The sequence below is a fragment of the Haematobia irritans genome, chromosome 3 (assembly GCF_050003625.1).
Source record: "Haematobia irritans isolate KBUSLIRL chromosome 3, ASM5000362v1, whole genome shotgun sequence".
NCBI classification, from domain to species: domain Eukaryota; kingdom Metazoa; phylum Arthropoda; class Insecta; order Diptera; family Muscidae; genus Haematobia; species Haematobia irritans.
In genome coordinates, this window is record NC_134399.1 from 121058610 (window position 1) to 121202788 (window position 144179).

The 144179-nt window shown below is 33.4% G+C and overlaps 1 non-coding gene across 1 annotated transcript; it reads left to right on the forward strand.

Moving 5' to 3' along the window:
• Nucleotides 1-135483: 135483 nt before the first annotated feature.
• On the forward strand, nt 135484-135555 carry TRNAC-GCA (transfer RNA cysteine (anticodon GCA)). The gene has a single exon. It is a non-coding gene; the product is annotated as a tRNA-Cys (tRNA).
• The last annotated feature ends 8624 nt before the right edge of the window (nt 135556-144179 follow it).

A 144179-nucleotide genomic window follows, 5' to 3' on the forward strand; every position in this document is an offset into this window, starting at 1 on the left:
TTCCATTTTTTCAGAATTTGGATGGAATTTTCGATTTTTGGGGGGTGGTCATGAATTAAGCTCCTTTTCGCTCTAGGACGCATAGTTTAGGAAATATGAGCAAAACAAGTTTTTCATATAAAAATTTCATTTTCTTTAGGATTTTGATGGAATTTTCAATTTTTGGGGTGTGGTCATGAATTAAGCTCCTTTTCGCTCTAGGACGCATAGTTTAGGAGATATGAGCAAAACAAGTTTTTCATATAAAAATTTCAATTTTTGCAGGATTTTGAAAGAATTTTCGATTTTTTGGGGGTGGTCATGAATTAAGCTCCTTTTCGCTCTAGGACGCATAGTTTAGGAGATATGAGCAAAACAAGTTTTTCATATAAAAATTTAAATTTTTTCAGGATTTTGAAGGAATTTTCGATTTTTGGGGGTGGTCATGAATTAAGCTCCTTTTCGCTCTAGGACGCATAGTTTAGGAAATATGAGCAAAACAAGTTTTTCATATAAAAATTTCATTTTCTTTAGGATTTTGATGGAATTTTTAATTTTTGGGGGGTGGTCATGAATTAAGCTCCTTTTCGCTCTAGGACGCATAGTTTAGGAGATATGAGCAAAACAAGTTTTTCATATAAAAATTTCATTTTCTTTAGGATTTTGATGGAATTTTCAATTTTTGGGGGGAGGTCATGAATTAAGCTCCTTTTCGCTCTAGGACGCATAGTTTAGGAGATATGAGCAAAACAAGTTTTTCATATAAAAATTTCAATTTTTTCAAGATTTGGAAGGTTTTTTAATTTTTGGGGGGTGGTCAAGAATTAAGCTCCTTTTCGCTCTAGGACGCATAGTTTGGGAGATATGAGCAAAACAAGTTTTTCATATAAAAATTTAAATTTTTTTCAAGATTTGGAAGGAATTTTAAATTTTTTGGGGGTGGTCATGAATTAAGCTCCTTTTCGCTCTATGACGCATAGTTTAGGAGATATGAGCAAAACAAGTTTTTCATATAAAAATTTCCATTTTTTCAGAATTTGGGGGTGGTCATGAATTAAGCTCCTTTTCGCTCTAGGACGCATAGTTTGGGAGATATGAGCAATACAAGTTTTTCATATAAAAATTTAAATTTTTTCAAGATTTGGATGGAATTTTCACTTTTTGGGGGCTGGTCATGAATTAAGCTCCTTTTCGCTCTAGGACGCATAGTTTAGGAGATATGAGCAAAACAACTTTTTCATATAAAAATTTCCATTTTTTCAGAATTTGGATGGAATTTTGGAGGTGGTCATGAATTAGGCTCCTTTTCGCTCTAGGACGCATTGTTTAGGAGATATGAGCAAAACAAGTTTTTATTTAAAAATTTCAATTTTTTCAGGATTTTGATGAAATTTTCAATTTTTGAAGGTGGTCATGAATTAAGCTCCTTTTCGCTCTAGGACGCATAGTTTAGGAGATATGAGCAAAACAAGTTTTTCATATAAAAATTTCCATTTTTTCAAGATTTGGAAGGAATTTTCGATTTTTGGGGGGTGGTCATGAATTAAGCTCCTTTTCGCTCTAGGGCGCATAGTTTAGGAGATATGAGCAAAACAAGTTTTTCATATAAAAATTTCCATTTTTTCAGAATTTGGATGGAATTTTCGATTTTTGGGGGGTGGTCATGAATTAAGCTCCTTTTCGCTCTAGGACGCATAGTTTAGGAAATATGAGCAAAACAAGTTTTTCATATAAAAATTTCATTTTCTTTAGGATTTTGATGGAATTTTCAATTTTTGGGGTGTGGTCATGAATTAAGCTCCTTTTCGCTCTAGGACGCATAGTTTAGGAGATATGAGCAAAACAAGTTTTTCATATAAAAATTTCAATTTTTGCAGGATTTTGAAAGAATTTTCGATTTTTTGGGGGTGGTCATGAATTAAGCTCCTTTTCGCTCTAGGACGCATAGTTTAGGAGATATGAGCAAAACAAGTTTTTCATATAAAAATTTAAATTTTTTCAGGATTTTGAAGGAATTTTCGATTTTTGGGGGTGGTCATGAATTAAGCTCCTTTTCGCTCTAGGACGCATAGTTTAGGAAATATGAGCAAAACAAGTTTTTCATATAAAAATTTCATTTTCTTTAGGATTTTGATGGAATTTTTAATTTTTGGGGGGTGGTCATGAATTAAGCTCCTTTTCGCTCTAGGACGCATAGTTTAGGAGATATGAGCAAAACAAGTTTTTCATATAAAAATTTCATTTTCTTTAGGATTTTGATGGAATTTTCAATTTTTGGGGTGTGGTCATGAATTAAGCTCCTTTTCGCTCTAGGACGCATAGTTTAGGAGATATGAGCAAAACAAGTTTTTCATATAAAAATTTCCATTTTTTCAGAATTTGGATGGAATTTTCGATTTTTTGGGGGTGGTCATGAATTAAGCTCCTTTTCGCTCTAGGACGCATAGTTTAGGAGATATGAGCAAAACAAGTTTTTCATATAAAAATTTCCATTTTTTCAGAATTTGGATGGAATTTTCGATTTTTTGGGGGGTGGTCATGAATTAAGCTCCTTTTCGCTCTAGGACGCATAGTTTAGGAGATATGAGCAAAACAAGTTTTTCATAAAAAATTTAAATTTTTTCAGGATGTTGATGGAATTCTCAATTTTTGGGGGGTGGTCATGAATTAAGCTCCTTTTCGCTCTAGGACGCATAGTTTAGGAGATATGAGCAAAACAAGTTTTTATTTAAAAATTTCAATTTTTTCAGGATTTTGATAAAATTTTCAATTTTTGAAGGTGGTCATGAATTAAGCTCCTTTTCGCTCTAGGAGTTTAGGAGATATGAGCAAAACAAGTTTTTCATATAAAAAATTCGTTTTCTTCAGGATTTTGATGGAATTTTCAATTTTTTGGAGGTGGTCATGAATTAAGCTCCTTTTCGCTCTAGGACGCATAGTTTAGGAGATATGAGCAAAACAAGTTTTTCATATAAAAATTTCCATTTTTTTCAGAATTTTTATGGAATTTTCAATTTTTGGGGGGTGGTCATGAATTAAGCTCCTTTTCGCTCTAGGACGCATAGTTTAGGAGATATGAGCAAAATAAGTTTTTCATATAAAAATTTAAATTTTTTCAGGATTTTGATGGAATTTTCAATTTTTGGGGGGGAGGTCATGAATTAAGCTCCTTTTCGCTCTAGGACGCATAGTTTAGGAGATATGAGCAAAACAAGTTTTTCATATAAAAATTTAAATTTTTTCAAGATTTGGAAGGATTTTTCAATTTTTGGGGGGTGGTCTTGAATTATGCTCCTTTTCGCTCTAGGACGCATAGTTTAGGAGATATGAGCAAAACAAGTTTTTCATATAAAAATTTCAATTTTTTCAAGATTTGGAAGGATTTTTCAATTTTTGGGGGGTAGTAATGAATTAAGCTCCTTTTCGCTCTAGGACGCATAGTTTAGGAGATATGAGCAAATCAAGTTTTTCATATAAAAATTTCAATTTTTCAGGGTTTTGATGGTTTTTCAATTTTTTTAGAATTTTGATGGAATTTTCAATTTATTGGGGGTGGTCATGAATTAAGCTCCTTTTCGCTCTATGACGCTTAGTTTAGGAGATATGAGCAAAACAAGTTTTTCATATAAAAATTTAAATTTTTTCAGGATTTTGATGGAATTTTCAATTTTTTGGGGGTGGTCATGAATTAAGCTCCTTTTCGCTCTATGACGCATAGTTTAGGAGATATGAGCAAAACAAGTTTTTCATATAAAAATTTAAATTTTTTCAGGATTTTGATGGAATTTTCAATTTTTGGGGGGAGGTCATGAATTAAGCTCCTTTTCGCTCTAGGACGCATAGTTTAGGAGATATGAGCAAAACAAGTTTTTCATATAAAAATTTCAATTTTTTCAAGATTTGGAAGGTTTTTTCAATTTTTGGGGGGTGGTCATGAATTAAGCTCCTTTTCGCTCTATGACGCTTAGTTTAGGAGATATGAGCAAAACAAGTTTTTCATATAAAAATTTCAATTTTTTCAAGATTTGGAAGGTTTTTTAATTTTTGGGGGGTGGTCAAGAATTAAGCTCCTTTTCGCTCTAGGACGCATAGTTTGGGAGATATGAGCAAAACAAGTTTTTCATATAAAAATTTCAATTTTTCAGGGTTTTGATGGAATTTTCAATTTATTGGGGGTGGTCATGAATTAGGCTCCTTTTCGCTCTATGACGCTTAGTTTAGGAGATATGAGCAAAACAAGTTTTTCATATAAAAATTTCAATTTTTCAGGGTTTTGATGGAATTTTCAATTTATTGGGGGTGGTCATGAATTAGGCTCCTTTTCGCTCTATGACGCTTAGTTTAGGAGATATGAGCAAAACAAGTTTTTCATATAAAAATTTAAATTTTTTCAGGATTTTGATGGAATTTTCAATTTTTTGGGGGTGGTCATGAATTAAGCTCCTTTTCGCTCTATGACGCATAGTTTAGGAGATATGAGCAAAACAAGTTTTTCATATAAAAATTTAAATTTTTTCAGGATTTTGATGGAATTTTCAATTTTTGGGGGGAGGTCATGAATTAAGCTCCTTTTCGCTCTATGACGCATAGTTTAGGAGATATGAGCAAAACAAGTTTTTCATATAAAAATTTAAATTTTTTCAGGATTTTGATGGAATTTTCAATTTTTGGGGGGAGGTCATGAATTAAGCTCCTTTTCGCTCTAGGACGCATAGTTTAGGAGATATGAGCAAAACAAGTTTTTCATATAAAAATTTCAATTTTTTCAAGATTTGGAAGGTTTTTTAATTTTTGGGGGGTGGTCAAGAATTAAGCTCCTTTTCGCTCTAGGACGCATAGTTTGGGAGATATGAGCAAAACAAGTTTTTCATATAAAAATTTAAATTTTTTTCAAGATTTGGAAGGAATTTTAAATTTTTTGGGGGTGGTCATGAATTAAGCTCCTTTTCGCTCTATGACGCATAGTTTAGGAGATATGAGCAAAACAAGTTTTTCATATAAAAATTTCCATTTTTTCAGAATTTGGGGGTGGTCATGAATTAAGCTCCTTTTCGCTCTAGGACGCATAGTTTGGGAGATATGAGCAATACAAGTTTTTCATATAAAAATTTAAATTTTTTCAAGATTTGGATGGAATTTTTACTTTTTGGGGGCTGGTCATGAATTAAGCTCCTTTTCGCTCTAGGACGCATAGTTTAGGAGATATGAGCAAAACAACTTTTTCATATAAAAATTTCCATTTTTTCAGAATTTGGATGGAATTTTGGAGGTGGTCATGAATTAGGCTCCTTTTCGCTCTAGGACGCATTGTTTAGGAGATATGAGCAAAACAAGTTTTTATTTAAAAATTTCAATTTTTTCAGGATTTTGATGAAATTTTCAATTTTTGAAGGTGGTCATGAATTAAGCTCCTTTTCGCTCTAGGACGCATAGTTTAGGAGATATGAGCAAAACAAGTTTTTCATATAAAAATTTCCATTTTTTCAAGATTTGGAAGGAATTTTCGATTTTTGGGGGGTGGTCATGAATTAAGCTCCTTTTCGCTCTAGGGCGCATAGTTTAGGAGATATGAGCAAAACAAGTTTTTCATATAAAAATTTCCATTTTTTCAGAATTTGGATGGAATTTTCGATTTTTGGGGGGTGGTCATGAATTAAGCTCCTTTTCGCTCTAGGACGCATAGTTTAGGAAATATGAGCAAAACAAGTTTTTCATATAAAAATTTCATTTTCTTTAGGATTTTGATGGAATTTTCAATTTTTTGGGGTGTGGTCATGAATTAAGCTCCTTTTCGCTCTAGGACGCATAGTTTAGGAGATATGAGCAAAACAAGTTTTTCATATAAAAATTTCAATTTTTGCAGGATTTTGAAAGAATTTTCGATTTTTTGGGGGTGGTCATGAATTAAGCTCCTTTTCGCTCTAGGACGCATAGTTTAGGAGATATGAGCAAAACAAGTTTTTCATATAAAAATTTAAATTTTTTCAGGATTTTGAAGGAATTTTCGATTTTTGGGGGTGGTCATGAATTAAGCTCCTTTTCGCTCTAGGACGCATAGTTTAGGAAATATGAGCAAAACAAGTTTTTCATATAAAAATTTCATTTTCTTTAGGATTTTGATGGAATTTTTAATTTTTGGGGGGTGGTCATGAATTAAGCTCCTTTTCGCTCTAGGACGCATAGTTTAGGAGATATGAGCAAAACAAGTTTTTCATATAAAAATTTCATTTTCTTTAGGATTTTGATGGAATTTTCAATTTTTGGGGTGTGGTCATGAATTAAGCTCCTTTTCGCTCTAGGACGCATAGTTTAGGAGATATGAGCAAAACAAGTTTTTCATATAAAAATTTCCATTTTTTCAGAATTTGGATGGAATTTTCGATTTTTTGGGGGTGGTCATGAATTAAGCTCCTTTTCGCTCTAGGACGCATAGTTGAGGAGATATGAGCAAAACAAGTTTTTCATATAAAAATTTCCATTTTTTCAGAATTTGGATGGAATTTTCGATTTTTTGGGGGGTGGTCATGAATTAAGCTCCTTTTCGCTCTAGGACGCATAGTTTAGGAGATATGAGCAAAACAAGTTTTTCATAAAAAATTTAAATTTTTTCAGGATGTTGATGGAATTCTCAATTTTTGGGGGGTGGTCATGAATTAAGCTCCTTTTCGCTCTAGGACGCATAGTTTAGGAGATATGAGCAAAACAAGTTTTTATTTAAAAATTTCAATTTTTTCAGGATTTTGATAAAATTTTCAATTTTTGAAGGTGGTCATGAATTAAGCTCCTTTTCGCTCTAGGAGTTTAGGAGATATGAGCACAACAAGTTTTTCATATAAAAAATTCGTTTTCTTCAGGATTTTGATGGAATTTTCAATTTTTTGGAGGTGGTCATGAATTAAGCTCCTTTTCGCTCTAGGACGCATAGTTTAGGAGATATGAGCAAAACAAGTTTTTCATATAAAAATTTCCATTTTTTCAGAATTTTTATGGAATTTTCAATTTTTGGGGGGTGGTCATGAATTAAGCTCCTTTTCGCTCTAGGACGCATAGTTTAGGAGATATGAGCAAAATAAGTTTTTCATATAAAAATTTAAATTTTTTCAGGATTTTGATGGAATTTTCAATTTTTGGGGGGGAGGTCATGAATTAAGCTCCTTTTCGCTCTAGGACGCATAGTTTAGGAGATATGAGCAAAACAAGTTTTTCATATAAAAATTTAAATTTTTTCAAGATTTGGAAGGATTTTTCAATTTTTGGGGGGTGGTCTTGAATTATGCTCCTTTTCGCTCTAGGACGCATAGTTTAGGAGATATGAGCAAAACAAGTTTTTCATATAAAAATTTCAATTTTTTCAAGATTTGGAAGGATTTTTCAATTTTTGGGGGGTAGTAATGAATTAAGCTCCTTTTCGCTCTAGGACGCATAGTTTAGGAGATATGAGCAAATCAAGTTTTTCATATAAAAATTTCAATTTTTCAGGGTTTTGATGGAATTTTCAATTTATTGGGGGTGGTCATGAATTAGGCTCCTTTTCGCTCTATGACGCTTAGTTTAGGAGATATGAGCAAAACAAGTTTTTCATATAAAAATTTAAATTTTTTCAGGATTTTGATGGAATTTTCAATTTTTTGGGGGTGGTCATGAATTAAGCTCCTTTTCGCTCTATGACGCATAGTTTAGGAGATATGAGCAAAACAAGTTTTTCATATAAAAATTTAAATTTTTTGAGGATTTTGATGGAATTTTCAATTTTTGGGGGGAGGTCATGAATTAAGCTCCTTTTCGCTCTAGGACGCATAGTTTAGGAGATATGAGCAAAACAAGTTTTTCATATAAAAATTTCAATTTTTTCAAGATTTGGAAGGTTTTTTAATTTTTGTGGGGTGGTCATGAATTAAGCTCCTTTTCGCTCTAGGACGCATAGTTTAGGAAATATGAGCAAAACAAGTTTTTCATATAAAAATTTCCATTTTTCAGAATTTGGATGGAATTTTCGATTTTTTGGGGGTGGTCATGAATTAAGCTCCTTTTCGCTCTAGGACGCATAGTTTAGGAGATATGAGCAAAACAAGTTTTTCATATGAAAATTTAAATTTTTTCAAGATTTGGAAGGATTTTTCAATTTTTGGGGGGTGGTCATGAATTAAGCTACTTTTCGCTCTAGGACACATAGTTTAGGAGATATGAGCAAAACAAGTTTTTCATATAAAAATTTCAATTTTTTCAGGATTTTGATGGAATTTGCAATTTTTGGGGGGTGATCATGAATTAAGCTCCTTTTCGCTCTAGGACGCATAGTTTAGGAGATATGAGCAAAACAAGTTTTTCATATAAAAATTTCAATTTCTACAGGATTTTGATGGAATTTTAAATTTTTGGGGGGTGATCATGAATTAAGCTCCTTTTCGCTCTAGGACGCATAGTTTAGGAGATATGAGCAAAACAAGTTTTTCATATAAAAATTTCAATTTTTTCAAGATTTGGAAGGAATTTTCAATTTTGGGGGGGTGGTCATGAATTAAGCTACTTTTCGCTCTAGGACGCATAGTTTAGGAGATATGGCAAAACAAGTTTTTCATATAAAAATTTAAATTTTTTTCAGGATTTTGATGGAATTTTCAATTTTTTGGGGGTGGTCATGAATTATGCTCCTTTTCGCTCTAGGACGCATGGTTTAGGAGATATGAGCAAAACAATTTTTTAATATAAAAATTTCCATTTTTTCAGGATTTTGATGGAGTTTTCAATTTTTGGGGGGTGGACATGAATTAAGCTCCTTTTCGCTCTAGGACGCATAGTTTAGGAGATATGAGCAAAACAAGTTTTTCATATAAAAATTTCAATTTTCTCAGGATTTGGACGGAATTTTCGATTTTTGGGGGGTGGTCATGAATTAAGCTCCTTTTCGCTCTAGGACGCATAGTTTAGGAGATATGAGCAAAACAAGTTTTTCATATAAAAATTTAATTTTTTTCAGGATTGTGTGGAATGTTAAATTTTTGGGGGGTGGTCATGAATTAAGCTCCATTTCGCTCTAGGACGCATAGGTTAGGAGATATGAGCAAAACAAGTTTTTCATATAAAAATTTAAAATTTTCAGGGTTTTGATGGAATTTTCAATTTTTGGGGGTGGTCATGAATTAAGCTCCTTTTCGCTCTAGGACGCATAGTTTAGGAGATATGAGCAAAACAAGTTTTTCATATAAAAATATCAATTTCTTCAGGATTTTGATGGAATTTTAAATTTTTGGGGGGTGGTCATGAATTAAGCTCCTTTTCGCTCTAGGACGCATAGTTTAGGAGATATGAGCAAAACAAGTTTTTCATATAAAAATTTAAAATTTTCAGGGTTTTGATGGAATTTGCAATTTTTGGGGGGTGGTCATGAATTAAGCTCCTTTTCGCTCTAGGACGCATAGTTTAGGAGATACAAGTTTTTCATATAAAAATTTCAATTTTTTCAGGGTTTTGATGGAATTTTCAATTTTTGGGGGTGGTCATGAATTAAGCTCCTTTTCGCTCTAGGACGCTTAGTTTAGGAGATATGAGCAAAACAAGTTTTTCATATAAAAAATTCATTTTCTTCAGGATTTTGATGGAATTTTCAATTTTTTGGAGGTGGTCATGAATTAAGCTCCTTTTCGCTCTAGGACGCATAGTTTAGGAGATATGAGCAAAACAAGTTTTTCATATAAAAAATTCATTTTCTTCAGGATTTTGATGGAATTTTCAATTTTTGGGGGGTGGTCATGAATTAAGCTCCTTTACGCTCTAGGACGCATAATTTAGGAGATATGAGCAACAGCGTTGCCAGAATTGTTTCACCAAAAACCGCTAGATTTGTCCAAAAAACTGGCCAAAAAAAGCTAAAAAATTTTAAAAAATAGCTAGAAAAAAAGCTAAATTTGTTTGTATCAAAAGTCACATTTTTGATTGAAATTTAACAAACTTAAAGGCTTTATTTCACTTAAAATGCGTATTATTTTAATTGTATTCATTTTATTTCCATTTCTGTGAGACTGTAAGAAAATCTATGTCATATTAGCTCTGTTTGCGTACTCGATACATTTTGATTACTATCGCAAATTTTTACTGGAAGTCCTTCATTTATATTTCCTAGTAAAAACTTTTTTCCCGGTAAACTTGCAATTATCAGCTGGTTAATCATCAACAAGTCCAATGTCACATAGAACTGCATTAGAAAATATCAATATATTTCGTTTTAACTGAATTAATGATAAATTCGTGAACGTGTACACTTCTCCTAATTTTACCCATGAGACTAAACCCCATTCTAACTGTCTTGGAAGTTTATACTGAATAACTTTTATTCGAAATTTTCCCATACAAACCTATTGTTGTCCAATTTTCGTAAATGTAAATCCATTCCATTAATAAATAGCAGATTTGGTTTGATCCTATCACTACGATTTTTTTTATTGCATTTTTTGATGTTAAAAAAAATAATACCACATTCAAAACTTTATTTCCTTAATTATTTCTATGTTCGGTTCCAAAGATTTTGGTATTGATTCAGAGTCAAATTTTAATTTATTCGTTTTTTCAGATTTTTTTTTCATGAGCTATCACAGTGCTTTATAAACGTGCTAACGACAACTTAAATTTTCAAATTCAGACTCGACTTTAAGTAGAAATTATTCTGTGTATACGTTTTTAAAATAAAATGTTGAAAAACCTCTTCTATTTTCGAACGCTATTTTGGTTTGTGGTCAAGATTCAAAAACTCCACAAATTTAAAGACTATTTAATTAATTTTAAGGATTTTTTAGAATTGACCCTAGCCTTCTTTCATGAAAAGATACCCATTTTTAAGTTGAATCACTTAACTATAAGAACAAAATGATTTTATCGGCTTTTGGACAAGGAAACCAGTTTATATAAGAGAAATTCACAAATGCTATTATAACCAAAATTCGTGTTCGTATTTTAAAGACATGAAATCTTTGGCTTCACGACAATATTTTTTCAGTGTACAAAGCAATTCACATCTACTATTTTAATTTAGTAATATCATAATAACTTTAGAATTTGTATTATAATAACATAAAAAGCATAAACGAGTCAAATGCTATTATTCCTAATAATTTACTAACAGTTTATATAAGGAATTTTTATGGTAATAGTAGATTTAAAGTTTACGATAACTTTTATGAATACGAGGAAAAACTTTACAACAAGGTGTATTTGATTCAAAAATGTCCGCATAATGGCTGGAATAATTATTAAGGCTTCAATTGAGCTTTGAAATATGCAGAAATCCTTATTCTGGAAGCAAGACTTAGATAAAAACGAAGTTTTATCCATATTTCAATAGGAACATGTCGAAAATAAAAAAGCCAAAAATAGCTAAAAGGGTCATAAAAAAAAGCCAGAAAAAAAGCTAAATTATAAATGCATTTTTTTCCCGCTAATCGTCTTCAAAAAAGCCAAATCTAGCGGGAAAAAAGCTAAATTGGCAACGCTGATGAGCAAAACAAGTTTTTCATATAAAAATTTAAATTTTTTCAAGATTTGGAAGGAATTTTCAACTTTTGGGGAATGGTCATGAATTAAGCTCCTTTTCGCTCTAGGACGTATAGTTTAGGAGATATGAGCAAAACAAGTTTTTCATATAAAAATTTCAATTTTTTCAGAATTTTGATGAAATTTTCAATTTTTGGGGGTGGTCATGAATTAAGCTCCTTTTCGCTCTAGGACGCATAGTTTAGGAGATATGAGCAAAACAAGTTTTTCATATAAAAATTTAAATTCTTTCAGGATTTTGATGGAATTTTCAATTTTTGGGGGGTGGTCATGAATTAAGCTCCTTTTCGCTCTAGGACGCATAGTTTAGGAGATATGAGCAAAACAAGTTTTTCATATAAAAATTACAATTTTTGCAGGATTTTGAGGGAATTTTTAAGTTTTGGGGGTGGTCATGAATTAAGCTCCTTTTCGCTCTAGGACGCATAGTTTAGGATATATGAGCAAAACCAGTTTTTCATATAAAAATTTCAATTTTGATGGAATTTTGATGGAATTTTGATGGAATTTTGATGGAATTTTCAATTGTTGGGGGGTGTTCATGAATTAAGCTCCGTTTCGCTCTAGGACGCATAGTTTAGGAGATATGAGCAAAACAAGTTTTTCATATAAAAATTTCCATTTTTTCAGTATTTGGACGGAATTTTCGATTTTGTGGGGGTGGTCATGAATTAAGCTCCTTTTCGCTCTAGGACGCATAGTTTAGGAGATATGAGCAATACAAGTTTTTCATATAAAAATTTCAATTTTTTCAGGATTTTGAGGGAATTTTCAATTTCTGGGGTAGGTCACGAATTAAGCTCCTTTTCGCTCTAGGACGCATAGTTTAGGAGATATGAGCAAAACAAGTTTTTCATATAAAAATTTCCATTTTTTCAGAATTTGGATGGAATTTTCGATTTTTTGGGGGTGGTCATGAATTAAGCTCCTTTTCGCTCTAGGACGCATAGTTTAGGAGATATGAGCAAAACAAGTTTTTCATATAAAAATTTAAATTCTTTCAGGATTTTGATGGAATTTTCAATTTTTGGGGGGTGGTCATGAATTACGCTCCTTTTCGCTCTAGGACGCATAGTTTAGGAGATATGAGCAAAACAAGTTTTTCATATAAAAATTACAATTTTTGCAGGATTTTGAGGGAATTTTCAAGTTTTGGGGGTGGTCATGAATTAAGCTCCTTTTCGCTCTAGGACGCATAGTTTAAAACCAGTTTTTCATATAAAAATTTCAATTTTTCAGGGTTTTGATGGAATTTTCAATTTATTGGGGGTGGTCATGAATTAAGCTCCTTTTCGCTCTATGACGCATAGTTTAGGAGATATGAGCAAAACAAGTTTTTCATATAAAAATTTAAATTTTTTCAGGATTTTGATGGAATTTTCAATTTTTGGGGGGAGGTCATGAATTAAGCTCCTTTTCGCTCTAGGACGCATAGTTTAGGAGATATGAGCAAAACAAGTTTTTCATATAAAAATTTCAATTTTTTCAAGATTTGGAAGGATTTTTCAATTTTTGGGGGGTGGTCATGAATTAAGCTCCTTTTCGCTCTATGACGCTTAGTTTAGGAGATATGAGCAAAACAAGTTTTTCATATAAAAATTTAAATTTTTTCTGAATTTTGATGGAATTTTCAATTTTTTGGGGGTGGTCATGAATTAAGCTCCTTTTCGCTCTATGACGCATAGTTTAGGAGATATGAGCAAAACAAGTTTTTCATATAAAAATTTAAATTTTTTCAGGATTTTGATGGAATTTTCAATTTTTGGGGGGAGGTCATGAATTAAGCTCCTTTTCGCTCTAGGACGCATAGTTTAGGAGATATGAGCAAAACAAGTTTTTCATATAAAAATTTCAATTTTTTCAAGATTTGGAAGGATTTTTCAATTTTTGGGGGGTGGTCATGAATTAAGCTCCTTTTCGCTCTAGGACGCATAGTTTAGGAGATATGAGCAAAACAAGTTTTTCATATAAAAATTTCCATTTTTCAGAATTTGGATGGAATTTTCGATTTTTTGGGGTGGTCATGAATTAAGCTCCTTTTCGCTCTAGGACGCATAGTTTAGGAGATATGAGCAAAACAGGTTTTTCATATAAAAATTTAAATTTTTCAGGATTTTGATGGAATTTTCAATTTTTGGGGGGAGGTCATGAATTAAGCTCCTTTTCGCTCTAGGACGCATAGTTTAGGAGATATGAGCAAATCAAGTTTTTCATATAAAAATTTCAATTTTTCAGGGTTTTGATGGTTTTTCAATTTTTTTAGAATTTTGATGGAATTTTCAATTTATTGGGGGTGGTCATGAATTAAGCTCCTTTTCGCTCTATGACGCTTAGTTTAGGAGATATGAGCAAAACAAGTTTTTCATATAAAAATTTAAATTTTTTCAGGATTTTGATGGAATTTTCAATTTTTTGGGGGTGGTCATGAATTAAGCTCCTTTTCGCTCTATGACGCATAGTTTAGGAGATATGAGCAAAACAAGTTTTTCATATAAAAATTTAAATTTTTTCAGGATTTTGATGGAATTTTCAATTTTTGGGGGGAGGTCATGAATTAAGCTCCTTTTCGCTCTAGGACGCATAGTTTAGGAGATATGAGCAAAACAAGTTTTTCATATAAAAATTTCAATTTTTTCAAGATTTGGAAGGTTTTTTCAATTTTTGGGGGGTGGTCATGAATTAAGCTCCTTTTCGCTCTATGACGCTTAGTTTAGGAGATATGAGCAAAACAAGTTTTTCATATAAAAATTTAAATTTTTTCAGGATTTTGATGGAATTTTCAATTTTTTGGGGGTGGTCATGAATTAAGCTCCTTTTCGCTCTATGACGCATAGTTTAGGAGATATGAGCAAAACAAGTTTTTCATATAAAAATTTAAATTTTTTCAGGATTTTGATGGAATTTTCAATTTTTGGGGGGAGGTCATGAATTAAGCTCCTTTTCGCTCTAGGACGCATAGTTTAGGAGATATGAGCAAAACAAGTTTTTCATATAAAAATTTCAATTTTTTCAAGATTTGGAAGGATTTTTCAATTTTTGGGGGGTGGTCATGAATTAAGCTCCTTTTCGCTCTAGGACGCATAGTTTAGGAGATATGAGCAAAACAAGTTTTTCATATAAAAATTTCCATTTTTCAGAATTTGGATGGAATTTTCGATTTTTTGGGGTGGTCATGAATTAAGCTCCTTTTCGCTCTAGGACGCATAGTTTAGGAGATATGAGCAAAACAGGTTTTTCATATAAAAATTTAAATTTTTCAGGATTTTGATGGAATTTTCAATTTTTGGGGGGAGGTCATGAATTAAGCTCCTTTTCGCTCTAGGACGCATAGTTTAGGAGATATGAGCAAATCAAGTTTTTCATATAAAAATTTCAATTTTTCAGGGTTTTGATGGAATTTTCAATTTATTGGGGGTGGTCATGAATTAAGCTCCTTTTCGCTCTAGGACGCATAGTTTAGGAGATATGAGCAAAACAAGTTTTTCATATAAAAATTTAAATTTTTTCAGGATTTTGATGGAATTTTCAATTTTTGGGGGGAGGTCATGAATTAAGCTCCTTTTCGCTCTAGGACGCATAGTTTAGGAGATATGAGCAAAACAAGTTTTTCATATAAAAATTTCAATTTTTACAAGATTTGGAAGGATTTTTAAATTTTTGGGGGGTGGTCATGAATTAAGCTCCTTTTCGCTCTAGGACGCATAGTTTAGGAGATATGAGCAAAACAAGTTTTTCATATAAAAATTTCAATTTTTTCAGGACTTTAATGGAATTTTCAATTTTTGGAGGTGGTCATGAATTAAGCTCCTTTTCGCTCTAGGACGCATAGTTTAGGAGATATGAGCAAAACAAGTTTTTCATATAAAAATTTCAATTTTCTCAGGATTTGGACGGAATTTTCGATTTTTGGGGGGTGGTCATGAATTAAGCTCCTTTTCGCTCTAGGACGCATAGTTTAGGAGATATGAGCAAAACAAGTTTTTCATATAAAAATTTCCATTTTGCAGAATTTGGATGGAATTTTCGATTTTTTGGGGGTGGTCATGAATAGTTTAGGAGATATGAGCAAATCAAGTTTTTCATATAAAAATTTCAATTTTTCAGGGTTTTGATGGAATTTTCAATTTATTGGGGGTGGTCATGAATTAAGCTCCTTTTCGCTCTAGGACGCATAGTTTAGGAGATATGAGCAAAACAAGTTTTTCATATAAAAATTTAAATTTTTTCAGGATTTTGATGGAATTTTCAATTTTTGGGGGGAGGTCATGAATTAAGCTCCTTTTCGCTCTAGGACGCATAGTTTAGGAGATATGAGCAAAACAAGTTTTTCATATAAAAATTTCAATTTTTACAAGATTTGGAAGGATTTTTAAATTTTTGGGGGGTGGTCATGAATTAAGCTCCTTTTCGCTCTAGGACGCATAGTTTAGGAGATATGAGCAAAACAAGTTTTTCATATAAAAATTTCAATTTTTTCAGGACTTTAATGGAATTTTCAATTTTTGGAGGTGGTCATGAATTAAGCTCCTTTTCGCTCTAGGACGCATAGTTTAGGAGATATGAGCAAAACAAGTTTTTCATATAAAAAATTCAATTTTTTCAAGATTTGGAAGGATTTTTCAATTTTTGGGGGGTGGTCATGAATTAAGCTCCTTTTCGCTCTAGGACGCATAGTTTAGGAGATATGAGCAAAACAAGTTTTTCATATAAAAATTTCCATTTTTCAGAATTTGGATGGAATTTTCGATTTTTTGGGGGTGGTCATGAATTAAGCTCCTTTTCGCTCTAGGACGCATAGTTTAGGAGATATGAGCAAAACAAGTTTTTCATATAAAAATTTCAATTTTTTCAAGATTTGGAAGGATTTTTAAATTTTTGGGGGGTGGTCATGAATTAAGCTCCTTTTCGCTCTAGGACGCATAGTTTAGGAGATATGAGCAAAACAAGTTTTTCATATAAAAATTTCAATTTTTTCAGGACTTTAATGGAATTTTCAATTTTTGGAGGTGGTCATGAATTAAGCTCCTTTTCGCTCTAGGACGCATAGTTTAGGAGATATGAGCAAAACAAGTTTTTCATATAAAAATTTCAATTTTTTCAAGATTTGGAAGGATTTTTCAATTTTTGGGGGGTGGTCATGAATTAAGCTCCTTTTCGCTCTAGGACGCATAGCTTAGGAGATATGAGCAAAACAAGTTTTTCATATTAAAATTTCCATTTTTTCAGGATTTTGAGGGAATTTTCAATTTTTGGGGTAGGTTATGAATTAAGCTCCTTTTCGCTCTAGGACGCATAGTTTAGGAGATATGAGCAAAACAAGTTTTTCATATAAAAATTTAAATTTTTTCAGGATTTTGATGGAATTTTCAGTGTTTGGGGGTGGTCATGAATTAAGCTCCTTTTCGCTGTAGAACGCATAGTTTAGGAGATATGAGCAAAACAAATTTTTCATATAAAAATTTCAATTTTTCAGGGTTTTGATGGAATTTTCAATTTATTGGGGGTGGTCATGAATTAAGCTCCTTTTCGCTCTAGGACGCATAGTTTAGGAGATATGAGCAAAACAAGTTTTTCATATAAAAATTTAAATTTTTTCAGGATTTGGATGGAATTTTCAATTTTTGGGGGGAGGTCATGAATTTAGCTCCTTTTCGCTCTAGGACGCATAGTTTAGGAGATATGAGCAAAACAAGTTTTTCATATAAAAATTTCAATTTTTTCAAGATTTGGAAGGATTTTTCAATTTTTGGGGGGTGGTCATGAATTAAGCTCCTTTTCGCTCTAGGACGCATAGTTTAGGAGATATGAGCAAAACAAGTTTTTCATATAAAAATTTCCATTTTTCAGAATTTGGATGGAATTTTCGATTTTTTGGGGGTGGTCATGAATTAAGCTCCTTTTCGCTCTAGGACGCATAGTTTAGGAGATATGAGCAAAACAAGTTTTTCATATAAAAATTTCAATTTTTTCAGGACTTTAATTTTTGGAGGTGGTCATGAATTAAGCTCCTTTTCGCTCTAGGACGCGTAGTTTAGGAGATATGAGCAAAACAAGTTTTTCATATAAAAATTTCAATTTTTTCAAGATTTGGAAGGATTTTTCAATTTTTTGGGGGGTGGTCATGAATTAAGCTCCTTTTCGCTCTAGGACGCATAGTTTAGGAGATATGAGCAAAACAAGTTTTTCATATAAAAATTTCCATTTTGCAGAATTTGGATGGAATTTTCGATTTTTTGGGGGTGGTCATGAATTAAGCTCCTTTTCGCTCTAGGACGCATAGTTTAGGAGATATGAGCAAAACAAGTTTTTCATATAAAAATTTCAATTTTCTCAGGATTTGGACGGAATTTTCGATTTTTGGGGGGTGGTCATGAATTAAGCTCCTTTTCGCTCTAGGACGCATAGTTTAGGAGATATGAGCAAAACAAGTTTTTCATATAAAAATTTCCATTTTGCAGAATTTGGATGGAATTTTCGATTTTTTGGGGGTGGTCATGAATTAAGCTCCTTTTCGCTCTAGGACGCATAGTTTAGGAGATATGAGCAAAACAAGTTTTTCATATAAAAATTTCCATTTTGCAGAATTTGGATAGAATTTTCGATTTTTTGGGGGTGGTCATGAATTAAGCTCCTTTTCGCTCTAGGACGCATAGTTTAGGAGATATGAGCAAAACAAGTTTTTCATATAAAAATTTCCATTTTGCAGAATTTGGATGGAATTTTCGATTTTTTGGGGGTGGTCATGAATTAAGCTCCTTTTCGCTCTAGGACGCATAGTTTAGGAGATATGAGCAAAACAAGTTTTTCATATAAAAATTTAAATTTTTTCAGGATTTTGATGGAATTTTCAATTTTTGGGGGTGGTCATGAATTAAGCTCCTTTTCGCTCTAGGACGCATAGTTTAGGAGATATGGCAAAACAAGTTTTTCATATAAAAATTTAATTTTTTTCAGGATTTTGATGGAATTTGCAATTTTTGGGGGGTGATCATGAATTAAGCTCCTTTTCGCTCTAGGACGCATAGTTTAGGAGATATGAGCAAAACAAGTTTTTCATATAAAAATTTCAATTATTCAAGGTTTTGATGGAATTTTCAATTTTTGGGGGGGAGGTCATGAATTAAGCTACTTTTCGCTCTAGGACGCATAGTTTAGGAGATATGGCAAAACAAGTTTTTCATATAAAAATTTAAATTTTTTTCAGGATTTTGATGGAATTTTCAATTTTTTGGGGGTGGTCATGAATTATGCTCCTTTTCGCTCTAGGACGCATAGTTTAGGAGATATGAGCAAAACAAGTTTTTCATATAAAAATTTCCATTTTTTCAGGATTTTGATGGAATTTTCAATTTTTGGGGGGTGGTCATGAATTAAGCTCCTTTTCGCTCTAGGACGCATAGTTTAGGAGATATGAGCAAAACAAGTTTTTCATATAAAAATTTAATTTTTTTCAGGATTGTGATGGAATGTTAAATTTTTGGGGGGTGGTCATGAATTAAGCTCCATTTCGCTCTAGGACGCATAGGTTAGGAGATATGAGCAAAACAAGTTTTTCATATAAAAATTTAAAATTTTCAGGGTTTTGATGGAATTTTCAATTTTTGGGGGTGGTCATGAATTAAGCTCCTTTTCGCTCTAGGACGCATAGTTTAGGAGATATGAGCAAAACAAGTTTTTCATATAAAAATTTAAATTTTTTCAAGATTTGGAAGGATTTTTCAATTTTTGGGGGGTGGTCATGAATTAAGCTACTTTTCGCTCTAGGACGCATAGTTTAGGAGATATGGCAAAACAAGTTTTTCATATAAAAATTTAAATTTTTTCAGGATTTTGATGGAATTTTCAATTTTTGGGGGTGGTCATGAATTAAGCTCCTTTTCGCTCTAGGACGCATAGTTTAGGAGATATGGCAAAACAAGTTTTTCATATAAAAATTTCAATTTTTACAGAATTTTGAGGGAATTTTCAATTTGTGGGGTGGTCATGAATTAAGCTCCTTTTCGCTCTAGGACGCATAGTTTAGGAGATATGAGCAAAACAAGTTTTTCATATAAAAATTTCCATTTTTTCAGGATTTTGAGGGAATTTTCAATTTCTGGGGTAGGTTATGAATTAAGCTCCTTTTCGCTCTAGGACACATAGTTTAGGAGATATGAGCATAGTAAGTTTTTCATATAAAAATTTCAATTTTTTCAGGGTTTTGATGGAATTTTCAATTTTTTGGAAGTGGTCATGAATTAAGCTCCTTTTCGCTCTAGGACGCATAGTTTAGGAGATATGAGCAAAACAAGTTTTTCATATAAAAATTTCAATTTTTACAGGATTTTGAGGGAATTTTCAATTTGTGGCGTGGTCATGAATTAAGCTCCTTTTCGCTCTAGGACGCATAGTTTAGGAGATATGAGCAAAACAAGTTTTTCATATAAAAATTTCCATTTTTTCAGGATTTTGAGGGAATTTTCAATTTCTGGGGTAGGTTATGAATTAAGCTCCTTTTCGCTCTAGGGCGCATAGTTTAGGAGATATGAGCAAAACAAGTTTTTCATATAAAAATTTCCATTTTTTCAGAATTTGGATGGAATTTTCGATTTTTTGGGGGTGGTCATGAATTAAGCTCCTTTTCGCTCTAGGACGCATAGTTTAGGAGATATGAGCAAAACAAGTTTTTCATATAAAAATTTCCATTTTTTCAGAATTTGGATGGAATTTTCGATTTTGTGGGGGTGGTCATGAATTAAGCTCCTTTTCGCTGTAGAACGCATAGTTTAGGAGATATGAGCAAAACAAATTTTTCATATAAAAATTTCAATTTCTTCAGGATTTTGATGGAATTTTCAATTTTTTGGAGGTAGTCATGAATTAAGCTCCTTTTCGCTCTAGGACGCATAGTTTAGGAGATATGAGCAAAACAAGTTTTTCATATAAAAATTTCAATTTTTTCAGAATTTTGATGGAATTTTCAATTTTTTGGAGGTGGTCATGAATTAAGCTCCTTTTCGCTCTAGGACGCATAGTTTAGGAGATATGAGCACAACAAGTTTTTCATATAAAAATTTAAATTTTTTCAGAATTTGGATGGAATTTGCGATTTTTGGGGGTGGTCGTGAATTAAGCTCCTTTTCGCTCTAGGACGCATAGTTTAGGAGATATGAGCAAAACAAGTTTTTCATATAAAAAGTTCATTTTCTTCAGGATTTTGATGGAATTTTCAATTTTTTGGAGGTGGTCATGAATTAAGTTCCTTTTCGCTCTCGGACGCATAGTTTAGGTGATATGAGCAAAGCAAGTTTTTCATATAAAAATTTAAATTTTTTCAAGATTTGGAAGGAATTTTCAATTTTTGGGGGGTGGTCATGAATTAAGCTTCTTTTCGCTCTAGGAGGCATAGTTTAGGAGATATGAGCAAAACAAGTTTTTGGTATAAAAATTTCATTTTCTTCAGGATTTTGATGGAATTTTCAATTTTTTGGAGGTGGTCATGAATTAAGCTCCTTTTCGCTCTAGGACGCATAGTTTAGGAGATATGAGCAAAACAAGTTTTTCATATAAAAATTTAAATTTTTACAGGATTTTGGGGGAATTTTCAATTTGTGGGGGTGGTCATGAATTAAGCTCCTTTTCGCTCTAGGACGCATAGTTTAGGAGATATGAGCAAAACAAGTTTTTCATATAAAAATTTCCATTTTTTCAGGATTTTGAGGGAATTTTCAATTTCTGGGGTAGGTTATGAATTAAGCTCCTTTTCGCTCTAGGACGCATAGTTTAGGAGATATGAGCAAAACAAGTTTTTCATATAAAAATTTCCATTTTTTCAGAATTTGGATGGAATTTTCGATTTTTTGGGGGTGGTCATGAATTAAGCTCCTTTTCGCTCTAGGACGCATAGTTTAGGAGATATGAGCAAAACAAGTTTTTCATATAAAAATTTCCATTTTTTCAGAATTTGGATGGAATTTTCGATTTTGTGGGGGTGGTCATGAATTAAGCTCCTTTTCGCTGTAGAACGCATAGTTTAGGAGATATGAGCAAAACAAATTTTTCATATAAAAATTTCAATTTCTTCAGGATTTTGATGGAATTTTCAATTTTTTGGGGGTGGTCATGAGATATGAGCAAAACAAATTTTTCATATAAAAATTTCAATTTCTTCAGGATTTTGATGGAATTTTCAATTTTTTGGAGGTAGTCATGAATTAAGCTCCTTTTCGCTCTAGGACGCATAGTTTAGGAGATATGAGCAAAACAAGTTTTTCATATAAAAATTTCAATTTTTTCAGAATTTTGATGGAATTTTCAATTTTTTGGAGGTGGTCATGAATTAAGCTCCTTTTCGCTCTAGGACGCATAGTTTAGGAGATATGAGCACAACAAGTTTTTCATATAAAAATTTAAATTTTTTCAGAATTTGGATGGAATTTGCGATTTTTGGGGGTGGTCGTGAATTAAGCTCCTTTTCGCTCTAGGACGCATAGTTTAGGAGATATGAGCAAAACAAGTTTTTCATATAAAAAGTTCATTTTCTTCAGGATTTTGATGGAATTTTCAATTTTTTGGAGGTGGTCATGAATTAAGTTCCTTTTCGCTCTCGGACGCATAGTTTAGGTGATATGAGCAAAGCAAGTTTTTCATATAAAAATTTAAATTTTTTCAAGATTTGGAAGGAATTTTCAATTTTTGGGGGGTGGTCATGAATTAAGCTTCTTTTCGCTCTAGGAGGCATAGTTTAGGAGATATGAGCAAAACAAGTTTTTGGTATAAAAATTTCATTTTCTTCAGGATTTTGATGGAATTTTCAATTTTTTGGAGGTGGTCATGAATTAAGCTCCTTTTCGCTCTAGGACGCATAGTTTAGGAGATATGAGCAAAACAAGTTTTTCATATAAAAATTTAAATTTTTACAGGATTTTGGGGGAATTTTCAATTTGTGGGGGTGGTCATGAATTAAGCTCCTTTTCGCTCTAGGACGCATAGTTTAGGAGATATGAGCAAAACAAGTTTTTCATATAAAAATTTCCATTTTTTCAGGATTTTGAGGGAATTTTCAATTTCTGGGGTAGGTTATGAATTAAGCTCCTTTTCGCTCTAGGACGCATAGTTTAGGAGATATGAGCAAAACAAGTTTTTCATATAAAAATTTCCATTTTTTCAGAATTTGGATGGAATTTTCGATTTTTTGGGGGTGGTCATGAATTAAGCTCCTTTTCGCTCTAGGACGCATAGTTTAGGAGATATGAGCAAAACAAGTTTTTCATATAAAAATTTCCATTTTTTCAGAATTTGGATGGAATTTTCGATTTTGTGGGGGTGGTCATGAATTAAGCTCCTTTTCGCTGTAGAACGCATAGTTTAGGAGATATGAGCAAAACAAATTTTTCATATAAAAATTTCAATTTCTTCAGGATTTTGATGGAATTTTCAATTTTTTGGGGGTGGTCATGAATTAAGCTCCTTTTCGCTCTAGGACGCATAGTTTAGGAGATATGAGCAAAACAAGTTTTTCATATAAAAATTTCAATTTTTTCAAAATTTTGATGGAATTTTCAATTGTTGGGGGGTGTTCATGAATTAAGCTCCATTTCGCTCTAGGACGCATAGTTTAGGAGATATGAGCAAAACAAGTTTTTCATATAAAAATTTCATTTTCTTCAGGATTTTGATGGAATTTTCAATTTTTTGGAGGTGGTCATGAATTAAGCTCCTTTTCGCTCTAGGACGCATAGTTTAGGAGATATGAGCACAACAAGTTTTTCATATAAAAATTTAAATTTTTTCAGAATTTGGATGGAATTTACGATTTTTTGGGGGTGGTTATGAATTAAGCTCTTTTTCGCTCTAGGACGCATAGTTTAGGAGATATGAGCAAAACACGTTTTTCATATAAAAATTTCCATTTTTTCAGAATTTGGATGGAATTTTCAATTTTTTGGAGGTGGTCATGAATTAAGTTCCTTTTCGCTCTCGGACGCATAGTTTAGGTGATATGAGCAAAGCAAGTTTTTCATATAAAAATTTAAATTTTTTCAAGATTTGGAAGGAATTTTCAATTTTTGGGGGGTGGTCATGAATTAAGCTTCTTTTCGCTCTAGGAGGCATAGTTTAGGAGATATGAGCAAAACAAGTTTTTCGTATAAAAATTTCATTTTCTTCAGGATTTTGATGGAATTTTCAATTTTTTGGAGGTGGTCATGAATTAAGCTCCTTTTCGCTCTAGGACGCATAGTTTAGGAGATATGAGCAAAACAAGTTTTTCATATAAAAATTTAAATTTTTACAGGATTTTGGGGGAATTTTCAATTTGTGGGGGTGGTCATGAATTAAGCTCCTTTTCGCTCTAGGACGCATAGTTTAGGAGATATGAGCAAAACAAGTTTTTCATATAAAAATTTAAATTTTTTCAGAATTTGGATGGAATTTACGATTTTTTGGGGGTGGTCATGAATTAAGGTTCCTTTCGCTCTAGGACGCATAGTTTAGGAGATATGATAAAAACAAATTTTTCATATAAAAATTTAATTTTCTTCAGGATTTTGATGGAATTTTCAATTTTTGGGGGGTGGTCATGAATTAAGCTCCTTTTCGCTCTAGGACGCATAGTTTAGGAGATATGAGTAAAACAATTTTTTCATATAAAAATTTCAATTTTTACAGGATTTTGAGGGAATTTTCAATTTTTGGGGGTGGTCATGAATTAAGCTCCTTTTCGCTCTAGGACGCATAGTTTAGGAGATATGAGCAAAACCAGTTTTTCATATAAAAATTTCAATTTTGATGGAATTTTCAATTGTTGGGGGGTGTTCATGAATTAAGCTCCGTTTCGCTCTAGGACGCATAGTTTAGGAGATATGAGCAAAACAAGTTTTTCATATAAAAATTTCAATTTTTTCAGGGTTTTGGTGGAATTTTCAATTTTTTGAAGGTAGTCATGAATTAAGCTCCTTTTCGCTCTAGGACGCATAGTTTAGGAGATATGAGCAAAACCAGTTTTTCATATAAAAATTTCAATTTTGATGGAATTTTCAATTGTTGGGGGGTGTTCATGAATTAAGCTCCGTTTCGCTCTAGGACGCATAGTTTAGGAGATATGAGCAAAACACGTTTTTCATATAAAAATTTCAATTTTTTCAGGATTTTGATGGAATTTTCAATTTTTGGGGGGAGATATGAGCAAAACAAGTTTTTTATATAAAAATTTAAATTTTTTCAGGATTTGGATGGAATTTTCGGTTTTTTGGGGGTGGTCATGAATTAAGCTCCTTTTCGCTCTAGGACGCACAGTTTAGGAGATATGAGCAAAACAAGTTTTTCATAAAAAATTTCAATTTTTTCAAGATTTGGAAGGAATTTTCAATTTTTGGGGGGTGGTCATGAATTAAGCTCCTTTTCGCTCTAGGACTCATAGTTTAGGAGATATGAGCAAAACAAGTTGTTCATATAAAAATTAAAATTTTTTCAGGATTTTGAGGGAATTTTCAATTTTTTGGAGGTGGTCATGAATTAAGCTCCTTTTCGCTCTAAGACGCATAGTTTAGGAGATATGAGCAAAATAAATTTTTCATATAAAAATTTCAATTTTTTCAAGGTTTTGATGGAATTTTCAATTTTTTGGAGGTGGTCATGAATTAAGCTCCTTTTCGCTCTAGGACGCATAGTTTAGGAGATATGAGCAAAACAAGTTTTTCGTAAAAAATTTCAATTTTTTCAAGATTTGGATGGAATTTTCAATTTTTGGGGGGTGGTCATGAATTAAGCTCATTTTCGCTGTAGGACGCATAGTTTAGGAGATATGAGCAAAACAAGTTTTTCATATAAAAATTAAAATTTTTTCAGGATTTTGAGGGAATTTTAAATTTTTTGGAGGTGGTCATGAATTAAGCTCCTTTTCGCTCTAGGACGCATAGTTTAGGAGATATGAGCAAAACAAGTTTTTCATATAAAAATTTCATTTTCTTCAGGATTTTGATGGAATTTTCAATTTTTTTGAGGTGGTCATGAATTAAGCTCCTTTTCGCTCTAGGACTCATAGTTTAGGAGATATGAGCAAAACAAGTTGTTCATATAAAAATTAAAATTTTTTCAGGATTTTGAGGGAATTTTCAATTTTTTGGAGGTGGTCATGAATTAAGCTCCTTTTCGCTCTAAGACGCATAGTTTAGGAGATATGAGCAAAATAAGTTTTTCATATAAAAATTTAAATTTTTTTAAGGTTTTGATGGAATTTTCAATTTTTTGGAGGTGGTCATGAATTAAGCTCCTTTTCGCTCTAGGACGCATAGTTTAGGAGATATGAGCAAAACAAGTTTTTCGTAAAAAATTTCAATTTTTTCAAGATTTGGAAGGAATTTTCAATTTTTGGGGGGTGGTCATGAATTAAGCTCCTTTTCGCTCTAGGACTCATAGTTTAGGAGATATGAGCAAAACAAGTTTTTCATATAAAAATTAAAATTTTTTCAGGATTTTGAGAGAATTTTCAATTTTTTGGAGGTGGTCATGAATTAAGCTCCTTTTCGCTCTAGGACGCATAGTTTAGGAGATATGAGCAAAACAAGTTTTTCATATAAAAATTTCAATTTTTTCAAGGTTTTGATGGAATTTTCAATTTTTTGGAGGTGGTCATGAATTAAGCTCCTTTTCGCTCTAGGACGCATAGTTTAGGAGATATGAGCAAAACAAGTTTTTCATATAAAAATTTCATTTTCTTCAGGATTTTGATGGAATTTTCAATTTTTTTGAGGTGGTCATGAATTAAGCTCCTTTTCGCTCTAGGACGCATAGTTTAGGAGATATGAGCAAAACAAGTTTTTCATATAAAAATTTCAATTTTTTTCAAGATTTGGAAGGAATTTTCAATTTTTGGGGGGTGGTCATGAATTAACCTCCTTTTCGCTCTAGGACGCATAGTTTAGGAGATATGAGCAAAACAAGTTTTTATTTAAAAATTTCAATTTTTTCAAGGTTTTGATGGAATTTTCAATTTTTTGGAGGTGGTCATGAATTAAGCTCCTTTTCGCTCTAGGACGCATAGTTTAGGAGATATGAGCAAAGCAAGTTTTTCATATAAAAATTTCAATTTTTTAATGGTTTTGATGGATTTTTCAATTTTTGGGGGGTGGTCTTGAATTAAGCTCCTTTTCGCTCTAGGACGCATAGTTTAGGAGATATGAGCAAACCATGTTTTTCATATAAAAATTTTAATTTTTTCAGGATTTGAATGGAATTTTCGATTTTTTGGGGGGTGGTCATGAATTAAGCTCCTTTTCGCTCTAAGACGCATAGTTTAGGAGATATGAGCAAAACAAGTTCTTCATATAAAAATTTCCATTTTTTCAGGATTTTGATGGAATTTTCAATTTTTGGGGGGTGTTCATGAGCTCCTTTTCGCTCTAGGACGCATAGTTTAGGAGATATGAGCAAAACAAGTTTTTCATATAAAAATTTCCATTTTTTCAGAATTTGGATGGAATTTTCGATTTTTTGGGGGTGGTCGTGAATTAAGCTCCTTTTCGCTCTAGGACGCATAGTTTAGGAGATATGAGCAAAACAAGTTTTTCATATAAAAATTAAAATTTTTTCAGGATTTTGAGAGAATTTTCAATTTTTTGGAGGTGGTCATGAATTAAGCTCCTTTTCGCTCTAGGACGCTTAGTTTAGGAGATATGAGCAAAACAAGTTTTTATTTAAAAATGTCAGTTTTTTCAAAGTTTTGATGGAATTTTCAATTTTTTGGAGGTGGTCATGAATTAAGCTCCTTTTCGCTCTAGGACGCATAGTTTAGGAGATATGAGCAATACAAGTTTTTCATATAAAAATTTCAATTTTTTCATGGTTTTGATGGAATTTTCAATTTTTCGGGGGTGGTCCTGAATTAAGCTCCTTTTCGCTCTAGGACGCATAGTTTAGGAGATATGAGCAAAACAAGTTTTTCATATAAAAATTTAAATTTTTTCAGGACTTTGATGGAATTTTCAATTTTTGGGTGGTGGTTATGAATTAAGCTCCTTTTCGCTCTAGGACGCATAGTTTAGGAGATATGAGCAAAACAAGTTTTTCATATAAAAATGTCATTTTTTTTAGGATTTGGAAGGAATTTTCAATTTTTGGGGGTGGTCATGAATTAAGCTCCTTTTCGCTCTAGGACGCATAGTTTAGGAGATATGACCAAAACAAGTTCTTCATATAAAAATTTCCATTTTTTCAGAATTTGGATGGAATTTTCGATTTTTTGGGGGCGGTCATGAATTAAGCTCCTTTTCGCTCTAGGACGCATAGTTTAGGAGATATGAGCAAAACAAGTTTTTCATATAAAAATTTCCATTTTTTTAGAATTTGGATGGAATTTTCAATTTTTGGGGGATGGTCATGAATTAAGCTCCTTTTCGCTCTAGGACGCATAGTTTAGGAGATATGAGCAAAACAAGTTTTTCATATAAATTTATTCAATTTTTTTTCAGGATTTGGACGGAATTTTCGATTTTTTCGGGTAAGTCATGAATTAAGCTCTTTTCGCTCTAGGACGATTAGTTTGGGAGATATGAGCAAAACAAGTTTTTTTATATAAAAATTTCAATTTTTTCAGGATTTTGATGGAATTTTCAATTTTTGGGGGGTGGTTAATAATTAAGCTCCTTTTCGCTCTAGGACGCATAGTTTAGGAGATATGAGCAAAACAAGTTTTTCATATAAATTTATTCAATTTTTTTTCAGGATTTGGACGGAATTTTCGATTTTTTCGGGTAAGTCATGAATTAAGCTCTTTTCGCTCTAGGACGATTAGTTTGGGAGATATGAGCAAAACAAGTTTTTTTATATAAAAATTTCAATTTTTTCAGGATTTTGATGGAATTTTCAATTTTTGGGGGGTGGTTAATAATTAAGCTCCTTTTCGCTCTAGGACGCATAGTATAGGAGATATGAGCAAAACAAGTTTTTCATATAAAAATTTAATTTGTTTTGAGGATTTGGATGGAATTTTCGATTTTTTGGGGGGGTGGTCATGAATTAAGCTCCTTTTCGCTCTAGGACGCATAGTTTAGGAGATATGAGCAAAACAAGTTTTTCATATAAAAATTTAATTTTTTTGAGGATTTTGATGGAATTTTCGATTTTTTGGGGGGTGGTCATGAATTAAGCTCCTTTTCCCTCTAGGACGCATAGTTTAGGAGATATGAGCAAAACAAGTTTTTCATATAAAAATTTCAATTTTCTCAGGATTTGGACGGAATTTTCGATTTTTTGGGCTAAGTCATGAGTTAGGCTCCTTTTCGCTATAGGACGCATAGTTTAGGAGATATGAGCAAAACAACTTTTTCATATAAAAATTTCAATTTGCTCAGGATTTGGACGGAATTTTCGATTTTTTGGGGTAAGTCATGAATTAAGCTCCTTTTCACTCTAGGACGCATAGTTTAGGAGATATGAGCAAAACAAGTTTTTCATATAAAAATTTCAATTTTCTCAGGATTTGGACGGAATTTTCGATTTTTTGGGGGTGGTCATGAATTAAGCTCCTTTTCGCTCTAGGACGCATAGTTTAGGAGATATGAGCAAAACAAGTTTTTCATATAAAAATTTCCATTTTTTCAGAATTTGGATGGAATTTTCGATTTTTTGGGGGTGGTCGTGAATTAAGCTCCTTTTCCCTCTAGGACGCATAGTTTAGGAGATGTGAGCAAAACAAGTTTTTCATATAAAAATTTCAATTTCTTCAGAATTTGGATGGAATTTTCGATTTTTTGGAGGTGGTCATGAATTAAGCTCCTTTTCGCTCTAGGACGCTAGTTTAGGAGATATGAGCAAAACAAGTTTTTCATATAAAAATTTAAATTTTTTCAAGATTTGGAAGGAATTTTTAATTTTTGGTTGGTGGTCATGAATTAAGCCCCTTTTCGCTCTAGGACGCATAGTTTAGGAGATATGAGCAAAACAAGTTTTTCATATAAATTTATTCAATTTTTTGAGGATTGTGAGGGAATTTTCAATTTTTAGGGGTGGTTATGAATTAAGCTCCTTTTCGCTCTAGGACGCATTGTTTAGGAGATATGAGCAAAACAAGTTTTTCATATAAAAATTTCCATTTTTTCAAGATTTGGAAGGAATTTTCGATTTTTGGGGGGTGGTCATGAATTAAGCTCCTTTTCGCTCTAGGACGCATAGTTTAGGAGATATGAGCAAAACAAGTTTTTCATATAAAAATTTAATTTTTTTGAGGATTTTGATGGAATATTCGATTTTTTGGGGGGGTGGTCATGAATTAAGCTCCTTTTCGCTCTAGGACGCATAGTTTAGGGGATATGAGCAAAACAAGTTTTTCATATAAAAATTTAATTTTTTTGAGGATTTTGATGGAATATTCGATTTTTTGGGGGGTGGTCATGAATTAAGCTCCTTTTCCCTCTAGGACGCATAGTTTAGGAGATATGAGCAAAACAAGTTTTTCATATAAAAATTTCCATTTTTTTCAGAATTTGGATGGAATTTTCGATTTTTTGGGGGTGGTCATGAATTAAGCTCCTTTTCCCTCTAGGACGCATAGTTTAGGAGATATGAGCAAAACAAGTTTTTCATACAAAAATTTAATTTTTTGAGGATTTGAATGGAATTTTCGATTTTTTGGGTGTGGTCATGAATTAAGCTCCTTTTCGCTCTAGGACGCATAGTTTAGGAGATATGAGCAAAACATGTTTTTCATATAAAAATTTCAATTTTCTCAGGATTTGGACGGAATTTTCGATTTTTTGGGCTAAGTCATGAGTTAGGCTCATTTTCGCTATAGGACGCATAGTTTAGGAGATATGAGCAAAACAAGTTTTTCATATAAAAATTTCAATTTGCTCAGGATTTGGACGGAATTTTCGATTTTTTGGGGTAAGTCATGAATTAAGCTCCTTTTCACTCTAGGACGCATAGTTTAGGAGATATGAGCAAAACAAGTTTTTCATAGAAAAATTTCAATTTTCTCAGGATTTGGACGGAATTTTCGATTTTTTGGGGGTGGTCATGAATTAAGCTCCTTTTCGCTCTAGGACGCATAGTTTAGGAGATATGAGCAAAACAAATTTTTCATATAAAAATTTCAATTTTCTCAGGATTTGGACGGAATTTTCAATTTTTTGGGGGTGGTCATGAATTAAGCTCCTTTTCGCTCTAGGACGCATAGTTTAGGAGATATGAGCTAAACAAGTTTTTCATATAAAAATTTCAATTTTCTCAGGATTTGGACGGAATTTTCGATTTTTTGGGGGTGGTCATGAATTAAGCTCCTTTTCGCTCTAGGACGCATAGTTTAGGAGATATGAGCAAAACAAGTTTTTCATATAAAAATTTCAATTTTCTCAGGATTTGGACGGAATTTTCGATTTTTTGGGGGTGGTCATGAATTAAGCTCCTTTTCGCTCTAGGACGCATAGTTTAGGAGATATGAGCAAAACAAGTTTTTCATATAAAAATTTCCATTTTTTCAGAATTTGGATGGAATTTTCGATTTTTTGGGGGGGGTGGTCATGAATTAAGCTCCTTTTCGCTCTAGGACGCAAAGTTTAGGAGATATGAGCAAAACAAGTTTTTCATATAAAAATTTTAATTTTTTCAGAATTTGGATGGAATTTTCGATTTTTTGGGGGGTGGTCATGAATTAAGCTCCTTTTCCCTCTAGGACGCATAGTTTAGGAGATATGAGCAAAACAAGTTTTTCATATAAAAATTTAATTTTCTCAGGATTTGGACGGAATTTTCGATTTTTTGGGGTAATCAATGAATTAAGCTCCTTTTCGCTCTAGGACGCATAGTTTAGGAGATATGAGCAAAACAAGTTCTTCATATAAAAATTTCAATTTTCTCAGGATTTGGACGGAATTTTCGATTTTTTGGGGGTGGTCATGAATTAAGCTCCTTTTCGCTCTAGGACGCATAGTTTAGGAGATATGAGCAAAACAAGTTTTTCATATAAAAATTTCCATTTTTTCAGAATTTGGATGGAATTTTCGATTTTTTGGGGGGGTGGTCATCAATTAAGCTCCTTTTCGCTCTAGGACGCAAAGTTTAGGAGATATGAGCAAAACAAGTTTTTCATATAAAAATTTTAATTTTTTCAGAATTTGGATGGAATTTTCGATTTTTTGGGGGTGGTCATGAATTAAGCTCCTTTTCGCTCTAGGACGCATAGTTTAGGAGATATGAGCAAAACAAGTTTTTCATATAAAAATTTCAATTTTCTCAGGATTTGGACGGAATTTTCGATTTTTTGGGGGTGGTCATGAATTAAGCTCCTTTTCGCTCTAGGACGCATAGTTTAGGAGATATGAGCTAAACAAGTTTTTCATATAAAAATTTCCATTTTTTCAGAATTTGGATGGAATTTTCGATTTTTTGGGGGGGTGGTCATGAATTAAGCTCCTTTTCGCTCTAGGACGCAAAGTTTAGGAGATATGAGCAAAACAAGTTTTTCATACAAAAATTTTAATTTTTTCAGGATTTTGATGGAATTTTCAATTTTTGGGGGTGGTCATGAATTAAGCTCCTTTTCGCTCTAGGACGCATAGTTTAGGAGATATGAGCAAAACAAGTTTCTCATATAAAAATTTAATTTTTTTGAGGATTTGGATGGAATTTTCGATTTTTTGGGGGTGGTCATGAATTAAGCTCCTTTTCCCTCTAGGACGCATAGTTTAGGAGATATGAGCAAAACAAGTTTTTCATATAAAAATTTCAATTTTTCAGGATTTTGATGGAATTTTCAATTTTTAGGGGTGGTCATGAATTAAGCTCCTTTTCCCTCTAGGACGCATAGTTTAGGAGATATGAGCAAAATAAGTTTTTCATATAAAAGTTTTAATTTTTTCAGGATTTTGATGGAATTTTCAATTTTTGGGGGGTGGTTAATAATTAAGCTCCTTTTCGCTCTAGGACGCATAGTGTAGGAGATATGAGCAAAACAAGTTTTTCATATAAAAATTTTATTTTTTTTAGGATTTTGATGGAATTTTCAATTTTTGGGGGTGGTCATGAATTAAGCTCCTTTTCGCTCTAGGACGCATAGTTTAGGAGATATGAGCTAAACAAGTTTTTCATATAAAAATTTCAATTTTCTCAGGATTTGGACGGAATTTTCGATTTTTTGGGGGTGGTCATGAATTAAGCTCCTTTTCGCTCTAGGACGCATAGTTTAGGAGATATGAGCAAAACAAGTTTTTCATATAAAAATTTCAATTTTTTCAAGATTTGGAAGGAATTTTTAATTTTTGGGGGGTGGTCATGAATTAAGCTCCTTTTCGCTCTAGGACGCATAGTTTGGGAGATATGAGCAAAACAAGTTTTTCATATAAAAATTTTAATTTTTTCAGGATTTTGATGGAATTTTCAATTTTTTGGGGTGGTCATGAATTAAGCTCCTTTTCGCTCTAGGACGCAAAGTTTAGGAGATATGAGCAAAACAAGTTTTTCATATAAAAATTTTAATTTTTTCCGGATTTGAATGGAATTTTCGATTTTTTGGGGATGGTCATGAATGAAGCTCCTTTTCGCTCTAGGACGCATAGTTTAGGAGATATGAGCAAAACAAGTTTTTCATATAAAAAATTAATTTTTTTGAGGATTTGGATGGAATTTTCGATTTTTTGGCGGGTGGTCATGAATTAAGCTCCTTTTCGCTCTAGGACGCATAGTTTAGGAGATATGAGCAAAACAAGTTTTTCATATAAAAATTTCCATTTTTTCAGAATTTGGATGGAATTTTCGATTTTTTTGGGGTGGTCATGAATTAAGCTCCTTTTCGCTCTAGGACGCATAGTTTAGGAGATATGAGCAAAACAAGTTTTTCATATAAAAATTTCAATTTTCTTAGGATTTGGACGGAATTTTCGATTTTTTGGGGGTGGTCATGAATTAAGCTCCTTTTCGCTCTAGGACGCATAGTTTAGGAGATATGAGCAAAACAAGTTTTTCATATAAAAATTTTAATTTTTTCAGGATTTTGATTAAATTTTCAAATTTTGAAGGTGGTCATGAATTAAGCTCCTTTTCGCTCTAGGAGTTTAAGAGATATGAGCAAAACAAATTTTTCATATAAAAATTTCCATTTTTTCAAGATTTGGAAGGAATTTTCGATTTTTGGGGGGTGGTCATGAATTAAGCCCCTTTTCGCTCTAGGACGCATAGTTTAGGAGATATGAGCAAAACAAGTTTTTCATATAAAAATTTCAATTTTTTCAGGATTTTGATGGAATTTTCAATTTTTGGGTGGTGGTCATGAATTAAGCCCCTTTTCGCTCTAGGACGCATAGTTTAGGAGATATGAGCAAAACAAGTTTGTCATATAAATTTATTCAATTTTTTCAGGATTGTGAGGGAATTTTCAATTTTTAGGGGTGGTTATGAATTAAGCTCCTTTTCGCTCTAGGACGCATAGTTTAGGAGATATGAGCAAAATAAGTTTTTCATATAAATTTATTCAATTTTTTCAGGATTTGGACGGAATTTTCGATTTTTTCGGGTAAGTCATGAATTAAGCTCTTTTCGCTCTAGGACGCATAGTTTGGGAGATATGAGCAAAACAAGTTTTTTATATAAAAATTTCCATTTTTTCAGGATTTTGATGGAATTTTCAATTTTTGGGGGGTGGTTAATAATTAAGCTCCTTTTCGCTCTAGGACGCATAGTATAGGAGATATGAGCAAAACAAGTTTTTCATATAAAAATTTAATTTTTTTGAGGATTTGGATGGAATTTTCGATTTTTTGGGGGGTGGTCATGAATTAAGCTCCTTTTCGCTCTAGGACGCATAGTTTAGGAGATATGAGCAAAACAAGTTTTTCATATAAAAATTTTAATTTTTTCAGGATTTTGATGGAATTTTCAATTTTTGGGGGTGGTCATGAATTAAGCTCCTTTTCGCTCTAGGACGCATAGTTTAGGAGATATGAGCAAAATAAGATTTTCATATAAAAGTGTTAATTTTTTCAGGATTTTGATGGAATTTTCAATTTCATGGTCATGAATTGAGCTCCTTTTCGCTCTAGGACGCATAGTTTAGGAGATATGAGCAAAACAAGTTTTTCATATAAAAATTTAATTTTTTTGAGGATTTGGATGGAATTTTCGGTTTTTTGGGGGTGGTCATGAATTAAGCTCCTTTTCGCTCTAGGACGCATAGTTTAGGAGATAGGAGCAAAATAAGTTTTTCATATAAAAATTTCAATTTTCTCAGGATTTGGACGGAATTTTCGATTTTTTGGGGTAATCCATGAATTAAGCTCCTTTTCGCTCTAGGACGCATAGTTTAGGAGATATGAGCAAAACAAGTTTTTCATATAAAAATTTAATTTTTTTGAGGATTTGGATGGAATTTTCGATTTTTTGGATGTGGTCATGAATTAAGCTCCTTTTCCCTCTAGGACGCATAGTTTAGGAGATATGAGCAAAACAAGTTTTTCATATAAAAATTTCAATTTTTCAGGATTTTGATGGAATTTTCAATTTTTGGGGGTGGTCATGAATTAAGCTCCTTTTCGCTCTAGGACGCATAGTTTAGGAGATATGAGCAAAACAAGTTTTCCATATAAAAATTTCAATTTTTTCAGGATTGGGATGGAATTTTCAATTTTTTGGAGGTGGTCATGAATTAAGCTCCTTTTCCGTCTAGGACGCATAGTTTAGGAGATATGAGCAAAACAAGTTTTTCATATAAAAATTTTAATTATTTCAGGATTTGAATGGAATTTCCGATTTTTTGGGGGTGGTCATGAATTAAGCTCCTTTTCCCTTTAGAACGTATAGTTTAGGAGATATGAGCAAAACAAGTTTTTCATATAAAAATTTAATTTTTTTGAGGATTTGGATGGAATTTTCGATTTTTTGGGGGTGGTCATGAATTAAGCTCCTTTTCCCTCTAGGACGCATAGTTTAGGAGATATGAGCAAAACAAGTTTTTCATATAAAAATTTCAATTTTCTCAGGATTTGGACGGAATTTTCGATTTTTTGGGGTAAGTCATGAATTAAGCTCCTTTTCACTCTAGGACGCATAGTTTAGGAGATATGAGCAAAACAAGTTTTTCATATAAAAATTTCAATTTTCTCAGGATTTGGACGGAATTTTCGATTTTTTGGGGGTGGTCATGAATTAAGCTCCTTTTCGCTCTAGGACGCATAATTTAGGAGATATGAGCAAAACAAGTTTTTCATATAAAAATTTCAATTTTCTCAGGATTTGGACGGAATTTTCAATTGTTGGGGGGGGTGGTCATGAATTAAGCTCCTTTTCGCGCTAGGACGCATAGTTTAGGAGATATGAGCAAAACAAGTTTTTCATATAAAAATTTCCATTTTTTCAGAATTTGGATGGAATTTTCGATTTTTTGGGGGTGGTCGTGAATTAAGCTCCTTTTCCCTCTAGGACGCATAGTTTAGGAGATGTGAGCAAAACAAGTTTTTCATATAAAAATTTCAATTTCTTCAGAATTTGGATGGAATTCTCGATTTTTTGGAGGTGGTCATGAATTAAGCTCCTTTTCGCTCTAGGACGCTAGTTTAGGAGATATGAGCAAAACAAGTTTTTCATATAAAAATTTAAATTTTTTCAAGATTTGGAAGGAATTTTTAATTTTTGGGTGGTGGTCATGAATTAAGCCCCTTTCCGCTCTAGGACGCATAGTTTAGGAGATATGAGCAAAACAAGTTTTTCATATAAATTTATTCAATTTTTTGAGGATTGTGAGGGAATTTTCAATTTTTAGGGGTGGTTATGAATTAAGCTCCTTTTCGCTCTAGGACGCATTGTTTAGGAGATATGAGCAAAACAAGTTTTTCATATAAAAATTTCCATTTTTTCAAGATTTGGAAGGAATTTTCGATTTTTGGGGGGTGGTCATGAATTAAGCTCCTTTTCGCTCTAGGACGCATAGTTTAGGAGATATGAGCACAACAAGTTTTTCATATAAAAATTTAATTTTTTTGAGGATTTTGATGGAATATTCGATTTTTTGGGGGGGTGGTCATGAATTAAGCTCCTTTTCGCTCTAGGACGCATAGTTTAGGAGATATGAGCAAAACAAGTTTTTCATATAAAAATTTAATTTTTTTGAGGATTTTGATGGAATATTCGATTTTTTGGGGGGTGGTCATGAATTAAGCTCCTTTTCCCTCTAGGACGCATAGTTTAGGAGATATGAGCAAAACAAGTTTTTCATATAAAAATTTCCATTTTTTTCAGTATTTGGATGGAATTTTCGATTTTTTGGGGGTGGTCATGAATTAAGCTCCTTTTCCCTCTAGGACGCATAGTTTAGGAGATATGAGCAAAACAAGTTTTTCATACAAAAATTTAATTTTTTGAGGATTTGAATGGAATTTTCGATTTTTTGGGTGTGGTCATGAATTAAGCTCCTTTTCGCTCTAGGACGCATAGTTTAGGAGATATGAGCAAAACATGTTTTTCATATAAAAATTTCAATTTTCTCAGGATTTGGACGGAATTTTCGATTTTTTGGGCTAAGTCATGAGTTAGGCTCCTTTTCGCTATAGGACGCATAGTTTAGGAGATATGAGCAAAACAAGTTTTTCATATAAAAATTTCAATTTTCTCAGGATTTGGACGGAATTTTCGATTTTTTGGGGGTGGTCATGAATTAAGCTCCTTTTCGCTCTAGGACGCATAGTTTAGGAGATATGAGCAAAACAAGTTTTTCATATAAAAATTTCAATTTTCTCAGGATTTGGACGGAATTTTCGATTTTTTGGGGGTGGTCATGAATTAAGCTCCTTTTCGCTCTAGGACGCATAGTTTAGGAGATATGAGCTAAACAAGTTTTTCATATAAAAATTTCAATTTTCTCAGGATTTGGACGGAATTTTCGATTTTTTGGGGGTGGTCATGAATTAAGCTCCTTTTCGCTCTAGGACGCATAGTTTAGGAGATATGAGCAAAACAAGTTTTTCATATAAAAATTTCAATTTTCTCAGGATTTGGACGGAATTTTCGATTTTTTGGGGGTGGTCATGAATTAAGCTCCTTTTCGCTCTAGGACGCATAGTTTAGGAGATATGAGCAAAACAAGTTTTTCATATAAAAATTTCCATTTTTTCAGAATTTGGATGGAATTTTCGATTTTTTGGGGGGGTGGTCATGAATTAAGCTCCTTTTCGCTCTAGGACGCAAAGTTTAGGAGATATGAGCAAAACAAGTTTTTCATATAAAAATTTTAATTTTTTCAGAATTTGGATGGAATTTTCGATTTTTTGGGGGGTGGTCATGAATTAAGCTCCTTTTCCCTCTAGGACGCATAGTTTAGGAGATATGAGCAAAACAAGTTTTTCATATAAAAATTTAATTTTCTCAGGATTTGGACGGAATTTTCGATTTTTTGGGGTAATCAATGAATTAAGCTCCTTTTCGCTCTAGGACGCATAGTTTAGGAGATATGAGCAAAACAAGTTTTTCATATAAAAATTTCAATTTTCTCAGGATTTGGACGGAATTTTCGATTTTTTGGGGGTGGTCATGAATTAAGCTCCTTTTCGCTCTAGGACGCATAGTTTAGGAGATATGAGCAAAACAAGTTTTTCATATAAAAATTTCCATTTTTTCAGAATTTGGATGGAATTTTCGATTTTTTGGGGGGGTGGTCATGAATTAAGCTCCTTTTCGCTCTAGGACGCAAAGTTTAGGAGATATGAGCAAAACAAGTTTTTCATATAAAAATTTTAATTTTTTCAGAATTTGGATGGAATTTTCGATTTTTTGGGGGTGGTCATGAATTAAGCTCCTTTTCGCTCTAGGACGCATAGTTTAGGAGATATGAGCAAAACAAGTTTTTCATATAAAAATTTCAATTTTCTCAGGATTTGGACGGAATTTTCGATTTTTTGGGGGTGGTCATGAATTAAGCTCCTTTTCGCTCTAGGACGCATAGTTTAGGAGATATGAGCTAAACAAGTTTTTCATATAAAAATTTCCATTTTTTCAGAATTTGGATGGAATTTTCGATTTTTTGGGGGGGGTGGTCATGAATTAAGCTCCTTTTCGCTCTAGCACGCAAAGTTTAGGAGATATGAGCAAAACAAGTTTTTCATACAAAAATTTTAATTTTTTCAGGATTTTGATGGAATTTTCAATTTTTGGGGGTGGTCATGAATTAAGCTCCTTTTCGCTCTAGGACGCATAGTTTAGGAGATATGAGCAAAACAAGTTTCTCATATAAAAATTTAATTTTTGTGAGGATTTGGATGGAATTTTCGATTTTTTGGGGGTGGTCATGAATTAAGCTCCTTTTCCCTCTAGGACGCATAGTTTAGGAGATATGAGCAAAACAAGTTTTTCATATAAAAATTTCAATTTTTCAGGATTTTGATGGAATTTTCAATTTTTGGGGGTGGTCATGAATTAAGCTCCTTTTCGCTCTAGGGCGCATAGTTTAGGAGATATGAGCAAAACAAGTTTTCCATATAAAAATTTCAATTTTTTCAGGATTTTGATGGAATTTTCAATTTTTTGGAGGTGGTCATGAATTAAGCTCCTTTTCCCTCTAGGACGCATAGTTTAGGAGATATGAGCAAAATAAGTTTTTCATATAAAAGTTTTAATTTTTTCAGGATTTTGATGGAATTTTCAATTTTTGGGGGGTGGTTAATAATTAAGCTCCTTTTCGCTCTAGGACGCATAGTGTAGGAGATATGAGCCAAACAAGTTTTTCATATAAAAATTTTATTTTTTTTAGGATTTTGATGGAATTTTCAATTTTTGGGGGTGGTCATGAATTAAGCTCCTTTTCGCTCTAGGACGCATTGTTTAGGAGATATGAGCTAAACAAGTTTTTCATATAAAAATTTCAATTTTCTCAGGATTTGGACGGAATTTTCGATTTTTTGGGGGTGGTCATGAATTAAGCTGCTTTTCGCTCTAGGACGCATAGTTTAGGAGATATGAGCAAAACAAGTTTTTCATATAAAAATTTCAATTTTTTCAAGATTTGGAAGGAATTTTTAATTTTTGGGGGGTGGTCATGAATTAAGCTCCTTTTCGCTCTAGGACGCATAGTTTGGGAGATATGAGCAAAACAAGTTTTTCATACAAAAATTTTAATTTTTTCAGGATTTTGATGGAATTTTCAATTTTTTGGGTGGTCATGAATTAAGCTCCTTTTCGCTCTAGGACGCAAAGTTTAGGAGATATGAGCAAAACAAGTTTTTCATATAAAAATTTTAATTTTTTCCGGATTTGAATGGAATTTTCGATTTTTTGGGGATGGTCATGAATTAAGCTCCTTTTCGCTCTAGGACGCATAGTTTAGGAGATATGAGCAAAACAAGTTTTTCATATAAAAAATTAATTTTTTTGAGGATTTGGATGGAATTTTCGATTTTTTGGCGGGTGGTCATGAATTAAGCTCCTTTTCGCTCTAGGACGCATAGTTTAGGAGATATGAGCAAAACAAGTTTTTCATATAAAAATTTCCATTTTTTCAGAATTTGGATGGAATTTTCGATTTTTTTGGGGTGGTCATGAATTAAGCTCCTTTTCGCTCTAGGACGCATAGTTTAGGAGATATGAGCAAAACAAGTTTTTCATATAAAAATTTCAATTTTCTTAGGATTTGGACGGAATTTTCGATTTTTTGGGGGTGGTCATGAATTAAGCTCCTTTTCGCTCTAGGACGCATAGTTTAGGAGATATGAGCAAAACAAGTTTTTCATATAAAAATTTTAATTTTTTCAGGATTTTGATTAAATTTTCAAATTTTGAAGGTGGTCATGAATTAAGCTCCTTTTCGCTCTAGGAGTTTAGGAGATATGAGCAAAACAAATTTTTCATATAAAAATTTCCATTTTTTCAAGATTTGGAAGGAATTTTCGATTTTTGGGGGGTGGTCATGAATTAAGCCCCTTTTCGCTCTAGGACGCATAGTTTAGGAGATATGAGCAAAACAAGTTTTTCATATAAAAATTTAATTTTTTTGAGGATTTTGATGGAATATTCGATTTTTTGGGGGGTGGTCATGAATTAAGCTCCTTTTCCCTCTAGGACGCATAGTTTAGGAGATATGAGCAAAACAAGTTTTTCATATAAAAATTTCCATTTTTTTCAGAATTTGGATGGAATTTTCGATTTTTTGGGGGTGGTCATGAATTAAGCTCCTTTTCCCTCTAGGACGCATAGTTTAGGAGATATGAGCAAAACAAGTTTTTCATACAAAAATTTAATTTTTTGAGGATTTGAATGGAATTTTCGATTTTTTGGGTGTGGTCATGAATTAAGCTCCTTTTCGCTCTAGGACGCATAGTTTAGGAGATATGAGCAAAACATGTTTTTCATATAAAAATTTCAATTTTCTCAGGATTTGGACGGAATTTTCGATTTTTTGGGCTAAGTCATGAGTTAGGCTCCTTTTCGCTATAGGACGCATAGTTTAGGAGATATGAGCAAAACAAGTTTTTCATATAAAAATTTCAATTTGCTCAGGATTTGGACGGAATTTTCGATTTTTTGGGGTAAGTCATGAATTAAGCTCCTTTTCACTCTAGGACGCATAGTTTAGGAGATATGAGCAAAACAAGTTTTTCATATAAAAATTTCAATTTTCTCAGGATTTGGACGGAATTTTCGATTTTTTGGGGGTGGTCATGAATTAAGCTCCTTTTCGCTCTAGGACGCATAGTTTAGGAGATATGAGCAAAACAAATTTTTCATATAAAAATTTCAATTTTCTCAGGATTTGGACGGAATTTTCAATTTTTTGGGGGTGGTCATGAATTAAGCTCCTTTTCGCTCTAGGACGCATAGTTTAGGAGATATGAGCTAAACAAGTTTTTCATATAAAAATTTCAATTTTCTCAGGATTTGGACGGAATTTTCGATTTTTTGGGGGTGGTCATGAATTAAGCTCCTTTTCCCTCTAGGACGCATAGTTTAGGAGATATGAGCAAAACAAGTTTTTCATATAAAAATTTCAATTTTCTCAGGATTTGGACGGAATTTTCGATTTTTTGGGGGTGGTCATGAATTAAGCTCCTTTTCGCTCTAGGACGCATAGTTTAGGAGATATGAGCAAAACAAGTTTTTCATATAAAAATTTCCATTTTTTCAGAATTTGGATGGAATTTTCGATTTTTTGGGGGGGTGGTCATGAATTAAGCTCCTTTTCGCTCTAGGACGCAAAGTTTAGGAGATATGAGCAAAACAAGTTTTTCATATAAAAATTTTAATTTTTTCAGAATTTGGATGGAATTTTCGATTTTTTGGGGGTGGTCATGAATTAAGCTCCTTTTCGCTCTAGGACGCATAGTTTAGGAGATATGAGCAAAACAAGTTTTTCATATAAAAATTTTAATTTTTTCAGGATTTTGATTAAATTTTCAAATTTTGAAGGTGGTCATGAATTAAGCTCCTTTTCGCTCTAGGAGTTTAGGAGATATGAGCAAAACAAATTTTTCATATAAAAATTTCCATTTTTTCAAGATTTGGAAGGAATTTTCGATTTTTGGGGGGTGGTCATGAATTAAGCCCCTTTTCGCTCTAGGACGCATAGTTTAGGAGATATGAGCAAAACAAGTTTTTCATATAAAAATTTAATTTTTTTGAGGATTTTGATGGAATATTCGATTTTTTGGGGGGTGGTCATGAATTAAGCTCCTTTTCCCTCTAGGACGCATAGTTTAGGAGATATGAGCAAAACAAGTTTTTCATATAAAAATTTCCATTTTTTTCAGAATTTGGATGGAATTTTCGATTTTTTGGGGGTGGTCATGAATTAAGCTCCTTTTCCCTCTAGGACGCATAGTTTAGGAGATATGAGCAAAACAAGTTTTTCATACAAAAATTTAATTTTTTGAGGATTTGAATGGAATTTTCGATTTTTTGGGTGTGGTCATGAATTAAGCTCCTTTTCGCTCTAGGACGCATAGTTTAGGAGATATGAGCAAAACATGTTTTTCATATAAAAATTTCAATTTTCTCAGGATTTGGACGGAATTTTCGATTTTTTGGGCTAAGTCATGAGTTAGGCTCCTTTTCGCTATAGGACGCATAGTTTAGGAGATATGAGCAAAACAAGTTTTTCATATAAAAATTTCAATTTGCTCAGGATTTGGACGGAATTTTCGATTTTTTGGGGTAAGTCATGAATTAAGCTCCTTTTCACTCTAGGACGCATAGTTTAGGAGATATGAGCAAAACAAGTTTTTCATATAAAAATTTCAATTTTCTCAGGATTTGGACGGAATTTTCGATTTTTTGGGGGTGGTCATGAATTAAGCTCCTTTTCGCTCTAGTACGCATAGTTTAGGAGATATGAGCAAAACAAATTTTTCATATAAAAATTTCAATTTTCTCAGGATTTGGACGGAATTTTCAATTTTTTGGGGGTGGTCATGAATTAAGCTCCTTTTCGCTCTAGGACGCATAGTTTAGGAGATATGAGCTAAACAAGTTTTTCATATAAAAATTTCAATTTTCTCAGGATTTGGACGGAATTTTCGATTTTTTGGGGGTGGTCATGAATTAAGCTCCTTTTCGCTCTAGGACGCATAGTTTAGGAGATATGAGCAAAACAAGTTTTTCATATAAAAATTTCAATTTTCTCAGGATTTGGACGGAATTTTCGATTTTTTGGGGGTGGTCATGAATTAAGCTCTTTTCGCTCTAGGACGCATAGTTTAGGAGATATGAGCAAAACAAGTTTTTCATATAAAAATTTCCATTTTTTCAGAATTTGGATGGAATTTTCGATTTTTTGGGGGGGTGGTCATGAATTAAGCTCCTTTTCGCTCTAGGACGCAAAGTTTAGGAGATATGAGCAAAACAAGTTTTTCATATAAAAATTTTAATTTTTTCAGAATTTGGATGGAATTTTCGATTTTTTGGGGGGTGGTCATGAATTAAGCTCCTTTTCCCTCTAGGACGCATAGTTTAGGAGATATGAGCAAAACAAGTTTTTCATATAAAAATTTAATTTTCTCAGGATTTGGACGGAATTTTCGATTTTTTGGGGTAATCAATGAATTAAGCTCCTTTTCGCTCTAGGACGCATAGTTTAGGAGATATGAGCAAAACAAGTTTTTCATATAAAAATTTCAATTTTCTCAGGATTTGGACGGAATTTTCGATTTTTTGGGGGTGGTCATGAATTAAGCTCCTTTTCGCTCTAGGACGCATAGTTTAGGAGATATGAGCAAAACAAGTTTTTCATATAAAAATTTCCATTTTTTCAGAATTTGGATGGAATTTTCGATTTTTTGGGGGGGTGGTCATGAATTAAGCTCCTTTTCGCTCTAGGACGCAAAGTTTAGGAGATATGAGCAAAACAAGTTTTTCATATAAAAATTTTAATTTTTTCAGAATTTGGATGGAATTTTCGATTTTTTGGGGGTGGTCATGAATTAAGCTCCTTTTCGCTCTAGGACGCATAGTTTAGGAGATATGAGCAAAACAAGTTTTTCATATAAAAATTTCAATTTTCTCAGGATTTGGACGGAATTTTCGATTTTTTGGGGGTGGTCATGAATTAAGCTCCTTTTCGCTCTAGGACGCATAGTTTAGGAGATATGAGCTAAACAAGTTTTTCATATAAAAATTTCCATTTTTTCAGAATTTGGATGGAATTTTCGATTTTTTGGGGGGGTGGTCATGAATTAAGCTCCTTTTCGCTCTAGGACGCAAAGTTTAGGAGATATGAGCAAAACAAGTTTTTCATATAAAAATTTTAATTTTTTCAGAATTTGGATGGAATTTTCGATTTTTTGGGGGTGGTCATGAATTAAGCTCCTTTTCGCTCTAGGACGCATAGTTTAGGAGATATGAGCAAAACAAGTTTCTCATATAAAAATTTAATTTTTTTGAGGATTTGGATGGAATTTTCGATTTTTTGGGGGTGGTCATGAATTAAGCTCCTTTTCCCTCTAGGACGCATAGTTTAGGAGATATGAGCAAAACAAGTTTTTCATATAAAAATTTCAATTTTTCAGGATTTTGATGGAATTTTCAATTTTTGGGGGTGGTCATGAATTAAGCTCCTTTTCGCTCTAGGGCGCATAGTTTAGGAGATATGAGCAAAACAAGTTTTCCATATAAAAATTTCAATTTTTTCAGGATTTTGATGGAATTTTCAATTTTTTGGAGGTGGTCATGAATTAAGCTCCTTTTCCCTCTAGGACGCATAGTTTAGGAGATATGAGCAAAATAAGTTTTTCATATAAAAGTTTTAATTTTTTCAGGATTTTGATGGAATTTTCAATTTTTGGGGGGTGGTTAATAATTAAGCTCCTTTTCGCTCTAGGACGCATAGTGTAGGAGATATGAGCCAAACAAGTTTTTCATATAAAAATTTTATTTTTTTTAGGATTTTGATGGAATTTTCAATTTTTGGGGGTGGTCATGAATTAAGCTCCTTTTCGCTCTAGGACGCATAGTTTAGGAGATATGAGCTAAACAAGTTTTTCATATAAAAATTTCAATTTTCTCAGGATTTGGACGGAATTTTCGATTTTTTGGGGGTGGTCATGAATTAAGCTGCTTTTCGCTCTAGGACGCATAGTTTAGGAGATATGAGCAAAACAAGTTTTTCATATAAAAATTTCAATTTTTTCAAGATTTGGAAGGAATTTTTAATTTTTGGGGGGTGGTCATGAATTAAGCTCCTTTTCGCTCTAGGACGCATAGTTTGGGAGATATGAGCAAAACAAGTTTTTCATACAAAAATTTTAATTTTTTCAGGATTTTGATGGAATTTTCAATTTTTTGGGTGGTCATGAATTAAGCTCCTTTTCGCTCTAGGACGCAAAGTTTAGGAGATATGAGCAAAACAAGTTTTTCATATAAAAAATTAATTTTTTTGAGGATTTGGATGGAATTTTCGATTTTTTGGGGATGGTCATGAATTAAGCTCCTTTTCGCTCTAGGACGCATAGTTTAGGAGATATGAGCAAAACAAGTTTTTCATATAAAAAATTAATTTTTTTGAGGATTTGGATGGAATTTTCGATTTTTTGGCGGGTGGTCATGAATTAAGCTCCTTTTCGCTCTAGGACGCATAGTTTAGGAGATATGAGCAAAACAAATTTTTCATATAAAAATTTCAATTTTTTCAGGATTTTGAAGGAATTTTCGATTTTTTGAGGGTGGTCATGAATTAAGCTAATTTTCGCTTTAGGACGCATAGTTTAGGAGATATGAGCAAATAAAGTTTTTCATATAAAAATTTCAATTTTTGCAGGATTTTGAGAGAATTTTCGATTTTTTGGGGGTGGTCATGAATTAAGCTCCTTTTCGCTCTAGGACGCATAGTTTAGGAGATATGAGCAAAACAAATTTTTCATATAAAAATTTCCATTTTTTCAGAATTTGGATTAAATTTTCAAATTTTGAAGGTGGTCATGAATTAAGCTCCTTTTCGCTCTAGGAGTTTAGGAGATATGAGCAAAACAAATTTTTCATATAAAAATTTCCATTTTTTCAAGATTTGGAAGGAATTTTCGATTTTTGGGGGGTGGTCATGAATTAAGCCCCTTTTCGCTCTAGGACGCATAGTTTAGGAGATATGAGCAAAACAAGTTTTTCATATAAAAATTTCAATTTTTTCAGGATTTTGATGGAATTTTCAATATTTGGGTGGTGGTCATGAATTAAGCCCCTTTTCGCTCTAGGACGCATAGTTTAGGAGATATGAGCAAAACAAGTTTGTCATATAAATTTATTCAATTTTTTCAGGATTGTGAGGGAATTTTCAATTTTTAGGGGTGGTTATGAATTAAGCTCCTTTTCGCTCTAGGACGCATAGTTTAGGAGATATGAGCAAAATAAATTTTTCATATAAATTTATTCAATTTTTTCAGGATTTGGACGGAATTTTCGATTTTTTCGGGTAAGTCATGAATTAAGCTCTTTTCGCTCTAGGACGCATAGTTTGGGAGATATGAGCAAAACAAGTTTTTTATATAAAAATTTCCATTTTTTCAGGATTTTGATGGAATTTTCAATTTTTGGGGGGTGGTTAATAATTAAGCTCCTTTTCGCTCTAGGACGCATAGTATAGGAGATATGAGCAAAACAAGTTTTTCATATAAAAATTTAATTTTTTTGAGGATTTGGATGGAATTTTCGATTTTTTGGGGGGTGGTCATGAATTAAGCTCCTTTTCGCTCTAGGACGCATAGTTTAGGAGATATGAGCAAAACAAGTTTTTCATATAAAAATTTTAATTTTTTCAGGATTTTGATGGAATTTTCAATTTTTGGGGGTGGTCATGAATTAAGCTCCTTTTCGCTCTAGGACGCATAGTTTAGGAGATATGAGCAAAATAAGATTTTCATATAAAAGTGTTAATTTTTTCAGGATTTTGATGGAATTTTCAATTTCATGGTCATGAATTGAGCTCCTTTTCGCTCTAGGACGCATAGTTTAGGAGATATGAGCAAAACAAGTTTTTCATATAAAAATTTAATTTTTTTGAGGATTTGGATGGAATTTTCGGTTTTTTGGGGGTGGTCATGAATTAAGCTCCTTTTCGCTCTAGGACGCATAGTTTAGGAGATAGGAGCAAAATAAGTTTTTCATATAAAAATTTCAATTTTCTCAGGATTTGGACGGAATTTTCGATTTTTTGGGGTAATCCATGAATTAAGCTCCTTTTCGCCCTAGGACGCATAGTTTAGGAGATATGAGCAAAACAAGTTTTTCATATAAAAATTTAATTTTTTTGAGGATTTGGATGGAATTTTCGATTTTTTGGGGGTGGTCATGAATTAAGCTCCTTTTCCCTCTAGGACGCATAGTTTAGGAGATATGAGCAAAACAAGTTTTTCATATAAAAATTTCAATTTTTCAGGATTTTGATGGAATTTTCAATTTTTGGGGGTGGTCATGAATTAAGCTCCTTTTCGCTCTAGGACGCATAGTTTAGGAGATATGAGCAAAACAAGTTTTCCATATAAAAATTTCAATTTTTTCAGGATTGGGATGGAATTTTAAATTTTTTGGAGGTGGTCATGAATTAAGCTCCTTTTCCGTCTAGGACGCATAGTTTAGGAGATATGAGCAAAACAAGTTTTTCATATAAAAATTTTAATTATTTCAGGATTTGAATGGAATTTCCGATTTTTTGGGGGTGGTCATGAATTAAGCTCCTTTTCCCTTTAGAACGTATAGTTTAGGAGATATGAGCAAAACAAGTTTTTCATATAAAAATTTAATTTTTTTGAGGATTTGGATGGAATTTTCGATTTTTTGGGGGTGGTCATGAATTAAGCTCCTTTTCCCTCTAGGACGCATAGTTTAGGAGATATGAGCAAAACAAGTTTTTCATATAAAAATTTCAATTTTCTCAGGATTTGGACGGAATTTTCGATTTTTTGGGGTAAGTCATGAATTAAGCTCCTTTTCACTCTAGGACGCATAGTTTAGGAGATATGAGCAAAACAAGTTTTTCATATAAAAATTTCAATTTTCTCAGGATTTGGACGGAATTTTCAATTGTTGGGGGGGGGGGGGGGGTGGTCATGAATTAAGCTCCTTTTCGCGCTAGGACGCATAGTTTAGGAGATATGAGCAAAACAAGTTTTTCATATAAAAATTTCCATTTCTTCAAAATTTGGATGGAATTTTCGATTTTTTGGAGGTGGTCATGAATTAAGCTCCTTTTCCCTCTAGGACGCATAGTTTAGGAGATATGAGCAAAACAAGTTTTTCATATTAAAATTTCAATTTTTTCAAGATTTGGAAGGAATTTTTAATTTTTGGGGGGTGGTCATGAATTAAGCCCCTTTTCGCTCTAGGACGCATAGTTTATGAGCGAAACAAGTTTTTCATATAAAAATTTCAATTTTTTCAGGATTGTGAGGGAATTTTCAATTTTTAGGGGTGGTTATGAATTAAGCTCCTTTTCGCTCTAGGATGCATAGTTTAGGAGATATGAGCAAAACAAAAAAATCGGAATTTTCGATTTTTTCGGGTAAGTCATGAATTAAGCTCTTTTCGCTCTAGGACGCATTGTTTAGGAGATATGAGCAAAACAAGTTTTTTATATAAAAATTTCAATTTTTTCAGGATTTTGATGGAATTTTCAATTTTTGGGGGGTGGTTAATAATTAAGCTCCTTTTCGCTCTAGGACGCATAGTTTAGGAGATATGAGCAAAACAAGTTTTTCATATAAAAATTTCAATTTTTCAGGGTTTTGATGGAATTTTCAATTTTTTGGAGGTGGTCATGAATTAAGCTCTTTTCGCTCTAGGACGCATAGTTTAGGAGATATGAGCAAAACAAATTTTTCATATAAAAATTTCATTTTCTTCAGGATTTTGATGGAATTTTAAATTTTTGGGAGGTGGTCATGAATTAAGCTCCTTTTCGCTCTAGGACACATAGTTTAGGAGATATGAGCAAAACAAGTTTTTCATATAAAAGTTTCAATTTTTCAGGGTTTTGATGGAATTTTCAATTTTTGGGAGGTGGTCATGAATTAAGCTCCTTTTCGCTCTAGGACGCATAGTTTAGGAGATATGAGCAAAACAAGTTTTTCATATAAAAATATCAATTTTTTCAAGATTTGGAAGGAATTTTCAATTTTTGGGGGGTGGTCATGAATTAAGCTCCTTTTCGCTCTAGGACGCATAGTTTAGGAGATATGAGCAAAACAAGTTTTTCATATAAAAATTTCCATTTTTTCAGGATTTTGATGGAATTTTCGATTCTTTGGGGGTGGTCATGAATTAAGCTCCTTTTCGCTCTAGGACGCATAGTTTATGAGATAGAGCAATACAAGTTTTTCATATAAAAATTTAAACTTTTTCAAGATTTGGATGGAATTTTCAATTTTTGGGGGTGGTCATGAATTAAGCTCCTTTTCGCTCTAGGAATCATAGTTTAGGAGATATGAGCAAAACAAGTTTTTCATATAAAAATTTCAATTTTTGCAGGATTTTGAGAGAATTTTCGATTTTTTGGGGGTGGTCATGAATTAAGCTCCTTTTCGCTCTAGGACGCAAAGTTTAGGAGATATGAGCAAAACAAGTTTTTCATATAAAAATTTCCATTTTTTCAGAATTTGGATGGAATTTTCGATTTTTTGGGGGTGGTCATGAATTAAGCTTCTTTTCGCTCTAGGACGCATAGTTTAGGAGATATGAGCAAAACAAGTTTTTCATATAAAAATTTCCATTTTTTCAGAATTTGGATGGAATTTTCGATTTTTTGGGGGTGGTCATGAATTAAGCTCCTTTTCGCTTTAGGACGCATAGTTTAGGAGATATGAGCAAAACAAGTTTTTCATATAAAAATTTAAATTTTTTCAGGGCTTTGATGGAATTTTCAATTTTTGAGGGGTGGTCATGAATTAAGCTCCTTTTCGCTCTAGGACGCATAGTTTAGTAGATATGAGCAAAACAAGTTTTTCATATAATAATTTACATTTTTTCAAGATTTGGAAGGAATTTTCAATTTTTGGGGGGTGGTCAAAAATTTCAATTTTTGCAGGATTTTGAGAGAATTTTCGATTTTTTGGGGGTGGTCATGAATTAAGCTCCTTTTCGCTCTAGGACGCATAGTTTAGGAGATATGAGCAAAACAAGTTTTTCATATAAAAATTTCAATTTTTGCAGGATTTTGAGAGAATTTTCGATTTTTTGGGGGTGGTCATGAATTAAGCTCCTTTTCGCTCTAGGACGCATAGTTTAGGAGATATGAGCAAAACAAGTTTTTCATATAAAAATTTCCATTTTTTCAGAATTTGGATGGAATTTTCGATTTTTTGGGGGTGGTCATGAATTAAGCTCCTTTTCGCTCTAGGACGCATAGTTTAGGAGATATGAGCAATACAAGTTTTTCATATAAAAATTTGAATTTTTTCAAGATTTGGATGGAATTTTCAATTTTTGGGGGGTGGTCATGAATTAAGCTCCTTTTCGCTCTAGGAATCATAGTTTAGGAGATATGAGCAAAATAAGTTGTTCATACAAAAATTTCAATTTTTTCAGGATTTTGAAGGAATTTTCGATTTTTTGGGGGTGGTCATGAATTAAGCTCCTTTTCGCTTTAGGACGCATAGTGGTGGTCATGAATTAAGCTCCTTTTCGCTCTAGGACGCATAGTTTAGGAGATATGAGCAAAACAAGTTTTTCATATAAAAATTTCAATTTTTTCAGGATTTTGAAGGAATTTTCGATTTTTCGAGGGTGGTCATGAATTAAGCTCCTTTTCGCTTTAGGACGCATAGTTTAGGAGATATGAGCAAAACAAGTTTTTCATATAAAAATTTAAATTTTTTCAGGGCTTTGATGGAATTTTCAATTTTTGAGGGGTGGTCATGAATTAAGCTCCTTTTCGCTCTAGGGCGCATAGTTTAGGAGATATGAGCAAAACAAGTTTTTCATCTAAAAATTTCAATTTTGGCAGGATTTTGAGAGAATTTTCGATTTTTTGGGGGTGGTCATGAATTAAGCTCCTTTTCGCTCTAGGACGCATAGTTTAGGAGATATGAGCAAAACAAGTTTTTCATATAAAAATTTCCATTTTTTCAGAATTTGGATGGAATTTTCGATTTTTTGGGGGTGGTCATGAATTAAGCTCCTTTTCGCTCTAGGACGCATAGTTTAGGAGATATGAGCAAAACAAGTTTTTAATATAAAAATTTCCATTTTTTCAGAATTTGGATGGAATTTTCGATTTTTTGGGGGTGGTCTTGAATTATGCTCCTTTTCGCTCTAGGACGCATAGTTTAGGAGATATGAGCAAAACAAGTTTTTCATATAAAAATTTCAATTTTTGCAGGATTTTGAGAGAATTTTCGATTTTTTGGGGGTGGTCATGAATTAAGCTCCTTTTCGCTCTAAGACGCATAGTTTAGGAGATATGAGCAAAACAAGTTTTTCATATAAAAATTTCAATTTTTGCATAATTTTGAGAGAATTTTCGATTTTTTGGGGGTGGTCATGAATTAAGCTCCTTTTCGCTCTAGGACGCATAGTTTAGGAGATATGAGCAAAACAAGTTTTTCATATAAAAATTTACATTTTTTCAAGATTTGGAAGGAATTTTCAATTTTTGGGGGGGTGGTCATGAATTAAGCTCCTTTTCGCTCGAGGACGCATAGTTTAGGAGATATGAGCAAAACAAGTTTTTCATATAAAAATTTCAATTTTTGCAGGATTTTGAGAGAATTTTCGATTTTTTGGGGGTGGTCATGAATTAAGCTCCTTTTCGCTCTAGGACGCATAGTTTAGGAGATATGAGCAAAACAAGTTTTTCATATAAAAATTTAAATTTTTTCAGGACTTTGATGGAATTTTCAATTTTTGGGGGGTGGTCATGAATTAATCTCCTTTTCGCTCTAGGACGCATAGTTTAGGAGATATGAGCAAAATAAGTTTTTCATATCAAAATTTCAATTTTTTCAGAATTTGGATGGAATTTTCGATTTTTTGGGGGTGGTCATGAATTAAGCTCCTTTTCGCTCTAGGACGCATAGTTTAGGAGATATGAGCAAAACAAGTTTTTCATATAAAAATTTCAATTTTTTCAGGATTTTGAAGGAATTTTCGATTTTTTGAGGGTGGTCATGAATTAAGCTCCTTTTCGCTTTAGGACGCATAGTTTAGGAGATATGAGCAAAACAAGTTTTTCATATAAAAATTTAAATTTTTTCAGGACTTTGATGGAATTTTCGATTTTTTTGGGGTGGTCATGAATTAAGCTCCTTTTCGCTCTAGGACGTATAGTTTAGGAGATATGAGCAATACAAGTTTTTCATATACAAATTTCCATTTTTTCAGAATTTTGATGGAATTTTCAATTTTTGGGGGGTGGTCATGAATTAAGCTCCTTTTCGCTCTAGGACGCATAATTTAGGAGATATGAGCAAAACAAGTTTTTCATATAAAAATTTCAATTTTTTCAGGATTTTGAAGGAATTTTCGATTTTTTGAGGGTGGTCATGAAATAAGCTCCTTTTCGCTTTAGGACGCATAGTTTAGGAGATATGAGCAAAACAAGTTTTTCATATAAAAATTTAAATTTTTTCAGGACTTTGATGGAATTTTCGATTTTTTGGGGGTGAACATGAATTAAGCTCCTTTTCGCTCTAGGACGCATAGTTTAGGAGATATGAGCAAAACAAGTTTTTCATATAAAAATTTCAATTTTTGCAGGATTTTGAGAGAATTTTCGATTTTTTGGGGGTGGTCATGAATTACGCTCCTTTGCGATCTAGGACGCATAGTTTAGGAGATATGAGCAAAACAAGTTTTTCATATAAAAATTTCAATTTTTTCAGAATTTGGATGGAATTTTCGATTTTTTGGGGGTGGTCATGAATTAAGCTCCTTTTCGCTCTAGGACGCATAGTTTAGGAGATATGAGCAAAACAAGTTTTTCATATAAAAATTTAAATTTTTTCAGGATTTTGAAGGAATTTTCGATTTTTGGGGGGTGGTCATGAATTAAGCTCCTTTTTGCTCTAGGACGCATAGTTTAGGAGATATGAGCAAAACAAGTTTTTCATATAAAAAATTCCATTTTTGCAGAATTTGGATGGAATTTTCGATTTTTTGGAGGTGGGCATGAATTAAGCTCCTTTTCGCTCTAGGACGCATAGTTTAGGAGATATGAGCAAAACAAGTTTTTCATATAAAAATTTAAATTTTTTCAGAATTTGGATGGAATTTTCGATTTTTTGGGGGTGGTCATGAATTAAGCTCCTTTTCGCTCTAGGACGCATAGTTTAGGAGATATGAGCAAAACAAGTTTTTCATATAAAAATTTCCATTTTTTCAGAATTTGGATGGAATTTTCGATTTTTTGGGGGTGGTCATGAATTAAGCTCCTTTTCGCTCTAGGACGCATAGTTTAGGAGATATGAGCAAAACAAGTTTTTCATATAAAAATTTCAATTTTTTCAGGATTTTGAAGGAATTTTCGATTTTTTGAGGGTGGTCATGAATTAAGCTCCTTTTCGCTTTAGGACGCATAGTGGTGGTCATGAATTAAGCTCCTTTTCGCTCTAGGACGCATAGTTTAGGAGATATGAGGAAAACAAGTTTTTCATATAAAAATTTCCATTTTTTCAGGATTTTGAAGGAATTTTCGATTTTTCGAGGGTGGTCATGAATTAAGCTCCTTTTCGCTTTAGGACGCATAGTTTAGGAGATATGAGCAAAACAAGTTTTTCATATAAAAATTTCAATTTTTTCAGAATTTGGATGGAATTTTCGATTTTTTGGGGGTGGTCATGAATTAAGCTCCTTTTCGCTCTAGGACGCATTGTTTAGGAGATATGAGCAAAACAAGTTTTTCATCTAAAAATTTCAATTTTTGCAGGATTTTGAGAGAATTTTCGATTTTTTGGGGGTGGTCATGAATTAAGCTCCTTTTCGCTCTAGGACGCATAGTTTAGGAGATATGAGCAAAACAAGTTTTTCATATAAAAATTTCCATTTTTTCAGAATTTGGATGGAATTTTCGATTTTTTTGGGGTGGTCATGAATTAAGCTCCTTTTCGCTTTAGGACGCATAGTTTAGGAGATATGAGCAAAACAAGTTTTTCATATAAAAATTTCAATTTTTGCATAATTTTGAGAGAATTTTCGATTTTTTGGGGGTGGTCATGAATTAAGCTCCTTTTCGCTCTAGGACGCATAGTTTAGGAGATATGAGCAAAACAAGTTTTTCATATAAAAATTTCAATTTTTTCAGAATTTGGATGGAATTTTCGATTTTTTGGGGGTGGTCATGAATTAAGCTCCTTTTCGCTCTAGGACGCATTGTTTAGGAGATATGAGCAAAACAAGTTTTTCATCTAAAAATTTCAATTTTTGCAGGATTTTGAGAGAATTTTCGATTTTTTGGGGGTGGTCATGAATTAAGCTCCTTTTCGCTCTAGGACGCATAGTTTAGGAGATATGAGCAAAACAAGTTTTTCATATAAAAATTTCCATTTTTTCAGAATTTGGATGGAATTTTCGATTTTTTGGGGGTGGTCATGAATTAAGCTCCTTTTCGCTCTAGGACGCATAGTTTAGGAGATATGAGCAAAACAAGTTTTTCATATAAAAATTTCCATTTTTTCAGAATTTGGATGGAATTTTCGATTTTTTTGGGGTGGTCATGAATTAAGCTCCTTTTCGCTTTAGGACGCATAGTTTAGGAGATATGAGCAAAACAAGTTTTTCATATAAAAATTTCAATTTTTGCATAATTTTGAGAGAATTTTCGATTTTTTGGGGGTGGTCATGAATTAAGCTCCTTTTCGCTCTAGGACGCATAGTTTAGGAGATATGAGCAAAACAAGTTTTTCATATAAAAATTTCAATTTTTTCAGGATTTTGAGAGAATTTTCGATTTTTTGGGGGTGGTCATGAATTAATCTCCTTTTCGCTCTAGGACGCATAGTTTAGGAGATATGAGCAAAACAAGTTTTTCATATCAAAATTTCAATTTTTTCAGAATTTGGATGGAATTTTCGATTTTTTGGGGGTGGTCATGAGTTAAGCTCCTTTTCGCTCTAGGACGCATAGTTTAGGAGATATGAGCAAAACAAGTTTTTCATATAAAAATTTCAATTTTTTCAGGATTTTGAAGGAATTTTCGATTTTTTGAGGGTGGTCATGAATTAAGCTCCTTTTCGCTTTAGGACGCATAGTTTAGGAGATATGACCAAAACAAGTTCTTCATATAAAAATTTAAATTTTTTCAGGACTTTGATGGAATTTTCGATTTTTTGGGGGTGGTCATGAATTAAGCTCCTTTTCGCTCTAGGACGCATAGTTTAGGAGATATGAGCAAAACAAGTTTTTCATATAAAAATTTAAATTTTTTCAAGATTTGGATGGAATTTTCAATTTTTGCGGGGTGGTCATGAATTAAGCTCCTTTTCGCTCTAGGAATCATAGTTTAGGAGATATGAGCAAAACAAGTTTTTCATACAAAAATTTAAATTTTTTCAGGATTTTGAGGGAATTTTCAATTTGTGGGAGTGGTTATGAATTAAGCTCCTTTTCGCTCTAGGACGCATAGTTTAGGAGATATGAGCAAAACAAGTTTTTCATATAAAAATTTCAATTTTTGCAGGATTTTGAGAGAATTTTCGATTTTTTGGGGGTGGTCATGAATTAAGCTCCTTTTCGCTCTAGGACACATAGTTTAGGAGATATGAGCAAAACAAGTTTTTCATATAAAAATTTAAATTTTTTCAGGACTTTGATGGAATTTTCAATTTTTGGGGGGTGGTCATGAATTAAGCTCCTTTTCGCTCTAGGACGCATAGTTTAGGAGATATGAGCAAAACAAGTTTTTCATATAAAAATTTCAATTTTTTCAGGATTTTGAAGGAATTTTCGATTTTTTGAGGGTGGTCATGAATTAAGCTCCTTTTCGCTTTAGGACGCATAGTTTAGGAGATATGAGCAAAACAAGTTTTTCATATAAAAATGTCATTTTCTTTAGGATTTTGATGGAATTTTAATTTTTTGGGGGGTGGTCATGAATTAAGCTCCTTTTCGCTGTAGGACGCATAGTTTAGGAGATATGAGCAATACAAGTTTTTCATATAAAAATTTCCATTTTTTCAGAATTTTTATGGAATTTTCAATTTTTGGGGGGTGGTCATGAATTAAGCTCCTTTGCGCTCTAGGACGCATAGTTTAGGAGATATGAGCAAAACAAGTTTTTCATATAAAAATTTCAATTTTTTCAGAATTTGGATGGAATTTTCGATTTTTTGGGGGTGGTCATGAATTAAGCTCCTTTTCGCTCTAGGACGCATAGTTTAGGAGATATGAGCAAAACAAGTTTTTCATATAAAAATTTCAATTTTTGCAGGATTTTGAGAGAATTTTCGATTTTTTGGGGGTGGTTATGAATTAAGCTCCTTTTCGCTCTAGGACGCATAGTTTAGGAGATATGAGCAAAACAAGTTTTTAATATAAAAATTTAAATTTTTTCAGGACTTTGATGGAATTTTCGATTTTTTGGGGGTGGTCATGAATTAAGCTCCTTTTCGCTCTAGGACGTATAGTTTAGGAGATATGAGCAATACAAGTTTTTCATATACAAATTTCCATTTTTTCAGAATTTTGATGGAATTTTCAATTTTTGGGGGGTGGTCATGAATTAAGCTCCTTTTCGCTCTAGGACGCATAGTTTAGGAGATATGAGCAAAACAAGTTTTTCATATAAAAATTTCCATTTTTTCAGAATTTGGATGGAATTTTCGATTTGTTGGGGGTGGTCATGAAATAAGTTCCTTTTCGCTCTCGGACGCATAGTTTAGGAGATATGAGCAAAACAAGTTTTTCATATAAAAATTTCAATTTTTTCAGAATTTGGATGGAATTTTCGATTTTTTGGGGGTGGTCATGAATTAAGCTCCTTTTCGCTCTAGGACGCATAGTTTAGGAGATATGAGCAAAACAAGTTTTTCATATAAAAATTTCCATTTTTTCAGAATTTGGATGGAATTTTCGATTTTTTGAGGGTGGTCATGAATTAAGCTCATTTTCGCTCTAGGAGATATGAGCAAAACAAGTTTTTCATATAAAAATTTCAATTTTTTCAGGATTTGGATGGAATTTTCGATTTTTTGAGGGTGGTCATGAATTAATCTCCTTTTCGCTCTAGGACGCATAGTTTAGGAGATATGAGCAAAACAAGTTTTTCATATAAAAATTTCCATTTTTTCAGAATTTGGATGGAATTTTCGATTTTTTGGGGGTGGTCATGAATTAAGCTCCTTTTCGCTCTAGGACGCATAGTTTAGGAGATATGAGCAAAACAAGTTTTTCATATAAAAATTTCAATTTTTGCAGGATTTTGAGAGAATTTTCGATTTTTTGGGGGTAGTCATGAATTAAGCTCCTTTTCGCTCTAGGACGCATAGTTTAGGAGATATGAGCAAAACAAGTTTTTCGTATAAAAATTTCCATTTCTTCAGAATTTGGATGGAATTTTCGATTTTTTGGGGGTGGTCATGAATTAAGCTCCTTTTCGCTCTAGGACGCATAGTTTAGGAGATATGAGCAAAACAAGTTTTTCATATAAAAATTTCAATTTTTGCAGGATTTTGAGAGAATTTTCGATTTTTTGGGGGTGGTCATGAATTAAGCTCCTTTTCGCTCTAGGACGCATAGTTTAGGAGATATGAGCAAAACAAGTTTTTCATATAAAAATTTTAATTTTTTCAGGACTTTGATGGAATTTTCAATTTTTGGGGGGTGGTCATGAATTAACCTCCTTTTGGCTCTAGGACGCATAGTTTAGGAGATATGAGCAAAACAGGTTTTTCATATAAAAATTTCCATTTTTTCAGAATTTGGATGGAATTTTCGATTTTTTGGGGGTGGTCATGAATTAAGCTCCTTTTCGCTCTAGGACGCATAGTTTAGGAGATATGAGCAAAACAAGTTTTTCATATAAAAATTTCAATTTTTTCAGAATTTGGATGGAATTTTCGATTTTTTGGGGGTGGTCATGAATTAAGCTCCTTTTCGCTCTAGGACGCATAGTTTAGGAGATATGAGCAAAACAAGTTTTTCATATAAAAATTTCAATTTTTGCAGGATTTTGAGAGAATTTTCGATTTTTTGGGGGTGGTCATGAATTAAGCTCCATTTCGCTCTAGGACGCATAGTTTAGGAGATATGAGCAAAACAAGTTTTTCATATAAAAATTTCAATTTTTTCAGAATTTGGATGGAATTTTCGATTTTTTGGGGGTGGTCATGAATTAAGCTCCTTTTCGCTCTAGGACGCATAGTTTAGGAGATATGAGCAAAACAAGTTTTTCATATAAAAATTTCAATTTTTGCAGGATTTTGAGAGAATTTTCGATTTTTTGGGGGTGGTCATGAATTAAGCTCCTTTTCGCTCTAGGACGCATAGTTTAGGAGATATGAGCAAAACAAGTTTTTCATATAAAAATTTAAATTTTTTCAGGACTTTGATGGAATTTTCGATTTTTTGGGGTGGTCATGAATTAAGCTCCTTTTCGCTGTAGGACGTATAGTTTAGGAGATATGAGCAAAACAAGTTTTTCATATAAAAATTTAAATTTTTTCAGGACTTTGATGGAATTTTCAATTTTTGGGGGGGTGGTCATGAATTAAGCTCCTTTTCGCTCTAGGACGCATAGTTTAGGAGATATGAGCAAAACAAGTTTTTCATATAAAAATTTCAATTTTTTCAGGATTTTGAAGGAATTTTCGATTTTTTGAGGGCGGTCATGAATTAAGCTCCTTTTCGCTTTAGGACGCATAGTGGTGGTCATGAATTAAGCTCCTTTTCGCTCTAGGACGCATAGTTTAGGAGATATGAGCAAAACAAGTTTTTCATATAAAAATTTCCATTTTTTCAGGATTTTGAAGGAATTTTCGATTTTTCGAGGGTGGTCATGAATTAAGCTCCTTTTCGCTTTAGGACGCATAGTTTAGGAGATATGAGCAAAACAAGTTTTTCATATAAAAATTTAAATTTTTTCAGGGCTTTGATGGAATTTTCAATTTTTGGGGGGTGGTCATGAATTAAGCTCCTTTTTGCTCTAGGACGCATAGTTTAGGAGATATGAGCAAAACAAGTTTTTCATATAAAAATTTCCATTTTTTCAGAATTTGGATGGAATTTTCGATTTTTTGGGGGTGGTCATGAATTAAGCTCCTTTTCGCTCTAGGACGCATAGTTTAGGAGATATGAGCAAAACAAGTTTTTCATATAAAAATTTCAATTTTTTCAGAATTTGGATGGAATTTTCGATTTTTTGGGGGTGGTCATGAATTAAGCTCCTTTTCGCTCTAGGACGCATTGTTTAGGAGATATGAGCAAAACAAGTTTTTCATCTAAAAATTTCAATTTTTGCAGGATTTTGAGAGAATTTTCGATTTTTTGGGGGTGGTCATGAATTAAGCTCCTTTTCGCTCTAGGACGCATAGTTTAGGAGATATGAGCAAAACAAGTTTTTCATATAAAAATTTCCATTTTTTCAGAATTTGGATGGAATTTTCGATTTTTTGGGGGTGGTCATGAATTAAGCTCCTTTTCGCTCTAGGACGCATAGTTTAGGAGATATGAGCAAAACAAGTTTTTCATATAAAAATTTCCATTTTTTCAGAATTTGGATGGAATTTTCGATTTTTTTGGGGTGGTCATGAATTAAGCTCCTTTTCGCTCTAAGACGCATAGTTTAGGAGATATGAGCAAAACAAGTTTTTCATATAAAAATTTCAATTTTTGCATAATTTTGAGAGAATTTTCGATTTTTTGGGGGTGGTCATGAATTAAGCTCCTTTTCGCTCTAGGACGCATAGTTTAGGAGATATGAGCAAAACAAGTTTTTCATATAAAAATTTACATTTTTTCAAGATTTGGAAGGAATTTTCAATTTTTGGGGGGGTGGTCATGAATTAAGCTCCTTTTCGCTCGAGGACGCATAGTTTAGGAGATATGAGCAAAACAAGTTTTTCATATAAAAATTTCAATTTTTGCAGGATTTTGAGAGAATTTTCGATTTTTTGGGGGTGGTCATGAATTAATCTCCTTTTCGCTCTAGGACGCATAGTTTAGGAGATATGAGCAAAACAAGTTTTTCATATAAAAATTTCAATTTTTTCAGAATTTGGATGGAATTTTCGATTTTTTGGGGGTGGTCATGAATTAAGCTCCTTTTCGCTCTAGGACGCATAGTTTAGGAGATATGAGCAAAACAAGTTTTTCATATAAAAATTTCATTTTTTTCAGGATTTTGAAGGAATTTTCGATTTTTTGAGGGTGGTCATGAATTAAGCTCCTTTTCGCTTTAGGACGCATAGTTTAGGAGATATGAGCAAAACAAGTTTTTCATATAAAAATTTAAATTTTTTCAGGACTTTGATGGAATTTTCGATTTTTTGGGGGTGGTCATGAATTAAGCTCCTTTTCGCTCTAGGACGCATAGTTTAGGAGATATGAGCAAAACAAATTTTTCATATAAAAATTTCAATTTTTTCAAGATTTGGAAGGAATTTTAAATTTTTGGGGGGTGGTCATGAATTAAGCTCCTTTTCGCTCTAGGACGCATAGTTTAGGAGATATGAGCAAAACAATTTTTTCATTAAAAATTTCAATTTTTGCAGGATTTTGAGAGAATTTTCGATTTTTTGGGGGTGGTCATGAATTAAGCTCCTTTGCGATCTAGGACGCATAGTTTAGGAGATATGAGCAAAACAAGTTTTTCATATAAAAATTTCAATTTTTTCAGAATTTGGATGGAATTTTCGATTTTTTGGGGGTGGTCATGAATTAAGCTCCTTTTCGCTCTAGGACGCATAGTTTAGGAGATATGAGCAAAACAAGTTTTTCATATAAAAATTTCAATTTTTTCAGGATTTTGAAGGAATTTTCGATTTTTTGAGGGTGGTCATGAATTAAGCTCCTTTTCGCTTTAGGACGCATAGTTTAGGAGATATGAGCAAAACAAGTTTTTCATATAAAAATTTAAATTTTTTCAGAATTTGGATGGAATTTTCGATTTTTTGGGGGTGGTCATGAATTAAGCTCCTTTTCGCTCTAGGACGCATTGTTTAGGAGATATGAGCAAAACAAGTTTTTCATATAAAAATTTAAATTTTTTCAGGACTTTGATGGAATTTTCAATTTTTGGGGGTGGTCATGAATTCAGCTCCTTTTCGCTCTAGCACGCATAGTTTAGGAGATATGAGCAAAACAAGTTTTTCATATAAAAATTTCAATTTTTGCAGGATTTTGAGGGAATTTTCGATTTTTTGGGGGTGGTCATGAATTAAGCTCCTTTTCGCTCTAGGACGCATAGTTTAGGAGATATGAGCAATACAAGTTTTTCATATAAAAATTTCCATTTTTTCAGAATTTGGATGGAATTTTCGATTTTTTGGGGGTGGTCATGAAGTAAGCTCCTTTTCGCTCTAGGATGGAATTTTCGATTTTTTTGGGGTGGTCATGAATTAAGCTCCTTTTCGCTCTAAGACGCATAGTTTAGGAGATATGAGCAAAACAAGTTTTTCATATAAAATTTTCAATTTTTGCATGATTTTGAGGGAATTTTCGATTTTTTGGGGGTGGTCATGAATTAAGCTCCTTTTCGCTCTAGGACGCATAGTTTAGGAGATATGAGCAAAACAAGTTTTTCATATAAAAATTTACATTTTTTCAAGATTTGGAAGGAATTTTCAATTTTTGGGGGGGGGGGGTGGTCATGAATTAAGCTCCTTTTCGCTCTAGGACGCATAGTTTAGGAGATATGAGCAAAACAAGTTTTTCATATAAAAATTTCCATTTTTTCAGAATTTGGACGGAATTTTCGATTTTTTGGGGGTGGTCATGAATTAAGCTCCTTTTCGCTCTAGGACGCATAGTTTAGGAGATATGAGCAAAACAAGTTTTTCATATAAAAATTTAAATTTTTTCAGGACTTTGATGGAATTTTCAATTTTTGGGGGGTGGTCATGAATTAACCTCCTTTTCGCTCTAGGACGCATAGTTTAGGAGATATGAGCAAAACAGGTTTTTCATATAAAAATTTCCATTTTTTCAGAATTTGGATGGAATTTTCGATTTTTTGGGGGTGGTCATGAATTAAGCTCCTTTTCGCTCTAGGACGCATAGTTTAGGAGATATGAGCAAAACAAGTTTTTCATATAAAAATGTCATTTTCTTTAGGATTTTGATGGAATTTTCAATTTTTGGGGGGTGGTCATGAATTAAGCTCCTTTTCGCTCTAGGACGCATAGTTTAGGAGATATGAGCAATACAAGTTTTTCATATAAAAATTTCCATTTTTTCAGAATTTTTATGGAATTTTCAATTTTTGGGGGGTGGTCATGAATTAAGCTCCTTTTCGCTCTAGGACGCATAGTTTAGGAGATATGAGCAAAACAAGTTTTTCATATAAAAATTTCAATTTTTTCAGAATTTGGATGGAATTTTCGATTTTTTGGGGGTGGTCATGAATTAAGCTCCTTTTCGCTCTAGGACGCATAGTTTAGGAAATATGAGCAAAACAAGTTTTTCATATAAAAATTTCAATTTTTGCAGGATTTTGAGAGAATTTTCGATTTTTTGGGGGTGGTCATGAATTAAGCTCAATTTCGCTCTAGGACGCATAGTTTAGGAGATATGAGCAAAACAAGTTTTTCATATAAAAAATTTAAATTTTTTCAGGACTTTGATGGAATTTTCGATTTTTTGGGGTGGTCATGAATTAAGCTCCTTTTCGCTGTAGGACGTATAGTTTAGGAGATATGAGCAATACAAGTTTTTCATATACAAATTTCCATTTTTTCAGAATTTTGAAGGAATTTTCGATTTTTTGAGGGTGGTCATGAATTAAGCTCCTTTTCGCTTTAGGACGCATAGTTTAGGAGATATGAGCAAAACAAGTTTTTCATATAAAAATTTAAATTTTTTCAGGACTTTGATGGAATTTTCAATTTTTGGGGGGTGGTCATGAATTAAGCTCCTTTTCGCTCTAGGACGCATAGTTTAGGAGATATGAGCAAAACAAGTTTTTCATATAAAAATTTCCATTTTTTCAGAATTTGGATGGAATTTTCGATTTTTTGGGGGTGGTCATGAATTAAGCTCCTTTTCGCTTTAGGACGCATATTTTAGGAGATATGAGCAAAACAAGTTTTTCATATAAAAATTTCAATTTTTTCAGGACTTTGATGGAATTTTCGATTTTTTGGAGGTGGTCATGAATTAAGCTCCTTTTCGCTCTAGGACGCATAGTTTAGGAGATATGAGCAAAACAAGTTTTTCATATAAAAATTTACATTTTTTCAAGATTTGGAAGGAATTTTCAATTTTTGGGGGGGTGGTCATGAATTAAGCTCCTTTTCGCTCTAGGACGCATAGTTTAGAAGATATGAGCAAAACAAGTCTTTCATATAAAAATTTCAATTTTTGCAGGAATTTGAGAGAATTTTCGATTTTTTGGGGGTGGTCATGAATTAAGCTCCATTGCGCTCTAGGACGCATAGTTTAGGAGATATGAACAAAACAAGTTTTTCATATAAAAATTTCCATTTTTTCAGAATTTGGATGGAATTTTCGATTTTTTGGGGGTGGTCATGAATTAGGCTCCTTTTCGCTCTAGGACGCATAGTTTAGGAGATATGAGCAAAACAAGTTTTTCATATAAAAATTTCAATTTTTTCAGAATTTGGATGGAATTTTCGATTTTTTGGGGGTGGTCATGAATTAAGCTCATTTTCGCTCTAGGAGATATGAGCAAAACAAGTTTTTCATATAAAAATTTAAATTTTTTCAGGACTTTGATGGAATTTTCGATTTTTTGGGGGTGGTCATGAATTAAGCTCCTTTTCGCTCTAGGACGCATAGTTTAGGAGATATGAGCAAAACAAGTTTTTCATATAAAATTTTCAATTTTTTCAGAATTTGGATGGAATTTTCGATTTTTTGAGGGTGGTCATGAATTAAGCTCCTTTTCGCTCTAGGACGCATAGTTTAGGAGATATGAGCAAAACAAGTTTTTCATATAAAAATTTCAATTTTTTCGGGATTTTGAAGGAATTTTCGATTTTTTGAGGGTGGTCATGAATTAAGCTCCTTTTCGCTTTAGGACGCATAGTTTAGGAGATATGAGCAAAACAAGTTTTTCATATAAAAATTTCAATTTTTTCAGGATTTTGAAGGAATTTTCGATTTTTTGAGGATGGTCATGAATTAAGCTCCTTTTCGCTTTAGGACGCATATTTTAGGAGATATGAGCAAAACAAGTTTTTCATATAAAAATTTAAATTTTTTCAGGACTTTGATGGAATTTTCGATTTTTTGGAGGTGGTCATGAATTAAGCTCCTTTTCGCTCTAGGACGCATAGTTTAGGAGATATGAGCAAAACAAGTTTTTCATATAAAAATTTAAATTTTTTCAAGATTTGGAAGGAATTTTCAATTTTTGGGGGGGTGGTCATGAATTAAGCTCCTTTTCGCTCTAGGACGCATAGTTTAGGAGATATGAGCAAAACAAGTTTTTCATATAAAAATTTCAATTTTTTCAGGATTTTGAAGGAATTTTCGATTTTTTGAGGATGGTCATGAATTAAGCTCCTTTTCGCTTTAGGACGCATATTTTAGGAGATATGAGCAAAACAAGTCTTTCATATAAAAATTTCAATTTTTGCAGGATTTTGAGAGAATTTTCGATTTTTTGGGGGTGGTCATGAATTAAGCTCCATTGCGCTCTAGGACGCATAGTTTAGGAGATATGAGCAAAACAAGTTTTTCATATAAAAATTTCAATTTTTTCAGAATTTGGATGGAATTTTCGATTTTTGGGGGGTGGTCATGAATTAAGCTCCTTTTTGCTCTAGGACGCATAGTTTAGGAGATATGAGCAAAACAAGTTTTTCATATAAAAATTTCAATTTTTTCGGGATTTTGAAGGAATTTTCGATTTTTTGAGGGTGGTCATGAATTAAGCTCCTTTTCGCTTTAGGACGCATAGTTTAGGAGATATGAGCAAAACAAGTTTTTCATATAAAAATTTCAATTTTTTCAGAATTTGGATGGAATTTTCGATTTTTTGGGGGTGGTCATGAATTAAGCTCATTTTCGCTCTAGGAGATATGAGCAAAACAAGTTTTTCATATAAAAATTTAAATTTTTTCAGGACTTTGATGGAATTTTCGATTTTTTGGGGGTGGTCATGAATTAAGCTCCTTTTCGCTCTAGGACGCATAGTTTAGGAGATATGAGCAAAACAAGTTTTTCATATAAAATTTTCAATTTTTTCAGAATTTGGATGGAATTTTCGATTTTTTGAGGGTGGTCATGAATTAAGCTCCTTTTCGCTCTAGGACGCATAGTTTAGGAGATATGAGCAAAACAAGTTTTTCATATAAAAATTTCAATTTTTTCGGGATTTTGAAGGAATTTTCGATTTTTTGAGGGTGGTCATGAATTAAGCTCCTTTTCGCTTTAGGACGCATAGTTTAGGAGATATGAGCAAAACAAGTTTTTCATATAAAAATTTCAATTTTTTCAGGATTTTGAAGGAATTTTCGATTTTTTGAGGATGGTCATGAATTAAGCTCCTTTTCGCTCTAGGACGCATAGTTTAGGAGATATGAGCAAAACAAGTTTTTCATATAAAATTTTCAATTTTTTCAGAATTTGGATGGAATTTTCGATTTTTTGAGGGTGGTCATGAATTAAGCTCCTTTTCGCTCTAGGACGCATAGTTTAGGAGATATGAGCAAAACAAGTTTTTCATATAAAAATTTCAATTTTTTCGGGATTTTGAAGGAATTTTCGATTTTTTGAGGGTGGTCATGAATTAAGCTCCTTTTCGCTTTAGGACGCATAGTTTAGGAGATATGAGCAAAACAAGTTTTTCATATAAAAATTTCAATTTTTTCAGGATTTTGAAGGAATTTTCGATTTTTTGAGGATGGTCATGAATTAAGCTCCTTTTCGCTTTAGGACGCATATTTTAGGAGATATGAGCAAAACAAGTCTTTCATATAAAAATTTCAATTTTTGCAGGATTTTGAGAGAATTTTCGATTTTTTGGGGGTGGTCATGAATTAAGCTCCATTGCGCTCTAGGACGCATAGTTTAGGAGATATGAGCAAAACAAGTTTTTCATATAAAAATTTCAATTTTTTCAGAATTTGGAAGAATTTTCGATTTTTGGGGGGTGGTCATGAATTAAGCTCCTTTTTGCTCTAGGACGCATAGTTTAGGAGATATGAGCAAAACAAGTTTTTCATATAAAAATTTCCATTTTTTCAGAATTTGGATGGAATTTTCGATTTTTTGGAGGTGGGCATGAATTAAGCTCCTTTTCGCTCTAGGACGCATAGTTTAGGAGATATGAGCAAAACAAGTTTTTCATATAAAAATTTAAATTTTTTCAGGACTTTGATGGAATTTTCGATTTTTTGGAGGTGGTCATGAATTAAGCTCCTTTTCGCTCTAGGACGCATAGTTTAGGAGATATGAGCAAAACAAGTTTTTCATATAAAAATTTACATTTTTTCAAGATTTGGAAGGAATTTTCAATTTTTGGGGGGGTGGTCATGAATTAAGCTCCTTTTCGCTCTAGGACGCATAGTTTAGAAGATATGAGCAAAACAAGTCTTTCATATAAAAATTTCAATTTTTTCAGGACTTTGATGGAATTTTCAATTTTTGGGGGGTGGTCATGAATTAAGCTCCTTTTCGCTGTAGGACGTATAGTTTAGGAGATATGAGCAATACAAGTTTTTCATATACAAATTTCCATTTTTTCAGAATTTTGAAGGAATTTTCGATTTTTTGAGGGTGGTCATGAATTAAGCTCCTTTTCGCTTTAGGACGCATAGTTTAGGAGATATGAGCAAAACAAGTTTTTCATATAAAAATTTAAATTTTTTCAGGACTTTGATGGAATTTTCAATTTTTGGGGGGTGGTCATGAATTAAGCTCCTTTTCGCTCTAGGACGCATAGTTTAGGAGATATGAGCAATACAAGTTTTTCATATACAAATTTCCATTTTTTCAGAATTTTGATGGAATTTTCAATTTTTGGGGGGTGGTCATGAATTAAGCTCCTTTTCGCTCTAGGACGCATAGTTTAGGAGATATGAGCAAAACAAGTTTTTCATATAAAAATTTCAATTTTTTCAGGATTTTGAAGGAATTTTCGATTTTTTGAGGATGGTCATGAATTAAGCTCCTTTTCGCTTTAGGACGCATATTTTAGGAGATATGAGCAAAACAAGTCTTTCATATAAAAATTTCAATTTTTGCAGGATTTTGAGAGAATTTTCGATTTTTTGGGGGTGGTCATGAATTAAGCTCCATTGCGCTCTAGGACGCATAGTTTAGGAGATATGAGCAAAACAAGTTTTTCATATAAAAATTTCAATTTTTTCAGAATTTGGAAGAATTTTCGATTTTTGGGGGGTGGTCATGAATTAAGCTCCTTTTTGCTCTAGGACGCATAGTTTAGGAGATATGAGCAAAACAAGTTTTTCATATAAAAATTTCCATTTTTTCAGAATTTGGATGGAATTTTCGATTTTTTGGAGGTGGGCATGAATTAAGCTCCTTTTCGCTCTAGGACGCATAGTTTAGGAGATATGAGCAAAACAAGTTTTTCATATAAAAATTTAAATTTTTTCAGGACTTTGATGGAATTTTCGATTTTTTGGAGGTGGTCATGAATTAAGCTCCTTTTCGCTCTAGGACGCATAGTTTAGGAGATATGAGCAAAACAAGTTTTTCATATAAAAATTTACATTTTTTCAAGATTTGGAAGGAATTTTCAATTTTTGGGGGGGTGGTCATGAATTAAGCTCCTTTTCGCTCTAGGACGCATAGTTTAGAAGATATGAGCAAAACAAGTCTTTCATATAAAAATTTCAATTTTTTCAGGACTTTGATGGAATTTTCAATTTTTGGGGGGTGGTCATGAATTAAGCTCCTTTTCGCTGTAGGACGTATAGTTTAGGAGATATGAGCAATACAAGTTTTTCATATACAAATTTCCATTTTTTCAGAATTTTGAAGGAATTTTCGATTTTTTGAGGGTGGTCATGAATTAAGCTCCTTTTCGCTTTAGGACGCATAGTTTAGGAGATATGAGCAAAACAAGTTTTTCATATAAAAATTTAAATTTTTTCAGGACTTTGATGGAATTTTCAATTTTTGGGGGGTGGTCATGAATTAAGCTCCTTTTCGCTCTAGGACGCATAGTTTAGGAGATATGAGCAATACAAGTTTTTCATATACAAATTTCCATTTTTTCAGAATTTTGATGGAATTTTCAATTTTTGGGGGGTGGTCATGAATTAAGCTCCTTTTCGCTCTAGGACGCATAGTTTAGGAGATATGAGCAAAACAAGTTTTTCATATAAAAATTTCAATTTTTTCAGGATTTTGAAGGAATTTTCGATTTTTTGAGGATGGTCATGAATTAAGCTCCTTTTCGCTTTAGGACGCATATTTTAGGAGATATGAGCAAAACAAGTTTTTCATATAAAAATTTAAATTTTTTCAGGACTTTGATGGAATTTTCGATTTTTTGGAGGTGGTCATGAATTAAGCTCCTTTTCGCTCTAGGAGATATGAGCAAAACAAGTTTTTCATATAAAAATTTACATTTTTTCAAGATTTGGAAGGAATTTTCAATTTTTGGGGGGGTGGTCATGAATTAAGCTCCTTTTCGCTCTAGGACGCATAGTTTAGAAGATATGAGCAAAACAAGTCTTTCATATAAAAATTTCAATTTTTGCAGGATTTTGAGAGAATTTTCGATTTTTTGGGGGTGGTCATGAATTAAGCTCCATTGCGCTCTAGGACGCATAGTTTAGGAGATATGAACAAAACAAGTTTTTCATATAAAAATTTCCATTTTTTCAGAATTTGGATGGAATTTTCGATTTTTTGGGGGTGGTCATGAATTAGGCTCCTTTTCGCTCTAGGACGCATAGTTTAGGAGATATGAGCAAAACAAGTTTTTCATATAAAAATTTCAATTTTTTCAGAATTTGGATGGAATTTTCGATTTTTTGGGGGTGGTCATGAATTAAGCTCATTTTCGCTCTAGGAGATATGAGCAAAACAAGTTTTTCATATAAAAATTTAAATTTTTTCAGGACTTTGATGGAATTTTCGATTTTTTGGGGGTGGTCATGAATTAAGCTCCTTTTCGCTCTAGGACGCATAGTTTAGGAGATATGAGCAAAACAAGTTTTTCATATAAAATTTTCAATTTTTTCAGAATTTGGATGGAATTTTCGATTTTTTGAGGGTGGTCATGAATTAAGCTCCTTTTCGCTCTAGGACGCATAGTTTAGGAGATATGAGCAAAACAAGTTTTTCATATAAAAATTTCAATTTTTTCGGGATTTTGAAGGAATTTTCGATTTTTTGAGGGTGGTCATGAATTAAGCTCCTTTTCGCTTTAGGACGCATAGTTTAGGAGATATGAGCAAAACAAGTTTTTCATATAAAAATTTCAATTTTTTCAGGATTTTGAAGGAATTTTCGATTTTTTGAGGATGGTCATGAATTAAGCTCCTTTTCGCTTTAGGACGCATATTTTAGGAGATATGAGCAAAACAAGTTTTTCATATAAAAATTTAAATTTTTTCAGGACTTTGATGGAATTTTCGATTTTTTGGAGGTGGTCATGAATTAAGCTCCTTTTCGCTCTAGGACGCATAGTTTAGGAGATATGAGCAAAACAAGTTTTTCATATAAAAATTTACATTTTTTCAAGATTTGGAAGGAATTTTCAATTTTTGGGGGGGTGGTCATGAATTAAGCTCCTTTTCGCTCTAGGACGCATAGTTTAGGAGATATGAGCAAAACAAGTCTTTCATATAAAAATTTCAATTTTTGCAGGATTTTGAGAGAATTTTCGATTTTTTGGGGGTGGTCATGAATTAAGCTCCATTGCGCTCTAGGACGCATAGTTTAGGAGATATGAGCAAAACAAGTTTTTCATATAAAAATTTCAATTTTTTCAGAATTTGGATGGAATTTTCGATTTTTGGGGGGTGGTCATGAATTAAGCTCCTTTTTGCTCTAGGACGCATAGTTTAGGAGATATGAGCAAAACAAGTTTTTCATATAAAAATTTCCATTTTTTCAGAATTTGGATGGAATTTTCGATTTTTTGGAGGTGGGCATGAATTAAGCTCCTTTTCGCTCTAGGACGCATAGTTTAGGAGATATGAGCAAAACAAGTTTTTCATATAAAAATTTCAATTTTTTCAGAATTTGGATGGAATTTTCGATTTTTTAGGGGTGGTCATGAATTAAGCTCCTTTTCGCTCTAGGACGCATAGTTTAGGAGATATGAGCAAAACAAGTTTTTCATATAAAAATTTCCATTTTTTCAGAATTTGGATGGAATTTTCGATTTTTTGGAGGTGGGCATGAATTAAGCTCCATTTCGCTCTAGGACGCATAGTTTAGGAGATATGAGCAATACAAGTTTTTCATATAAAAATTTAAATTTTTTCAAGATTTGGATGGAATTTTCAATTTTTGGGGGGTGGTCATGAATTAAGCTCCTTTTCGCTCTAGGAATCATAGTTTAGGAGATATGAGCAAAACAAGTTTTTCATACAAAAATTTAAATTTTTTCAGGATTTTGAGGGAATTTTTAATTTTTGGGGGTGGTTATGAATTAAGCTCCTTTTCGCTGTAGGACGCATAGTTTAGGAGATATGAGCAAAACAAGTTTTTCATATAAAAATTTCAATTTTTTCAGAATTTGGATGGAATTTTCGATTTTTTGGAGGTGGGCATGAATTAAGCTCCTTTTCGCTCTAGGACGCATTGTTTAGGAGATATGAGCAAAACAAGTTTTTCATCTAAAAATTTCCATTTTTTCAGAATTTGGATGGAATTTTCGATTTTTTGGGGGTGGTCATGAATTAAGCTCCTTTTCGCTCTAGGAATCATAGTTTAGGAGATATGAGCAAAACAAGTTTTTCATACAAAAATTTAAATTTTTTCAGGATTTTGAGGGAATTTTTAATTTTTGGGGGTGGTTATGAATTAAGCTCCTTTTCGCTCTAGGACGCATAGTTTAGGAGATATGAGCAAAACAAGTTTTTCATATAAAAATTTCAATTTTTGCAGGATTTTGAGAGAATTTTCGATTTTTTGAGGGTGGTCATGAATTAAGCTCCTTTTCGCTCTAGGACGCATAGTTTAGGAGATATGAGCAAAACAAGTTTTTCATATAAAAATTTCAATTTTTTCAGAATTTGGATGGAATTTTCGATTTTTTGGAGGTGGGCATGAATTAAGCTCCTTTTCGCTCTAGGACGCATTGTTTAGGAGATATGAGCAAAACAAGTTTTTCATCTAAAAATTTCCATTTTTTCAGAATTTGGATGGAATTTTCGATTTTTTGGGGGTGGTCATGAATTAAGCTCCTTTTCGCTCTAGGACGCATAGTTTAGGAGATATGAGCAAAACAAGTTTTTCATACAAAAATTTAAATTTTTTCATGATTTTGAGGGAATTTTTAATTTTTGGGGGTGGTTATGAATTAAGCTCCTTTTCGCTCTAGGACGCATAGTTTAGGAGATATGAGCAAAACAAGTTTTTCATATAAAAATTTCAATTTTTGCAGGATTTTGAGAGAATTTTCGATTTTTTGGGGGTGGTCATGAATTAAGCTCCTTTTCGCTCTAGGACGCATAGTTTAGGAGATATGAGCAAAACAAGTTTTTCATATAAAAATTTCCATTTTTTCAGAATTTGGATGGAATTTTCGATTTTTTGGGGGTGGTCATGAATTAAGCTCCTTTTCGCTCTAGGACGCATAGTTTAGGAGATATGAGCAAAACAAGTTTTTCATATAAAAATTTCCATTTTTTCAGAATTTGGATGGAATTTTCGATTTTTTGGGGGTGGTCATGAATTAAGCTCATTTTCGCCCTAGGAGATATGAGCAAAACAAGTTTTCCATATAAAAATTTCAATTTTTTCAGGATTTTGAAGGAATTTTCGATTTTTTGAGGGTGGTCATGAATTAAGCTCCTTTTCGCTCTAGGACGCATAGTTTAGGAGATATGAGCAAAACAAGTTTTTCATATTAAAATTTAAATTTTTTTCAAGATTTGGAAGGAATTTTCGATTTTTTGGGGGTGGTCATGAATTAAGCTCCTTTTCGCTCTAGGACGCATAGTTTAGGAGATATGAGCAAAACAAGTTTTTCATATAAAAATTTGCATTTTTTCAGAATTTGGATGGAATTTTCGATTTTTTGGGGGTGGTCATGAATTAAGCTCCTTTTCGCTCTAGGACGCATAGTTTAGGAGATATGAGCAAAACAAGTTTTTCATATAAAAATTTCCATTTTTTCAGAATTGGATGGAATTTTCGATTTTTTGGGGGTGGTCATGAATTAAGCTCCTTTTCGCTCTAGGACGCATAGTTTAGGAGATATGAGCAAAACAAGTTTTTCATATAAAAATTTCCATTTTTTCAGAATTTGGATGGAATTTTCGATTTTTTGGAGGTGGTCATGAATTAAGCTACTCTTCGCTCTAGGACGCATTGTTTAGGAGATATGAGCAAAACAAGTTTTTCATCTAAAAATTTCCATTTTTTCAGAATTTGAATGGAATTTTCGATTTTTTGGGGGTGGTCATGAATTAAGCTCCATTTCGCTCTAGGACGCATAGTTTAGGAGATATGAGCAATACAAGTTTTTCATATAAAAATTTAAATTTTTTCAAGATTTGGATGGAATTTTCAATTTTTGGGGGGTGGTCATGAATTAAGCTCCTTTTCGCTCTAGGAATCATAGTTTAGGAGATATGAGCAAAACAAGTTTTTCATACAAAAATTTAAATTTTTTCTGGATTTTGAGGGAATTTTCAATTTTTGGGGGTGGTTATGAATTAAGCTCCTTTTCGCTCTAGGACGCATAGTTTAGGAGATATGAGCAAAACAAGTTTTTCATATAAAAATTTCAATTTTTGCAGGATTTTGAGAGAATTTTCGATTTTTTGGGGGTGGTCATGACTTAAGCTCCTTTTCGCTCTAGGACGCATAGTTTAGGAGATATGAGCAAAACAAGTTTTTCATATAAAAATTTAAATTTTTTCAGGACTTTGATGGAATTTTCAATTTTTGGGGGGTGGTCATGAATTAACCTCCTTTTCAATTTTTTCAGGATTTTGAAGGAATTTTCGATTTTTTGAGGGTGGTCATGAATTAAGCTCCTTTTCGCTCTAGGACGCATAGTTTAGGAGATATGAGCAAAACAAGTTTTTCATATTAAAATTTAAATTTTTTTCAAGATTTGGAAGGAATTTTCGATTTTTTGGGGGTGGTCATGAATTAAGCTCCTTTTCGCTCTAGGACGCATAGTTTAGGAGATATGAGCAAAACAAGTTTTTCATATAAAAATTTCCATTTTTTCAGAATTTGGATGGAATTTTCGATTTTTTGGGGGTGGTCATGAATTAAGCTCCTTTTCGCTCTAGGACGCATAGTTTAGGAGATATGAGCAAAACAAGTTTTTCATATAAAAATTTCCATTTTTTCAGAATTTGGATGGAATTTTCGATTTTTTGGAGGTGGTCATGAATTAAGCTCCTCTTCGCTCTAGGACGCATTGTTTAAGAGATATGAGCAAAACAAGTTTTTCATCTAAAAATTTCCATTTTTTCAGAATTTGGATGGAATTTTCGATTTTTTGGGGGTGGTCATGAATTAAGCTCCTTTTCGCTCTAGGACGCATAGTTTAGGAGATATGAGCAAAACAAGTTTTTCATACAAAAATTTAAATTTTTTCAGGATTTTGAGGGAATTTTCAATTTTTGGGGGGTGGTCATGAATTAACCTCCTTTTCGCTCTAGGACACATAGTTTAGGAGATATGAGCAAAACAAGTTTTTCATATAAAAATTTCCATTTTTTCAGAATTTGGATGGAATTTTCGATTTTTTGGGGGTGGTCATGAACTAAGCTCCTTTTCGCTCTAGGACGCATAGTTTAGGAGATATGAGCAAAACAAGTTTTTCATATAAAAATTTCAATTTTTGCAGGATTTTGAGAGAATTTTCGATTTTTTGGGGGTGGTCATGAATTAAGCTCCTTTTCGCTCTAGGACGCATAGTTTAGGAGATATGAGCAAAACAAGTTTTTCATATAAAAATTTCCATTTTTTCAGAATTTGGATGGAATTTTCGATTTTTTGGGGGTGGTCATGAATTAAGCTCCTTTTCGCTCTAGGACGCATAGTATAGGAGATATGAGCAAAACAAGTTTTTCATATAAAAATTTCCATTTTTTCAGAATTGGATGGAATTTTCGATTTTTTGGGGGTGGTCATGAATTAAGCTCCTTTTCGCTCTAGGACGCATAGTTTAGGAGATATGAGCAAAACAAGTTTTTCATATAAAAATTTCCATTTTTTTGGGGTGGTCATGAATTAAGCTCCTTTTCGCTCTAGGACGCATAGTTTAGGGGATATGAGCAATACAAGTTTTTCATATAAAAATTTAAATTTTTTCAAGATTTGGATGGAATTTTCAATTTTTGGGGGGTGGTTATGAATTAAGCTCCTTTTCGCTCTAGGACGCATAGTTTAGGAGATATGAGCAAAACAAGTTTTTCATATAAAAATTTCAATTTTTGCAGGATTTTGAGAGAATTTTCGATTTTTTGGGGGTGGTAATGAATTAAGCTCCTTTTCGCTCTAGGACGCATAGTTTAGGAGATATGAGCAAAACAAGTTTTTCATATAAAAATTTAAATTTTTTCAGGACTTTGATGGAATTTTCGATTTTTTTGGGGGTGGTCATGAATTAAGCTCCTTTTCGCTCTAGAGCGCATAGTTTAGGAGATATGAGCAAAACAAGTTTTTCATATAAAAATTTCAATTTTTTCAGGATTTTGAAGGAATTTTCGATTTTTTGAGGGTGGTCATGAATTAAGCTCCTTTTCGCTTTAGGACGCATAGTTTAGGAGATATGAGCAAAACAAGTTTTTCATATAAAAATTTCAATTTTTTCAGGATTTTGAAGGAATTTTCGATTTTTTGAGGGTGGTCATGAATTAAGCTCCTTTTCGCTTTAGGACGCATAGTTTAGGAGATATGAGCAAAACAAGTTTTTCATATAAAAATTTCCATTTTTTCAGAATTTGGATGGAATTTTAGATTTTTTTGGGGGTGGTCATGAATTAAGCTCCTTTTCGCTCTAGGACGCATAGTTTAGGAGATATGAGCACAACAAGTTTTTCATATAAAAATTTCAATTTTTTCAGGACTTTGATGGAATTTTCGATTTTTTTGGGGGTGGTCATGAATTAAGCTCCTTTTCGCTCTAGAGCGCATAGTTTAGGAGATATGAGCAAAACAAGTTTTTCATATAAAAATTTCAATTTTTTCAGGATTTTGAAGGAATTTTCGATTTTTTGAGGGTGGTCATGAATTAAGCTCCTTTTCGCTTTAGGACGCATAGTTTAGGAGATATGAGCAAAACAAGTTTTTCTTATAAAAATTTAAATTTTTTCAGGACTTTGATGGAATTTTCGATTTTTTTGGGGGTGGTCATGAATTAAGCTCCTTTTCGCTCTAGAGCGCATAGTTTAGGAGATGAGCAAAACAAGTTTTTCATATAAAAATTTCAATTTTTTCAGGATTTTGATGGAATTTTCGATTTTTTTGGGGGTGGTCATGAATTAAGCTCCTTTTCGCTCTAGAGCGCATAGTTTAGGAGATATGAGCAAAACAAGTTTTTCATATAAAAATTTCAATTTTTTCAGGATTTTGAAGGAATTTTCGATTTTTTGAGGGTGGTCATGAATTAAGCTCCTTTTCGCTTTAGGACGCATAGTTTAGGAGATATGAGCAAAACAAGTTTTTCATATAAAAATTTAAATTTTTTCAGGACTTTGATGGAATTTTCGATTTTTTTGGGGGTGGTCATGAATTAAGCTCCTTTTCGCTCTAGGACGCATAGTTTAGGAGATATGAGCAAAACAAATTTTTCATATAAAAATTTCAATTTTTTCAGGATTTTGAAGGAATTTTCGATTTTTTGAGGGTGGTCATGAATTAAGCTCCTTTTCGCTTTAGGACGCATAGTTTAGGAGATATGAGCAAATAAAGTTTTTCATATAAAAATTTCAATTTTTGCAGGATTTTGAGAGAATTTTCGATTTTTTGGGGGTGGTCATGAATTAAGCTCCTTTTCGCTCTAGGACGCATAGTTTAGGAGATATGAGCAAAACAAGTTTTTCATATAAAAAATTCAATTTTTTTAGAATTTTGATGGAACTTTCAATTTTTTGGGGGTGGTCATGAATTAAGCTCCTTTTCGCTCTAGGACGCATAGTTTAGGAGATATGAGCAAAACAAGCTTTTCATATAAAAATTTCCATTTTTTCAGAATTTGGATAGAATTTTCCATTTTTTGGGGGTGGTCATGAATTAAGCTCCTTTTCGCTCTAGGACGCATAGTTTAGGAGATATGAGCAAAACAAATTTTTCATATAAAAATTTCAATTTTTTCAGGATTTTGAAGGAATTTTCGATTTTTTGAGGGTGGTCATGAATTAAGCTCCTTTTCGCTTTAGGACGCATAGTTTAGGAGATATGAGCAAATAAAGTTTTTCATATAAAAATTTCAATTTTTGCAGGATTTTGAGAGAATTTTCGATTTTTTGGGGGTGGTCATGAATTAAGCTCCTTTTCGCTCTAGGACGCATAGTTTAGGAGATATGAGCAAAACAAGTTTTTCATATAAAAAATTCAATTTTTTTAGAATTTTGATGGAACTTTCAATTTTTTGGGGGTGGTCATGAATTAAGCTCCTTTTCGCTCTAGGACGCATAGTTTAGGAGATATGAGCAAAACAAGTTTTTCATATAAAAATTTCCATTTTTTCAGAATTTGGATAGAATTTTCCATTTTTTGGGGGTGGTCATGAATTAAGCTCCTTTTCGCTCTAGGACGCATAGTTTAGGACATATGAGCAAAACAAGTTTTTCATATAAAAATTTCATTTTCTTCAGGACTTTGATGGAATTTTCAATTTTTGGGGGGGTGGTCATGAATTAAGCTCCTCTTCGCTCTAGGACGCATTGTTTAGGAGATATGAGCAAAACAAGTTTTTCATCTAAAAATTTCAATTTTTGCAGGATTTTGAGGGAATTTTCGATTTTTTGGGGGTGGTCATGAATTCAGCTCCTTTTCGCTCTAGCACGCATAGTTTAGGAGATATGAGCAAAACAAGTTTTTCATATAAAAATTTCAATTTTTGCAGGATTTTGAGGGAATTTTCGATTTTTTGGGGGTGGTCATGAATTAAGCTCCTTTTCGGTCTAGGACGCATAGTTTAGAGATATGAGCAAAACAAGTTTTTCATATAAAAATTTAAATTTTTTCAGGACTTTGATGGAATTTTCAATTTTTGGGGGGTGGTCATGAATTAACCTCCTTTTAAATTTTTTCAGGATTTTGAAGGAATTTTCGATTTTTTGAGGGTGGTCATGAATTAAGCTCCTTTTCGCTCTATGACGCATAGTTTAGGAGATATGAGCAAAACAAATTTTTCATATTAAAATTCAAATTTTTTTCAAGATTTGGAAGGAATTTTCGATTTTTTGGGGGTGGTCATGAATTAAGCTCCTCTTCGCTCTAGGACGCATAGTTTAGGAGATATGAGCAAAACAAGTTTTTCATATAAAAATTTCCATTTTTTCAGAATTTGGATGGAATTTTCGATTTTTTGGAGGTGGTCATGAATTAAGCTCCTCTTCGCTCTAGGACGCATTGTTTAGGAGATATGAGCAAAACAAGTTTTTCATCTAAAAATTTCCATTTTTTCAGAATTTGGATGGAATTTTCGATTTTTTGGGGGTGGTCATGAATTAAGCTCCTTTTCGCTCTAGGACGCATAGTTTAGGAGATATGAGCAATACAAGTTTTTCATATAAAAATTTAAATTTTTTCAAGATTTGGATGGAATTTTCAATTTTTGGGGGGTGGTCATGAATTAAGCTCCTTTTCGCTCTAGGAATCATAGTTTAGGAGATATGAGCAAAACAAGTTTTTCATACAAAAATTTAATTTTTTTCAGGATTTTGAGGGAATTTTCAATTTTTGGGGGGTGGTCATGAATTAACCTCCTTTTCGCTCTAGGACGCATAGTTTAGGATATATGAGCAAAACAAGTTTTTCATATAAAAATTTCCATTTTTTCAGAATTTGGATGGAATTTTCGATTTTTTGGGGGTGGTCATGAATTAAGCTCCTTTTCGCTCTAGGACGCATAGTTTAGGAGATATGAGCAAAACAAATTTTTCATATAAAAATTTCCATTTTTTCAGAATTTGGATGGAATTTTCGATTTTTTGGGGGTGGTCATGAATTAAGCTCCTTTTCGCTCTAGGACGCATAGTTTAGGAGATATGAGCAAAACAAGTTTTTCATATAAAAATTTCAATTTTTTCAGGATTTTGAAGGAATTTTCGATTTTTTGAGGGTGGTCATGAATTAAGCTCCTTTTCGCTTTAGGACGCATAGTTTAGGAGATATGAGCAAAACAAGTTTTTCATATAAAAATTTCAATTTTTGCAGGATTTTGAGAGAATTTTCGATTTTTTGGGGGTGGTCATGAATTAAGCTCCTTTTCGCTCTAGGACGCATAGTTTAGGAGATATGAGCAAAACAAGTTTTTCATATAAAAATTTCAATTTTTGCAGGATTTTGAGAGAATTTTCGATTTTTTGGGGGTGGTCATGAATTAAGCGCCTTTTCGCTCTAGGACGCATAGTTTAGGAGATATGAGCAAAACAAATTTTTCATATAAAAATTTCAATTTTTTCAGGATTTTGAAGGAATTTTCGATTTTTTGAGGGTGGTCATGAATTAAGCTAATTTTCGCTTTAGGACGCATAGTTTAGGAGATATGAGCAAATAAAGTTTTTCATATAAAAATTTCAATTTTTGCAGGATTTTGAGAGAATTTTCGATTTTTTGGGGGTGGTCATGAATTAAGCTCCTTTTCGCTCTAGGACGCATAGTTTAGGAGATATGAGCAAAACAAATTTTTCATATAAAAATTTCCATTTTTTCAGAATTTGGATGGAATTTTCGATTTTTTGGGGGTGGTCATGAATTAAGCTCCTTTTCGCTCTAGGACGCATAGTTTAGGAGATATGAGCAAAACAAGTTTTTCATATAAAAATTTCAATTTTTTCAGGATTTTGAAGGAATTTTCGATTTTTTGAGGGTGGTCATGAATTAAGCTCCTTTTCGCTTTAGGACGCATAGTTTAGGAGATATGAGCAAAACAAGTTTTTCATATAAAAATTTCAATTTTTGCAGGATTTTGAGAGAATTTTCGATTTTTTTGGGGTGGTCATGAATTAAGCTCCTTTTCGCTCTAGGACGCATAGTTTAGGAGATATGAGCAAAACAAGTTTTTCATATAAAAATTTCAATTTTTGCAGGATTTTGAGAGAATTTTCGATTTTTTGGGGGTGGTCATGAATTAAGCTCCTTTTCGCTCTAGGACGCATAGTGTAGGAGATATGAGCAAAACAAGTTTTTCATATAAAAATTTCAATTTTTTCAGAATTTGGATGGAATTTTCGATTTTTTGGGGGTGGTCATGAATTAAGCTCCTTTTCGCTCTAGGACGCATAGTTTAGGAGATATGAGCAAAACAAATTTTTCATATAAAAATTTCAATTTTTTCAGGATTTTGAAGGAATTTTCGATTTTTTGAGGGTGGTCATGAATTAAGCTCCTTTTCGCTTTAGGACGCATAGTTTAGGAGATATGAGCAAATAAAGTTTTTCATATCAAAATTTCAATTTTTGCAGGATTTTGAGAGAATTTTCGATTTTTTGGGGGTGGTCATGAATTAAGCTCCTTTTCGCTCTAGGACGCATAGTTTAGGAGATATGAGCAAAACAAGTTTTTCATATAAAAAATTCATTTTTTTTAGAATTTTGATGGAATTTTCAATTTTTTGGGGGTGGTCATGAATTAAGCTCCTTTTCGCTCTAGGACGCATAGTTTAGGAGATATGAGCAAAACAAGTTTTTCATATAAAAATTTCCATTTTTTAGAATTTGGATGGAATTTTCCATTTTTTGGGGGTGGTCATGAATTAAGCTCCTTTTCGCTCTAGGACGCATAGTTTAGGAGATATGAGCAAAACAAGTTTTTCATATAAAAATTTCATTTTCTTCAGGACTTTGATGGAATTTTCAATTTTTGGGGGGGGGGGGGGTGGTCATGAATTAAGCTCCTCTTTGCTCCAGGACGCATTGTTTAGGAGATATGAGCAAAACAAGTTTTTCATCTAAAAATTTCCATTTTTTCAGAATTTTGAGGGAATTTTCGATTTTTTGGGGGTGGTCATGAATTCAGCTCCTTTTCGCTCTAGCACGCATAGTTTAGGAGATATGAGCAAAACAAGTTTTTCATATAAAAATTTCAATTTTTGCAGGATTTTGAGGGAATTTTCGATTTTTTGGGGGTGGTCATGAATTAAGCTCCTTTTCGTTCTAGGACGCATAGTTTAGGAGATATGAGCAAAACAAGTTTTTCATATAAAAATTTCATTTTCTTCAGGACTTTGATGGAATTTTCAATTTTTGGGGGGGGTGGTCATGAATTAAGCTCCTTTTCGCTCTAGGACGCATAGTTTAGGAGATATGAGCAAATAAAGTTTTTCATATCAAAATTTCAATTTTTGCAGGATTTTGAGAGAATTTTCGATTTTTTGGGGGTGGTCATGAATTAAGCTCCTTTTCGCTTTAGGACGCATAGTTTAGGAGATATGAGCAAAACAAGTTTTTCATATAAAAAATTCAATTTTTTTAGAATTTTGATGGAATTTTCAATTTTTTGGGGGTGGTCATGAATTAAGCTCCTTTTCGCTCTAGGACGCATAGTTTAGGAGATATGAGCAAAACAAGTTTTTCATATAAAAATTTCCATTTTTTCAGAATTTGGATGGAATTTTCCATTTTTTGGGGGTGGTCATGAATTAAGCTCCTTTTCGCTCTAGGACGCATAGTTTAGGAGATATGAGCAAAACAAGTTTTTCATATAAAAATTTCAATTTTTTCAGGATTTTGATGGAATTTTCAATTTTTTGGGGGTGGTCATGAATTAAGCTCCTTTTCGCTCTAGGAATCATAGTTTAGGAGATATGAGCAAAACAAGTTTTTCATATAAAAATTTAAATTTTTTCAAGATTTGGATGGAATTTTCAATTTTTGGGGGGTGGTCAGGAATTAAGCTCCTTTTCGCTCTAGGAATCATAGTTTAGGAGATATGAGCAAAACAAGTTTTTCATATAAAAATTTAAATTTTTTTAAGATTTGGATGGAATTTTCGATTTTTTGGGGGTGGTCATGAATTAAGCTCCTTTTCACTCTAGGACGCAAAGTTTAGGAGATATGAGCAAAACAAGTTTTTCATATAAAAATTTCCATTTTTCAGAATTTGGATGGAATTTTCGATTTTTTGGGGGTGGTCATGAATTAAGCTCCTTTTCGCTCTAGGACGCATAGTTTAGGAGATATGAGCAATACAAGTTTTTCATATAAAAATTTCCATTTTTTCAGAATTTGGATGGAATTTTCGATTTTTTGGGGGTGGTCATGAATTAAGCTCCTTTTCGCTCTAGGATAGAATTTTCGATTTTTTTGGGGTGGTCATGAATTAAGCTCCTTTTCGCTCTAAGACGCATAGTTTAGGAGATATGAGCAAAACAAGTTTTTCATATAAAAATTTCAATTTTTGCATGATTTTGAGGGAATTTTCGATTTTTTGGGGGTGGTCATGAATTAAGCTCCTTTTCGCTCTAGGACGCATAGTTTAGGAGATATGAGCAAAACAAGTTTTTCATATAAAAATTTACATTTTTTCAAGATTTGGAAGGAATTTTCAATTTTTTGGGGGGGGGTGGTCATGAATTAAGCTCCTTTTCGCTCTAGGACGCATAGTTTAGGAGATATGAGCAAAACAAGTTTTTCATATAAAAATTTCAATTTTTGCAGGATTTTGAGAGAATTTTCGATTTTTTGGGGGTGGTCATGAATTAAGCTCCTTTTCGCTCTAGGACGCATAGTTTAGGAGATATGAGCAAAACAAGTTTTTCATATAAAAATTTCAATTTTTGCAGGATTTTGAGAGAATTTTCGATTTTTTGGGGGTGGTAATGAATTAAGCTCCTTTTCGCTCTAGGACGCATAGTTTAGGAGATATGAGCAAAACAAGTTTTTCATATAAAAATTTAAATTTTTTCAAGATTTGGATGGAATTTTCAATTTTTGGGGGGTGGTTATGAATTAAGCTCCTTTTCGCTCTAGGACGCATAGTTTAGGAGATATGAGCAAAACAAGTTTTTCATATAAAAATTTCAATTTTTTCAGGACTTTGATGGAATTTTCAATTTTTGGGGGGTGGTCATGAATTAATCTCCTTTTCGCTCTAGAACGCATAGTTTAGGAGATATGAGCAAAACAAGTTTTTCATATAAAAATTTAAATTTTTTCAGGGCTTTGATGGAATTTTCAATTTTTGGGGGGTGGTCATGAATTAAGCTCCTTTTCGCTCTAGGGCGCATAGTTTAGGAGATATGGCAAAACAAGTTTTTCATATAAAAATTTCAATTTTTTCAGGATTTTTATGGAATTTTCAATTTTTGGGGGGTGGTCATGAATTAAGCTCCTTTTTGCTCTAGGACGCATAGTTTAGGAGATATGAGCAAAACAAGTTTTTCATATAAAAATTTCCATTTTTTCAGAATTTGGATGGAATTTTCGATTTTTTGGGGGTGGTCATGAATTAAGCTCCTTTTCGCTCTAGGACGCATAGTTTAGGAGATATGAGCAAAACAAGTTTTTCATATAAAAATTTCCATTTTTTCAGAATTTGGATGGAATTTTCGATTTTTTGGGGGTGGTCATGAATTAAGCTCCTTTTCGCTCTAGGACGCATAGTTTAGGAGATATGAGCAAAACAAGTTTTTCATATAAAAATTTAATTTTTTTGAGGATTTGGATGGATTTTTCACTTTTTGGGGGGTGGTCATGAATTAAGCTTCTTTTCGCCCTAGGACGCATAGTTTAGGAGAAAAATTTCAATTTTCTCAGGATTTGGACGGAATTTTTGATTTTTTAGGACGCATAGTTTAGGAGATATGAGCAAAACAAGTTTTTCATATAAAAAATTCCATTTTTTCAGAATTTGGATGGAATTTTCGATTTTGTGGGGGTGGTCATGAATTAAGCTCCTTTTCGCTCTAGGACGCATAGTTTAGGAGATATGAGCAAAACAAGTTTTTCATATAAAAATTTAAATTTTTACAGGATTTTGGGGGAATTTTCAATTTGTGGGGGTGGTCATGAATTAAGCTCCTTTTCGCTCTAGGACGCATAGTTTAGGAGATATGAGCAAAACAAGTTTTTCATATAAAAATTTCCATTTTTTCAGGATTTTGAGGGAATTTTCAATTTCTGGGGTAGGTTATGAATTAAGCTCCTTTTCGCTCTAGGACGCATAGTTTAGGAGATATGAGCAAAACAAGTTTTTCATATAAAAATTTCCATTTTTTCAGAATTTGGATGGAATTTTCGATTTTTTGGGGGTGGTCATGAATTAAGCTCCTTTTCGCTCTAGGACGCATAGTTTAGGAGATATGAGCAAAACAAGTTTTTCATATAAAAATTTCCATTTTTTCAGAATTTGGATGGAATTTTCGATTTTGTGGGGGTGGTCATGAATTAAGCTCCTTTTCGCTGTAGAACGCATAGTTTAGGAGATATGAGCAAAACAAATTTTTCATATAAAAATTTCAATTTTCTCAGGATTTGGACGGAATTTTTGATTTTTTGGGGTAAGTCATGAATTAAGCTCCTTTTCCCTCTAGCACGCATAGTTTAGGAGATATGAGCAAAACAAGTTTTTCATATAAAAATTTCCATTTTTTCAGAATTTGAATGGAATTTTCGATTTTTTGGGTGTGGTCATGAATTAAGCTCCTTTTCTCTCAAGGACGCATAGTTTAGGAGATATGAGCAAAACAAGTTTTTCATATAAAAATTTAATTTTTTTGAGGATTTGGATGGAATTTTCGATTTTTTGGGGGTGGTCATGAATTAAGCTCCTTTTCGCTCTAGGACGCATAGTTTAGGAGATATGAGCAAAACAAGTTTTTCATATAAAAATTTCAATTTTCTCAGAATTTGGATGGAATTTTCGATTTTTGGGGGTGGTCATGAATTAAGCTCCTTTTCGCTCTAGGACGCATAGTTTAGGAGATATGAGCAAAACAAGTTTTTCATATAAAAAATTCCATTTTTTCAGAATTTGGATGGATTTTTCGATTTTTTGGGGGTGGTCATGAATTAACCTCTTTTTCGCCTAGGACGCATAGTTTAGGAGATATGAGCAAAACAAGTTTTTCATATAAAAATTTTTATTTTTTCAGGATTTGGATGGAATTTTCGATTTTTTGGGGGTGGTCATGAATTAAGCTCCTTTTCCCTCTAGGACACATAGTTTAGGAGATATGAGCAAAACAAGTTTTTCATATAAAAATTTCCATTTTTTCAGAATTTGGATGGAATTTTCGATTTTTTGGGTGTGGTCATGAATTAAGCTCCTTTTCGCTCTAGGACGCATAGTTTAGGAGATATGAGCAAAACAAGTTTATCATATAAAAATTTTAATTATTTCAGGATTTGGATGGAATTTTCGATTTTTTGGGGGTGGTCATGAATTAAGCTCCTTTTCGCTCTAGGACGCATAGTTTAGGAGATATGAGCAAAACAAGTTTTTCATATAAAAATTTCAATTTTCTCAGGATTTGGATGGAATTTTCGATTTTTTGGGTGTGGTCATGAATTAAGCTCCTTTTCCCTCTAGGACGCATAGTTTAGGAGATATGAGCAAAACAAGTTTTTCATATAAAAATTTAATTTTTTGACGATTTGGTGGAATTTTCGATTTTTTTGCGGTGGTCATGAATTAAGCTCTTTGTCGCTCTAGGACGCATAGTTTAAGAGATATGAGCAAAACAAGTTTTTCATATAAATTTATTCAATTTTTTTAGGATTTGGACGGAATTTTTTGGGGTAAGTCATGAATTAAGCTCCTTTTCGCTCTAGGACGCATAGTTTAGGAGATATGAGCAAAACAATTTTTTCAGGATTTTGATGGAATTTTCAATTTTTTGGGGGTGGTCATGAATTAAGCTCCCTTTCCCTCTAGGACGCATAGTTTAGGAGATATGAGCAAAACAAGTTTTTTATATAAAAATTTCAATTTTCACAAGATTTGGATGGAATTTTCGATTTTTTGGGGGTGGTCATGAATTAAGCTCCTTTTCCCTCTAGGACGCATAGTTTAGGAGATATGAGCAAAACAAGTTTTTCATATAAAAATTTCCATTTTTTCAGAATTTGGATGGAATTTTCGATTTTTTGGGGGTGGTCATGAACTAAGCTCCTTTTCCCTCTAGGACGCATAGTTTAGGAGATATAAGCAAAACAAGTTTTTCATATAAAAATTTAATTTTTTTTGAGGATTTGGAAGGAATTTTCGATTTTTTTGGGGGTGGTCATGAATTAAGCTCCTTTTCCCTCTAGGACGCATAGTTTAGGAGATATGAGCAAAACAAGTTTTTCATATAAAAATTTCCATTTTTTCAGAATTTGGATGGAATTTTCAATTTTTTGGGGTGGTCATGAATTAAGCTCCTTTTCCCTCTAGCACGCATAGTTTAGGAGATATGAGCAAAACAAGTTTTTCATATAAAAATTTAAATTTTTTATGGAATTTTCAATTTTTGGGGGTGGTCATGAATTATGCTCCTTTTCGCTCTAGGACGCATAGTTTAGGAGATATGAGGAAAACAAGTTTTTCATATAAAAATTTTAATTTTTTATGGAATTTTCAATTTTTGGGGGTGGTCATGAATTAAAGTCCTTTTCGCTCTAGGACGCATAGTTTAGGAGATATGAGCAAAACAAGTTTTTCATATAAAAATTTCAATTTTTTATGGAATTTTCAATTTTTGGGGTGGTCATGAATTAAGCTCATTTTCGCTCTAGGACGCATAGTTTAGGAGATATGAGCAAAACTAGTTTATCATATAAAAATTTAATTTTTTTGAGGATTTGGATGGAATTTTCGATTTTTTTGGGGGTGGTCATGAATTAAACTCCTTTTCGCTCTAGGACGCATAGTTTAGTTTAAGCTCCTTTTCGCTCTAGGACACATAGTTTAGGAGATATGAGCAAAACAAGTTTTTCATATAAAAATTTTAATTTTCTCAGGATTTGGACGGAATTTTCTATTTTTTTGGGTGGTCATGAATTAAGCTTATTTTCGCTCTAGAACGCATAGTTTAGGAGATATGAGCCAAATAAGTTTTTCATATACAAATTTTAATTATTTCAGGATTTGGATGGAATTTTCGATTTTTTGGGGGTGGTCATGAATTAAGCTCCTTTTCCCTCTAGGACGCATATTTTGGGAGATATGAGCAAAACAAGTTTTTCATATAAAAATTTAATTTTTTGAGGATTTGGATGGAATTTTCGATTTTTTGGGGGTGGTCATGAATTAAAGTCCTTTTCGCTCTAGGACGCATAGTTTAGGAGATATGAGCAAAACAAGTTTTTCATATAAAAATTTCAATTTTTTATGGAATTTTCAATTTTTGGGGTGGTCATGAATTAAGCTCATTTTCGCTCTAGGACGCATAGTTTAGGATATATGAGCAAAACTAGTTTTTCATATAAAAATTTCCATTTTTTCAGAGTTTGGATGGTTTTTCATATAAAAATTTAATTTTTTTGAGGATTTGGATGGAATTTTCGATTTTTTTGGGGGTGGTCATGAATTAAACTCCTTTTCGCTCTAGGACGCATAGTTTAGGAGATATGAGCAAAACAAGTTTTTCATATAAAAATTTGGTCATGAATTAAGCTCCTTTTCCCTCTAGGACGCATAGTTTAGGAGATATGAGCAAAACAAGTTTTTCATATAAAAATTTCAATTTTTTCAGGATTTTGATGGAATTTTCAATTTTTTGGGGGTGGTCATGAATTAAGCTCCTTTTCCCTCTAGGAAGCATAGTTTAGGATATATGAGCAAAACAAGTTTTTCATATAAAAATTTCAATTTTCTCAGGATTTTGATGGAGTTTTCAATTTTTTGGGGGTGGTCATGAATTAAGCTCCTTTTCCCTCTAGGAAGCATAGTTTAGGATATATGAGCAAAACAAGTTTTTCATATAAAAATTTCAATTTTCTCAGGATTTGGACGGAATTTTCGATTTTTTGGGGGTGGTCATGAATTAAGCTCCCTTTCCCTCTAGGAAGCATAGTTTAGGATATATGAGCAAAACAAGTTGTTCATATAAAAATTTGGTCATGAATTAAGCTCCTTTTCCCTCTAGGACGCATAGTTTAGGAGATATGAGCAAAACAAGTTTTTCATATAAAAATTTCAATTTTTTCAGGATTTTGATGGAATTTTCAATTTTTTGGGGGTGGTCATGAATTAAGCTCCTTTTCCCTCTAGGAAGCATAGTTTAGGATATATGAGCAAAACAAGTTTTTCATATAAAAATTTCAATTTTCTCAGGATTTGGACGGAATTTTCGATTTTTTGGGGGTGGTCATGAATTAAGCTCCCTTTCCCTCTAGGAAGCATAATTTAGGATATATGAGCAAAACAAGTTTTTCATATAAAAATTGAATTTTTTCAGGATTTGGATGGAATTTTCGATTTTTTGGGGGTGGTCATGAATTAAGCTCCTTTTCGCTCTGGACGCATAGTTTAGGAGATATGAGCAAAACAAGTTTTTCATATAAAAATTTAATTTTTTTGAGGATTTGGATGGAATTTTCGATTTTTTGGGGGTGGTCATGAATTAAGCTCCTTTTCGCTCTAGGACGCATAGTTTAGGAGATATGAGCAAAACAAGTTTTTCATATAAAAATTTTAATTTGCTCAAGATTTCGATGGAATTTTCGATTTTTTGGGGGTGGTCATGAATTAAGCTCCTTTTCGCTCTAGGAAGCATAATTTAGGATATATGAGCAAAACAAGTTTTTCATATAAAAATTGAATTTTTTCAGGATTTGGATGGAATTTTCGATTTTTTGGGGGTGGTCATGAATTAAGCTCCTTTTCGCTCTGGACGCATAGTTTAGGAGATATGAGCAAAACAAGTTTTTCATATAAAAATTTAATTTTTTTGAGGATTTGGATGGAATTTTCGATGTTTTGGGGGTGGTCATGAATTAAGCTTCTTTTCCCTCTAGGACACATAGTTTAGGAGATATGATCAAAAAAAGTTTTTCATATCAAAATTTAATTTTTTTGAGGATTTGGATGGAATTTTCGGTTTTTTGGGGGTGGTCATGAATTAAGCTCCTTTTCGCTCTAGGACGCATAGTTTAGGAGATATGAGCAAAACAAGTTTTTCATATAAAAATTTAAATTTTTTCAAGATTTGGATGGAATTTTCGATTTTTTGGGGGTGGTCATGAATTAAGCTCCTTTTCGCTCTAGGACGCATAGTTTAGGAGATATGAGCAAAACAAGTTTTTCATATAAAAATTTAATTTTTTTGAGGATTTGGATGGAATTTTCGGTTTTTTGGGGTGGTCATGAATTAAGCACCTTTTCGCTCTAGGACGCATAGTTTAGGAGATATGACAAAACAAGTTTTTCATATTTTATTATTATTTAAATTTTTTCAAGATTTGGATGGAATTTTCGATTTTTTGGGGGTGGTCATGAATTAAGCTCCTTTTCCCTCTAGGACGCATAGTTTAGGAGATATGAGCAAAACAAGTTTTTCATATAAAAATTTCAATTTTCTCATGATTTGGACGGAATTTTCGATATTTTAGGGTAAGTCATGAATTAAGCTCCTTTTCGCTCTAGGACGCATAGTTTAGGAGATATGAGCAAAACAAGTTTTTCATATAAAAATTTTTATTTTTTCAGGATTTGGATGGAATTTTCGGTTTTTTGGGGGTGGTCATGAATTAAGCTCCTTTTCGCTCTAGGACGCATAGTTTAGGAGATATGAGGAAAACAAGTTTTTCATAAAAAATTTCAATTTTCTCAGGATTTGGACGGAATTTTCGATTTTTTAGGGTAAGTCATGAATTAAGCTCCTTTTCGCTCTAGGACGCATAGTTTAGGAGATATGAGCAAAACGAGTTTTTCATATAAAAATTTCAATTTTCTCAAGATTTGGATGGAATTTTCGATTTTTTGGGGGTGGTCATGAATTAAGCTCCTTTTCGCTCTAGGACGCATAGTTTAGGAGATATGAGCAAAACAAGTTTTTCATATAAAAATTTTTATTTTTTCAGGATTTGGATGGAATTTTCGATTTTTTGGGGGTGGTCATGAATTAAGCTCCTTTTCGCTCTAGGACGCATAGTTTAGGAGATATGAGAAAAAAAAAGGTTTTCATATAAAAATTTAATTTTTTTGAGGAATTGGATGGAATTTTCGATTTTTTGGGGGTGGTCATGAATTAAGCTCCTTTTCCCTCTAGGACACATAGTTTAGGAGATATGAGCAAAAAAAGTTTTTCATATAAAAATTTAATTTTTTTGAGGATTTGGATGGAATTTTCGGTTTTTTGGGGTGGTCATGAATTAAGCTCCTTTTCGCTCTAGGACGCATAGTTTAGGAGATATGACAAAACAAGTTTTTCATATAAAAATTTAAATTTTTTCAAGATTTGGATGGAATTTTCGATTTTTTGGGGGTGGTCATGAATTAAGCTCCTTTTCCCTCTAGGACGCATAGTTTAGGAGATATGAGCAAAACAAGTTTTTCATATAAAAATTTCAATTTTCTCAGGATTTGGACGGAATTTTCGATATTTTAGGGTAAGTCATGAATTAAGCTCCTTTTCGCTCTAGGACGCATAGTTTAGCAGATATGAGCAAAACAAGTTTTTCATATAAAAATTTCAATTTTCTCAAGATCTGGATGGAATTTTCGATTTTTTGGGGGTGGTCATGAATTAAGCTCCTTTTCGCTCTAGGACGCATAGTTTAGGAGATATGAGCAAAACAAGTTTTTCATATAAAAATTGAATTTTTTCAGGATTTGGATGGAATTTTCGATTTTTTGGGGGTCATGAATTAAGCTCCTTTTCGCTCTAGGACGCATAGTTTAGGAGATATGAGCAAAACAAGTTTTTCATATAAAAATTTAAATTTTTTCAAGATTTGGATGGAATTTTCGATTTTTTGGGGGTGGTCATGAATTAAGCTCCTTTTCGCTCTAGGACGCATAGTTTAGGAGATATGAGCAAAACAAGTTTTTCATATAAAAATTTCCATTTTTTCAGAATTTGGATGGAATTTTCGATTTTTTGAGGGTGGTCATGAATTAAGCTCCTTTTCGCTCTAGGACGCATAGTTTAGGAGATATGAGAAAACAAGTTTTTCATATAAAAATTTAAATTTTCTCAAGATTTGGATGGAATTTTCGATTTTTTGGGGGTGGTCATGAATTAAGCTCCTTTTCCCTCTAGGACGCATAGTTTAGGAGATATGAGCAAAAAAAGTTTTTCATATAAAAATTTAATTTTTTTGAGGATTTGGATGGAATTTTCGGTTTTTTGGGGTGGTCATGAATTAAGCTCCTTTTCGCTCTAGGACGCATAGTTTAGGAGATATGACAAAACAAGTTTTTCATATAAAAATTTAAATTTTTTCAAGATTTGGATGGAATTTTCGATTTTTTGGGGGTGGTCATGAATTAAGCTCCTTTTCCCTCTAGGACGCATAGTTTAGGAGATATGAGCAAAACAAGTTTTTCATATAAAAATTTCAATTTTCTCAGGATTTGGACGGAATTTTCGATATTTTAGGGTAAGTCATGAATTAAGCTCCTTTTCGCTCTAGGACGCATAGTTTAGCAGATATGAGCAAAACAAGTTTTTCATATAAAAATTTCAATTTTCTCAAGATCTGGATGGAATTTTCGATTTTTTGGGGGTGGTCATGAATTAAGCTCCTTTTCGCTCTAGGACGCATAGTTTAGGAGATATGAGCAAAACAAGTTTTTCATATAAAAATTTAAATTTTTTCAAGATTTGGATGGAATTTTCGATTTTTTGGGGGTGGTCATGAATTAAGCTCCTTTTCCCTCTAGGACGCATAGTTTAGGAGATATGAGCAAAACAAGTTTTTCATATAAAAATTTCAATTTTCTCAGGATTTGGACGGAATTTTCGATATTTTAGGGTAAGTCATGAATTAAGCTCCTTTTCGCTCTAGGACGCATAGTTTAGCAGATATGAGCAAAACAAGTTTTTCATATAAAAATTTCAATTTTCTCAAGATCTGGATGGAATTTTCGATTTTTTGGGGGGTGGTCATGAATTAAGCTCCTTTTCGCTCTAGGACGCATAGTTTAGGAGATATGAGCAAAACAAGTTTTTCATATAAAAATTGAATTTTTTCAGGATTTGGATGGAATTTTCGATTTTTGGGGGTCATGAATTAAGCTCCTTTTCGCTCTAGGACGCATAGTTTAGGAGATATGAGCAAAACAAGTTTTTCATATAAAAATTTAAATTTTTTCAAGATTTGGATGGAATTTTCGATTTTTTGGGGGTGGTCATGAATTAAGCTCCTTTTCGCTCTAGGACGCATAGTTTAGGAGATATGAGCAAAACAAGTTTTTCATATAAAAATTTCCATTTTTTCAGAATTTGGATGGAATTTTCGATTTTTTGAGGGTGGTCATGAATTAAGCTCCTTTTCGCTCTAGGACGCATAGTTTAGGAGATATGAGAAAACAAGTTTTTCATATAAAAATTTAAATTTTCTCAAGATTTGGATGGAATTTTCGATTTTTTGGGGGTGGTCATGAATTAAGCTCCTTTTCCCTCTAGGACGCATAGTTTAGGAGATATGAGCAAAAAAAGTTTTTCATATAAAAATTTAATTTTTTTGAGGATTTGGATGGAATTTTCGGTTTTTTGGGGTGGTCATGAATTAAGCTCCTTTTCGCTCTAGGACGCATAGTTTAGGAGATATGACAAAACAAGTTTTTCATATAAAAATTTAAATTTTTTCAAGATTTGGATGGAATTTTCGATTTTTTGGGGGTGGTCATGAATTAAGCTCCTTTTCCCTCTAGGACGCATAGTTTAGGAGATATGAGCAAAACAAGTTTTTCATATAAAAATTTCAATTTTCTCAGGATTTGGACGGAATTTTCGATATTTTAGGGTAAGTCATGAATTAAGCTCCTTTTCGCTCTAGGACGCATAGTTTAGCAGATATGAGCAAAACAAGTTTTTCATATAAAAATTTCAATTTTCTCAAGATCTGGATGGAATTTTCGATTTTTTGGGGGTGGTCATGAATTAAGCTCCTTTTCGCTCTAGGACGCATAGTTTAGGAGATATGAGCAAAACAAGTTTTTCATATAAAAATTGAATTTTTTCAGGATTTGGATGGAATTTTCGATTTTTTGGGGGTCATGAATTAAGCTCCTTTTCGCTCTAGGACGCATAGTTTAGGAGATATGAGCAAAACAAGTTTTTCATATAAAAATTTAAATTTTTTCAAGATTTGGATGGAATTTTCGATTTTTTGGGGGTGGTCATGAATTAAGCTCCTTTTCGCTCTAGGACGCATAGTTTAGGAGATATGAGCAAAACAAGTTTTTCATATAAAAATTTCCATTTTTTCAGAATTTGGATGGAATTTTCGATTTTTTGAGGGTGGTCATGAATTAAGCTCCTTTTCGCTCTAGGACGCATAGTTTAGGAGATATGAGAAAACAAGTTTTTCATATAAAAATTTAAATTTTCTCAAGATTTGGATGGAATTTTCGATTTTTTGGGGGTGGTCATGAATTAAGCTCTTTTTCGCTCTAGGAAGCATAGTTTAGGAGATATGAGCAAAACAAGCTTTTCATATAAAAATTTCAATTTTCTCAGGATTTGGACGGAATTTTCGATTTTTTGGGGGTGGTCATGAATTAAGCTCCTTTTCGCTCTAAGACACATAGTTTAGGAGATATGAGCAAAACAAGTTTTTCATATAAAAATTTAAATTTTCTCAGGATTTGGATGGAATTTTCGATTTTGTGGGAGTGGTCATGAATTAAGCTCCTTTTCGCTCTAGGACGCATAGTTTAGGAGATATGAGCAAAACAAGTTTTTCATAAAAATTTCATTTTTTTGAGGATTTGGATGGAATTTTCGATTTTTTGGGGGTGGTCATGAATTAAGCTCTTTTTCGCTCTAGGAAGCATAGTTTAGGAGATATGAGCAAAACAAGTTTTTCATATAAAAATTTTAATTTTCTCAGGATTTGGACGGAATTTTCGATTTTTTGGGGGTGGTCATGAATTAAGCTCCTTTTCGCTCTAGGACGCATAGTTTAGGAGATATGAGCAAAACAAGTTTTTCATAAAAATTTCATTTTTTTGAGGATTTGGATGGAATTTTCGATTTTTTGGGGGTGGTCATGAATTAAGCTCCTTTTCGCTCTAGGACACATAGTTTAGGAGATATGAGCAAAACAATTTTTTCAGGATTTTGATGGAATTTTCAATTTTTTGGGGGTGGTCATGAATTAAGCTCCCTTTCCCTCTAGGACGCATAGTTTAGGAGATATGAGCAAAACAAGTTTTTCATATAAAAATTTCAATTTTCTCAGGATTTGGACGGAATTTTCGATTTTTTGGGGGTGGTCATGAATTAAGCTCCTTTTCGCTCTAGGACACATAGTTTAGGAGATATGAGCAAAACAATTTTTTCAGGATTTTGATGGAATTTTCAATTTTTTGGGGGTGGTCATGAATTAAGCTCCCTTTCCCTCTAGGACGCATAGTTTAGGAGATATGAGCAAAACAAGTTTTTCATATAAAAATTTTAATTATTTCAGGAATTGAATGGAATTTTCGATTTTTTGGGGGTGGTCATGAATTAAGCTCCTTTTCCCTCTAGGACGCATAGTTTAGGAGATATGAGCAAAACAAGTTTTTCATATAAAAATTTCCATTTTTTCAGAATTTGGATGGAATTTTCGATTTTTTGGGGGTGGTCATGAATTAAGCTCCTTTTCGCTCTAGGACGCATAGTTTAGGAGATATAAGCAAAACAAGTTTTTCATATAAAAATTAAATTTTTTTAAGGATTTGGAAGGAATTTTCGATTTTTTTGGAGGTGGTCATGAATTAAGCTCCTTTTCCCTCTAGGACGCATAGTTTAGGAGATATGAGCAAAACAAGTTTTTCATATAAAAATTTCCATTTTTTCAGAATTTGGATGGAATTTTCAATTTTTTGGGGTGGTCATGAATTAAGCTCCTTTTCCCTCTATCACGCATAGTTTAGGAGATATGAGCAAAACAAGTTTTTCATATAAAAATTTCAATTTTTGATGGAATTTTCAATTTTTGGGGGTGGTCATGAATTAAGCTCCTTTTCGCTCTAGGACACATAGTTTAGGAGATATGAGCAAAACAAGTTTTTCATATAAAAATTTTAATTTTCTCAGGATTTGGACGGAATTTTCGATTTTTTGGGGTGGTCATGAATTAAGCTCATTTTCGCTCTAGAACGCATAGTTTAGGAGATATGAGCAAAATAAGTTTTTCATATACAAATTTTAATTATTTCAGGATTTGAATGGAATTTTCGATTTTTTGGGGGTGGTCATGAATTAAGCTCCTTTTCCCTCTAGGACGCATATTTTGGGAGATATGAGCAAAACAAGTTTTTCATATAAAAATTTAATTTTTTGAGGATTTGGATGGAATTTTCGATTTTTTGGGGGTGGTCATGAATTAAAGTCCCTTTCGCTCTAGGACGCATAGTTTAGGAGATATGAGCAAAACAAGTTTTTCATATAAAAATTTCAATTTTTTATGGAATTTTCAATTTTTGGGGTGGTCATGAATTCAGCTCATTTTCGCTCTAGGACGCATAGTTTAGGAGATATGAGCAAAACTAGTTTTTCATATAAAAATTTCCATTTTTTCAGAATTTGGATGGTTTTTCATATAAAAATTTAATTTTTTTGAGGATTTGGATGGAATTTTCGATTTTTTTGGAGGTGGTCATGAATTAAGCTCCTTTTCCCTCTAGGACGCATAGTTTAGGAGATATGAGCAAAACAAGTTTTTCATATAAAAATTTCCATTTTTTCAGAATTTGGATGGAATTTTCAATTTCCTTTTCCCTCTAGGACGCATAGTTTAGGAGATATGAGCAAAACAAGTTTTTCATATAAAATTTTCCATTTTTTCAGAATTTGGATGGAATTTTCGATTTTTTGGGGGTGGTCATGAATTAAGCTCCTTTTCCCTCTAGGACGCATAGTTTAGGAGATATAAGCAAAACAAGTTTTTCATATAAAAATTAAATTTTTTTGAGGATTTGGAAGGAATTTTCGATTTTTTTGGAGGTGGTCATGAATTAAGCTCCTTTTCCCTCTAGGACGCATAGTTTAGGAGATATGAGCAAAACAAGTTTTTCATATAAAAATTTCCATTTTTTCAGAATTTGGATGGAATTTTCAATTTTTTGGGGTGGTCATGAATTAAGCTCCTTTTCCCTCTATCACGCATAGTTTAGGAGATATGAGCAAAACAAGTTTTTCATATAAAAATTTCAATTTTTGATGGAATTTTCAATTTTTGGGGGTGGTCATGAATTAAGCTCCTTTTCGCTCTAGGACACATAGTTTAGGAGATATGAGCAAAACAAGTTTTTCATATAAAAATTTTAATTTTCTCAGGATTTGGACGGAATTTTCGATTTTTTGGGGTGGTCATGAATTAAGCTCATTTTCGCTCTAGAACGCATAGTTTAGGAGATATGAGCAAAATAAGTTTTTCATATACAAATTTTAATTATTTCAGGATTTGAATGGAATTTTCGATTTTTGGGGGTGGTCATGAATTAAGCTCCTTTTCCCTCTAGGACGTATAGTTTAGGAGATATGAGCAAAACAAGTTTTTCATATAAAAATTGATTTTTTTCAGGAGTTGGATGGAATTTTCGATTTTTTGGGGGTGGTCATGAATTAAGCTCCTTTTCCCTCTAGGACGCATATTTTGGGAGATATGAGCAAAACAAGTTTTTCATATAAAAATTTAATTTTTTGAGGATTTGGATGGAATTTTCGATTTTTTGGGGGTGGTCATGAATTAAAGTCCCTTTCGCTCTAGGACGCATAGTTTAGGAGATATGAGCAAAACAAGTTTTTCATATAAAAATTTCAATTTTTTATGGAATTTTCAATTTTTGGGGTGGTCATGAATTCAGCTCATTTTCGCTCTAGGACGCATAGTTTAGGAGATATGAGCAAAACTAGTTTTTCATATAAAAATTTCCATTTTTTCAGAATTTGGATGGTTTTTCATATAAAAATTTAATTTTTTTGAGGATTTGGATGGAATTTTCGATTTTTTTGGGGGTGGTCATGAATTAAACTCCTTTTCGCTCTAGGACGCATAGTTTAGGAGATATGAGCAAAACAAGTTTTTCATATAAAAATTTCGATTTTCTCAGGATTTGGACGGAATTTTCGATTTTTTGAGGTAAGTCATTAATTAAGCTCCTTTTCGCTCTAGGACGCATAGTTTAGGAGATATGAGCAAAACAAGTTTTTCATATAAAAATTTCAATTTTCTCAAGATTTGGATGGAATTTTCGATTTTTTGGGGGTGGTCATGAATTAAGCTCCTTTTCGCTCTAGGACGCATAGTTTAGGAGATATGAGCAAAACAAGTTTTTCATATAAAAATTTTTATTTTTTCAGGATTTGGATGGAATTTTCGATTTTTTGGAGGTGGTCATGAATTAAGCTCCTTTTCGCTCTAGGACGCATAGTTTAGGAGATATGAGCAAAACAAGTTTTTCATATAAAAATTTCAATTTTTTCAGGATTTTGATGGAATTTTCAATTTTTTGGGGGTGGTCATGAATTAAGCTCCTTTTCCCTCTAGGAAGCATAGTTTAGGAGTTTAGGATATATGAGCTAAACAAGTTTTTCATATAAAAATTTCAATTTTCTCAGGATTTGGACGGAATTTTCGATTTTTTGGGGGTGGTCATGAATTAAACTCCTTTTCGCTCTAGGACGCATAGTTTAGGAGATATGAGCAAAACAAGTTTTTCATATAAAAATTTAATTTTTTTGAGGATTTGGATGGAATTTTCGATTTTTTGGGGATGGTCATGAATTAAGCTCCTTTTCGCTCTAGGACACATAGTTTAGGAAATATGAGCAAAACAAGTTTTTCATATAAAAATTTAATTTTTTTGAGGATTTGGATGGAATTTTCGATTTTTTGGGGATGGTCATGAATTAAGCTCCTTTTCGCTCTAGGACACATAGTTTAGGAGATATGAGCAAAACAAGTTTTTCATATAAAAATTTTAATTTGCTCGAGATTTGGATGGAATTTTCGATTTTTTGGGGGTGGTCATGAATTAAGCTCCTTTTCGCTCTAGACGCATAGTTTAGGAGATATGAGCAAAACAAGTTTTTCATATAAAAATTTCAATTTTCTCAAGATTTGGATGGAATTTTCGATTTTTTGGGGGTGGTCATGAATTATGCTCCTTTTCGCTCTAGGACGCATAGTTTAGGAGATATGAGCAAAACAAGTTTTTCATATAAAAATTTTTATTTTTTCAGGATTTGGATGGAATTTTCGATTTTTTGGGGGTGGTCATGAATTAAGCTCCTTTTCGCTCTAGGACGCATAGTTTAGGAGATATGAGCAAAACAAGTTTTTCATGTAAAAATTTTATTTTTTTCAGGATTTGAATGGAATTTTCGAGTTTTTGGGGGTGGTCATGAATTAAGCTCCTTTTCCCTCTAGGACGCATAATTTAGGAGATATGAGCAAAACAAGTTTTTCATATAAAAATTGATTTTTTTCAGGATTTGGATGGAGTTTTCGATTTTTTGGGTGGTAGTCATGAATTAAGCTCCTTTTCGCTCTAGGGCGCATAGTTTAGGAGATATGAGCAAAACAAGTTTTTCATAAAAATTTTATTTTTTTGAGGATGTGGATGGAATTTTCGATTTTTTGGGGATGGTCATGAATTAAGCTCCTTTTCCCTCTAGGACGCATAGTTTAGGAGATATGAGCAAAACAAGTTTTTCATATAAAAATTTAATTTTTTTGAGGATTTGGATGGAATTTTCGGTTTTTTGGGGGTGGTCATGAATTAAGCTCCTATTCGCTCTAGGACGCATAGTTTAGGAGATATGAGCAAAACAAGTTTTTCATATAAAAATTTAAATTTTTTCAAGATTTGGATGGAATTTTCGATTTTTTGGGGGTGGTCATGAATTAAGCTCCTTTTCCCTCTAGGACGCATAGTTTAGGAGATATGAGCAAAACAAGTTTTTCATATAAAAATTTCAATTTTCTCAGGATTTGGACGGAATTTTCGCTTTTTTAGGGTAAGTCATGAATTAAGCTCCTTTTCGCTCTAGGACGCATAGTTTAGCAGATATGAGCAAAACAAGTTTTTCATATAAAAATTTCAATTTTCTCAAGATTTGGATGGAATTTTCGATTTTTTGGGGGTGGTCATGAACTAAGCTCCTTTTCGCTCTAGGACGCATAGTTTAGGAGATATGAGCAAAACAAGTTTTTCATGTAAAAATTTTATTTTTTTCAGGATTTAAATGGAATTTTCGATTTTTTGGGGGTGGTCATGAATTAAGCTCCTTTTCCCTCTAGGACGCATAATTTAGGAGATATGAGCAAAACAAGGTTTTCATATAAAAATTTCAATTTTCTCAGGATTTGGACGGAATTTTCGGTTTTTTAGGGTAAGTCATGAATTAAGCTCCTTTTCGCTCTAGGACGCATAATTTAGGAGATATGAGCAAAACAAGTTCTTCATATAAAAATTTAAATTTTCTCAGGATTTGGATGGAATTTTCGATTTTGTGGGAGTGGTCATGAATTAAACTCCTTTTCCCTCTAGAACGCATAGTTTAGGAGATATGAGCAAAACAAGTTTTTCATATAAAAATTTAATTTTTTTGAGGAATTGGATGGAATTTTCGATTTTTTGGGGTTGGTCATGAATTAAGCTCCTTTTCCCTCTAGGACGCATAGTTTAGGAGATATGAGCAAAACAAGTTTTTCATATAAAAATTTAATTTTTTCAGGATTTGGATGGAATTTTCGATTTTTTGGGGGTGGTCATGAATTAAGCTCCTTTTCGCTCTAGGACGCATAGTTTAGGAGATATGAGCAAAACAAGTTTTTCATATAAAAATTTCAATTTTTTCAGGATTTTGAAGGAATTTTCGATTTTTGGGGGTGGTTATGAGTTAAGCTCCTTTTCCCTCCAGGACGCATAGTTTAGGAGATATGAGCAAAACAAGTTTTTCATATAAAATTTTAATTTTTTCAGGATTTGAATGGAATTTTCGATTTTTTGGGGGTGGTCATGAATTAAGCTCCTTTTCCCTCTAGGACGCATAGTTTAGGGGATATGAGCAAAACAAGTTTTTCATATAAAAATTTCCATTTTTTCAGAATTTGGATGGAATTTTCGATTTTTTGGGGGTGGTCATGAATTAAGCTCCTTTTCCCTCTAGGACGCATAGTTTAGGAGATATAAGCAAAATAAGTTTTTCATATAAAAATTTAATTTTTTTGAGGATTTGGAAGGAATTTTCGATTTTTTTGGGGGTGGTCATGAATTAAGCTCCTTTTCCCTCTAGGACGCATAGTTTAGGAGATATGAGCAAAACAAGTTTTTCATATAAAAATTTCCATTTTTTCAGAATTTGGATGGAATTTTCGATTTTTTGGGGGTGGTCATGAATTAAGCTCCTTTTCCCTCTAGGACGCATAGTTTAGGAGATATGAGCAAAACAAGTTTTTCATATAAAAATTTCCATTTTTTCAGAATTTGGATGGAATTTTCGATTTTTTGGGGGTGGTCATGAATTAAGCTCCTTTTCCCTCTAGGACGCATAGTTTAGGAGATATAAGCAAAATAAGTTTTTCATATAAAAATTTAATTTTTTTGAGGATTTGGAAGGAATTTTCGATTTTTTTGGGGGTGGTCATGAATTAAGCTCCTTTTCCCTCTAGGACGCATAGTTTAGGAGATATGAGCAAAACAAGTTTTTCATATAAAAATTTCCATTTTTTCAGAATTTGGATGGAATTTTCGATTTTTTGGGGGTGGTCATGAATTAAACTCCTTTTCCCTCTAGGAAGCATAGTTTAGGATATATGAGCAAAACAAGTTTTTCATATAAAAATTGAATTTTTTCAGGATTTGGATGGAATTTTCGATTTTTTGGGGGTGGTCATGAATTAAGCTCCTTTTCGCTCTGGACGCATAGTTTAGGAGATATCAGCAAAACAAGTTTTTCATATAAAAATTTAATTTTTTTGAGGATTTGGATGGAATTTTAAATTTTTTGGGGGTGGTCATGAATTAAGCTCCTTTTCGCTCTAGGACGCATAGTTTAGGAGATATGAGCAAAACAAGTTTTTCATATAAAAATTTAATTTTTTTGAGGATTTGGATGGAATTTTCGATTTTTTGGGGATGGTCATGAATTAAGCTCCTTTTCGCTCTAGGACACATAGTTTAGGAAATATGAGCAAAACAAGTTTTTCATATAAAAATTTAATTTTTTTGAGGATTTGGATGGAATTTTCGATTTTTTGGGGATGGTCATGAATTAAGCTCCTTTTCGCTCTAGGACACATAGTTTAGGAGATATGAGCAAAACAAGTTTTTCATATAAAAATTTTAATTTGCTCGAGATTTGGATGGAATTTTCGATTTTTTGGGGGTGGTCATGAATTAAGCTCCTTTTCGCTCTAGACGCATAGTTTAGGAGATATGAGCAAAACAAGTTTTTCATATAAAAATTTCAATTTTCTCAAGATTTGGATGGAATTTTCGATTTTTTGGGGGTGGTCATGAATTATGCTCCTTTTCGCTCTAGGACGCATAGTTTAGGAGATATGAGCAAAACAAGTTTTTCATATAAAAATTTTTATTTTTTCAGGATTTGGATGGAATTTTCGATTTTTTGGGGGTGGTCATGAATTAAGCTCCTTTTCGCTCTAGGACGCATAGTTTAGGAGATATGAGCAAAACAAGTTTTTCATGTAAAAATTTTATTTTTTTCAGGATTTGAATGGAATTTTCGAGTTTTTGGGGGTGGTCATGAATTAAGCTCCTTTTCCCTCTAGGACGCATAATTTAGGAGATATGAGCAAAACAAGTTTTTCATATAAAAATTGATTTTTTTCAGGATTTGGATGGAGTTTTCGATTTTTTGGGTGGTAGTCATGAATTAAGCTCCTTTTCGCTCTAGGGCGCATAGTTTAGGAGATATGAGCAAAACAAGTTTTTCATAAAAATTTTATTTTTTTGAGGATGTGGATGGAATTTTCGATTTTTTGGGGATGGTCATGAATTAAGCTCCTTTTCCCTCTAGGACGCATAGTTTAGGAGATATGAGCAAAACAAGTTTTTCATATAAAAATTTAATTTTTTTGAGGATTTGGATGGAATTTTCGGTTTTTTGGGGGTGGTCATGAATTAAGCTCCTATTCGCTCTAGGACGCATAGTTTAGGAGATATGAGCAAAACAAGTTTTTCATATAAAAATTTAAATTTTTTCAAGATTTGGATGGAATTTTCGATTTTTTGGGGGTGGTCATGAATTAAGCTCCTTTTCCCTCTAGGACGCATAGTTTAGGAGATATGAGCAAAACAAGTTTTTCATATAAAAATTTCAATTTTCTCAGGATTTGGACGGAATTTTCGCTTTTTTAGGGTAAGTCATGAATTAAGCTCCTTTTCGCTCTAGGACGCATAGTTTAGCAGATATGAGCAAAACAAGTTTTTCATATAAAAATTTCAATTTTCTCAAGATTTGGATGGAATTTTCGATTTTTTGGGGGTGGTCATGAATTAAGCTCCTTTTCGCTCTAGGACGCATAGTTTAGGAGATATGAGCAAAACAAGTTTTTCATGTAAAAATTTTATTTTTTTCAGGATTTAAATGGAATTTTCGATTTTTTGGGGGTGGTCATGAATTAAGCTCCTTTTCCCTCTAGGACGCATAATTTAGGAGATATGAGCAAAACAAGGTTTTCATATAAAAATTTCAATTTTCTCAGGATTTGGACGGAATTTTCGGTTTTTTAGGGTAAGTCATGAATTAAGCTCCTTTTCGCTCTAGGACGCATAATTTAGGAGATATGAGCAAAACAAGTTCTTCATATAAAAATTTAAATTTTCTCAGGATTTGGATGGAATTTTCGATTTTGTGGGAGTGGTCATGAATTAAACTCCTTTTCCCTCTAGAACGCATAGTTTAGGAGATATGAGCAAAACAAGTTTTTCATATAAAAATTTAATTTTTTTGAGGAATTGGATGGAATTTTCGATTTTTTGGGGTTGGTCATGAATTAAGCTCCTTTTCCCTCTAGGACGCATAGTTTAGGAGATATGAGCAAAACAAGTTTTTCATATAAAAATTTAATTTTTTCAGGATTTGGATGGAATTTTCGATTTTTTGGGGGTGGTCATGAATTAAGCTCCTTTTCGCTCTAGGACGCATAGTTTAGGAGATATGAGCAAAACAAGTTTTTCATATAAAAATTTCAATTTTTTCAGGATTTTGAAGGAATTTTCGATTTTTGGGGGTGGTTATGAGTTAAGCTCCTTTTCCCTCCAGGACGCATAGTTTAGGAGATATGAGCAAAACAAGTTTTTCATATAAAATTTTAATTTTTTCAGGATTTGAATGGAATTTTCGATTTTTTGGGGGTGGTCATGAATTAAGCTCCTTTTCCCTCTAGGACGCATAGTTTAGGGGATATGAGCAAAACAAGTTTTTCATATAAAAATTTCCATTTTTTCAGAATTTGGATGGAATTTTCGATTTTTTGGGGGTGGTCATGAATTAAGCTCCTTTTCCCTCTAGGACGCATAGTTTAGGAGATATAAGCAAAATAAGTTTTTCATATAAAAATTTAATTTTTTTGAGGATTTGGAAGGAATTTTCGATTTTTTTGGGGGTGGTCATGAATTAAGCTCCTTTTCCCTCTAGGACGCATAGTTTAGGAGATATGAGCAAAACAAGTTTTTCATATAAAAATTTCCATTTTTTCAGAATTTGGATGGAATTTTCGATTTTTTGGGGGTGGTCATGAATTAAGCTCCTTTTCCCTCTAGGACGCATAGTTTAGGAGATATGAGCAAAACAAGTTTTTCATATAAAAATTTCCATTTTTTCAGAATTTGGATAGAATTTTCGATTTTTTGGGGGTGGTCATGAATTAAGCTCCTTTTCGCTCTAGGACGCATAGTTTAGGAGATATGAGCAAAACAAGTTTTTCATATAAAAATTTTTATTTTTTCAGGATTTGGATGGAATTTTCGATTTTTTGGGGGTGGTCATGAATTAAGCTCCTTTTCGCTCTAGGACGCATAGTTTAGGAGATATGAGCAAAACAAGTTTTTCATATAAAAATTTCAATTTTCTCAAGATTTGGATGGAATTTTCGATTTTTTAGGGGTGGTCATGAATTAAGCTCCTTTTCGCTCTAGGACGCATAGTTTAGGAGATATGAGCAAAACAAGTTTTTCATATAAAAACTTTTATTTTTTCAGGATTTGGATGGAATTTTCGATTTTTTGGGGGTGGTCATGAATTAAGCTCCTTTTCGCTCTAGGACGCATAGTTTAGGAGATATGAGCAAAACAAGTTTTTCATATAAAAATTTCAATTTTCTCAAGATTTGGATGGAATTTTCGATTTTTTGGGGGTGGTCATGAATTAAGCTCCTTTTCGCTCTAGGACGCATAGTTTAGGAGATATGAGCAAAACAAGTTTTTCATATAAAAATTTCAATTTTCTCAAGATTTGGATGGAATTTTCGATTTTTTGGGGGTGGTCATGAATTAAGCTCCTTTTCGCTCTAGGACGCATAGTTTAGGAGATATGAGCAAAACAAGTTTTTCATGTAAAAAATTTATTTTTTTCAGGATTTGAATGGAATTTTCGATTTTTTGGGGGTGGTCATGAATTAAGCTCCTTTTCCCTCTAGGACGCATAATTTAGGAGATATGAGCAAAACAAGTTTTTCATATAAAAATTAATTTTTTCAGGATTTGGATGGAATTTTCGATTTTGTGGGGGTGGTCATGAATTAAGCTCCTTTTCCCTCTAGGACGCATAGTTTAGGAGATATGAGCAAAACAAGTTTTTCATATAAAAATTTCCATTTTTTCAGAATTTGGATGGAATTTTCGATTTTTTGGGGGTGGTCATGAATTAAGCTCCTTTTCCCTCTAGGACGCATAGTTTAGGAGATATGAGCAAAACAAGTTTTTCATATAAAAAATTCCATTTTTTCAGAATTTGGATGAAATTTTCGATTTTTTGGGGGTGGTCATGAATTAAGCTCCTTTTCCCTCTAGCACGCATAGTTTAGGAGGTATGAGCAAAACAAGTTTTTCATATAAAAATTTAAATTTTTTATGGAATTTTCAATTTTTGGGGGTGGTCATGAATTAAGCTCCTTTTCGCTCTAGGACGCATAGTTTAGGAGATATGAGGAAAACAAGTTTTTCATATAAAAATTTCAATTTTTGATGGAATTTTCAATTTTTGGGGGTGGTCATGAATTAAGCTCCTTTTCGCTCTAGGACACATAGTTTAAGAGATATGAGCAAAACAAGTTTTTCATATAAAAATTTTAATTTTCTCAGGATTTGGACGGAATTTTCGATTTTTTGGGGTGGTCATGAATTAAGCTCATTTTCGCTCTAGAACGCATAGTTTAGGAGATATGAGCAAAATAAGTTTTTCATATACAAATTTTAATTATTTCAGGATTTGAATGGAATTTTCGATTTTTTGGGGGTGGTCATGAATTAAGCTCCTTTTCGCTCTAGGACACATAGTTTAGGAGATATGAGCAAAACAAATTTTTCATATAAAAATTGATTTTTTTCAGGATTTGGATGGAATTTTCGATTTTTTGGGGGTGGTCATGAATTAAGCTCCTTTTCCCTCTAGGACGCATATTTTGGGAGATATGAGCAAAACAAGTTTTTCATATAAAAATTTAATTTTTTGAGGATTTGGATGGAATTTTCGATTTTTTGGGGGTGGTCATGAATTAAAGTCCCTTTCGCTCTAGGACGCATAGTTTAGGAGATATGAGCAAAACCAGTTTTTCATATAAAAATTTCAATTTTTTATGGAATTTTCAATTTTTGGGGTGGTCATGAATTAAGCTCACTTTCGCTCTAGGACGCATAGTTTAGGAGATATGAGCAAAACTAGTTTTTCATATAAAAATTTCCATTTTGTCAGAATTTGGATGGTTTTTCATATAAAAATTTAATTTTTTTGAGGATTTGGATGGAATTTTCGATTTTTTTGGGGGTGGTCATGAAGTAAACTCCTTTTCGCTCTAGGACGCATAGTTTAGGAGATATGAGCAAAACAAGTTTTTCATATAAAAATTTCGATTTTCTCAGGATTTGGACGGAATTTTCGATTTTTTGAGGTAAGTCATTAATTAAGCTCCTTTTAGCTCTAGGACGCATAGTTTAGGAGATATGAGCAAAAAAAGTTTTTCATATAAAAATTTCAATTTTCTCAGGATTTGGACGGAATTTTCGATTTTTTGGGGGTGGTCATGAATTAAGCTCCTTTTCGCTCTAGGACGCATAGTTTAGGAGATATGAGCAAAACAAGTTTTTCATATAAAAACTTTTATTTTTTCAGGATTTGGATGGAATTTTCGATTTTTTGGGGGTGGTCATGAATTAAGCTCCTTTTCGCTCTAGGACGCATAGTTTAGGAGATATGAGCAAAACAAGTTTTTCATATAAAAATTTCAATTTTCTCAAGATTTGGATGGAATTTTCGATTTTTTGGGGGTGGTCATGAATTAAGCTCCTTTTCGCTCTAGGACGCATAGTTTAGGAGATATGAGCAAAACAAGTTTTTCATATAAAAATTTCAATTTTCTCAAGATTTGGATGGAATTTTCGATTTTTTGGGGGTGGTCATGAATTAAGCTCCTTTTCGCTCTAGGACGCATAGTTTAGGAGATATGAGCAAAACAAGTTTTTCATGTAAAAAATTTATTTTTTTCAGGATTTGAATGGAATTTTCGATTTTTTGGGGGTGGTCATGAATTAAGCTCCTTTTCCCTCTAGGACGCATAATTTAGGAGATATGAGCAAAACAAGTTTTTCATATAAAAATTAATTTTTTCAGGATTTGGATGGAATTTTCGATTTTTTGGGGGTGGTCATGAATTAAGCTCCTTGTCCCTCTAGGACGCATAGTTTAGGAGATATGAGCAAAACAAGTTTTTCATATAAAATTTTTAATTATTTCAGGAATTGAATGGAATTTTCGATTTTTTGGGGGTGGTCATGAATTAAGCTCCTTTTCCCTCTAGGACGCATAGTTTAGGAGATATGAGCAAAACAAGTTTTTCATATAAAAATTTCCATTTTTTCAGAATTTGGATGGAATTTTCGATTTTTTGGGGGTGGTCATGAATTAAGCTCCTTTTCCCTCTAGGACGCATAGTTTAGGAGATATGAGCAAAACAAGTTTTTCATATAAAAAATTCCATTTTTTCAGAATTTGGATGAAATTTTCGATTTTTTGGGGGTGGTCATGAATTAAGCTCCTTTTCCCTCTAGCACGCATAGTTTAGGAGATATGAGCAAAACAAGTTTTTCATATAAAAATTTAAATTTTTTATGGAATTTTCAATTTTTGGGGGTGGTCATGAATTAAGCTCCTTTTCGCTCTAGGACGCATAGTTTAGGAGATATGAGGAAAACAAGTTTTTCATATAAAAATTTCAATTTTTGATGGAATTTTCAATTTTTGGGGGTGGTCATGAATTAAGCTCCTTTTCGCTCTAGGACACATAGTTTAGGAGATATGAGCAAAACAAGTTTTTCATATAAAAATTTTAATTTTCTCAGGATTTGGACGGAATTTTCGATTTTTTGGGGTGGTCATGAATTAAGCTCATTTTCGCTCTAGAACGCATAGTTTAGGAGATATGAGCAAAATAAGTTTTTCATATACAAATTTTAATTATTTCAGGATTTGAATGGAATTTTCGATTTTTTGGGGGTGGTCATGAATTAAGCTCCTTTTCGCTCTAGGACACATAGTTTAGGAGATATGAGCAAAACAAATTTTTCATATAAAAATTGATTTTTTTCAGGATTTGGATGGAATTTTCGATTTTTTGGGGGTGGTCATGAATTAAGCTCCTTTTCCCTCTAGGACGCATATTTTGGGAGATATGAGCAAAACAAGTTTTTCATATAAAAATTTAATTTTTTGAGGATTTGGATGGAATTTTCGATTTTTTGGGGGTGGTCATGAATTAAAGTCCCTTTCGCTCTAGGACGCATAGTTTAGGAGATATGAGCAAAACCAGTTTTTCATATAAAAATTTCAATTTTTTATGGAATTTTCAATTTTTGGGGTGGTCATGAATTAAGCTCATTTTCGCTCTAGGACGCATAGTTTAGGAGATATGAGCAAAACTAGTTTTTCATATAAAAATTTCCATTTTGTCAGAATTTGGATGGTTTTTCATATAAAAATTTAATTTTTTTGAGGATTTGGATGGAATTTTCGATTTTTTTGGGGGTGGTCATGAAGTAAACTCCTTTTCGCTCTAGGACGCATAGTTTAGGAGATATGAGCAAAACAAGTTTTTCATATAAAAATTTCGATTTTCTCAGGATTTGGACGGAATTTTCGATTTTTTGAGGTAAGTCATTAATTAAGCTCCTTTTAGCTCTAGGACGCATAGTTTAGGAGATATGAGCAAAAAAAGTTTTTCATATAAAAATTTCAATTTTCTCAGGATTTGGACGGAATTTTCGATTTTTTGGGGGTGGTCATGAATTAAGCTCCTTTTCGCTCTAGGACGCATAGTTTAGGAGATATGAGCAAAACAAGTTTTTCATATAAAAATTTGGTCATGAATTAAGCTCCTTTTCCCTCTAGGACGCATAGTTTAGGAGATATGAGCAAAACAAGTTTTTCATATAAAAATTTAATTTTTTGAGGATTTGGATGGAATTTTCGATTTTTTGGGGGTGGTCATGAATTAAGCTCCTTTTCGCTCTAGGACGCATAGTTTAGGAGATATGAGCAAAACAAGTTTTTCATATAAAAATTTCAATTTTCTCAGGATTTGGATGGAATTTTCGATTTTTTGGGGGTGGTCATGAATTAAGCTCCTTTTCGCTCTAGGACGCATAGTTTAGGAGATATGAGCAAAACAAGTTTTTCATATAAAAATTTCAATTTTCTCAGGATTTGGACGGAATTTTCCATTTTTGGGGGTGGTCATGAATTAAGCTCCTTTTCCCTCTAGGACGCATAGTTTAGGAGATATGAGCAAAACAAGTTTTTCATATAAAAATTTAATTTTTTGAGGATTTGGATGGAATTTTCGATTTTTTGGGGGTGGTCATGAATTAAGCTCCTTTTCGCTCTAGGACGCATAGTTTAGGAGATATGAGCATAACAAGTTTTTCATATAAAAATTTTAATTTTTTCACCATTTGGATGGAATTTTCGATTTTTGGGGGTGGTCATGAATTAAGCTCCTTTTCCCTCTAGGACGCATAGTTTAGGGGATATGAGCAAAACAAGTTTTTCATATAAAAATTTCCATTTTTTCAGAATTTGGATGGAATTTTCGATTTTTTGGGGGTGGTCATGAATTAAGCTCCTTTTCCCTCTAGGACGCATAGTTTAGGAGATATGAGCAAAACAAGTTTTTCATATAAAAATTTCCATTTTTTCAGAATTTGGATAGAATTTTCGATTTTTTGGGGGTGGTCATGAATTAAGCTCCTTTTCGCTCTAGGACGCATAGTTTAGGAGATATGAGCAAAACAAGTTTTTCATATAAAAATTTTTATTTTTTCAGGATTTGGATGGAATTTTCGATTTTTTGGGGGTGGTCATGAATTAAGCTCCTTTTCGCTCTAGGACGCATAGTTTAGGAGATATGAGCAAAACAAGTTTTTCATATAAAAATTTCAATTTTCTCAAGATTTGGATGGAATTTTCGATTTTTTAGGGGTGGTCATGAATTAAGCTCCTTTTCGCTCTAGGACGCATAGTTTAGGAGATATGAGCAAAACAAGTTTTTCATATAAAAATTTTTATTTTTTCAGGATTTGGATGGAATTTTCGATTTTTTGGGGGTGGTCATGAATTAAGCTCCTTTTCGCTCTAGGACGCATAGTTTAGGAGATATGAGCAAAACAAGTTTTTCATATAAAAATTTCAATTTTCTCAAGATTTGGATGGAATTTTCGATTTTTTGGGGGTGGTCATGAATTAAGCTCCTTTTCGCTCTAGGACGCATAGTTTAGGAGATATGAGCAAAACAAGTTTTTCATATAAAAATTTCAATTTTCTCAAGATTTGGATGGAATTTTCGATTTTTTGGGGGTGGTCATGAATTAAGCTCCTTTTCGCTCTAGGACGCATAGTTTAGGAGATATGAGCAAAACAAGTTTTTCATGTAAAAAATTTATTTTTTTCAGGATTTGAATGGAATTTTCGATTTTTTGGGGGTGGTCATGAATTAAGCTCCTTTTCCCTCTAGGACGCATAATTTAGGAGATATGAGCAAAACAAGTTTTTCATATAAAAATTAATTTTTTCAGGATTTGGATGGAATTTTCGATTTTTTGGGGGTGGTCATGAATTAAGCTCCTTGTCCCTCTAGGACGCATAGTTTAGGAGATATGAGCAAAACAAGTTTTTCATATAAAATTTTTAATTATTTCAGGAATTGAATGGAATTTTCGATTTTTTGGGGGTGGTCATGAATTAAGCTCCTTTTCCCTCTAGGACGCATAGTTTAGGAGATATGAGCAAAACAAGTTTTTCATATAAAAATTTCCATTTTTTCAGAATTTGGATGGAATTTTCGATTTTTTGGGGGTGGTCATGAATTAAGCTCCTTTTCCCTCTAGGACGCATAGTTTAGGAGATATGAGCAAAACAAGTTTTTCATATAAAAATTTCCATTTTTTCAGAATTTGGATGAAATTTTCGATTTTTTGGGGGTGGTCATGAATTAAGCTCCTTTTCCCTCTAGCACGCATAGTTTAGGAGATATGAGCAAAACAAGTTTTTCATATAAAAATTTAAATTTTTTATGGAATTTTCAATTTTTGGGGGTGGTCATGAATTAAGCTCCTTTTCGCTCTAGGACGCATAGTTTAGGAGATATGAGGAAAACAAGTTTTTCATATAAAAATTTCAATTTTTGATGGAATTTTCAATTTTTGGGGGTGGTCATGAATTAAGCTCCTTTTCGCTCTAGGACACATAGTTTAGGAGATATGAGCAAAACAAGTTTTTCATATAAAAATTTTAATTTTCTCAGGATTTGGACGGAATTTTCGATTTTTTGGGGTGGTCATGAATTAAGCTCATTTTCGCTCTAGAACGCATAGTTTAGGAGATATGAGCAAAATAAGTTTTTCATATACAAATTTTAATTATTTCAGGATTTGAATGGAATTTTCGATTTTTTGGGGGTGGTCATGAATTAAGCTCCTTTTCGCTCTAGGACACATAGTTTAGGAGATATGAGCAAAACAAGTTTTTCATATAAAAATTGATTTTTTTCAGGATTTGGATGGAATTTTCGATTTTTTGGGGGTGGTCATGAATTAAGCTCCTTTTCCCTCTAGGACGCATATTTTGGGAGATATGAGCAAAACAAGTTTTTCATATAAAAATTTAATTTTTTGAGGATTTGGATGGAATTTTCGATTTTTTGGGGGTGGTCATGAATTAAAGTCCCTTTCGCTCTAGGACGCATAGTTTAGGAGATATGAGCAAAACCAGTTTTTCATATAAAAATTTCAATTTTTTATGGAATTTTCAATTTTTGGGGTGGTCATGAATTAAGCTCATTTTCGCTCTAGGACGCATAGTTTAGGAGATATGAGCAAAACTAGTTTTTCATATAAAAATTTCCATTTTGTCAGAATTTGGATGGTTTTTCATATAAAAATTTAATTTTTTTGAGGATTTGGATGGAATTTTCGATTTTTTTGGGGGTGGTCATGAAGTAAACTCCTTTTCGCTCTAGGACGCATAGTTTAGGAGATATGAGCAAAACAAGTTTTTCATATAAAAATTTCGATTTTCTCAGGATTTGGACGGAATTTTCGATTTTTTGAGGTAAGTCATTAATTAAGCTCCTTTTAGCTCTAGGACGCATAGTTTAGGAGATATGAGCAAAAAAAGTTTTTCATATAAAAATTTCAATTTTCTCAGGATTTGGACGGAATTTTCGATTTTTTGGGGGTGGTCATGAATTAAGCTCCTTTTCGCTCTAGGACGCATAGTTTAGGAGATATGAGCAAAACAAGTTTTTCATATAAAAATTTGGTCATGAATTAAGCTCCTTTTCCCTCTAGGACGCATAGTTTAGGAGATATGAGCAAAACAAGTTTTTCATATAAAAATTTCAATTTTTTCAGGATTTTGATGGAATTTTTAATTTTTTGGGGGTGGTCATGAATTAAGCTCCTTTTCCCTCTAGGAAGCATAGTTTAGGAGATATGAGTAAAACAAGTTTTTCATATAAAAATTTCAATTTTCTCAGGATTTGGACGGAATTTTCGATTTTTTGGGGGTGGTCATGAATTAAGCTCCTTTTCCCTCTAGGAAGCATAGTTTAGGATATATGAGCAAAACAAGTTTTTCATATAAAAATTGAATTTTTTCAGGATTTGGATGGAATTTTCGATTTTTTGGGGGTGGTCATGAATTAAGCTCCTTTTCGCTCTGGACGCATAGTTTAGGAGATATCAGCAAAACAAGTTTTTCATATAAAAATTTAATTTTTTTGAGGATTTGGATGCAATTTTCAATTTTTTGGGGGTGGTCATAAATTAAGCTCCTTTTCGCTCTAGGACGCATAGTTTAGGAGATATGAGCAAAACAAGTTTTTCATATAAAAATTTAATTTTTTTGAGGATTTGGATGGAATTTTCGATTTTTTGGGGGTGGTCATGAATTAAGCTCCTTTTCGCTCTAGGACACATAGTTTAGGAGATATGAGCAAAACAAGTTTTTCATATAAAAATTTTAATTTGCTCAAGATTTGGATGGAATTTTCGATTTTTTGGGGGTGGTCATGAATTAAGCTCCTTTTCGCTCTAGGACGCATAGTTTAGGAGATATGAACAAAACAAGTTTTTGATATAAAAATTTCAATTTTTTTTTTGATGGAATTTTCAATTTTTTGGGGGTGGTCATGAATTAAGCTCCTTTTCCCTCTAGGACGCATAGTTCAGGAGATATGAGCAAAACAAGTTTTTCATATAAAAATTTTATTTTTTTGAGGAATTGGATGGAATTTTCGATTTTTTGGGGATGGTCATGAATTAAGCTCCTTTTCCCTCTAGGACGCATAGTTTAGGAGATATGAGAAAAAAAAAGGTTTTCATATAAAAATTTAATTTTTTTGAGGAATTGGATGGAATTTTCGATTTTTTGGGGGTGGTCATGAATTAAGCTCCTTTTCCCTCTAGGACACATAGTTTAGGAGATATGAGCAAAACAAGTTTTTCATATAAAAATTTAAATTTTTTCAAGATTTGGATGGAATTTTCGATTTTTTGGGGGTGGTCATGAATTAAGGTCCTTTTCCCTCTAGGACGCATAGTTTAGGAGATATGAGCAAAACAAGTTTTTCATATAAAAATTTAAATTTTCTCAGGAGTTGGACGGAATTTTCGATTTTTTAGGGTAAGTCATGAATTAAGCTCCTTTTCGCTCTAGGACGCATAGTTTAGCAGATATGAGCAAAACAAGTTTTTCATACAAAAATTTCAATTTTCTCAGGATTTGGACGGAATCTTCGATTTTTTGGGGGTGGTCATGAATTAAGCTCCTTTTCGCTCTAGGACGCATAGTTTAGGAGATATGAGCAAAACAAGTTTTTCATATAAAAATTTCAATTTTCTCAAGATTTGGATGGAATTTTCGATTTTTTGGGGGGTGGTCATGAATTAAGCTCCTTTTCGCTCTAGGACGCATAGTTTAAGAGATATGAGCAAAACAAGTTTTTCATATAAAAATTTTTATTTTTTCAGGATTTGGATGGAATTTTCGATTTTTTGGGGGTGGTCATGAATTAAGCTCCTTTTCGCTCTAGGACGCATAGTTTAGGAGATATGAGCAAAACAAGTTTTTCATGTAAAAATTTTATTTTTTTCAGGATTTAAATGGAATTTTCGATTTTTTGGGGGTGGTCATGAATTAAGCTCCTTTTCCCTCTAGGACGCATAATTTAGGGGATATGAGCAAAACAAGTTTTTCATATAAAAATTGAATTTTTTCAGGATTTGGATGGAATTTTCGATTTTTTGGGTGGTGGTAATGAATTAAGCTCCTTTTCGTAGCTTTTCATATAAAAATTTCAATTTTCTCAGGATTTGGATGGAATTTTCGATTTTGTGGGAGTGGTCATGAATTAAGCTCCTTTTCCCTCTAGGACGCATAGTTTAGGAGATATGAGCAAAACAAGTTTTTCATATAAAAATTTAATTTTTTTGAGGAATTGGATGGAATTTTCGATTTTTTTGAGGGTGGTCATGAATTAAGCTCCTTTTCGCTGTAGGACGCATAGTTTAGGTGATATGAGCAAAACAGGATTTGGACGGAATTTTCGATTTTTTGGGGTAAGTCATGAGTTAAGCTCCTTTCCGCTCTAGGACGCATAGTTTAGGAGATATGAGCAAAACAAGTTTTTGATATAAAAATTTCAATTTTTTTTTTGATGGAATTTGCAATTTTTTGGGGGTGGTCATGAATTAAGCTCCTTTTCTCTCTAGGACGCATAGTTTAGGAGATATGAACAAAACAAGTTTTTCATATAAAAATTTAATTTTTTGAGGATTTGGATGGAATTTTCGATTTTTTGGGGGTGGTCATGAATTAAGCTCCTTTTCTCTCTAGGACGCATAGTTTAGGAGATATGAGCAAAACAAGTTTTTCATATAAAAATTTCAATTTTCTCAGGATTTGGACGGAATTTTCCATTTTTGGGGGTGGTCATGAATTAAGCTCCTTTTCCCTCTAGGACGCATAGTTTAGGAGATATGAGCAAAACAAGTTTTTCATATAAAAATTTTAATTTTTTCACGATTTGGATGGAATTTTCGATTTTGGGGGGTGGTCATGAATTAAGCTCCTTTTCCCTCTAGGACGCATAGTTTAGGAGATATGAACAAAACAAGTTTTTCATATAAAAATTTAATTTTTTGAGGATTTGTATGGAATTTTCGATTTTTTGGGGGTGGTCATGAATTAAGCTCCTTTTCGCTCTAGGACGCATAGTTTAGGAGATATGAGCAAAACAAGTTTTTCATATAAAAATTTCAATTTTCTCAGGATTTGGATGGAATTTTCGATTTTTTGGGGGTGGTCATGAATTAAGCTCCTTTTCGCTCTAGGACGCATAGTTTAGGAGATATGAGCAAAACAAGTTTTTGATATAAAAATTTCAATTTTTTTTTTGATGGAATTTGCAATTTTTTGGGGATGGTCATGAATTAAGCTCCTTTTCCCTCTAGGACGCATAGTTTAGGAGATATGAACAAAACAAGTTTTTCATATAAAAATTTAATTTTTTGAGGATTTGGATGGAATTTTCGATTTTTTGGGGGTGGTCATGAATTAAGCTCCTTTTCGCTCTAGGACGCATAGTTTAGGAGATATGAGCAAAACAAGTTTTTCATATAAAAATTTCAATTTTCTCAGGATTTGGATGGAATTTTCGATTTTTTGGGGGTGGTCATGAATTAAGCTCCTTTTCGCTCTAGGACGCATAGTTTAGGAGATATGAGCAAAACAAGTTTTTCATATAAAAATTTCAATTTTCTCAGGATTTGGACGGAATTTTCCATTTTTGGGGGTGGTCATGAATTAAGCTCCTTTCCCTCTAGGACGCATAGTTTAGGAGATATGAGCAAAACAAGTTTTTCATATAAAAATTTAATTTTTTGAGGATTTGGATGGAATTTTCGATTTTTTGGGGGTGGTCATGAATTAAGCTCCTTTTCGCTCTAGGACGCATAGTTTAGGAGATATGAGCAAAACAAGTTTTTCATATAAAAATTTTAATTTTTTCACGATTTGGATGGAATTTTCGATTTTTGGGGGTGGTCATGAATTAAGCTCCTTTTCCCTCTAGGACGCATAGTTTAGGAGATATGAGCAAAACAAGTTTTTAATATAAAAATTTCAATTTTCTCATGATTTGGAAGGAATTTTCGATTTTTTGAGGGTGGTCATGAATTAAGCTCCTTTTCCCTCTAGGACGCATAGTTTAGGAGATATGAGCAAAACAAGTTTTTCATATAAAAATTTCCATTTTTTCAGAATTTGGATGGAATTTTCGATTTTTTGAGGGTGGTCATGAATTAAGCTCCTTTTCCCTCTAGGACGCATAGTTTAGGAGATATGAGCAAAACAAGTTTTTCATATAAAAATTTCCATTTTTTCAGAATTTGGATGGAATTTTCGATTTTTTGAGGGTGGTCATGAATTAAGCTCCTTTTCGCTCTAGGACGCATAGTTTAGGAGATATGAGAAAACAAGTTTTTCATATAAAAATTTAAATTTTCTCAAGATTTGGATGGAATTTTCGATTTTTTGGGGGTGGTCATGAATTAAGCTCCTTTTCCCTCTAGGACGCATAGTTTAGGAGATATGAGCAAAACAAGTTTTTCATATAAAAATTTAATTTTTTTGAGGATTTGAATGGAATTTTCGATTTTTTGTGGGTGGTCATGAATTAAGCTCCTTTTCGCTCTAGGACGCATAGTTTAGGAGATATGAGCAAACAAGTTTTTCATATAAATTTACTCAATTTTTTCAGGATTTGGACGGAATTTTCGATTTTTTGGGGGTGGTCATGAATTAAGCTCCTTTTCGCTCTAGGACGCATAGTTTAGGACATATGAGCAAACAAGTTTTTCATATAAATTTACTCAATTTTTTCAGGATTTGGACGGAATTTTCAATTTTTTGGGGATGGTCATGAATTAAGCTCCTTTTCGCTCTAGGACGCATAGTTTAGGAGATATGAACAAAACAAGTTTTTCATATAAAAATTTAATTTTTTTGAGGATTTGAATGGAATTTTCGATTTTTTGTGGGTGGTCATGAATTAAGCTCCTTTTCGCTCTAGGACGCATAGTTTAGGAGATATGAGCAAAACAAGTTTTTCATATAAAAATTTAATTTTTTGAGGATTTGGATGGAATTTTTGATTTTTTGGGGGGTGGTCATGAATTAAGCTCCTTTTCGCTCTAGGACGCATAGTTTAGGACATATGAGCAAAACAAGTTTTTCATATAAAAATTTAATTTTTTGAGGATTTGGATGGAATTTTCGATTTTTTGGGGGGGTGGTCATGAATTAAGCTCCTTTTCGCTCTAGGACGCATAGTTTAGGACATATGAGCAAAACAAGTTTTTCATATAAAAATTTCAATTTTCTCAAGATTTGGATGGAATTTTCGATTTTTTGGGGGTGGTCATGAATTAAGCTCCTTTTCCTTCTAGGACGCATAGTTTAGGAGATATGAGCAAAACAAGTTTTTCATATAAAAATTTAATTTTTTGAGGAGTTGGATGGAATTTTCGATTTTTGGGGGGTGGTCATGAATTAAGCTCTTTTTCGCACTAGGAAGCATAGTTTAGGAGATATGAGCAAAACAAGTTTTTCATATAAAAATTTCAATTTTCTCAGTATTTTGATGGAATTTTCAATTTTTGGGGGTGGTCATGAATTAAGCTCCTTTTCGCTCTAGGACGCATAGTTTAGGAGATATGAGCAAAACAAGTTTTTCATATAAAAATTTCAATTTTTTCAGGGTTTTGATGGAATTTTCAATTTTTGGGGGGTGGTCATGAATTAAGCTCCTTTTCGCTCTAGGACGCATAGTTTAGGAGATACGAGCAAAACAAGTTTTTCATATAAAAATTTCACTTTGTCAGGATTTGGATGGAATTTTCGATTTTTTGGGGTAGGTCATGAATTAAGCTCCTTTTCGCTCTAGGACGCATAGTTTAGGAGTTATGAGCAAAACAAGTTTTTCATATAAAAATTTCCATTTTTTCAGAATTTGGAAGGAATTTTCAATTTTTGGGGGGTGGTCATGAATTAAGCTCATTTTCGCTCTACGAAGCATAGTTTAGGAGATATGAGCAAAACAAGTTTTTCATATAAAAATTTAAATTTTTCAGGGTTTTGATGGAATTTTCAATTTTTTGGAGGTGGTCATGAATTAAGCTCCTTTTCGCTCTAGGACGCATAGTTTAGGAGATAAGAGCAAAACAAGTTTTTCATATAAAAATTTCCATTTTTCAGAATTTGGATGGAATTTTCGATTTTTGTGGGGTGGTCATGAATTAAGCTCCTTTTCGCTCTAGGACGCATAGTTTAGGAGATATGAGCAAAACAAGTTTTTCATATAAAAATTTCAATTTTGTCATGATTTGGACGGAATTTTCTATTTTTTGGGGGTGGTCAATTTTGATGAAATTTTCAATTTTGTGGGGTAGGTCATGAATTAAGCGACGATACGAGCAAAACAAGTTTTTCATATAAAAATTTTATTTTTTTTTTCAGGATTTTGATGGAATTTTCAATTTTTTTGGGATAGGTCATGAATTAAGCTCCTTTTCGCTCTAGAGCGCATAGTTTATGAGATATGAGCAAAACAATATTTTCATATAAAAATTTCCATTTTCATAAAAAAATTTCAATTTTTTTGAGGATTTGGATGAAATTTGCGATTTTTTGAGATAGGACATCAATTAAGCTCCCAAAGAGGTTTTGAGTGTATTTTTCGTTTTTTTTTGGGTGTGGTCATGAATTAAAGTTCTTTTCGCTCTAGGACGCTTAGATTAGGAGATATGGCCAAAAGAAATTGTTCATATAAAAATTGTTTAATATTTGTATGGAACTTTTAAATTTTTTGGGAGTGATCACGACTGAACTTCCTTTTCGCTCTAGGGCGTTTTAACCACCCTTTTTTTACTTATACAATATTTTACTTTATATTATTCTTTGTTTATAAAACAATAAGCTTTTTAACGTTCCGCTTATATCCCATATTTCTGTAAATATTTTTATAGCTTCCTATTTTGACCTGTTTGCTGTAACTGAAATTAAAATTCGCATTATTAAGTGCTCTTGCATAAGAGGTTCATGATCTTTCGTTTATTTGCGGACCTCCTTGCCATGAAAAGTACTGAGAAAACATTTCTCAACTCTAAGTATCCTTATGCAATTTGAAGTGTTTATTTTTCATTATTTTTTATTTTGTTGTTTCTTTTTCTCTAATACTGTGTTTTTTCTTTTTTTTACTTTTTGCAGCAATACCTCATTCGTTTATTTTGAAGATGACGGTAAGTTAAGTATTTAGGATACCATTGCATTTTGTGTTTGTAATTAAAGACACTTTTTACTTGAAACAATGGGGACAAAGAAAATCGTTTTCAAATTATACAAAAATAATTTTTGTGAAGGGAGGGGTTATTGAAAGTATTGTATGCAAATTAAAAACATAAGATTTTTTATTATGACAATCAAAATCCCAGCAAAAAATTTTGGATGTTGTTCAAAAGGCACAACTTGAAACCGCTTCCAATCCCAATGATGTTCCTTGTTTTTACTACACAGGAAGTTCTTTTAATTCATTTTTTTATAACTCGCTTTTTTCATAATTTTAATTGGTAATTTCAACTTTTTTATTTCAAATAGCCTACAAAGAGTAAGAAATTATAAAATAGTAGAAATTGTTTAAATGTTGTCGAAAAAATCCATAATTCATTCTAAAAAATTGCGAATTTTTGAAAATATTTGAAATTAAGCGTTTCATACAAGCGTTAAAAATTTTTAAAAATATTTATTTATCAAAATGTCACGACAATTTTTTAATTCACATCCAGAACACTGAATTCGGATCAAACCTTAAAAAGTGATGCATATTCATTGCAACGGCTGTTGGACATCCGCCCATCTTAAATTCATTGATTCTGCGTCAATTTTGATCAATTTTCGGATCCAAAAAGAACATTTTCAGTATTTTTTTTTTGGCGACGCTTTTTTTGCTGGGAACATGTCAGGCCGAATTTCATTTACCCTCCACCATGGATTGCGTAGAAACTTCTACTTAAGACAGCCATCCACAATCGCATTACTTGCGTTGTGGTAATACTTACCGATGGCAAGGTATCTAAAAATCTTTTTAACATCGTTTTCTAAATTGTAAGTTAGTATATACGTGGTTTATATTAGACAAAAACAAGTGAGTAAAGTAGAAAGTCGGGCGGGGCCGACTATATCATACCATAAACCACCCCTACTGAATTACTAAACATAAGCATTTGTGGGGTATCATTGGAATAGGTTTTGGGGTATCATTGGTATAGGTTTTGGTATATCATTTGTATAGGTTTTGGAGATTTCCACATCTAAGAACATAAAGGGGGGTAAATGTTTATGGGAGTCTTGTCACAATCTGAGCAGAAATGTCTAATATTAGGAGCTATAGTTTATTTTGCACCTAAAGAGTTAGTATGCCACTAATATTGAGTCCATTATTAAACAAGTAAGTAAAGTAGAAAATCGGGCGGGGCGAATATATGATACCCTAAACCTCCATTACAGAATTAGTAATCATAAGCATTTGTAGAGTAACATTTAGGTCTGGGATATAAACCGCAGTTGCATATTTAAGAAAATTAAGGGGTGCATGTCTATGAGTGCTTTGTGTCAATCTGACTATAGCTCATAGTCAATGTTGCACGGAAAATGTTCGGTTTACCCAACAAGGACAAAAAAAGTTCCCTACTTTCCCATACATTCCCAAACAATTTTCCCTACTATATTTTTCGTTAAATTTAAAAAATTTTACAAAACAAAAATGGTTCTAAGTTCTTTATTATCTTAAAACATGAATATGCAACGTATATAACTTAGAATATAACTTTGTATTACCACCACGGTTGCCACAGTTGCTAGAATTCTACCCAAATTAGTAATCCTTTTTGTTAAATCTCTATAAAAATAAAATTTTGGAAAAAGTTTCTACAAACAAATTTTTGGGAGAAATTTTTCTATAGAAATAAAATTTTGACAATAAATTCTATAGAAATAAAATTTTGAGAAAATTTTTTATAGAAATAATATTTTGAAAAAAGTTTCTATAGAAATACAATTTTGACAAAATGTTCTATAGAAATAAAATGTTGACAAAATTTTCTACAGGAATAAAGTTTACCACACATTGTTAAAGATCAAGCCTTGCCGGCTTCTAATTTCCTCCTCTAGAGCCACCAAAATGTAAAAATTATTACAAATTGTGTTGAGTGAAAATGTCCTACATTGTGGCCCTACGTCCCTACAAGACGCTAAATATTAGAAAAACCCTACATATAGGGAATTTCCCCTACTTCTAGCAACACTGGCTGTGTTGATATTGTGCCTACGGAGTTAGTATGCCACTATTATTGAGCCCATTATTAAAAAAGAGAAAATCGTTAAATTAGTGTGGGTAATAAATACAAATTTGTAAAAATCGAGCAATATTCTTATGTAAGAGCTACAAGTACGTATAAGTACGATCGGCTAGTACTTCAAAATTTGAAATTTGAGTAACATTGGTTAATAACTAAGAGCACTATGGCCAAATTTGGGAAAATCGAGCGATGCATATATATGGAAGCTATATCTAAATCTGAACCAATTTGCATAATATTTTGCGGGTTTGATTAGTACCACAAAAGGTTACCTTGTGCAAGATTTGAGTAAGATCAGTTACGAAATGATGCCTGTATGGTCGAAGATAAGGTTATTAGGGGCGAATTTTTCAAAATCGGGTGATACATATATGGGAGCTATATCTACATCTGAACCGATTTCGATGAAATTTTGCACATATAGTTAGTACTATAGAGGACTGGATCTAGCCAACTTTTAGTAAGATCGATTAATAAATAAGGGTTCTATGGCCAAATTTGGGAAAATCGGGCTATACATATATATGGGAGCTATATCTAAATCTGAACCGATTTCGATGATTTTTTGCACATATAGTTAATGCTATAGAAGACCACATTTAGCCAAATTTGGGTAAGATCGGTTGATAAATAAGGGTTTTATGGCCAAATTTAGAAAAATCGGGCGGTACATATTTGATGGGTTTGATTAATACCACAAAAGGTAACCTTGTGCAAGATTTGAGTAAGATCAGTTAAGAAATGAGGCCTGCATGGTCGAACATAAGGTTATTAGGGGCGAATTTTTCAAAATCGGGTGATACATATATGGGAGCTATATCTACATCTGAACCGATTTCGATGAAATTTTGCACATATAGTTAGTACTATAGAGGACTGGATCTATCCAACTTTTAGTAAGATCGATTAATAAATAAGGGTTCTATGGCCAAATTTGGGAAAATCGGGCTATACATATATATGGGAGCTATATCTAAATCTGAACCGATTTCGATGATTTTTTGCACATATAGTTAATGATATAGAAGACCAATTTAGCCAAATTTGGGTAAGATCGGTTGATAAATAAGGGTTTTATGGCCAAATTTAGAAAAATCGGGCGGTACATATATATGGGAGCTATAGCTAAATCTGAATCGATTTCGATGATTTTTTGCACATATAGTTAGTGCTATAGAAGATTATATTTAGCCAACTTTGAGTAAGATCGGTTGATAAATAAAGGTTTTGTGACCAAATTTGGGAAAATCGGGCTATACATATATATGGGAGCTATATCTAAATCTGAACCGATTTAGATGAAATTTTGCAGACTTGAAGGGCGATGGAAAAGATTACCTTTTGCCAAATTTAGTGACGATCCGTTTGAAAAAACGCTCAACGTGACCCCATTTGTCGAAATCGGGCGATACATATATATGGGAGCTATATCTAAATTTGATCCGATTTCTTCCAAATTCAATAGCGTTCGTCCTTGTGTCCAAAAAACTCCCTGTACCAAATTTCATCAAAATCTGTTAATAATTGCGACCGGAATCCTGTGAACAACAAATACATGGACAGACGGACGGACGGACGGACACCAAGCGCTAGATCGACTCAGGAGGTGATTCTGAGTCGATCGGTATATATTTTATGGGGTCTAAAATCAATATTTCTGGTAGGCATATTTTTTGGCCGATCGAACTTATTATACCCTGACCACTATGTGCTTTAGGGTATAAGAAGAGGAAATCGGTTAATTAGTTGTGGGTAATAAATCCAAATTTGTAAAAATCGGGCAATATTATTATGTAAGAGCTACATGTAAGTCTAAATACGATCAGCTGGTACATCAAAATTTGAATAACATAGGTTAATAAATAAGAGCATTATGGCCAAATATGGCAAAATCGAGCGATGTTTATATATGGGACCTATATATAAATCTGAACCAATTGTTTAATATTTTGCATTTATGATTGATACCACAGAAGGTTACCTTGTGTACAATTTGAGTACGATCAGTTAATAAATGAGGTCCCTATGGTCAAAAATAAGGTTATTAGGGGCAAATTTTTCAAAATCGGGCGATACATATATATGGGAGCTATATCTAAATCTGAACCGATTTCGATGAAATTTTGCACATACAGTTAGTGCTATAGAAGATTACATTTAGCCAACCTTGGTTACGATCGGTTGATAAATAAAAGTTTTACGGCCAAAATTGGCAATACATATATATGGGAGCTATATCTAAATCTGAACCGATTTCGATGATTTTCAGCACATATTGTCAGTACCATAAAATGTTAGAGTAAGATCGCTTAATAAATAAGCTTTTTATGGCCAAATTTGGCAAAATCGGACGATACATATATATGGGAGCTATATCTAAATCTAATTCGATTTCGATGAAATTTTGCAGACTTAAATGGTGATGAAAAAGTTTACTATGTGCAAAATTTGATGACGATCGGTTTGTAAAAAAGCGCAACGTGACTCCATTTGTCGAAATCGGGCGATACATATATATGGGAGCTATATCTAAATTTGATCCGATTTCTTTCAAATTAAATAGCGTTCGTTCTTGTGCCCAAAAAACATCCTGTACCAAATTTCATCCAAATCAGTTAATAATTGTGACCGGAATCCTGTGAACAACAAATACATGGACATACAGATGGACGGACGGACACCAAGCGCTAGATCGACTCAGGAGGTAACTCTGAGTCGATTAGTATATATTTTATGGGGTCTAAAATCAATATTTCTGGTAGGCACATTTTTTGGCCGATCAAAGTTAAAAAAGCAGATGAAATACGTATATAATTCAGTTATTGACCGGTATATATAGAGAAGTCTACAAATAAATACGAACCAATATGAACTTTTGCGCGGTAATTAGAGAGCCAGAAGTGAAATATGGGGATCGCTTTATATGGGGGCTATACACAATTATGAACCGATATGGACCAATTTTTGTGTGATTTCAACCGAATCGGATGAATTTTGCTCCTCCAAGAGGCTCCGGAGTTCAAATCGGTTTATATGGGGGCTATATGTAATTATGGACCGATATGGATAAAATCTTTCATGGTAGTTAGTGTTCATATATTTACACAAAATACAAACTTTCAACTGAATCGGATGAAATTTGCTCCTCAAAGAGGCGTCGGAGGTCAAATCTTGCGATCGGTTTATATGGGGGCTATATATAATTGTGGACCGATATGAACCAATTTTTGCATGCTTGTTAGAAACCATATACTGATACATCGTACCAAATTTCAACCGATTCGGATGAAAGTTGCTCCTCCAAGAACCTTCGGAGTAAAATCTGTGGATCGGTTTATATGGGGGTTATATATAATTATGGACCGATATAAACCAATTTTTGCATGTTTGTTAGAGACACATCGAAATATTAAGACCGTATAAAGTATATATATTCTGGATCGTGGTGATTCTGAGTCGATCTAAGCATATCCGTCAGTCCGTCTGTTGAAATCACGCTAACTTCCGAACGAAACAAGTTATCGACTTGAAACTTGACACAAGTAGTTGTTATTGATGTAGGTCGGATGGTATTGCAAATGGGCCATATCGGTTCACTTTTACCTATAGCCCCCATATAAACGGACCCCCAAATATGATTTGCGAATCCTCTAAGAGAAGCAAATTTCATCCGATCCGGCTAAATTTTGGTACATGGTGTTAGTATATGGTCTCTAATGACCATGCAAAAATTGGTCCACATAAACCGATCACCAGATTTGACCTCCGGAGCCTCTTGGAAGACCAAAATGCATCTGACTCAGTTGAACTTTGGTACGTGATGTTAATATATGGCTTCAAATACCCATGCAAAAGTTGGTCGAAATCGGTCCATAATTATATATCGGCCCCATATAAACCGATCCCCAGATTTGACCCCCGGAGCCCCTTGGAAGATCAAAATTTATCCGATTCGGTTGAAATTTGGTACGTGATGTTAGTATATGGTATCTAAAAAGCATGCAGGAATTGGTTCATATCAGTCCATAATTATATATAGCCCTCATATATAGCGATCCCCAGATTTGACCTCCGGTGAATTTTTGGGAAGCAAAATTCATCCGATCTGGTCGAAATTTGGTACGTGGCGGTAGTATATGATATTTAACAACCATGCCAAAAGTGGTCCATATCAGTCCATAATCATATATAGCCCCCATATAAACCGATCCCTAGATTTGGTTTTTGAGCCTCTTGTAGGAGCAAATTTCATTTCGCAGATAAATCGATCCCCAATCACACAAAAATTGGACCATATCAAGTTCATAATTGTATATAGACCCCATATAAGCGACCCCCATATTTCAATTCTGGCTCTCTACGTACCGTGCAAAAGTCCATATCAATTCGTAATTATTTGTAAACTTACCTATAAATAACTTTTTTGTCTAATATACACCACGTATAGACTAACTCACAATTTAGAAAACGATGTTAAGAAGTTTTAAGATACCACAACCCAAGTAATTCGATTGTGGATGACAGTCTTTCGTAGAAGTTTCTAAGCAATCCATGGTGGAGGGTACAATCCTGGCCGAACTTACGGCCGTATATACTTGTTCTTCTTCATTATGGACCGCCCCATATGGTGAATGTTAAATAATATGTAGAGTAATTATTGAAACCATTTTCTCAAATATGTTCCATATATTCAAAAAAAAAAAAATAATAAAATACATTGAAATAAGAAATCACCCTTGCCCCCATTCGGAAATGCTTCAGGGAACCTTCAATGAATGTCCTAATTTTGGGGGGGTGACATAAAAAAATCTCAAACGTAAATATGTTCATGTACAACACCCAAGAGCTATGGACTAAAAATAAACACGTGCATATCATTTAGAATAAGCGTTTTATTTTTACCAACATCACTTTGTCGAACTATGTTTTCCCCCGTTTATGTTCCCATTTCACATCATCCTTTCTAATGGCAAAAACTACACTCCATCCACTACTTGATTGTTCACTATGGTAGTCACACTGTAGTATTCCTTCTGAAGGGGGCTTTATTATTTCAAGTTTCTGAGTGAGTGAGTGAGAAACAACATTAAAAGTATCCACTTTAGTGTGACATTTACTAAGCGTTATGGCATGGTGGGAGTTATGGAGGAATATTAAAATACCTTGCAACGTCATCTAAAGGAACGATATATTTTCAAGTAGGATTTCTCATGTGCTTCGGGCTGGAAAAATATTACGCAACTTGCCAATGTTGGTTATTGCACAAAAATGTTGCGAAAAAATTTACAAGATGAATCTGTACTGTACTCTAGTCACTTCAACATGAACTTAGGTATTACTGCAAAACCTCTGTAATAGTTTAAAAATCAGATGAAACTTTTTATTATCTATAAAATACAATTGTAGGCAAAAAATATTTAGACGTTTACTTGTTTTCATAAAATACCAGAAACATTGTTTTGAGACCCCATGAAATATGTACCAATCGACTCTGAATCATTTTGAATCGATTTAGCTCTTGGTGTCCGTCCATCAGTCTGTCCATGCATTTTTTGGTCGCAGGATTCTAGTCGCAATTATTTTTGATGAAATTTGGTACAAGCTGATTTTTTGGCACAAGGATGAACGATTTTTTGGCACAAGGACGAACGATATTAAATCGGATCAATTTTAGATATATGGGGGCTAATATATATGTATCGCTCGATTTCAATAAATGGGGTCATGTAATAAAGAATCATCCATATCGGTTCTGATCACGTAACATGTTTATCGCAAAAATGTTGTTTTCTCGCTAAACATAAATTGCTTTTCGAAAACAGATACATAATTTCCTAGAAAATAACATTTTGCTCTTGAAACATGTTTGACGTGATCACATTCCTTCTCTGGGTGTAGAAATATATTTTTGTCGAAATTTTATTTCTTTAGAAAAATTTGAGAAATTTTCTCAGAAAATTTGCCACCGTTCTCCGAAAATGTTCTCAAAATTTTATAGTTAATTTTGTCAAAATTTTATTTCTATAGAAAATTTTGTCAAAATTTTATTTCTATAGGATCTCTTTTCAAAATTTTATTTCTATGGAAAATTTTGTCAAAATTTTATTTCAATAGAAAAATTTTGTCAAATTTTTTTTTATAGAAAAACTTTGCCATAATTTTATTTTATAGAAAAATTTTGTCAAAATTTTATTTCTATAAAAAACTTTGTCAACATTTTATTTCTATAGATTTGTTTTTAATTGTATTTCTGTAACAATATATTTTTGTCGAAATTTTATTTCTTTAGAGAAATTTGAGAAATGAGAAAATGTGCAACCTTGCTCTCAAAATTTTATTTCTATAGAAAGATTTTGTTAAAATTTTATTTCTTCTCAATATTTTATAGTTAATTTTGTCAAAATTTTATTTCTATAGAAAATTTTGTCAAAATTTTATTTCTATAGGACCTCTTTTCAAAATTTTATTTCTATGGAAAATATTGTCACATTTTATTTGTATAGATTTGTTTTTAATTTTATTTCTCTAACAATATATTTTTGTCGAAATTTTATTTCTTTAGAAAAATTTGAGAAATTTACGAGTACTCCGAAAATGTGCAACCTTGCTCTCAAAATTTTATTTCTATAGAAAGATTTTGTCAAAATTTTAATTCTTCAGAAAAATTTGAGAAATTCACTCCGAAAATATGCAACCGTGCTTCCAATTTCAGGAAAATTGTGTAAAAACTACGATTTCTATAGGCCCAAGACCCCAAATCGGGAGATCGGTTTATACGGGGACTATATCAAAACCTGGACCGATATAGCCCACATTCGAACATGACCTTCCCGCAGACAAAAGACGAGTTTGTGCAAAATTTCAGCACGATTGCTTCATTATTGAAGACTGTAGCGTGATTACAACAACCAGGCAGACAGACAGACAGACAGACAGACGGACACGGTTAGGTTAGGTTAGGTGGCAGCCCGATGTATCGGGCTCACTTAGACTATTCAGTCCATTGTGATACCACATTGGTGAACTTCTCTCTTATCACTGAGTGCTGCCCGATTCCATGTTAAGCTCAATAAAAAGGGATCTCATTTTTATAGCCGAGTCCGAACGTCGTTCCACATTGCAGTGAAACCACTTAGATAAACTTTGAAACCCTCAAAAATGTCACCAGCATTACTAAGGTGGGATAATCCACCGCTGAAAATTTTTTTGGTGTTCGGTCGAAGCAGGAATCGAACCCACGACCTTGTATATGCAAGGCGGGCATGCTAACCATTGCCCCAAGGTGGCTCCCCAGACGGACATGGTTACATCGTCTTAGAATTTCTCCCTGATCAAGAATATATATATTTTATATAGTCGGCAATCGATATTCCGATGTGTTACAAACGGAATGACAAAATTATTATACCGCCATCACCATTCTATGGTGGTTATATGGGGGCTATTTAATTATATGGGCCAATTTTTACACGATTCTTAGAAGCACGGTTCAACTGAAACGGCTCTTCAAAGAGGCTCCGCAACCCATAGTTTTGCTGCAAGTAGAGGATGCGGATGAGGAATGTGGTAATTCCGAAACGTGCGTCCATGCAACCATCTTGCAGTCTATAGGGCTTAGCCCAAATAAATTTGACAAACGTTCTTTTCCTCTGATGGTTATGCTACACTTGTAGTTTAGTCAATGCATGGTTTTGAGGTGAAATCAAAAAAAAAAAAAAAAAAACAAGTATATACGGCCGTAAGTTCGGCCAGGCCGAAGCTTATGTACCCTCCATCATGGATTGCGTAGAAACTACATCTAAACACTGCCATCCACAATCGAATTACTTAAGTTGCGGTAACGCTTGCCGATGGCAAGGTATCTTAAAACCTCCAAAATTTTCTATAGAAGTGAAATTTTGACAAAATTTTCTATAGAAATAAAATATTGGTAGATTATTTTTGGCTCTAGTGGCAACCATGATTATGAACCGATATGGACAAATTTTTGTGTGATTGGACCAATTTTGGTATGGTTGTTAGCGACCATATACTAACACCACGTGCCTAATTTGAACCGGATCGGATGAATTTTGCTCCTCCAAGAGGCTCCGGAGGTCAAATCTGGAGAATGTTTTATATGGGGGCTATATATAATTATGGACCGATATGGACCAATTCTGGCACGGTTGTTAAAGATCATATACTAACACCATGTTCCAAATTACAACCGGATTGGATGAAATTTGCTTCTCTTGGAGACTTCGCAAGCCAAATCTGGGGATCGGTTTATATGGGGGCTATAAATAATTATGAACGGATGTGGACCAATTTTTGCATGGTTGTTAGAGAACATATACCAATATCGTGTACCAAATTTCAGGCGGATCGGATGAAATTTGCTTCTCTTTGAGGCTCCGCAACCCAAATCTGGGGATCGGTTTATATGGGCGCCATATATAATTATGGACCGATGTGGACCACTTTTTGCACGGTTGTTGGAGACTATATACCAATACCATGTACCAAATTTCAGCCGGATCGGATGCAATTTGCTCCTCTTTGAGGCTTCGCAAGCCAAATCTGGAGATCGGTTTATATGGGGTCTATATATAATTATGGACCGATGTGGACCAATTTTTGCATGGTTGTTAGAGACCAAATTTCAACCGGAACGGATGAAATTTGCTTCTCTTTGAGGCTCCGCAAGCCAAATCTGGGGATCGGTTTATATGGGGTCTATATATAATTATGGACCGATGTGGACCAATTTTTGCATGATTGCAGCCGGATCGGATGAAATATGCTTCTCTTAGAGGCTCCACAAGCCAAATCTGGGGATCGGTTTATATGGGGGCTATATATAATTAAGGACCGATATGGAGCAATTTTTGCATGGTTGTTAGAGACCATATACCAACATCATGTACCAAATTTCAGCCGGATCGGATGAAATTATCTTCTCTGTGAGGCTCGGCAAGCCAAATCTGGGGATCGGTTTATATGGGGGCTATATATAGTTATGGACCGATGTGGACCAATTTTTGCATGGTTGTTAGAGACCATATACCAACACCATATATCAAATTTCAGCCGGATCGGATGAAATATGCTTCTGTTAGAGGCTCCACAAGCCAAATCTGAGGGTCCCTTTATATGGGGGCTATACGTAAAAGTGGACCGATATGGCCCATTTGCAATACCATCCGACCTACATCAATAACAACTACTTGTGCCAAGTTTCAAGTCGATAGCTTGTTTCGTTCGGAAGTTATCGTGATTTCAACAGACGGACGGACGGACATGCTCAGATCGACTCAGAATTTCACCACGACCCAGAATATATATACTTTATAGGGTCTTAGAGCAATATTTCGATGTGTTACAAACGGAATGGCAAAGTTAATATACCCCCCATCCTATGGTGGAGGGTATAAAAAAGACAATGATTAATGGAAAAAAAACCAAGCCAAAATTGGGTGTCTGCTTATATGGGGGCTTCACGGACCATCTTCATCATATCTATATTTATGGGATATACGCAGGGAAGCAGTCAACATTTAGAGCCGAATCCCTACCGAAATTATTTCACAATGATAGAAAAATGTCAGGACCGAGCAAAGTAAAGTCTAAATCCATGTTTACTCCAAAAAAAAGATATATTTAAAAAATCGTCAAAGTCCTATAAATTCTCTGTCGTATCCCCAAGTCCCCAATCCAAATCCTCATCCACAAAAGAAAATACCCAGAACTGGAAACACTGTATAGCAGTCCATTTTGGTATGGTCCAATTTTATTGTTTGATCATCTTGATTTGCCTGGAATTCGCCTGATGTCTTTTAGCTACATAAATATAATGGTTGGCGTCGGATAATATTTATCTCTAAGGTTTTATTATCTGCATCTTATTTTTGACTCACACACACTCACGGTTCTTAGATTTTAAAGTTTTTCGTCCATTCTTTAAAAATTTAAGATTTGTACGGTACGAATAGAGGTTTTCGCATGTATAAAATTGCAGTGAAACCTCGCAGAAATAGACACTCATGGTCGCTTAATTTTTGTCCACATTTGCGAAGTGTCCAGTTATGAGAGGTTAATTTTAATGCGTTAATATAACAAGCACTCACGACAAGTGTTTAGTTTTGAGAGGTGTCCAGAGATGGTCTGTCGGAAACTACAAGGCATTTAATATACTTTTTGGGAGCCACCGTGGTGCATTGGTTAGCATGCCCGCCTTGCATACACAAGGTCGTGGGTTCGATTCCTGCTTCGACCGAACCCCAAAAAGTTTTTCAGCGGTGGATTATCTCACCTCAGTAATACTGGTGACATTTCTGAGGGTTTCAAAACTTCTCTAAGTGGTTTCACTGCAATGTGGAACGCCGTTCGGACTCGGCTATAAAAAGGAGGTCCCCTGTCATTGAGCTTAACATGGAATCGGGCAGCACTCAGTGATAAGAGTGAAGTTCACCGATGTGGTATCACAATGGACTGAATAGTCTAAGTGAGCCTGATACATCGGGCTGCCACCTAACCTAACCTAACCTAATATACTTTTACGGTGGATTTTACCATACGTCAAAAACGTCATAAACCTTCTTAAAATACTTAGTTTTTGGCAATATAAGAATTTGTAATTTTTGGAAATTGCTACTAGGTCCATCTCTAGAGGTGTCCCGTTTTCATGGTGTTCAAATTTAATATGATATCTTCATATTTATAAAATTCATTCGACTTCACTTTATCGAATGCTCTCTTGCTCTACAACATTCGGTTTTTCCTTTTATAGGAATCCGTTGACAAATGTTGCTGGCAATTGACAGTACTTCATTTACCATTCCCCACAATAGTCATCAATCATCAGTTGTCAATTTGCAATTGTCATTTATTGGTTACGAACTCTTAAATGAAATCCTCTTCCCTCATTATGTATGTATAGGAATTTTAAACGCTTATCAGTCAGTACCAACATTTGAAATCTTCTATTTATGATGCATTTCAATAATTACGCAATGTATTTGTTTTTGTTACTTCAAAATGCATATACCAACTATTGAGAAAATCCTCCACAAATACTGTCATTTTGTTTTGATAATTTTACTCTGACATTTTTGTTATCCTGAAATTACCAAATATTCAAATCAGAGCACCAGCAAATTCACACATAACTCTTATGTCCGCACATTTATTCCAATTATGCAGAGAGAATGAAAAAGACCTCTAATGAAAATTCATTGGAAAAATGAATAAATTTCTAATTTTTGGCAAAAATTTAAACCATGCCACAATGTTGTGGTCACAAATCCTGTTGTTAATTCAATAGAATTTCCAATGGGATATTTAAAATATGCCACAAATATGCAGTATAAAGTAAGTGAACACATTTTGTTTCTCGCTGCCAAAGTGGGAATAAGCGTGCCATACACATGAGTCTACCACCATTAGTATTTTGGAGTGGTTTGACATGACAAATTAGTTTAAAAACTTGCAAATTTACTCCATACTACCACTATGTATTGAATTTCAATGTTTCAGTTGTATATGGGCGATTTGTGTGTGGACAAATTGCGTTTTTGAATACCAATGGGGATATCACACACATCGAAATACACCATTCGAAAGTAATTTTATTTATGGGTCAATATAGTGAAAATCCGTTGCAATAACCTGTAAGGTAAAAGAGGTTCCGAATAAGCTAGAAAGAAACACCCCATTACCAAGGATCAAACATACACTGAAAAAAAAAAACGCATTCCAAGTCGCAAAGATTTTGTCTTTATATTAATGATTTTGGTATTGATTCCGTAAAGTGTTGAAAAAGAAGAGGAAGCACGCTCAAAATAAATCCAGCCAACTGAATTCAAATCGATGATTTGACAGTGGCATAGGAAAAGAGATATGTTCATACAAAACCTTTTTTCGGGAGGTTCAAGTGTGGTTCATTGTTGGGTTTAATGAACTGCCTGAATTTATTCTGATAATTGGTTGATAGTTTTGCTGCAAGAAGAGGATGCTGATGAGGAATGTGGTAATTCCGAAACGTGCGTCCATCCAACCATCTTGCAGTCTATAGGGCTTTACCCAAATAAATTTGACAAACATTCTTTTCCTCTGTTGGTTAAGCTACACTTGTAGTTTAGTCAATGTATGGTTTTAAGCTGCAATAAAAACAACAACAGTGTTGAACTTTTATAAACGGCTCATAATATTTGGAAAAACACGACAAAGTTATTTTTAAATACGGTAAAGATCGGCCACATCTTAAAAAAAATTATTGGGAGCACTCAAATGGAAAGTTCTACCTCACCCGCCGTATAGTCCAGACATTGTTCCTTCTGATTACAACTTGTTCCAATCGACGAGTCATCACGTGGTTAGGTTAGGTTAGGTGGCAGCCCGATGTATCGGGCTCACTTAGACTATTCAGTCCATTGTGATACCATATTGGTGAACTTCTCTCTTATCACTGAGTGCTGCCAGAGTCCGAACGGCGTTCCACATTGCAGTGAAACCACTTCGAGAAGCTTTGTAACCCTCAGAAATGTCACCAGCATTACTGAGGTAGGATAATCCACCGCTGAAAAACTTTTGGTATTCGGTCGAAGCAGCAATCGAACCCACGACCTTGTCTATGCAAGGCGGGCATGCTAACCATTGCACCACGGTGGCTCCCGGTGAGTCACAGTGGGTCATGACGTGGTTGCTTCGTTCTTATGAAGAAGCCAAAAAATTGGGTCTATTCACGGATTGAGTCGTTTCATAACCGTATGAAATGCCTTGTGATAGACAAAAATTTAATTGGACAATTTTTAAATTTTCTTGTCGGGATATATTCTCAAACATCTTAATTTTCACTGATAATAGTTTCTTTAGCGGGTTACTTAATATTACATAGAATTTCCGATGGATTTGATGAAATATTTAAATTCTATACCTAAAGTTTTTATATGGAGACTTCATCAGATAGTGAATATAAACAAGTATATACGGCCAGGCCGAATCGTATGTACCCTCCACCATGGATTGCGTAGAAACCTCTACTAAAGACAGTCATCCACAATCGAATTACTTGGGTTGTGGTAACACTATATATGATTATGGCCCGATATGTACCAACTTTGGGATGGTTGTTAAAGACCATATACTAGAGGTGTGCACGTGAGTAATATTATGCTCACGCACACTCACGACGGAGAAATCATATTCACGCACACTCACGCACGATATTTTTTGGTAGGACTCACGGTCACGCACGCTCACGAAAAGAAAATTTATACTCACGCACGAAAATCTTTTAAATGTCATGACTCACGAAAAACTTCGTGACTCACGAATAATTTTATGAGTGATTTACCTATAGAACCTAACTGAAAACATGAGTATGGTTAAGAACGAGTGCGTTATAAAACTCTTACCACCTAGGATGTCACTAAAATTATAAATGAATTCAACTCGTAAGAATTTGATGTTCGTAAGCGGGATTATTTTCGTGAGCGTGTTTTTCCGAAATTCGTTACTCACGCACACTCACGAAGATATTATTTTCGTGACTCACGATCACGCACGACATTTGGTTGGTTAATCACGCTCACGCACACTCACGCCGTTGCCGTCAGCGTGACTCACGCGTGAATCACGAAAATGTTCGTGAGTCACGATAATTTCGTGTCACGTGTACACCTCTACCATATACTAACACCACGTACCAAATTTCAACCGAATCGGATGAATTTTGCTTCTCCAAAAGGCTCCGGAGGTCAAATTAGGAGACCAGTTTATATGGGGGCTATATATAATTATTGACCGATAAGGTCTAATTTTTGCATATTTTTTAGCGTCCAAATAGTTACAAAAAACACAAAATTTCAACTGAACCGGATGAAATTTGTTCCTCCAAGAGCCTTCAAAACAAAATCTGGGGATCGGGTTATATGTGGGACTATATATGATTATCGACCGATATGGACCAATTTTGGCATGGTTGTTAAAGACCATATGCTAACACCACATACCAAATTTCAACCGGATCGGATGAAATTTGCTTCTCCAAACGGCTCGGGAGGTTAAATCTGGGGCCCATTTTATTGGGGGCTATGTATAATTATGGACAGATACGGACCAATTTTTGCATGGTTATTAAAGACTACAAAATTACACTACGTACCAAATTTTAACCGGATCGGATGAAATTTGCTCCTCCAAGAGGCTCCGGAGGTCAAATCTGGGGATCGGTTTATATGGGAGCTATATATAATTATGGACCGATGTGGATCAATTTTTGCTTGGTTGTTAGAGACCATATACTTACATCATGTACTACATTTCAGCCGGATTGGGTGGAATTTGCTTCCTTTAGAGGCTCCGCAAGCCAAATCTGGGGATCGGTTTATATGGGAGCTATATATAATTATGTGGACCAATTTTTGCATGGTTTTTAGAGACCATATACTTATACCATGTACAAATGATGTTTTACAAATGGAAGTCTTTTTTTTACGTAGGAGTTATCTTTTCTATGCATATGATTTGAATTTGACGATATGATTTGAAAAACAAAGACCAATATATCAATATATTCGAACGTGGGTATTTGTAAAAATAAAAAAAAATATTTTTTTTTTTTCAAACAGTCAATCAGTTAATACTGTGAGACCTATATCATTACCACGATAAGAAACCCTACTGCTGAAAATCCTCATTAAAACCATTACGTTTAGCTAGAAATTTAAACGAACTTTACAAAAACAAAATTATGTTTTTTGTACTTATCATCCCATTGTGCAGCTTATAACATAAAATACAGCGAGAGTGGGAAAGTGTGTAACCCATTCGCAAATCTATATTGCCAGCCATCTTCGCATTGGGGATATAGCTCAGTGGTAGAGCATTCGACTGCAGATCGATAGGTCCCCGGTTCAAGCCCGGGTGTTCCCTGAAAAGATTTTTAATTCATGTTTTGTTTTTACAAAAACACATTGTAAAATATTTGTAAGATTTTTCAGATTTCCATGTAACTTAGGCTAATACAAAGTTATTTTTTTATAATTTCAGGTAAGCTAACAATGAGCATTATAGAGAGTCAGATATGGAATAGGTAAGTTATTCATATAAAGCAATCAAACATTTCATGAATAGAAATATAAATAAAATTTTGAGAAAATTTTCTATTGAAAAAAAAAAAATTGACAAAATTGTCTCTAGAAAAAAGTTTTTGGGAAAATATTCTATAGAAATAAAATTTTGACAAAATTTTCTATAGAAATAAAATTTTGACAAATTTTCTATAGAAATAAAATGTTGACAAAATTTTTTATAGAAATAAAGTGTTGACAAAATTTTCTATAGAAATAAAATTTTGACAAAACTTTTGACTAAATCGAATCGAATTACCTGGGTTATGGTAACGCCGATGATATCTTAAAACTCCTACTGGTCCATATAGAGTTTGTGTTAGACAAAAAAGGCCTTTATAAGCCAATTAAGGTCTAGATCGGTTTATAGAGAGGAGTCTATAAATAATTATGGACTGATAGTAAGTAAAGAGCAAAATTACAAACGGTTCGGATGAAATTTGTTCCTCCATGAGACTCTACAAGTCAAATTTTGGAATCGGTTTATATTGTGCAGAATTTCACCACGCTCCAGAATATATTACTTTATGGAGTCTGGGACCAATATTTCGATACGTTACACACGAAATTGTTGCACGAACTTAATTTACTGAATTACGTTTTCAAATCTATGTCAAATTGAGATGTTTGTGAATAACCAAAATTCCAGAACTCAAGCTCGGCCGATGGGTGCTCCCCGCTCGTAGCCATCGGCTGTTAGACTAGGATAGGTTTAGTGGCAGCCAGATATTTCAGTCTCACTTAGACTATTCAGTCCATAGTGATACCACAACGGTGAACTTCTCTCTTATTACTGAGTGCTGCCCGATTCCATGTGTAGCTCAATGACAAGGGACCTACTTTTTATAGCTGAGTCCCGATTGGCGTTCCACACTGCGTTGAAACCACTTAGAGAAGCTTCGAAACACTTAGAAATGCCACCGCTGAAGTCTTTTAGTGTTCGGTCGAATCTGGGGTTGAACCCACGAACCTATGTATACATGGCGGGCATGTTAACCTAGTGGGAGTCACCGTGGTGCAATGGTCAAAATAAATGCCGAATATTATCGGGACAATGTCCTTAAGACAGTATTGAATCCCTGGGCAAACAAACATTTTGGCCGCAAACCATGAACAGGACTCAATACCATCGTACGCAGAACGCGTGTATTGGGTAAGGGCTATTGCTTCATTTTTACCGTAAAATTGCCACAAAACTCTACAGAACACAATTCTATAAGCTTTTCGCCTGAGGTATTTTGAAGAGTACTGTTGGCACTAGAAAATACCAAAGTGTTGATCTTTTCAAGACGGCCCTTCGCCGGGAATGGGACAACAAACAACGGAGTCATTTGCGTAAAACCTTTCGAATGTCCTAATTCGTACCAAAGGTAGACATTTCGAAAAAATCTAAACAATCATTTGAAGACGGTGTTTTGCCGGGAATGAGGCAACAAACAACAGAGCCATTTGCGTAAAGGCATTAGAATGTCACAATGTCATACCAAAGGTAGACATTACGAACAAATCTAAACGATGAACAGTCTATATAGGGGTTCAGAAAGACAGGAATCGATATAATTCAAATTCGACAAATACCTTTGCTTTAACAAAACATGGACCGATATAAACCATCGGTAAGTGTTTAATATAGCCCCCATACATGAAGGGAATATGATCATCTCAAACATGTTTGAAGAGCATGATATTACTTTGTCACGGGTAACATTGAACATTTCTATCGCAAAAATATTGTTTTCTTACCAGGAGCATTTTGCAAATATCTGGTTACAGTTTTTAAAAATTGCTTCTATCATGATGTTACTTATCCAAGATGTTTGCTAGTTTCAATGCGGTGACGAATTCGTTTTTGATTTCTGCAAAATATTTGCCAAGTGTGATCGTACCGTAAGAAACTATAGGGCTTAAATTTTAAATATTATGATGATTGTTTATCAGCTTTTATTGCACGCTATGGTTACTTGTTTAAGATTCCTACAAAACTCAAACAAAAAGCCTTGGGGGGTATATTAAATTTGTCATTCTGTTTGTAACACATCGAAATATTACTCTAAAACCCCATAAAGTATATATATTCTGGATCGTGGTGAAATTCTGAGTAGATCTAAGCATGTCCGTCCGTCTGTTGAAATCACGCTAACTTCCGAACGAAACAAGCTATCGACTTAAAACTTGGCACAAGTAGTTGTTATTGATCTGGCTGAAATTTGGTACATGATGTTAGTATATGGTCACACAAAAATTGATCCATATCGGCCCATAATTACATATAACCCCCATATATTTCTATAGAAAATTTTGTTAAAATTTTATTTCTATAGAAAATTTTCTCAAAATTTTATTTTTATAAAAAATTTCTAAAAATTTTGTCAAAACATTATTTTATAGAAAATTTTGTCAAAATTTTATTTCTTTAGAAAATTTAGTCAAAATTTTATTTCTTTAGAAAATTTAGTCAAAATTTTAAACTATTTATGCAATCTATGGTGGAGGGTACATAAGATTCGGCCTGGCCGAACTTAAGGCCGTATATACATGTTATTATTATTACGGACGCGATGCAACACTGCCAGTATCGTGCTAACGAGAAATTGTAGGAGAAACTAAAAAAATATTCACACTTAAAACCTGGAGAGCTCTAAGATTAGCCACATTTGGTTTTCCAGCCAAACATAAAGCAATCACTGTATCACTCTTGAATTTCATCACGAAACCTTTTATTTTTTGAATGCCAAAAATCAAATTGCTTTTGTATGCTTCTAAATAACGAAACGAAATTTCACTCGAAAAAAATTGTCAGCTGTCAGACGAGTGTTTTAGAAACCTGAAGTTGGTTGCTATACATTATCAGTCATCCTGTAGTTTTAGTTCATGGAAAAAATGAAATATAGTTAAGTCTCATAAGACAGTTCACTTTTTCTGGGCGCTGTATTATCTCTTAGTATATGTGGAATATAGTTAGATGAAATTAATATATTTTTGCATACACACATATTATATTTAAAAATCTTTGATGTCCTAAATAGATTTTGATATCTAATAAATTCTAGCATTAACATACAATTTCTCAAACATTTTTTATTAGTTTATGAAAATTATGCTGTAGTATTTAATAAAAAGTGTGCACGGATGTATAAAATCTGCCTTGTGCTAGTACCTAAAATTCATTGACCTCATACATCAGTTCGTCTGGCTTTACATTAACATTAATTTGTTGCATCACTCTGTAAACCAATACGTTGTATTCCATCCAATAGGAAATTCAATAGAATAAGTTCAGAGTTCCTTTGGCTTTTACTACCAAGTCTTTGTATGCTCATTCCTACCATAACTTTTACTTCTTTGTATCCAACATTCGTTGCTACCAATGGGACCATTGTTGTTCCAGAGCAAATGTTTATTAATACAGATCACGTACGAATCCTGCCACAAACGTAGTATGGTACAGACATGATTTTTCCCATCGTTGACTTCTTACTATTCAGTTTTTTTTTCTCCGTTATTGTGGTTCATATCAGTGGCATTTCAATAGGATTCCATTGTGCTCTTTGCCACAATAGAAAGTGTGAAAAATGTCCGGATATACCTCCGCTTATAAATTTCTACACTCATTGAAGAAGGTGTTTCCTGCGTATCACTTAAGAGAGATAAAATCAAAGAATCCTCGAACAGGAATTGGATTATGTGATGTTCAAAAAGGTCAAAGATATTTCACTTTAACATTCACGCATTAGATTGTGCTTTCATCCAGGCACGAAAAGACCAAATCAAGTGAGTCACTATGGGTCAAATAAAATAGAGTAAATTAAAGAAAATAACCACAATTTGTTGGCTGATTGCTTGTGACCCCTAAGAATGAATAGAACGTGTATATATGGTAAAAATTTCGGCAGGGAGGAGTCGTTTGTACCATATAAGAAATTTTGTTAACTGAATAAACTCACATCTATGTACGTAAGCAGATTTGGGCAGTGGACTTAATATAGGGAAAAATTGATTTACATCAGGTCTATAAAATGTATTACATCATATTTTAAAATAGAATATTAAGCCTTATATACTGAACTTTACGAATTTCAGATGGATTGGTGATAAATGTCCTCTGAAATGATACGGATCCAGAGAATATTTATATTGACACCAGCGTATGCCATATAAGATTTTAATATGATCGATTTCTCCCAATTGTATTAAAAAGAAATTATTTTCCCAAGAGATGGCACTATTCATAAGTACCCCGCGTGGTATAAATCTAATTGGGTTCCGCTAGATAATAAGAAAACTTTCCTGTCGGTTTTGTGATTCAAGGATTCTCAAAGATCGATCCCTTCGTTGAAAATATCCAAACTTTTGGGTAATTAATCGAGTGATACATTTGTTAATGATCGCTTAATTACATTAACTTATAAATTTTAATACTTTGAATGGGTAAATAGCCGAGCGTATAATTTCCACAAATGGTTGGCTGATAAGTCCCCGGTCTGACACATAGATGACGTCGCTAGTATTAAATGCTTATTATTTTTATATAGTACCAACCTTCAAATGATTCGTGTCAAAATTTGACGTCAGTAAGTCAATTAGTTTGTGAGATAGAGCGTCTTTTGTGAAGCAACTTTTGTTATTGTGAAAAAATGGAAAAAAAGGAATTTCGTGTTTTGATAAAATACTGTTTTCTGAAGGGAAAAAATACGGTGGATGCAAAAACTTGGCTTCATAATGAGTTTCCGGACTCTGTCCCAGGGAAATCAACAATAATTGATTGGTATGCAAAATTCAAGCTTGGTGAAATGAGCACGGAGGACGGTGAACGCAGTGGACGCCCGAAAGAGGTGGTTACCGACGAAAACATGAAAAAACTCCACAAAATGATTTTGAATGACCGTAAAATGAAGTTGATCGAGAGAGGCCTTAAAGATATCAAAGGAACGTGTTGGTCATATCATTCATCAATATTTGGATATGCGGAAGCTCTGTGCGAAATGGGTGCCGCGCGAGCTCACATTTGACCAAAAACAACAACGTGTTTATTATTCTGAGCGGTGACAATGGATGAAACATGGCTCCATCACTACACTCCTGAGTCCAATCGACAGTCGGCTGAGTGGACAGCGACCGGTGAACCGTCTCCGAAGCGTGGAAAGACTCAAAAGTCCGCTGGCAAAGTGATGGCCTCTGTTTTTGGGATGCGCATGGAATAATTTTTATCGACTATCTTGAGAAGGGAAAAACCATCAACAGTGACTATTATATGGCGTTATTGGAGCGTTTGAAGGTCGAAATCGCGGCAAAACGGACCCATATGAAGAAGAAACAAGTATTGTTCCACCAAGACAACGCACCGTGCTACAAGTCATTGAGAACGATTTCAAAAATGCATGAATTGGGCTTCGAATTGCTTCTCAACATCTGGCCCCCAGCGAATTTTTCTTGTTCTCAGACCTCAAAAGGATGCTCGCAGGGAAAAAATTTGGCTGTGATCGCCGAAACTGAGGCCTATTTTGAGGCAAAACCAAAGGAGTACTACCAAAATGGTATCAAAAAATTGGAAGGTCGTTATAATTGTTGTATCACTCTTGAAGGGAACTATGTTGAATAATAAAAACGAATTTTCACAAAAAATTTGTTTTTTTTTTTTTTTTGTTAGACCGGGGACTTATCAGCCAACCTGTTAGTAAACGAATTGCCCTATCTAGCTATGATTGATGACGACGAAAACCGGCGGGACTCGGTACACGCCTTCTTCACGCACTTTGGCCTGCGAGATCTACCCCAGCCAAAGTTCGTCAGCTGGGTGTGTGCGATCACTCTAACCACTTGTTACTTAGTCCATCGTCCGTCCACTAGCGATGTGTGGAAACTATAATCACGTATTCTCTCGTTCGTCACCCGTTAACTCATGGACAATGACCACTCAAATACCGTTTCCTCCAATCCATCCGCAAGAGATGTATGATCATTCTAGTAACACATCTCCCGTCCACTGAAGTTAATTGAACTCCCCAGCAACCTTCCACTCTGCCCTCTACAACAAACGCCCCAGCCACATGTCCATTAGCCGCTCACGTCTTCTAACGCCAAGCAGAGGGTACCCACGTAAGCCGTGTAACGTGACAAAATTAATTTAGTTATTTTGCCAAAAATTATCAATCCAACCAACGTTACCAAACAGTCATCCGACCAATACACATACACAAACCACCACTATGTATTATTATGAATAGCTTAGTGCTTGTCTTTTGCAGACTCGGATAGGCGACTGACTGAGACTTTGGACAAACACTTGCATCTACTGTATACAGCTAGGTGCAGATCGTACTACGAGTGGCTCATTGCACACTGTTCTGCTCGAAGTTCGGTGATATTTCCTTTGCGTCGTCTGAGAAATTTATTCCCAGACGCGAAATAAATAATACACAGAGTCCTTCGGGCCTACTGTTCTCCCACATAGACCTTCGGGCCTACTGTTCCCCCACAGAGACCTTCGGGACTACTGTTCCCCCACAGAAACCTTCGGGCCTACTGTTCCCCCACAAAGACCTTCGGGCCTACTGTTCCACCACAAAGACCTTCGGGCCTACTGTTCCCCCACAGAGACCTTCGGGCCTACTGTTCCATCACAGAGACCTTCGAGCCTACTGTTCCCCTACAGAGATCTTTGTACCTACTGTTCCCCTACAGAGACCTTCGGGCCTACTGTTCCCCCACAGAGACTTTCGGGTCTACTGTTCCCCCACAGAAACCTTCGGGTCTACTGTTCCCCCACAGAGACCTTCGGGCCTACTGTTCCACCACAAAGACCTTCGAGCCTATTGTTCCCCCACAGAGACCTTCGGGCCTACTGTTCCCCCACAGAGACCTCCGGGCCTACTGTTCCCTCACAGAGACCTTTGGGCCTACTGTTCGCCCGCACAGACCTTCGGGCCTACTGTTCCCCAAACAGAGACCTTCGGGCCTACTGTTCCACCACAGATACTTTCGGGCCTACTGTTCTCCCACAGTGACCTTCGGGCCTACTGTTCCACCACAGAGACCTTCGGGCCTACTGTTCCCCCACAGAGACCTTCGGACCTACTGTTCCACCACAGAGACCTTCGGGCCTACTATTCCACCACAGAGACCTTTGGGTTTACTGTTCCACCAAAGAGACCTTCGGCCCTACTGTTCCACCACATAGACCTTCGGGGATACTGTTTGCCCACAGAGACCTTCGGGTTTACTGTTCCACCACAGAGAGCTTCGGGCCTACTGTTCCACCACAGAGACCTTCGGGCCTACTGTTCCACCACAGAGACCTTCGGGCCTACTGTTCGCTCGTAGATTAACTAGTAGCTGTAGTAGTAGTTTGCATGGCAGTCGTCAACATTAACATACTAAACCACCACTGCCACATCTCTATACAACAATCAACTGCAGCAACACTAGCAACCGTCTGAAATCCGAAGATCTCATCAGCAGTTCCCGATCAGTTACAAATCGACAAAAAAAAAGTTCCCGATCAACTAAAAATCGACGAATGCCGAACTTCCCAATCGCCAACGAGCCACAAGATTCCAATCATATTAGAGAGATTGTCAAATATCACACAAGTAGATTGTAAAATAGTTTTTTTAACCAATAAAATCGAATTAATTAATATTTAGCTTAAAAGAGGTAAAAAATTGTGTTATTATTCCGGAAGATTTAGTGGGTCCTTACGGAGACCCTGGAGGCGACTGAGCTTACCTTAGCCGACGGGAAAACCCCGTTACAGCCGTTAAACACAACGCCAGCATTAATACAAGACGCCCTCATCCCTCCAATTTTAAACGACGATGGATAAAGAGCCCATACATTACCTCACAGACCGACAAATATGAGAACCGACGGGTCTCGGTAGACACCTTCCTTACATTTTCATTGCTGTAACCCCACTCATGAACTTATCCAGTCAATTAATAAAAAAATATTTTGAACGGAATATGCCTCTCATAACCACTATTTGTTCTGAGAGACATATTCCGGCCAAAGGTCAGGAAACCCTGTCGTTTTAAAGTTTAAAGGATGTCGTTACAAGAATAGTTTCTGGACCTTCTTACCACTCGAATATGGCCAACAAATTCGTAAGGCTTTCGAGGAAATGCCTTTGACATATGGGGTTACGAAAACAGGGCTAAAATCAGCCGCTTGACTTTCTACGGTTGACTTCTACGGTCGAATAATCTGAAATCTAAATTTTTAAAAGTCGAGCAGTTGATTTTGTGATTCTCATTACAATCCCCACTTGGTACAGTCCTTATATAGACAGATTACTCGACTTTTATTTCTTGAATATTTAAAGAACTTCAAATTTCATCTTATTAATATGAAATTTTAAATTTGCGACACAAATCTGAAGGCAAGAAAATTTAAAGCAAACTTTTAATTTGAAAGCTAACTTTTCATTAT